Source organism: Vulpes lagopus, chromosome 22 (genome assembly GCF_018345385.1).
Source record: "Vulpes lagopus strain Blue_001 chromosome 22, ASM1834538v1, whole genome shotgun sequence".
Lineage (NCBI taxonomy): Eukaryota > Metazoa > Chordata > Mammalia > Carnivora > Canidae > Vulpes > Vulpes lagopus.
Genome location: NC_054845.1, coordinates 28,476,533 through 28,619,921, shown reverse-complemented (window position 1 = coordinate 28,619,921; position 143,389 = coordinate 28,476,533). Strand labels below are relative to the sequence as shown.

General features: G+C 47.7%; 1 protein-coding gene across 2 annotated transcripts; it reads left to right on the top strand.

Annotated features, from left to right (window-relative positions):
- Window positions 1-43,808: 43,808 nt before the first annotated feature.
- Window positions 43,809-139,737, top strand: PAX3 (paired box 3). 2 transcript variants are annotated; one of them, XM_041737597.1, is made up of 9 exons: window positions 43,809-43,893; window positions 45,110-45,345; window positions 46,705-46,831; window positions 47,940-48,074; window positions 108,163-108,368; window positions 120,016-120,181; window positions 121,008-121,222; window positions 139,005-139,251; window positions 139,647-139,737. In XM_041737597.1, exons 1-9 carry the CDS (start codon window positions 43,809-43,811, stop codon window positions 139,679-139,681), a joined length of 1,452 nt encoding a protein of 483 aa, XP_041593531.1. In that variant the 3' UTR covers window positions 139,682-139,737. The 2 variants fall into 2 exon arrangements, with proteins under 2 accessions (XP_041593531.1, XP_041593530.1); XM_041737596.1 differs by having other exon boundaries at window positions 46,702-46,831.
- The last annotated feature ends 3,652 nt before the right edge of the window (window positions 139,738-143,389 follow it).

The following is a 143,389-nucleotide window of genomic DNA, read 5'->3' as shown; positions in this document are numbered from 1 at the left end:
CTAACAGAACTTACAGCATAAATGATTAACAGTGGCTGCTTGGGGAAAGGCGGCGAGAAGAGAGGAGCACTAACGAGTACTGACGTGGGGATTCGTCTTTTCTCATTCGAAGTTGTTCTGAGCTGCTTACATTTTTTAGCTGTGGGCGGTAGGGCATGGATTTTAAAATGCATTTTAAAAGTCCAAATTAGGGGGATCCCTGGGTGGCGCAGCAGTTTGGCGCCTGCCTGAGACCCAGGATCGAATCCCACGTCGGGCTCCCGGTGCATGGAGCCTGCTTCTCCCTCTGCCTATGTCTCTGCCTCTCTCTCTCTCTCTCTCTCTCTCTCTCTCTCTCTCTCTGACTATCATAAATAAATAAAAAAATAAAAAAATAAAAAAAAAAGTCCAAATTAGGATTATTTTACTCCATTTACAGAAAATAATATAACAGAGACTCTAAAAACTCTCGGCCTTTATTAAGTACCAACTCTCCACAGCTGTAATGCAATAAAACCAAGGTTCAAAATCATCATGCAGATATGTTTTGAGATACTGAAATGCCTTTATGAACGAAAAATAATGTTTCAAACTGTTTTGGTGTTGAGTTTAGTATTACTTTAATTTTTAAAAATTTTGACTGAAACATATGATGGGGCCACTTGGGTGCCTCAGTCGGTTAGGCGTCTGCCTTCAGCTCAGGGCATGATCTCAGGGTCCTGGGATCGAGCCCTGGGCTCCCTGCTCAGGGGGAGTCGGCTTCTCCCCCTGCCCCTCACCCACTCATGCTCTGTCTCGCTCTCTCTCTCAAAAATAAAATCTTAAAAAAATATATGATGAAGACAATGACTGTTTCCTACCCAAGTATTTAATTAAACTTGAAGATCTTTTTCTCTGCACAACTTCTTGCGAATTTACATGGTCCCCAAAGTTTGGCGACACTCAAGAAAACATTTCACCTTGATTCGTAAGAGAGGCTAATAGAAAGAACTGAGGGGGAAATCTTTTTTCTTTTTTCCTTTCTGAAAAATATGGAACACTTTACAAATTTGCATGTCATCCCCCCCGCCCCCCACGCAGGGGACATGCTAATCTTCTGTCTGTCATTCCAGAAATCTGCACTTAAAAAAAAAAAAAATTATGGAAGATCAACAGAATCAACCACTCTGTTGTATCTGAGTAGTGCACAAATACACAGTTCAGATTTTTTTAATGTGCTATCCTTATTTAAAAAAAAAAATTTAAATCCCCGTACGATTAACAATCAACAATCAGCGTTATATTAGTTTCAGGTGTCACACTATCTTTTGTTTTTTAAGGAAAAGAGAAGGAGTCTTAGGTCTATTTTTTTTTTCCCAAGAATTAAAAAGTAGTTTGCAAGTGGAAGGTTTCCTGTTACTTCTAACAGGCCGATTAGAATGTCACCTAATGATACTTACCACCGAGTGGGTTTTCCAGAGGCAGATACGGAAATGAAGTCTGGGGTTCACGATGTCTACTAGGCATCAACAGCAGTGAAAGCATGTGGGAAGAACTGGGTAGAGGGGAAGAGGAGCTGCAGGCCTCACAAAGCCCCCAGACGGGTGGGCAGCTATAGAGGAAGCAACGCCTATTAAAGTTGTGCCTCAGTGGCCTGAAATGCTGGGCCCTCATACCCTACTTGCAGATGCACGCTGCCCACGATGGGCATGATCTCAGCCCCAGCTGCTGTTTGCGACCCGCAGGCCCTGAAGGGGGGCCAGCAGCTGGGAGCCGTGTGGCGATGGACTGCCCCATAGCTGCAGAGTGGATCTTCCTCGAGGGGGGAATGGGAGGCCCATCTCTGGGTCTACCTTCCCAGGGACTTGTGATAGTTAAAGGCAAAAAAGCACGTATCTCATTATGGAGAAACACATTTGGTAAACTGATCGTGGGACTGGCTGTGCCGTGCTCAAAAATTATTTTCACATCCACACCTCCATGTACTTGGGAACATCCTCTTGTCAACCTGCTGACTTTGTCTCCTTTGGCTTTGGATCTTGACTCCACCTCTCTGCTTAACCCCTCTGATTCACCACTTCAGTGTGGGCTGTTGCAAAACTGCTCCCAGTCACCTCACCCAAACAGGAGGTAGAAAGCCGCAGATCACCAGACAGGTTCTGGAGCATCCCCCTCCCCACCGCCCAGGGCCCCAGCTGTCAGGAACAGGCTGTTGGACGTGCACCGCTCCAAGGCCCGGCAAGTCTGAGAACTGAGCAAAGCCAAAGCAAGTGTGCCCTCAGTTGGAAGTGGCTCCAGAGGTCACTGAGCCAACCACCCATTCACCAGTTGTTTCTGCCTGCAACCCTGATCTTCCTGAGGGGGACACACACCCCCTTTCCCAGGTCACATGGGTCAGTGAGGCTGACCAACCCTGAAGGCCACAGAGGTGGGCCTCTGGCTCAGGTCTGGCCAGACGGTCTGGATGCAGCGACTCAACCCCGCCAGGGCAATAAAACTCTCTTCCAAGACTCATTATTGAAAGGGGTGCTTTCTGCCTGTGGGCAACGCTCCGTGGAAGGGCACGTGAAACCTCAACCCAGCCCTGCCTGAAACGGACATTCTGGCCGCAGGAGCTGGCAGGCTCCTTTCTACGGCTCAACTGGTTTGAAATGGGATTTTCCATTTGCACCCAAAAGGGTCTGAGCTACTACAAAACCTATCAGAGTCTCCTTACCAAGTGCGGGTGCAGTTGATTGATGGGAGAACTTACCACATGTGCTTGGACCAAATAAAAAAGCCTCCTTGTACGTCACCCTTCACTTTGCCCCACGGGGCTGTGTCAGGCAGAGGCATTCATCAAACGCTGTACCGACGCTGGTGCTTCTCACACTTGGCAGCACATCAGAAATCAGCTGGGAAACTGAAAATTGGAGATTGCTGGGCTGCACCATGGGGCCACAGAGTCAGAATTTCCGGGTGTATTTTTAAAAAGCTTCATAGACAGTTTTAAGCTCTGATTTAAAAGTCGCTGGTCCCCTAACGCCACATAATTGTTCTATTAAATGTAATAAACTGGCCCCGTTGAAATACAGCCGCGTGCACGCCTCCTGTAGGTTTGTGTCACATTTTCTACAGATCTGGTCCTTACGCTCAACAAGGAAACCTGGAAGCTTCCAAAAGAAACAGCAGCAGCTCTGGTGGAGCAAAATCTGAGTGGACGAACGTGAAGACGTGGATTTACCATGAAACTAATAAAGTTTACGTTTCATAGCTCCTCATGCGAAGCACTTGTAGATGCTTGCACGGCCCTATGTTCTTGTAAAATTTATAGGAGTCCGATGTTTTCACCACAATCGGCGGAGGCCACGGTCTCCTTCCCACTGCGGCTCCTCCTCAACCATAGCTCTCCCTGTGTTAGGTCATGGAGGAGGAGCCATCGGGGCATTTTGGGATCATGACTCAGGAAATAGATGGGGTTACATATAGTTCTGGTTTAGTGGGATATTTATGTGGTTCACAGACTCTTCTGGGTATGGTTTAGTTATTGCCAGCTGCCCCGGGGCAAGAAGGACTGTTGGCAATGGTCCTACCACCCACTCCTCCGACACAGTCCACCTTGATAAGTGAAGGTACAGGGTCTGCCCTGACCCTCATAATACGCCACAACATTAGGGACACTGAAGACAAGCTGGCCCATGAGTGTTATCAATTCACAAAGTACCTAAGATCAGCTTCTGCAACAGCAAATCTCTGAAATGCCTTGAAATCCTACAGTTTGTCTATGGCAGATGCTCAAGAGCAGTTTTCCTAAAATTGATTAAGAATCCTAAAAATGTACCAATAATAATTTGTGAGGCCAAAAGAAATCTTCCCACACAATCAATAATAAAAAACATCATTTCACCCGTAGCAACAAGACAAAACAAAAAAACATCCTTTCGTCCACCATGATGATTCACCACCCATCCATTACTGGACCAGCCCAATCAGAGGAAAGTCTGATTTCTCCTTTTATTCTCTCAGGAGAAAGCAGGACAAAATCACTGTTGCAAGGATAGGCAATCAAGCATACAGAGACAGTAATTTTAGTGAGCAATGTATCAGAGAGCTAAATATGAAATACGTTATTTTCTAAACTTTGAGATCCTTCCAGACTTTGTCAGCTTTAAGTATTGTGCTGCTACAGTGGCCATTTACATGATGATTCTAAGTGAATATTTAATTTTGCATCTAATAATTTGAATTATTTATAAAGGGCCCCCAATCTGTCAAAGCTTCAGGCCCCTAGATATCCCCCCGGTGTGACATGAGCACCCTGCCCCTGCGTGCTGGTAGCGGTTGGGATAAAGCCTCATGGATCTGCCCTTTACAGCTGCCTGAGTCTCCCGAAAACCAAATCTGCTTATTATTAAGTCAGCAAATGTGCCGCTGATGGATTTAATGACTCTGTAGGAATGAGTCAGTAATGACTCTGAAGGAATCTGTGTGGCCAGACAGATAAATTATACATCATTTAAAGCTTTCTGAACGCTTAGTGTTTTGGAAGAAGCCACTCTTTAAAAGAAATTAGGAAGGAGAATGTATCATGGCCAGGGAGAGAAAGAGATAAACAACCAATATGATTAATCATGCTGGATGAAAGGTAATTTAGCTCTTATTCTGCTCTATAGGAAACACTGCAAATCATCGTCACTCGAAGGGGTGATTAAGTAGATCTCATCTAACCGATCTCGTCTGGCCTGGCTCAATATAACTTCAGCACCCATTTGCTCTTCTTCAGCAAGGGCATTGCTGCAAATAGGGTGGCGGGCAGGTTCATACATACAGCACATGCAAGAAACGGCCGAGTTTCGTTACTACAGACACCCCGGGTCTCCCCGCATGCTGACGGTCAGCCCCAGCTTTAGCTCCTCATATGCGTGAAAGCAGAAGTCAGCTCGTGTGTTGCCTGTCCAAAGCACCTTATTTCCTGCACCTCTATGAAGAAACTTAATATTTACAATAAAGCATCTAAAAACTGGTCATTTAAAGTCTCTGCTCTAGGGGATCCCTGGGTGGCTCAGCAGTTTAGCACCTGCTTTCGGTCCAGGGCCGAAAAGCAGTCCGTGGGACTCTAGGATCGCGCCCCACGTCGGGCTCCCTGGATGGAGCCTGCTTCTCCCTCTGCCTATGTCTCTGCCCCCCCCCCTCTCTCATAAATAAATAAAAATAAAATCTTTAAAAAGAAAAATAAAAAAGTCTCTGCTCTGGTCATACCTTAGATGCATGGGACATTAACAAAGTTTACTAAAAAAAAAAAAATGGGGGCACCTGGGTGGCTCAGTGGTTGAGCGCCTGCCTTTAGCTGAGATCATGGTCCTGGGGTCAAGTTCCGCATTGGGCTCACGGCAGGAAGCCTGCTTTTCCCTCTGCCTGTGTCTCTGCGTGTCTCTCATGAATAAATAAACAAAATCTTTAAAAAAAAATAGTAGCCATAACAGTTTGGTAAACACCTGTTTACACAAAACTGAGCTGATTTCTTTATCTGTCTGCAGCAGAACTTCTCAGAGCCTTTAGCAATGAATCTCTAAGTGCAGAGTATGAAAGAACATAGTTGGCATTGCTTCCTAAATTATTTGATCACAAAACCTTTTCTTGAGGAACCAAGATTCCAGGGACCATAACTTTGGGACATGCTGCTTTGGACTAAAATAAAATGACATAATGGACTGTAAATGCTTTATACAATATAAAGGATAAACAAATTACATGATACCATGGCAATCACTTTTATCATTGTTATTTTTTTTAAAGATTTATTTATTCATGAGAGAAAGAGAGAGAGAGGGAGAGAGAGAGAGAGGGACACACACAGAGGGCAAGGCAAGCTCCATGCAGGGAGCCTGACACAGGACTCGATCCCGGGTCTCCAGGATCATGTCTTGGGCCGAAGGTGGCCCTAAACCGCTGAGCCACCCAGGCTACCCTATCATCGTTATTATTAAGATGACAATGCTCCTGGGGCGCCTGGGTGGCGCGGGTGGTTAAGTGCTCTACTCTTGGTTTCGTCTCAGGTCGTGATCTCAGGCTTGTGAGATGGAGCCCTGCACATCAGGTTCTGTGCTCAGTGCAGTCTGCTTGAGATTCTTTCTCCTTCTCCCTCTGCCCCTCCCTACCCCACTCAATTATAAATAAATAAATCTTAAAAAAAAATATTATGATGTTCAAAGGAAGCAACAGATTCTCTCTTCCCTTTCTCCTAAGGACCAGTTAATCTGTAGAGATCTGAGAAAAAGACAAACTAAAACAAATGCATTTACCGGCATAATTTTCTGCTGTGATAGTTTTATTTTACAAAGAGGTTGAGAAAATAACACCTGCTTCTAGCTAGCAAGCTCCTGCCTGCTGCTGCAGTAGCTTTCCCTGCTACATTTATTAAAGAACAGTGACTGTCAGGGCAGTCTCTATCAAAAAGCCCAATGGCACTTTTTAAAAAGATTTTATTTATTTATTCATGAAACTGCAAGTAGAATGGTGGTTACCAGAGGCGAGGGAGACGAAGCCAAGGGAGAGCTGTCTAATGGGTACAGAGTTTCAATTTTATAAAATGAAAAATTCTGTAGATCTATTTCACAACAACCTGAATATTCTTAAAACTCCTGAGCTGGGCACTTAGAAATGGTTAAGAAGGTAAATTCTGTGTGATGTACCTTTTTGCTGCACAAACACAAAAGAAGAGTGAGTGTCCTACAACTACTCACGGGATGACTCGAGGTCATTGACCTAGTTAGATGCAGCCCTAGATGCGTTAGTGCTGCTTCTGTTTACCTTTGCTCTAACCACATGTAGAAGTTCTTTTTAAAAATTTTTCCTGGAGCCAAAATACTTCAGAGATTATAAATGGACTATATAGGTGTGTAGAACAAAAGAGCTAAACGATGAGAGTTTCACAATGGGTCTGAAATTTTTCTTTTAATCTCATTTAAATTCACTTAATTAACATATAGTGCATTATTAGTGTCAGAGGCACAGGTCAGTGATTCATCAGCTGCATAGAACCCCGGGGTGCTCATCCCATCACGTGCCCTCCTTCATACCCGTCCCCCAGTGACCCCATCTCCTCACCCCCCACGGCCTCCAGCAACCCTCAGTTTGTCTCCTACCATTAAGAGTCTCTCATGGTTGGTCTCCTTCTCTGATTTCGTCTTGATTGTTCCCTCCCTTCCCCTATGATCCTCTGTTTTGTTTCTCAAATTCCACGTTTTTATTTGAAATACCCTTTCCTTTGAAATGTTGCGGCTGGAGAATAAACCCATCAAGGAGCCGCTTGGCCATCCAGGGTCTGGGAAGCCTTTCATTACTCAGGACTTTGCAAAGCATGCAAGAGACTAGCATCTCAGAAGCTGGGCCACCTCCTCCACACCCGTGGGCCATGAGCACCCACAGTCTCTCTCCTTCCAGTCGAAGGTACAGGTAGATATTATGTGTATTGACTTACATCATCTTTGGCCTTTATTCTCTCTAGAGGTCAAGACAATCACTGGTGTTAGGCTAGAACCCCAGTGTCTTATATTTTCCCCCATTTGGGCAGCCTTGAGAGTTTTGGGATTCACTGCAGCAACAGAAGCATCAGCACAAACACTAGTCAGAAACGCAATACAACTGCAGCTTCGTTTTCTCATCTGTGGCCTCCAAGCAGCTGCTTATCTTTTCATTAGAAATACTGCACTCAAAAAATTAAAAAAAAAAAAAAAAAAGGGATCCCTGGGTGGCGCAGTGGTTTAGTGCCTGCCTTTGGCCCAGGGCGCGATCCTGGAGACCCGGGATCGAATCCCATGTCGGGCTCCCGGTGCATGGAGCCTGCTTCTCCCTCTGCCTATGTCTCTGCCTCTCTCTCTCTCTCTGTGTGACTATCATAAATAAATTTAAAAAATTAAAAAAAAAAAAAAGAAAGAAATACTGCACTCGATTTTTGCCTCTCAAAGAGAAGATTCGTAGTTCGAGGAGGAGCTTTTCTAACTTAAAAACGTATTTCCCACCTAATTATTTTTATAGCATCTAATCAAACAGCAGACTTAGAAGAGGAGGAAAAATTCTTTTTCTCTATCGACACATATAGACTTGATCAAAAGGGCCAGGCTGCAGAAAAACCCTTTGGAGAAATGTCAGCTGCATGCATGTCCAGTTAATTCTGCCTTTGTCATGCAAAGGATACCAAATTACTGGAGCGTGAAGAAGCTGTTCTAGAACTGAGCCTGCAGCTGGTGGGCACATACAGCATGAGATCTTGAATAGCTCCCAGGGATGAAGGTGGGGCAATTTGAGCCTCCTAGACTTTCCCAGATGAGGAGAGGCCCCACCTCCAAGAGCTGCATCTTTGAAAAGATCTGAGTAACAAGGAGCTTCACAGACCACATACAGTCACTGCACAGGAGGCTCTGGTTTATCCCTTCTGCTCCTAGAATGTTCATTGATAACTTCCTACACATCCTCTTCATCTCCCTTGATCCACTCATTCTGGGTTTTGGAGCCATGACTCAGAGATATCTGCAATGAGAAGGGTAAGGCTCTGAGCTCCGGTGGCGCCTGAGCCTGAGCAGCGTGGGGGGGTGGGGGGTGGGGTGGGCGGGGACCAGACAGGAGACAAGAACCCACAGGGCCTGCACTGGGCAGTGAGCTCTGAAAAGCTTGATTTGATTCCTGGGTTCCTGCTCTCCCACACACACCCTTAGCTCTTCTTTGATTTCTTAAGGGAGGCTGAGGAAAGAGTTAAGAAAAAATAATGAAAGAGCTGAATTCAAGATGATTTTCTCTAGTCCCTTAAAACCAAAGTGCTAGTGAGACCTCCAAAAATGTGAGCAATACTGGGCTATTTTTATGAGAATGCTCCCAATTTCCAGTCTGTTTCTTTCTTTCTTTCTTTTCAAAGATTTTATTTATTTATTCATGAGAGACAGAGAGAGAGAGAGAGAGAAGCAGAGACAGAGGCAGAGGGAGAAGTAGGCTCCCTGCGGGGAGCCTGATGCGGGACTCGATCCTGGGACTCCAGGATCACGCCCTGGGCCAAAGGCAGGCGCTAAACCACTGAGCCACCCAGGCGCCACCCCCCCCCCCCAGTCTGTTTCTAATATTAAGAACTGATAGGAACATTTCCAAGTATCACCAAAGAAAGTAGTATAAACGAACACCTCAATTCTTATCATCCGGCTTTGACAATTTTTATACATTGTGACAATCTTATTTCTTCTATTCTCCCACTTTTATTATTTTAAAGATTTTATTTATTTATTTTTGAGAGAGAGAGAGAAAAAAAAAAAGAGAGACAGAGAGAGACAAGGGAGGAGCAGAAGGAGAGGGACAAGGAGACTCCGTCTTGAGCATGGAGCCTGACCCTGGGCTCTATCCCAGGACCCCGAGCTCATGACCTGACATGAAATCAAGAGCTGGAGCTCAGTCAGGCAAGCCTCCCAGGTGCCCCTCTCCACTTTTAAGTGTATTTATTGATACATTTATTTTCGCTGGGGTATATTAAAGCAAACCCAAGATGTCACACTCTTTCTCCTCCAATCCTTCGGTAGACAGAGAAGATAAGAACTTTTCTCATAATCCCACTGCTGTTATTATTGCAAACAAAATCAACAGTAACCCCCTCATATCACCTAATGGCAAGTCTGGAGGTTCCACCTCACCTGCCTGGGCCCCAGGGAAGGGGCCGGGACACACCTGCCCAACACCTCAGTCTCCTGCGTGTCGTCTCCCCACAGGCCCCTGCCCAGCCGGCCTTACCTAAGCTCCTCACCAGGCCTCCCTCTCTCCCGAGGTGGTATCCCCCTGCCACCTCCGCAGAGCCACCAAGGTACAGCAGCTCGGGCGAGTGTGTGTGTGTGTGCATGTGCACGTGCACACTGAAAAACACACTGGTTTTAGTTTAATACCTTCACATTAGCCCGTATTATCCAGTTCACCTATGTTTTCCTGGAGTTATTTTCAGGGTGCCATGGGAACAGTGGACCACCGTTAAAATAAATAATGGGAAATGAAAGACCTTCTCCAGTGGCAGGTGCAATATTATAAGCTCCTGATTTATAAGCCTCCCCTTCCATTTTTCTTGAATAACAGCCAAAGAACAAACTTAGCTTTGCCAAAAACCTGGTCCCTTCTTTTCCAGCTTACAAATCACCTTTTTTGGGGTAACGGTTCAGTCAGGACTGTGGGCTTCTCTGTTTACTCTGGATGGCATCAGGGGCCAAAGAGGGCAGAGGCAGGGGGTGGGTAGGAGCCTCTGCTCAGGTAGCCATCCCCCCACCCTGGTCCCCAGTGCACCTAATGCTCTGTTGCTGGCACTTCCACTCTTGGGCTCATCCGCCTCTTTCCTCTTCCAAGCACAATCTCCCTCTGGACTGTCTCAGACACACCAGCTCTGCACCCAGACTCAGGAAGCTCTGTGTGTGCTCCCAGAGAGCATTGGAGCAGCAGCACACTTGGAACCAGGTGGCTCAATGAGCTGTATCGAACTCTGCCCACGTGGAACCGCCCTGACCCCACTGCTAAAATATCCTCTGGGCCTTCAGGGTGCAGCTTCTCCTAGGGGCTTGGAATCTCTCTAGAGGATATGCTCTAGACGTGAGAGACAAACATTCATGTCCTGGAATCCCCTAAACTATATCCAGGTTACTGTCACTCCCACTCCAGAGGGGCTCAATAGGAAAAGCTTTTGCAAACGCGTCTGGACATCCCTGTACGGCTCCCCCTTCTTTTCAAAGCTTCTCCCCACATCTCAACTGGAGTCCTGCCAGAAGCAAACCAGGAGCTAAGAGGTGATCCCAAAGGAATGCCAATAAGAGAGTAAGGAAGCAGGAAAGGGAAGACAGTCGCTGGAGGGTGCCCTGTCAAGCCTGCTCCCACTGTGAGCATCGGGAGCTTCATTCTGCTGGGGAAACAATGGCAGCAAGGAGAAAACACACGCCTCAGAATTCACATGCCTGAGGAGGGATGAGGGAGCTGGGGTATGAATACACCAGCTCTCATAAGTCCTTGGTTGAGGGCTACTATGGGGGGCATTAATTTCTTAATACTCCAGGTAGCCAAGAAGCCTTTGGTTGAGAAAGAAAGTTCTCAGGGATGGAAATACAGGCGCTGGTGCTCCTATGACAAAAAAAAAAAAAAAAAATCTGCTTTTACATTATTCTATTTTATGGCCAAGTTTCCTCCTGGGTCTACTGCAGCCCACTGGTGGACTAATGGGCTGGAAAATAGTGCTTCTCTCAGCTCTTTTGCAACAGAGTAGAACCTGGGGGAGATGCAACCTGGGGACCAGTCACTGGTTATGAGCAGCCTTACTGGGGGCTGCAGAGCCTTCAGAGAAACACAGTTTTGATTCTAGTTGCATTTACCCTGTGGTCTTGGATAAGTGATTTGGAGCTTCACGGCCTATATTAGCACCCTTATTGGAAAACGGGAGTAGAAAAACAAAGAAGTGGCAAGATATTGCTGTGAAGGTCTACACATGTAAGGACGGAAAAGCATCTTTTCCAATTTCTTAAATAAAAGAAAAAAAACATTTTAAGACACAAGAGTCTGTGCCGCTCTGACCTATTTTCCAGCTTGTTTAGAACCGATTCTGCTTCACTTTGGTGTGTAGACACTCAGCAGCCGTGGTGACCGTCCGCTGACACAAAAGCCAAGCACAGTACCCACTTGTCCGCCAGCTGCTGGGAGCTCTGGGATGTCAAACACGTCATCGGTTTACATGAGCAACGGCAAATACAGGGACTGTAAACCCCTGAAGCCTCTGGCTATTCTTTTTTGGTGAGCAGCTCTAATAATTGCATTCACAGAACGCTAAAACTCTTAAAAGCAACTAATAGTCCTTGGGGAGCACAGCCAGACATGCATTTTCTTGCATAAATTACAGTTTAAACACAGAAACACATAGCAGTGACAAAATATTAAAACACCAAAACTGCGGGACACCCGGATGGCTCAGCAGTGGAGCATCTGCCTTCAGCTCAGGGCGTGACCCCAGGGTCCCAGGATCGAGTTCCACATCGGGCTCCCCGCAGGGAGCCTGCTTCTCCCTCTGCCTGTGTCTCTGCCTCTCTCTCTCTCTCTCTGTGTCTCTCATGAATAAATAAATTAAAAATCTTTTTTAAAAAGCACCAAAAATCCAATGCAACGAGAAAATACTCAAAGAAATGGATTTATTATGTCAACTACAAAATCTACCTGATTATTCTTCACTCATATCTCGCTGAAACAAAATTAACACAAGCAATAGGAAAAGAAATGATCTAATATACTTACCGTGAAGTTCTTGAAGAGAAAAAAAGTTATTCTTTTTGAAAAAACTCCTCCTGCATGAACACATATATTAACAAAATGAAAGTATTTCCTTGGGTGATAAAATGTGTTTCTAAATAACAACCCAAATTGCCAAAGGATAATTAGTGCTTAATACAATGTGAAGTCATCCAGCCACTACATTTTGGAAATTGCATTTTTCAAGGAAAATGGTCTACAAAAATCCCACTTCTGAGAATTAGTCTTGGGAGAATTAATCCAAAATATAGCAAAAGCTATATGATGATTTTAATTGCCACGTGATCTACAGCAGCAAAATATTCTCCCTAAATATCCATTGATGAAAGAAAGCATAAGAAAATTATGGCAGAGGGGTGCCTGGGTGGTTCAGTGGGTTAAGCATCTGACGATCTCAGCTCAGGTCTTGATCTCAGGGCTGTGAGCTCAAGCCCCATGCTGGGTGCCACACCCAAAAAGAAAATTAAAAAAGGAAAATTATGGTAGGGTTGTTGGATAAAATATTAATTAGCCATTTTAAAATCACATATTCCTGGGGTGCCTGGGTGGTTAGGTATCTGCCTTCGGCTCAGGTCATGACCCCAGGGTCCTGGGACTGAGCCCTGGGTGGGGCACCCTGCTCAGTGGGAACCTGCTTCCCCCTCTCCTGATGCCCCTCCCCCTGTGCACGTTTGCTGTCTCTCATGATCTCTCTCTCAAATAAATAAATAAAATCGTTAAAAAAATAAAATAAAATCATTTGTTCATTTAAAAAATATTTATTTTTTAAAATAAAAATAAAAATATTTATTGAGCATCTACTATATGCTAGGTACAATCCCAGCCATTGTGGATGGGGCCGGGAACAAAATACAAAAACCCTATCCTGCATAGACTCCTGTGAATACGAGGGGGGGTGGACAGTAAACAAAACAGCTAGTGAAATATATGACGTGTGTGTGCAGGACTGGCTTGTCACACAGCCCTACACTCGGAGCTTTAATGCTCTGCCAGCAAGTTTCTTGAAATCCTTTTTTTAAAGATTTTATTTATTTACCTGAGAGAGAGAAAGGGAGCCGAGGAGGGAGGGGTGGGGAGGTGGGAAAGAAAGAATCTGAAGCAGGCTCTGCTCTGAGCGCTGAGCCCGACGTGGGGCTCGATCCCATGACCGTGAGATCATGATCTGAGCGGAAACCAAGAGGCGGGGGCTTCACCGACTGAGCCACCCAGGTGCCCGAGGCTTCTTGAAGTTCTTAATAGTTTTTTAAGAAGCGTTCCACGTCTTCAGATGGCACTGGGCCCTGAGAATTATGCAGTCACAGGATGAAATACGGCAGGTAGGGACAGGAGGTGGGAGGAGGTAGCGACTTTGGATCAGGTGCTCAGCATCAAGCGTCACTGTGAGGCTACTCGGGCGAGGGGACAAAGGACGACCCGATTATAAAAAGTAGCAATGTCATGGGAAAACGCGTATTGCATACTGGTTAACAACTGAGACACGAAAACGGTGGTTTTTGGACTCAGGACCCGAGCCTGGGACACTTGCTCAGGAACGGCTCAATCGCTCCCTCCGCACATCAGCAGCGCCGCCAGCCTCGTGTTCGCGCACAGAATCGGGGCGTCCCAGGGACTCCGGGGCCTTCCTCTAGAGCCACCCACCCCGCTTCCTCGTTTCTAAACTTGCCCTCTGACCTCTTCTTGGCACAGCAGCTATGGTGAGTCCCTTGAAACCCAAAGCAGATCCTGCACTTCTCTGTTCAAAACCCTTCAATAGGGGATCCCTGGGTGGCTCAGCGCTTTTAGCGCCTGCCTTCCTCCCACAGCATAATCCTCAAGTCCTGGGATCGAGTCCCGCATCAGGCTCCCTGCATGGAGTCTGCTTCTCTCTCTCTGTGTCTCTCATGAATAAACAAATAAAATCATATATTAAAAAAAAAACCTTCAATAGCTTCTCATTTCATTCTAACTAAAAACCAAGAATCGCTAATGTGGCGTGCAAGACCCCACATGATCATTTCTACTCTGACACCTTCAGTGGCCTCATCGCCTGTCCCCTCGCCTACCTCACTTGGCTCCTGCCGGGGGCTGCTGTTCCTGGAACACATCAGGTCAGCTCTCACCGCAGGGCCTCTGAACGTGCTCTTGGCTTTGCCTGGGCGCTCTGGGAGTACCACATGGTTCTGTCCCTCACTTTCTTAATGTCTTCGCTCAAACATCGCTTTATTAGATGGGACTTCCTGCCGTAATCACCCCCCCTTGACACCTGATGCTTTTATTCCATAGTCGTTTCCACTTCCTATCATGTTACCTATTAATTTATTTGCTGACTGTGTCTCTCCACCAGACATGTACACACAGGAACGTAAGCTTCCTGAGGGCAAGCATGTTGTCTGTCTCGTTCACCGTGTGATTTACCTTGTCACCCTGAAAAACACAATCTGGTACAAGGGAGACACCGTAGTCGTTCGAATGAATAAATCAAATAGGTGTAAAGCAAAACATGGATATTACTATCACAAGTAAGTAAAACATAAACCTGAGTGAATAAACTCCGTGATGGTAATAGCTATGCTGAAGTACTGGGTTCTAGGTGATTTTAGAACTCTCTTTCCCTGGCACCTGGCTGGCTCCATTGGTGGAGCGTGGGACTCCGATTTTGGGGTTGTAGGTTCAAACCCCACATTGGGTGTAGAGATTGTGTTAAAATAAGCAAACACAGATATTTGAAAAAATAATAAAATTCTCTTTCCTGAATTTTCTTCCAAGTAGTTGAACAACTTCTATACATTTTAAAAAATTACTATTATCTGCACATTGTAAAAAGTATTAAAATACTCTCATGTGGTAAATACTAAACCAAATGCTTCCTTGGAAGGTTTTGCACACCTTGCTTACTAGATTTTACTTGAGGTGATACAAATGCACAGTGAGCAGAGATGTCTCAATCCCAAGAACTGTCAGTGGCCTTGGGATCAACTTGACTTAATCACTATTGATGTTAACTTTGCACGACTGAGAGTTTTTATTCTGAATCGTTTTTTATTTACCAAAAAACAAATGACAATTTCCCTAAAAAGAGAATCCTTTAAGTTTAAAATGTTTTTTTCCTTTAAGTTTTTCTTTTTAAGATTTTAAAAATTTATTTGCTTATTTTCTTTAAAGATCTTATTTATTCATAAGAGAGAGAGAGGAACGCAGGGGGAGAGGCAGAAGCAGGCTCCTCCGGGAGCCTGACTGTTGTCTATAGTCCTTTTTAAACTTGAGCAAAAGTCCAGCAGCTGTCCAGCCCCATTCCAAGGACTACTAGCCATGAGACTTGGAAAATGACTTTAATTCTTTGAGTCTCAGTTAAGTCATCAGTGAGGTGCCAGTGATAGACTCTGTGACACTCAAGAACCCAACCAGCTATAGGGTGCCTGGTAGCTCAGTCAGTTGAGTATCATGATCTCGGGGTTGTGGGATCGAGCCCTGCACTGGGGTCCACGCTCAGTGGGGAGCCTGCTTGAATTCTCTCTCTCCCTCTCCTTCTGCCCCTCCCCCTTCGTGTAGGCACTTGCTCTCTGTCTCTCTTTCTCCCTAAAATAAATAAATATATTTTTTAAAAGAACTCATCCAACTATATGCATCTCTGCTTGTGGGAATTATAAATGGTTCAGGAAAGGTTGAATGCAGAAGGCAGCGGACCCTCTAGGCCTATGAAGGTCAAGAAAGGCCTAGGTGGTTGACTGGGGGAGAAGGGAGCAGAAACAGGGAAATGCAATGAAAGGTCACAGCCATCACTAAAACCAGCTCTGCTTTTTGGACGTTTTATGCCAATAGTCTAGCATAAGCAATCTGGATTTTCTCAACTTTTTTAAGTTGAAGTTTCTTTTTCTTTCTTTTCTTTCTTTTTCTTTTCTCTTTTCTTTCTTTCTTTTTTTTTTTTTTTAAGATTTTATCTGTCCATTCATGAGAGACCCAGAGAGAGGCAAGGACACAGGCAGATTCCAGACGCTCAACCGCTGAGCCCCCCCAGGCACCCCTTATTCATATATTTTAGAGAGAGGGCACGTACAACACCCCTGTGCCCAGGAGCGAGCGGGGGAGGGCAAGAGGGGGAGGGAAAGGCATAAGCAGACTCTGCACCAAGTTTAGAGTCTGAGGAGGGGCTGAAGTCCAATGCTAAATCCACCAAGCTGCCCAGGCACCCCAGAAAAAGCATCTTTTGAGTCGCGGCAATTTGGGCCTGTTTAGGCGGCTTCTTTCTGTAACACGTTTGTGGCACTTGCCATGCACTAGGCAATATTTGTTGTGAAGCTCAACAAATATTAACTCATTGTGACCCTGCAACAACCCTACGAAGTAGATACTACTCTCCCATTTTCCAGGACAGAAAACAGAGGAACAGCATCAGGTTACGTAACTTCTCCGGGACTACACCGCTAGCAAGCATACAGCGGTAAGGCCATACTGCCTCCACACCACAGAAGACTTCTCACCGTAAATGGATCACGTTAGTTCTTGTAGAAGTCGCATCTCTACAGCACAGAGCAACGAGATCTAGCTCCTAAAGCAACCTCTTAATTGACAGGGGTCCCTCTTGAGAGTTCCGGTTCAGCCCAGCCACGGCTCCCAGGCTCAGACTCCCACAGGCACTCCTGCCGTGTGCTGACGGTCGACCTGCCCGCTGTCCACAGAATTAAGCCCAGCCCTGCTAGTACAGCATCCCCGGCTCCCTGGACAGGGTCTACACTGCACGCTCTCTCTGAAGTAGGCCACCTGCCCTCAGCACGTCTGCTTTCCCTGCTGCCTTGAATGTCTTTCTCTCTGCAGCTTCTAAACCATCTACAATTCACGGACCATGCGTCTGTGGAACCTTCGTATTTCCCTAGAGGCAGAAATAACATCTCTCCTTTTTATTCCCACCAGACCTTGTCCCTGGACCACAAGCTTGCCTCATTCTGCCTCTGAGTTCTGCACGCATGTTTAACATCCTCTGTTAAAGTCTTGGTTTCTGGAGGCCAGGTACCTCGTCACATGGCACCGATGCCTGCCAGAACAGGACCGCAGTAAACGTCCAACCGAATCAAACCCGTTTCTATTTTAAAATGTCAACTTTAAAAAATATATATTTTATTTATTTATTCATGAGACAGAGCGAGAGAGAGAGAGAGAGAGAGGCACAGACACAGACAGAGGGAGAAGCAGGCTCCATGCAAGGAGCCCGACGTGGGGCTCTATCCCGGGACCTCCAGGATCACGCCCTGGACTGAAGGCGGCACCAAACCACTGAGCCACCCGGGCTGCCCCAAAATGTCAACTTTTTGATTGACTCATGTACTACTTGCTTCTGAGTGGCATTATCTGCCTATACATCTAGCCTTCCAATATTACCAATGAGATTTCACTTTGTCCTCATATTTTATACAGGACTTTATTTATTATGACTAACAGATCAATAATATGTGGTGAGATTCCTAGGTCAGGGCTCCTCCCCCTTGTCTTTCTGAGATGCTAACTGGATCTCTGTCCCTGAATAATGGAAGACGTGGGTTAGAACCACTTTGTTGCTATTGGCTCGTCACTGTAGGCTGCTTACACATACCTTCTAGGCCCTCTCATGGGGACATTTGTGAGGACTGCTGAGATCAAAAATAGAAACCTCTGAGAGAAACAATAACGAGTGTTAACAGGGGCTGGGGACTCGGTGTGTTATGTGTAGAACACACTCAAGCTTCACAGCAGACTTATGGAACTACTCATCCCTAGTCTAAAGTTTGGGAAACCGAGGCACAGAGAGGCTAACTAGCAAATCTAATGCTACACGGGGGGAGGGAGGAGGACACCTAGCATTTGGACCCAGGATGGTTAATCCTAAAGCTAAAACATTCTCTCTTTAGATTGTTGATGCAGAAAATACACGTAAGTTACCGTCGGTACCTTTCATTTATTCAGGTCTTCAAAAAGAAAGTCATGCAGCCAATAGTGAGTGTCTAACATAATCAAGGCTGGAGCAGAGCTCATGAGCAAAGCCAGTTCAAACTCTGATGTGAATGTCGAGTCCCGTGTTCCTGACCTAAGATCCCTTTAGACACAGTTTTTTTTTTTTACCACAGGGAAAGCCTAATTCTAATTCCTACACGAATGACCGAGCTTCACTACTCAGGGCTGCAGGCGACACTGAGCAGTGGGCCTTACAGCTCATTAGGGCAGAAGCCCGTGGCCTGCGTGCGGCACACAAACTTACACCCTTCAAGCATGTCGTGGCTCCTCGTTGCACTGATAGAAGCCCCGCTGTGATGCCTTTATGAGTCCTAAAAACGGGTGATTGGCCCCAGAATATAAATGGAGATGCTGGGTCCCTTTAAAAAGCCATCCAAACGCAGAGAGTAAATTCCAGCATTGCTAACTAAATCCTGGTACTCATTTATGATCCCATCAATAGAATGTATTGTGGACAAGAGCTGTACCTGGACCTCTCAAAGAGGGTGCTAGGGGAACTCAGGGACCATAAGCCGTAGGAGAAATGCTGGTAGCTTCTAAATGATTCCTTTCGACCCCAAGGCAATGTTTGCTTGTGCTAGTTGAAAGCTGGAAAATGTTTTTGCTTTTGGTTTCCCCATAACCAAATCTGTGACTTTGGTAGAGACCTGTGATCCTCAAACTACTCCCAGGGGTCAGCTTACCCCCATGTCACCACTGGGAAAGAGTGGCTACTGACATCAAGTGGGTAGAGGCCAGGGATGCCACTAAATGTCTGACAACACACAGATCTGCACCACGACAGAGAATTATCCAGCTCAAAATGTCAATAGTGCTGAGGCTAAGAAACTCTCCCATCGCCCCATGGTCCGTTTCTCCATCCTGCCATCTGATGCTGAGAATGCATAACAGAGTGAAAATTCAAAATCTTCCATTGTTTTGCCCAAATGCAGACATGTGGACTTGCAGAACTCTTTTTCCATCCCCTCTTTGGTATGACCTAGGAACCTGGTGGGTGGGAAGGACAAGACATAAACACACACTAGCTCTCCTAGTTCTGTGCTTCTTTTTTCCTCATGCCCTGTTTTTAAATGTTTTCTACATCAGCATTATGCCTCTTGTCATGTCAGAAAAGGATGATCAAGGTTTAAGTAGATAGAAGAGGGGCACCTTGGTGGCTCACGTCATGATCCTATAGTCCAGGCCAGGACATGATCCCAGGGTCCAGGGATTGAGCCCCGGTCCAACTCCCCTCTCAGCGGGGTGTCTGCTTCTCCCTCTGCCTCTCCCCCATGTCCCCCACTCTCTTTCTCTCTCCCAAATACACAAGTAAAATCTTTCATTACTTTTAAAGATTTATTTGAGGGACAACGAGAAAGGGAGAGAGAGCAGAGAGAGAGGGGAAGAGGGAGAAGCAGACTCTCCACTGTGCAGAGCCCGACATGGGGCTCGCTCCCAGAACCATGAGATCATGACCTGAGCCAAAGGCAGATGTTTAACCAACTGAACCACCGAGGTGCTCCACGGTAAAATCTTTTTAAAAAATTAAATATTTTTGGGATCCCTGGGTGGCGCAGCGGTTTAAGCGCCTGCCTTTGGCCCAGGGCGCAATCCTGGAGACCCGGGATCGAGTCCCACGTCGGGCTCCCGGTGCATGGAGCCTGCTTCTCCCTCTGCCTATGTCTCTGCCTCTCTCTCTCACTGTGTGCCTATCATAAATAAATAAAATAAAAAGAAAAAAATTTAAAAAAAAATTTCAAATTAAAAAAAAATTAAATATTTTTAAAAAGGCTTAAGTAGAAGAAGGCAGTTTAAAACTGCACATAAAATGCATGATCCTGGGCTCTTCACAACCATATAGCTCAAGGAGGGAAAGAGGACAGGCAGCCAGTTCCTTCACTGAGAGTTGGCCTGGATAATTTTGTAATATTCCGAGGGCCTTGTCCTGATGGCCCATCACCCTGCCCTCTACTCATCACAACTCTCACCACAAGATGACATGCTTTAAGAAGCAAATCACATTTATAAAATTTGAAGCTAGGAAATGGAAAGATAAAGGAGTCTCTAATGAGGTTTCCTAAGATCCCTCACACTTAAAGACATGTATCGCACTTGCTCTTCACCAACAGTAAAAAGTAAATGTACTTTCAAATGTCATAGAAACTTACAAGTTGTTTACGACAATTCCTGCTCTGGTGGCTTTTTGGTTTCCCTCTGTCCTCTCCCTCCCGCTGCTTCCGTGTTCATTCGTCCTTTCCACAAACATTCTCTGGAGTGTCTCACTGCCTTCTGCAGAGAACCTGGAGAAAAAGTGGAAATGCTCCTATTTCATGGGAACCCAGAGAACCACCTTCTTCCTCTCCCTTGCTGCGGTTCTCTCTTCACGGGGAGGATGTCTAACCTGGAGAAACGGGGAAACAGAACTTTCTGGTTAAGAGTATCTGAACAGGGGGATCCCTGGGTGGCGCAGTGGTTTGGCGCTTGCCTTTGGCCCAGGGCACGATCCTGGAGACCCGGGATCGAATCCCACATCAGGCTCCTGCTGCATGGAGCCTGCTTCTCCCTCTGCCTATGTCTCTGCCTCTCTCTCTGTCTCACTGTGACTACCATAAATAAATAAAAATTAAAAAAAAAATTTAAAAAAAAAGAGTATCTGAACAGCCCCTTTTGGATGGTCCCCCCCACATCCTACCAGGTGCTCCTTTGAGAAGTGCTGCCTCTTGCTAACCTGCCCAGTGGGGGGGGGGGGGTTCCATCAGTTTTAATAAATCACGGAGATCTGTGCCCTGTCACTCACGGAATTTTGGGCTCTCTACATTTGCATATTAAACGTTTAAGTGGGGATCCCTGGGTGGCTCAGCGGTTTAGCCCCTGCCTTTGGCCCAGGGCGCGATCCTGGAGACCGGGGATCGAATCCCACGTCGGGCTCCCGGTGCATGGAGCCTGCTTCTGCCTCTGCCTCTCTCTCTCTCTGTACGACTATCATAAATAAATAATAATAAAAAAAATTAACCGTTTAAGTGGAAGTAGCTGGATGGTGCCAGGGCTTAGCTGAGCTGGACTTTGAAATTCCCCGACCCTGTCTGACAACAACGCTTCCCCCCGCTGCCTCTGGAAACGCCTGCGCAGCAGAGAGAGCTGCCTCCTCCCCTGGGGTCAGCGCCAGAGGATCAGCAGGACCTGGCCGCGAGCATCAGTCTCAGCCAGCGGGACCTCAAGGGGCAAAGGCGGATTCTGACCAGCTGCGAAACTTCCTCCAATGGGTGGGATGAGGATGCCCGCCCTCGGCTCCCAGCCTGCCAGGGCTGCAGGCCCGCCTGGGCTTTGCGAGCGCGAGTGGAACGTGTGAGCCGCTGGGCCAGGGCCGGCGCGCGCCCGGGACGGAGCGATGCGATCTCCGAGGACCGGACCCCGCGCTGCCGCCGCCGCCGCCGCCGCTCCCCGCGCGGGTCCCGCAGTGCATCAGCGGTGAGCTCGGCGGGCGGGGGAGGGGGCGGGGGAGGGGGCTCGGCCCAGGCCCGGGGGGTCAGCACCGGGCGCCGCGGACCGGGGGGCGCAGGCGCAGGGGCAGGGGCAGGGGCGCGCAGGGCCAGGCTGCCCCGCCCCCGATCGCGGGGAGGAGGAGGGGGGAGGGGCGCGCGGCGCCGCATCCCTAAGCGGCCGCACCCCCCCAGCCTCCCTCCACTTCCAAGTCCGAGCGCAACCGAAGGCGACGTCCAGCGGGGCCGGCACAGCGGCTCGGCGCGGCGCGGGAGGCGCGGCGGGGCGGCGCCGGGGGGCGGGGGCAGGCGGTCGCCGCTGCGCCCCCGCCCGGCCCCGCCGGCGCCGCCTCCCCCCCCGGCGACAGCAGCCCGCGGGGGACGCGGAGGCGCCTCCCGCCGCCCGCAGCCCAGGCGGCCGCCGCGGGGCACGAAGGCGCCTCCCCCCGCCCCCGATGAGGGGCGCGCCCCGCCATGGCCGCGCGGCCGAGCGACAGCGGCGGCCCCCGGAGCCCGACGGGCAGGCGCGGGGGCGCGGCCGGCGCGGGGGGGCCCGAGGGCGCGGCGGCGGCCGCGGGGGAGCTCCCGGCGCTCGAGGACTACGAGTGCAAGATCTGCTACAACTACTTCGACGCGGACCGGCGCGCGCCCAAGCTGCTGGCCTGCCTGCACACCTTCTGCCAGGAGTGTCTGCGCCAGCTGCAGCTCCGCGCCGCGCCCGCGCCCCCCGCGCCCCCCGCCGGCCCTGAGCGCCCCCCGCGCCCGCCGGCCCCGCCCGGCCCGCCCGGCGCCATCGCCTGCCCCGTGTGCCGCCACCGCACCCCGCTGCCCGACAGCCGCGTGCAGCGCCTGCCCGTCAACACCAGGCTCGCCGACGCCTTCCCGCGGGCCCTGCGCGCCGCGCACGACCCGCTGCCCCAGGACCGCCTCCCGCCCGCGCCCGCGCCCGCCCCCGCCCCGCCCGCCGAGGACGCCGCCCGCCAGCCCCGCGCCCGCCTGCGCCTGCGCGCCCCGGGCGCCCGCGACAGCTGCCAGGACTGCAAGCGGGTCGCGCTCACCGCCGGCTGCGTGTGCGTCGTCCTCTCCTTCCTGTCCATGGTGGTGCTGCTCTTCACCGGCCTCATCTTCGTCAACCACTACGGCGGGGGCGGCGGCGGGGGCGGGGGCGGGGGCGGGGGCGGCCCTCCCGGAGGCGCGGCGCCCCCCGGAGCGGCCCCGGGGGCCGGGTCGCCGCCGCCCTCGCCCGTGGGGCCCATCTGCCTGTCGGCGGCCAGCATCCTGGCGCTCCTCTCGGTCGTCGTCACCTGGGTCATCTGCTGGCTCAAGTACCGGCCCCAGGGCGCGGCCGCGGGCTCGGCGGGGGGCGGCGGGGGCGGCGCGCGGAGGAGCGACTCGTAGCGGGGCCGCCGGAGGGGGCGGAGGGAGGGGAGGGGCGGGGAGGGGCGGGGGGCGGGCGCGCGCCTTGCCCCGGACCGTGCAGCCTCCGCCGCCGTCCCCGCCGGAGCGCGCGAGCCGCCCCCGGACTCCGAGGACTCGCGGAGAGAAGCGGCAGGAGCGGGACCCGGCGGCCGCCCCGGCGAGTGGAGGGGAGCGGAGCGCGCGTGGGCGGCCGTGAAGGGCCGGAGCTGGCGGACGCGTCGCCGGGAGCCGGGGCCGTCCCGGGGGCCAGCGGGGCGCGCCGGTGCCGACCGCAGCCCCCGCCCCCGCCCGGCAGGTGCGCTGCGCTCGTGCGCGCCCCTCCCCCCGCCCCCCCTGCGCACGTGCGCGCCCCTCCCCCCCGCCCCCCCTGCGCACGTGCGCGCCCCTCCCCCGCCCCCGCCCCCCCGCCCGGCAGGTGCGCTGCGCTCGTGCGCCCCCCTCCCCCCGCCCCCCCCGCCCGGCAGGTGCGCTGCGCTCGTGCGCGCCCCTGCCCCCGCCCCCCCTGCGCACGTGCGCGCCCCTCCCCCGCCCCCGCCCCCCCGCCCGGCAGGTGCGCTGCGCTCGTGCGCGCCCCTCCCCCCGCCCCCCCCTGCGCACGTGCGCGCCCCTCCCCCGCCCCCCCTGCGCACTTGCGCGCCCCTCCCCCCCGCCCCCCCGCCCGGCAGGTGCGCTGCGCTCGTGCGCGCCCCTCCCCCCGCCCCCCCTGCGCACGTGCGCGCCCCTCCCCCCCCTGCGGACGGGCCGCCCAGCCCCTGCGCTCCGCGGGGGACTCGGGGAGCTCCTGCGGGTGCCGGGAACTCGTCGCATCCGTAACTGGACTCGGGGAGCCTCCGGAGCCGGCTCTCGTCTCTCAAAACTGACTTACTGTTGCCCCCACCTGGAAGATATCGAAAGCTCTTCACGCAGCATCTAAGCTGTAGGCTCCTCCGCCTTTTTCCTTTTTTTTAGTTCCTTTTCGTTTTTTTTTTTTTTTAAAGATAATTTATGTTAGGACATAAATCTGGAAATTTAGGGCATTGAAATTTCCGGGAGACTCTGATAAACGTATTTCCCCCATACCTGCCGTCCGAGTCCATTTCAAAATTAGGAGAAGGAAATAAAGGAGTGTTGGTGATTGATTCAAGATCTTTTACTGTGAAACAACTACTGGCTTTCAGTTAACTGATAAAATAGAAAATAGCTCCCAAAGGCGAAAGTGAGGTCTTAACGGACAAGTCTTTCTTCCTTTGCTTACAAATGTACATCACACTTATCAGGAAAATATCATTTTGAATTTAACCGTTTGATAGTGTGGGAAATCACTGAGATGTTCTAATCCGTCACATCAGAGGAAAAAGGATACATATCTACCTGATTTTGTAACTAAAAAGATGAAAGGGTGGACTATTAGATGCCTTTTTAAAGAAAAAAAACCCCCACTGTTCCCGATGTATTTTATATGAAAACATTCTTTATTCCATCTTTTGACATTTGGAATAAGACAGAGTTTTCATGTCTAAAAATCCCGAAGCTATTGAGGGTAAGCTGTTGTTCCTCATGTATTATGCAAGCTGTCTGCATGGTATCCTCACACTGTCCTATTAACTCAACTTGAATGGAGCATTTGTATCTATTATAGAGGGAAGTAACTTACTGGTCATTGATAAGTGGTATGGCTGCAATTTAGGAATTGCCATATGGTGTGTTTTAGGTCTGCATTGTCTTAATAAAAAAACAAGAAGCATTTATAGAAAAACCTATTTTTACAGTCCGAGTTATGTGTATGACACTTTTCTTGAAATACACACCCCCCATCCAAATCCCAATTTCACATTTTGAATGGGGCTGGGAGAAGTAACTCACACATGGGAGGAATGTCATTGCTAGGGTGGGTATTTTATGGAATGATTTCTTAGGGTTTAACAGGACCCTTAAAGACCAAGGGAGATCTGTTGTATTTTGGCGGGAGGAGCAGTATACCCATCCACTAAAATAACTTCCACTATACTCTGTTGTCAGATTTTGTTCTCAGTTTCTGCTGAATGTTTCAGGTTCCTAAGGGTTTTATGTTCCTAATAGTTAAGTGTCCCATTTCAGAGACTAGCTTTGGTTCGTTTATACCTCCAACAGGTAACTTGTGTTACTTCTATATTCATTTTTATCTTTTAGTTTTTATTTACTTCCAGTGCTGAGATTGTTTGTATTCACAACTCTTTAGTTGCACAAGTGTACCTGCACCTGCACGTATGTGTGTGTGCTAGTCACAGACCTTCGCTTTGTGTATGTAACAATGTGTGCACACACATGTTTGTCATTTCACTCCCTCAGAATGGCAGCCTGGAAGTCTGTCTAAAGTTACTTGGGGGACCAGCTTGCTTCTTACAGAGTTTATTTATGTTCTACAGAGAAAGGAATACCAAGGGCCTAAACTGAATTATTCCTCATAAATGAGAGAGATACCTGAATGGCCTCAGTCACAATACAAGCCACCTTTTGCTCCTCCCATAAGTTGCACGTGGAAATTTCCTGTAATGAGAAATTTGAGTTAGAATACTTTGAGACATTAGTATTTTAGTACCTAAACATGGTGAGAGGGTTGTTTTTTGTTTTTATTTCTTGGCTGACTTTGCATTACTGCTAATTTCTGACTTCCTTATCAGGAATTAAGTGACAGGATAGAGTAATGGAAAACATTTGTTCCGTTTCCAGTGGTTTTCTGTTATTTGAGTATCTCCCATTTTGCAGATGTGCTTTAGTCATTCCTGCCTCATGTGGGGAGTCCTGGTACACCAGCACCCTGGATGAAACAGGAGTTTACAAAGTAATTGATGAAATGGCCCATGAGTTGTAGGGAGGCCTCGTGGTGACAGGGGAGTGCTTTTCTCCCTTCTCCTGGAAATTCTCATCTTCTTGCAAGAGCTTGACCCAGTTCTGGACACATCTCCAGCTCATAAGTGCTAACTGCCAGTAAAGTCTCCGTAAAAAGCCAGTCCTAATTTGGTTTGCACACCTGCTCAAGAACTCATAGTTTCCATGGTCTAGGTTCTGCTTAGGTCCTGGAATTGCAGGTTGGAGTTATTATCATGATTCTATAGAGTCTAAATTTCAAGTGAAAGAAAGAAACTCATCTTGCAGGCGATAGATTAAATTGTTCAGCCTCTGAATGCAATACAATGGTGAACGGTGTCCATATCTAGAAAGGGCATTGATGTGGGATCTACAGACTAGTAATGGCACCCAGGAGATGTGAGTCAATGCGGGCTCTCTTCTTTCTTGGAAGGACCTTGGCAATTCGTTTTATTACCTCTTTGAGCTTAGGCTCCTCTGCTAGGGGATGAGAACACCAACTATCAGCTCTGCTTTACTTTATGGGGTTGGCTTAAGGACTTGTACACCCAAGAGGGCATGCAAGTGAAAATGCTTTGGAAACTCAAGTCCCCTGTGGATCTGTGGCCTTGTTTTCATTCAGACTTCCAAGGGTCTAATATCACCTCCTTAGAGAGGTCTGCCCAGACCAATCCATCCCAAAGGACTAGCTACCAAAGTTTTATTTTCTTCTTACTTTCTTCTGTCTGCAGTGGTCTTATTTCATTGCTACATGCTATATCTCAATCTCCAGCAACCAGAAGGCAAAAATAAGAGGAGGAACCTAGTCTGGTCACACACTTTACCCACAAAACCTTAGCCCTTGGCATATGGTAAGTGGCAGATAACTAGTTTGTAGAGTTCCTTGAATGGGAAACCCTGGACTGCAGGGTGAAGCAACTTGGCTCCCTTACTCATACTACCACTTAGTAATTCCCAAGGCCCTGGAGGACCTAGGTAAACAGTTGCTTTTCCTGACTTCAGAAGGATTTTCAGAAAAATATAAAAATATACTGGAAAATAAGTTTGATTTTTGAGAAAAAATCAGGTCATCCCAGGGAAAATCTTAAGTGACAGAAGGCACTGGAGAGACTGAAGGACATTTGGCCTCAATTTCCAATCCTTTTCTGCATTGTGAGATTTCGAGGTATGACTGCTTTTGGCTTTCTTTAAAAATTTTTTTCATTCATTCATTCATTTGAGAGAGAGAGACTGCGTGTACAAGAAAGCACAAGCAGGGGGAGCAGCCAGAGGGAGAGGGGGGAGCAGGCTCCCCGCTGAGCTGGATCCCAGGACCCTGGGACCATGAGCGGAGCTGAAGGCAGACACTTAACCGAGTCACCCAGGCGCCCCGGCTTCCTTTTTTTTGTGAGCACGACTGCACCATCCCCTCCAAAGCTAGTAGCACTTGCATTGGTGGGATAAGTTTACGTTGCAGTGGGATTTCCCACATTTGTTCCTTTTCCATTTTAATTCTTCAATCTTTGCCATTTTAAATAACTTCTCCTTCATCGACTTGCTAAATTTATAATCTTAGTAACTGAGTAAACCCGTCCTTCTGTGATCCAGCTCATCCTCCTTAATCACTTATTTCCCATTAGCTAACATTTGTGTTTTAAATTTCTGCTATGATCCAAAGTTGATTAAATTCATGTCTTAGGCAATGAACTGAATACCTGTCAAGCATGCATTTCGTATTTCCCTTTGAAACACTGTGTTTTTATTGTATACCTTACAGTGTAATTTGGGGAATATCTAATATTTACTACAGTAACTTTTCTGAAATAAATGTTACAAACGAGTGCAACCAAATCTTAATTTGAAGTCTTATGAGTGAACAATGTATGAGAGAGATTTTATCCATCTTTTGGTTGATACCTTTTGACTGTCCATTTAAGAAAAGCTTGGTGTGTATACCGTAAGCATGTGTCTCTCCATCAAACAAACTTGGAGCATCTGTTTTTTTATGCAAAACTAGAATGTGCAAGTTTGTTTCTATAATGAATTTACCACCATTCCTGATTACAAAATACATTCAGGAAAGTAAAAGTGTTCAATATCCAATTTCCAAGAATATTCCTAGGAGCTCAAGAAGAATGTGCACACTTCCTTTAGAAAAAGAAATGTCTTTGCATGTAAAATTGGATTATCTTTGGTTTAGAAATACCTCATCTCCATGGGGTGGAGTGGGGCAATGTTGAAGTGAAAAGAAAGAGGATAGGAAAGATATGCAAAAGATTCGCCAAAGTCCTAATATATATATATATATATATATATATATATATATATATATATATAAATAAAACACGTTTCAAAATAAAGAACAGAGAAAATGTTTAATCATTGCAAGAACAGAACACTATCATTTTCACAGTTACCATTTTAAAAAACCACGGCAATATCTGGGCCGCTCGGCTATCTCTTACCGCGATGACAGTTATCTGCGTCAGATAGGAACAGCACATTTATGTGTCTACTGTGTGTGATTTAAAAATATCTTATGGGGTTGCCTAAGTGGCTCGGCTGTTGAGCATCTTCCTTTGGCTCAGGCTGTGATCCCGGGGTCCTGGGATCGAGCCCCGCATGGGGCTCGTCATAGGCAGCCTACTTCTCTGCTTGTCTCTGTGTCTCTCATGAATAAATAAATTTCTTTAAAAACCTTTTAAATAAATAAAAATATCTTCTAGTCGAACTTACGTGGTAGAGAACAATTGTAGCTGCCGTGTAGTTTAGGGGAAGGATTAACTCCTAGTGAGAAGCAGACAGTTACTCCTTAGGAAGAATGTTTTGGGACCAATCCCTGCAAGGCAAATGATTTGTCCCTAGAGCGCATTTCTTATTAAACTCCTGCACCGCAGACTTATCGCCTGGTGGGAACCTTAGCAGTAGTTGTCAATCCTGACTGCAGGGACTGCAGGTTAGAATTACCTGGAGCTGATAAAAAAGGGGGGGGCAAGCACCCGACCAGCCCCCTCCCCCCAGACACAGATATTTAATTTGCAGGGAGGGGAGGCGCATCCCTGCTTTTAAAAGGCACCCCAGGTGACTATACTTTGCAGCGAGATTGGAAAGCCATTGTACTTCACCGGGTTTTTATTGAAATACGACCTTCTGCGTAATCTCACTTTAATGAACTAAAACCCCACCAGGTTTCTGAGAAACCGGGAGATGGTGGAGCAAAGCTTAGATTTTGCAAGTGGTCCTATTTAGATAACGAGTTTGGACAGCTCTGTAGTCGGGGCTGTGGCCGCAGACCCCGGTGGGTCCCCTCCCTCCCCAACACACACAGGCACACGCACACCCTTGTTGACTTTGTGCTCCCAGGAAAGTTAAGTAAATATTTGCATCCCCGTTTGCAGTGCTGTGATCCTTCCTAAGGAGGGCGGAGGGTGACTGGCTGCCCCTCTGCCCCCTTCCCGGGGACTGTTGGGGGCCCCTCTTCCCTCTTCCCTCTTCCCTTCAAAATAGGTGAGTGCTTGCCAAGTCCCCCGAGTCATCGAAATTCAGGGACAATGTGGGGATTTGGGGAGGGATTGTGCGGGTCGAACTTTGGGAGCCTTGCGGGAGCCAGGGCGTGTCCTGTCCGGGCCGGAGCAGCCCCTGGGCGTGCAAACGAATCCCAGGCTCCTGGACCCGGGTGTAAACGGATTGGCTGCGCCCGGTTGGCCGGGAGGCTCCCTTGGAGCCCGAGGCCAGGAAGCGGCTGGGGCGGCTCCGGGGCGCAGGGGGGCCCTCGCCCCGACGGCTGGAGGCCTGGGCCCGAGGCGCGGGCGGGGGCAGCTGGCACCGCACCCATCAGCCCGGCTCTGCGCAGCCGGCTTCGTGTTTGGAACCGGTCTTGGCCCCAAACGCCCGGGATGTCGTGACCGCTTCGCCCCCAGTGCAGGGCCCGAGGGGTCTGTCATTTAGGATCTGATGGCGAACTTACAGTCCCCGGGGGCCCCAGGACCCTCCCAGCGCCCTGCTCAAAGATCTGAGCTCTGGGGGCACCTGGGCGGCCCAGGGCGTGACCCCGGGGTCCCAGATCCAGTCCCGCATCATCCCCCCCAGCCCCCGCCGCAGGGAGCCTGCTTCTCCCTCTGCCTGGGTCTCTGCCTCTCTCTGGGTCTCTCATGAACACATAAATAAAATATTAATATTTAAAAAAAGCTCTGAGTTCTCAACTATTCTTAAAAATAGCAGAAAAGGGCAGCCCCGGTGGCTCAGCGGTTTAGCGCGCCTTTGGCCCAGGGCCTGATCCTGGAGACCCGGATCGAGCCCCGCGTCGGGCTCCCAGTGCATGGAGCCTGCTTCTCCCTCTGCCTATGTCTCTGCCTCTGTCTCTCTCTGTGTCTCTCGTGAATAAATAAATAAAATATTTTTTTAAAAAATAGAAAAGCCCAAGTACAGAGGTAAAGGAGAAAAGAGATGCGGCGGCCGGTGGCCGGTGGCTGTAGCATCCCTTGGGGGCGGGCGGCCCCTCCTCCCTCCGGGGCTCCCAGCGCAGGGGAGCAGCCGCCTTCAAGGACGTGAAGGGCATCGGGACTAACCGTGCCCCTGTCCTCGGAGGACCGCGAGGGCGCCCCGGCCCCGCCCCTGGGCTCCTCCCGGCAGGTGCGGCAGGCGCTGCTCCCCACCTCTCAGCACCACCTGGACCTGGCCGCAGAGGGCAGGGTTCACCCCTGGGCCAGCGCCCACGAGGCCCCAAGAAGCCCCAGCGACGCACGTGCCAGGTACAGAGCCGGGCCTTGCGGGGCCGCCAAGGCCAAGATGCGGATTCTTCCCACAAGCATTGGGGCGCCCGCCGGGTAACCTGGCTCGGGGTCCCCTCTGCATGGAACAGAGGCTAACATACATCATCATGATAAACATTGTCCCTGGGAATAATAATAATAAAAAAAGTTGTTTAAAATAAGCAAAAATTTTAAAAAATTAAAAAAAATAAGCAAAAATTTAAAAGTGGGATTATATATGGTTTCAGTCCTACGTGGAAGATAATAGTGAAGGAGACAATAAGGCAAGAGAGGGAAACTGAGTGGGGAAAAATTAGAGAGGAAGACAACTGGTGAGAGACCCCTAGCTCTGGGAAACAGAGGGCTGCAGAAGGGGAGAGGGGATTGGGTGACTGGGTGCTGGGCACTGAGGAGGGCACGTGATGGGACGAGCACTGGGTGTTATATGTTGGCAAATTGAATTTAAATATATTTTTTTAAAGTGGGATTATAGGGCAGCCCCGGTGGCTTAGCGGTTTAGCACCACCTTCAGCCCGGGGCATGATCCTGGAGACCAGGAATCCAGTCCCACGTCAGGCTCCCTCTGCCTCTCTCTCCTTCTGTGTCTCCTTCTGTGAATAAATAAATAAATAAATAAATAAATTTTTAAAAAGTGGGATTATATCACTGAGTGTGTTTTAAAGGGGGGCTGCGGTAGAGTAAATTTCCAAAATCTTTTCAATTGAGATAAGACAGATCAGTGTCTCCAAACATTATAGGTAACTTTAGTTGAAATTTATTTACAACCGGAACAAAGCAAATAAACGGAGAGGTGAAGAATTTAGGCAGCTCCCAGATCTCATCCCTTTGGAGTCTAATCAGAGTAGTGAACACCTAGGGCTTTCTTTTTTTTTTTTTTCTAATTTATTTTCTAAGATTTTATTTTTTAAAGTAAACTCTACCCCCCAACGCGGAGTTTGAACTCAAACTCAACAAATCAAGACAAATCGGGAAATCAAGAGTCACATTCTCTACTCACTGAACCAGCCAGGCAACCCAGAAACCCAGGGTTTTCTGACTGAACAGGACTGGTAACAGAATGGGCTCGATTTAAATCTTAGCTCTGACGCTTCCTGTGTGTCTAAGGTAAATTAATTAACCTCTCTGGGCCCCCTTTCCCTCATTTCAGGTAGATATAATCTGACTGTTTGGAGAAGTAAGTAAATTGTAAAACTGTAAAGTGCTTTGCATAATGCCAGCACCTTCAAAGTACCCAATAAATATATGCTAGTGTCATAAAATAACATATCTGACATTACAAAACGGACAAGAGCACCATCATAGCATAGTGACATAATAACCATGAAATAGTAACCGAATTATATGATATTACTATTATATATTTGTGTGATGATAATGTGCCAGGGACATCGAGGACTGTCGTCACTACATAATGGACTTGGGTCTTCCCCTCTATATTTGTAATTCTCCGGAAAATAGCTTATTCGAGGTTGGGAACCCAAGCAGCTGGCTCAAGGTACAGGAAGCCTTCTGAGCGCTCATGCTGCCAACCCCTCGGACGCTGAGCACGTCCTCAGGGAAAGCGTGGTCCGAATCCGAATCCGGGCAGGAGGTGGAGAGACGGCAAAGCAACCCGAGGTAGCAGACGCAGGATGGTGGGGCTCCTTTCCCTGATCTCCTCCCCCCACCCCCACCCCAGCTGATACTTTTAAAAGGTCTGTGTTGAGGGTTGATTTTATTTTTAGATCCATCCTTTCTTCCCTCACCTTGCACTTGGTCAATGCATAAGTTGACAAATCCCAACCTCTACGTCATTTTTTTAAAATATAAATGAATTTGAAAACCTTGGGAGCAAAGCACATAGAATTATTCTTAGGTCATTATTAAAGTAGCGGTATAGGTGACATGTCTGACACATAGGAGGGTTACAACTTTTGTATTTTCCTTCGTAATGTCCTTTTCTTTCTCTCAATCCCCTGTATCCTGCTGTGCCCTCCATGCCCACGTATTCTAGAACAGTGGAATGGGGATTCGAATTACTTCCGCTGCAAATGTGTCCTTCAAATCAGAAAGTCACTCGTTGTCTAGTATGAACCCACCTTGACTGACATCAATTAGGATTCATTTTTTCAGAAATATTTGAGCCATACTATTTCTTCTATATTTGGTCATATTCTCTTTCCCTCCCTCCCTCCCTCTCTCCCTCTCTCCCTTCCTCCTGTCCCCTTTTCAGTTTTGAAGCAATCTTTTCTCTATCCAGCAGTTTTAGTTTTCTTTTCTTTTCCTTCCTTTTCTTTAGTTTTCCGGTCCCAAACCTTCCATTCTGGTAGCACTTCCCTCTTTTTGAGCTCCAAAAGCTTCTTTCATTTCTCCCTCCCAGGGTGACCTGCCACTCTGCTCCTGAGTGCCTTGGGGTCTGGCTCCTGCCTTCCTGGGTCATCCACCCCCCACGAAAGCACACAGTTTACTCTCCTGAAATTGGGGCTTCCTCACCAATCAGAGGGGTGGAGTGTAACCCCTGCCCTTGCCCCAGGGAAATGTGACCTTATTCTGAGGGACCTGAAAGTACTATTTCTATTCCGGGGTGACTCTTATGACCCCGCTGTGACAGGGCAGCCTGGGCTTTCTGAGAACCTTCTTAGCCAGCTTTGGAGACAAGGAACTCAGGTCTGGAGGTGCCCTCTCTCCTGAATGTCCCTGTTTTCTTTCCCATTTATCTCTTCAAGAACCACCAGTCCCAATCCCCTGACCTCCAACAGTGACATCTGCCTAATTGCTAGAGGAGAGAGGGCGGGTCCCTAGGAAGCCTCCACCTGTTCCTGAGATCTTGTCCCCTGTCACTACTTTGTACCCCGAAGGAAATGTCTTCAGAAAGAGGACAGTGGGGGAACATCCAGAGGGACACTGAGCCCCCAAGAAGACCCCAAAACTGCCTCTTTCTGGGCAGAACATAGCTGCAGGTTTGGTTGGCCAGGGCCTGCCCCAGTTGGTCAGGATTTCAGAATGTCCCACGACAGTTGTTACTCACTCCTGTAGTGAATGTATGTGGCTCCTTCGCTCCATCCCTTTGGCCTTCTCCACCAAACGCTCCTTCCCATCCTCCCTTCTCTTCAGTAAGATACGTCAGGGGAGCCCCCCAGACTACTGTGGCTGGAATAGCAACCCCCCCCCACCCCACCAGCGGTCCAGGCCTGCTCCTCCCCCAACTCCTCTCCAGGTCCTTCGGATTCTTCAGAGCTGAGCCTCATCCTTGCCACCCAACTCCTGACCAGCGGCATTTATATTTTTAGTTATTTTCTGGACCGAGCTCTGCCAAGAGGAGGACTTTGGTCCATTTCCATGACTAGTGTAGCCCGAGATCTTGGAACAGCACATAGTAGAAGCTCAGTAAGTATGTGTGGAATGAATGAAAGTCCTTATGTGCCAGCTCTGTGATCTGCTGAGGACACAGAAGAAGACAGGCCCAGCCGACCATTCACTTGGAGATACGGGGTAGAATAAAATAATCGAAACTTTCCCAGGGAGAGGCTTCAAGGGCCCCGCTTTGCAGGCGTCTCAGGCCCCGGAGGTGACTGGTGAGCAAAGGAGCCTCAGCATTTAATGAGACTTTCCCCAGGGGTTAATAGATGATTGAATGGGAGAATGTCGGACACCAGAGTGTGCCCAGCCTGGGCAAGAAGGACACGGTGGGGAAGGCTCAGAGAAAGCCGGAAGGGTGGTACAAGCCGGCCCCTATCTCCCAAACCTCTTGGTTGGGCCGGAACAGCCCAACACAGTGAGATAGACATCAGGTCTCAGGGCTCATGCGACTTTCCACTTCCAGAGGAGCCTTCCTTGGGCCAAGGGCGCCCAGGGATGCCAGGGTGGACAGGCCTGTCCTCTGCGGGTGGGAATTGACTGAAGGCCTGACCTCTGATGCCAGGCTTGACAGCATTTATAATTGGGGGGCAAAACCCAGAAAGGCAACTAGGAACCGACCCAGTGACCCGCGGGGTCTGAGCTGTCAGAGCACAGAGGGCCTCAGAGATCACTGTCCTGTTAGATTTGTGTCCCACTTCTTCTTCTTTTTTTTTTTTAATCCAGCAGAATCTCCTTAAGGGTCTCCTTTGGGAGAATCTCAGCCTGGATGGTCCAGATTCAAACCCCAGCCGCACTGGGAGGGGTGGCTGCCTAAGACACCCCTTCCTAGGGCCCTGTCCGGAGTGAGCACAGGGTCCCTGCCCTCCGAGGCCAGTGGGGCTGTGGGGAAGGAACCTGAATTTGTGGAGCCCATCTCCAGCCAGCTCTCCCACTCGAGGTCTGGAGGCTCCAGCTTCCCTGGGGCTCTCTGCCAGAACTGGAGTTTTGATACTGCCCTCCCACTCCACCTGTGCAAGGCAAGAGTCTTCTGGCACACTGGGTACCCAGGACTGGTGGGTCACCTGCATCGCTTCTAAGATCCTCCCCATTCCACCCTCGGGGCACCCTCCATCCTCGTCCTGGTGTCACTGGATTGGGATTTCTGTCCCCCACCTCTATCACCTCAACCCAGGGGTAAACTGAGTGTCCCAGGACCGCTGCTCAGTGAGGACTTGGGCTCCTCCGAGCGTTGGAGGGAGGAAGGTGGAGAAGTGCGTGGGCCTGGCCAAGAAGTGGGGAGACCGAGCCCCGGGGTGTGTGGGCCCCAGTGCGTGTTCGGGAGTGAGCGCCACTGCGGCAGGGATCGGACTGGGGGACCCTGGGGGGTGGGGGCTCCGTGAACCGCGGGCCCCACGCAGCGGGCCCTGGGTCTGGGGAGGGGCCACCTTGCGCAGCGGGCTCTGGGTCTGGGGAGGGGACACCTTGCGCAGCGGGCTCTGGGTCTGGGGAGGGGACACCCCACGCAGCGGGCTCTGGGTCTGGGGAGGGGCCACCTTGCGCAGCGGGCTCTGGGTCTGGGGAGGGACACCCCACGCAGCGGGCTCTGAGTCTGGGGAGGGACACCCCACGCAGCGGGCTCTGGGTTCGGGGAGGGACACCCGACGCGGGCTCTGGGTCTGGGGAGGGACACCCCACGCAGCGGGCTCTGGGTCTGGGGAGGGGCCACCTTGCGCAGCGGGCTCTGGGTCTGGGGAGGGGCCACCTTGCGCAGCGGGCTCTGGGTCTGGGGAGGGGCCACCCCGCGCAGCGGGCTCTGGGTCTGGGGAGGGACACCCCACGCAGCGGGCTCTGGGTTCGGGGAGGGACACCCGACGCGGGCTCTGGGTCTGGGGAGGGACACCCCACGCAGCGGGCTCTGGGTCTGGGGAGGGGCCACCTTGCGCAGCGGGCTCTGGGTCTGGGGAGGGGCCACCTTGCGCAGCGGGCTCTGGGTCTGGGGAGGGACACCCCACGCAGCGGGCTCTGGGTCTGGGGAGGGCCCACCCCGCGCAGCGGGCTCTGGGTTCGGGGCGGGACACCCCACGCAGCGGGCTCTGGGTCTGGGGAGGGGCCACCCCGCGCAGCGGGCTCTGGGTCTGGGGAGGGACCACCCCACGCAGCGGGCTCTGAGTCTGGGGAGGGACACCCCACGCAGCGGGCTCTGGGTTCGGGGAGGGACACCCGACGCGGGCTCTGGGTCTGGGGAGGGGCCACCGCGCGAGGGTCCCGAGCTGCGGCAGCAAGAAAGGTGGACGCGAGGGAGGAGACGCAGCTTCCCGGCTCGGTCTCCCAGCGCTCTGGGGAGGGATTAGGCCCCCCCTGCACTTTCGCTTTGGGCGTGATTGATGCCCACGGCGCTCCGAGGGCTGCGTAATTAATAAAGATTACGCCCGTTTGTCCAAACGTCCCTCTTAATTAATGGAGAGAAGGGCGCGAAGGGTGATTTATTTGCATTTGCAAAGTGCTTTCGGCCGCGCGGGCGCGACGGCGGGGGGCTGCGGGGACCCAGGACTGATTGGCACCGCCGGTGGGGCTGCCTGGCTCCGGCTCCAGGAATCCCCGGTTGCGTTCCCCTCGCCTCGCTCCCTGGGGCCACACGCGCACCCCGACCTCGGCGGGAAAGCACCGCAGCTCCGGGTGGGCTCGCGGTGCCTCGGAGGGCGCGGCTGGCTGCGGGGGGACTCCGCGCCCCGCACGCGCCCCGCCGCTGCGCCTCTGGAGGGCCGCCCCCGCCTCCCCCATCCCCTCCTCCATCCCCTCCCCCATCCCCTCCCCCATCCCCTCCTCCATCCCCTCCTCCATCCCCTCCCCCACGCCCCCCGCCCTCCGGGAGGTCGGATCGCCGGGCCCCGCCTCCGTGGGGGCCGCCAGGAGGGCGCGTGGGATGGACCGAGGGGCTACAGCTCCGAGGAACCCCCGGGAACCTGGGTGAGCGCCGGTGCGACCCGTGTCCCAGCGCCCGGGCCGATGTGCGTGACCTGCACGTCCCCATGCAAAGGTCTCGGGTCTGTTCCGCAGCAGGGAGCGGTGAGTTTTGCGAAAATACCACCCTCCCTCCCTCCCTCCGGTCCTGCTGTCCACCTGCTCCGTCGGCCCGGGAAGGGGGAGAAGGCAAGGGCCGCCTTTCCCGGGAGCGGCGCCGCGGATGCTCCCCACCCAGCGGGGCCGGGGGGAGGCCGGGGGGGCGCGTGGAGGACCCGAGAGCCAGGAAGAGGCTTCAAAGGTTTCGGTAACGACTCTCCGGCCTTTATTTATGCCCCTATTAATACAATATCCATCATGGAGATATCGATCTTTATCCCTTAAACTGATACGCTAGGAATCAATTAGCCATGCAGATTACATTTCCCACATATCCAAATGTTAATCTTTCAGTCTCTGGGCCAGTGATATATATATTTGCAGCCAGATAGTATTAGGTTTCGTTTAGAAATGGGAAGAAGGAAAAGGCTCTCCGAAGCGCATTCCTCTTGGGGCTACTTGTCTTAACTCTTGGCTGGGGCTGGGCTGTTGGGGGTCTAGGGGTGGGGGGATACCTCTCCCGCAGTTTTCCAGAGGAAAGAAGCAAGATTGAGAGAGTGACCAGCGCACCGGGCCACCACCGAGGGGATGAGGGACAGCGCTCTGTGACAGGGCTCCGGGCAGCCGGTCAGTGCCAGGTCTGCACTTCCCTCGGCGGCTCCCTCCGGATAAACCACCCTGTCCGCCAGGCTCCTTTCCATTGCTTTTGGCATCCTGGATGGTCAGTTTTCAGCTTTTCAGAGTTTCCCCCTCCAGGTTGCTCCCATCTCCAAGGTTCTAAATCAAAATTATTCTTTCACTCCTCAACCCAAAGCCCAAGACTACTTTAAAGATCCATCTCCAGAAAGAAAGAAAGAAAGAAAGAAAGAAAGAAAGAAAGAAAGAAAGAAAGAAAAAAAATACCCGCTAATTTAAAACACAAAATAGCTGCTTTCCTGGGGGGAAGGGAGATGGAGAGAACATTTAGGTCTGGGAAGGAATGTCATGGAATGTGTAGAAATTGGAAGGGTTGAGGCATCCGGTTTGGCTTGTGGTGATTTCTCTTCTCTTCTCTTCTCTTCTCTTCTCTTCTCTTCTCTTCTCTTCTCTTCTCTTCTCTTCTCTTCCCTTCCCTTCCCTTCTCTTCCCTTCTCTTCCTGTCTTTTCCCTTCTCTTCCCGTCTTTTCCCTCCCCTTCTCCTCCTCCTCCTCCTCCTCCCTTCCTCCTCCCCTTCTCCTCCTCCTCCTCCCTTCCTCCTCCCCTCCTCCTCCCCTCCTCCTCCTCCTCCTCCTCCCCTCCTCCTCCCCTCCTCCTCCTCCTCCTTCTCCCCTCCTCCTCCTCCGTCCTCTTCCTCCTCCTTCCCCCTCAGAAAGGCTGGTGAGGTCCAGAAAGGATGCATCCCAGGGCAGGTGTCCCCTCCTCTCTCCTGTGCACGATGAGCTCCCAGGGGCCGCCGCTCCCTGCCACGTCCCACGTCCCTCCTGTCCCAGTGGACGCCTGGGCTCTTCCACCTCCCCCCACCTGCTGCACAGAGTCGGCTATGCAGTCTCTTGTTTTTAATCCCTGCGGATTTCTGGTCCTGGGTTTACCACAGTTCTGCCGCCTGGCCTCCCTGGGCTCTCACAATCACGTGAGTCCAGGCGTAACCAGAGACCTGCGTCTGGATGTTCTCCTCCAAGGTCCCTTTTCTTGCTCCTTGCATCCCTCCCTCTGAAATCCACCTCAGAGAAAAATTTCCTGCGGGAGTTGAGGATATTCAGGCTGGGAAGCAGCAGCGGCTCAGGGCTCTGGCTTGGGCAGAGACCTGGCTGGATCCCAATCATAGGCCTGTTGGCTTCCCCCCACCTTGTCTACTCCTCTCCCCACCCCTACCTCCTTGTCCCCCATCCCATCCCCCACCCCACCTCCCGGAGCGGAACCCAGTTAGGGTTTCCTCCCGATGCAGCCCCCAGACACCCTGGGGCAGGAGTTCCTGGTGTGGTCATTTGCCTTGCTTTTTGCTTCAAACCTCAAAGAAATCCAACCCCTCCCGTCTCCCCCAGCACGACTATCAACGCTCTCTAGCGCTCCTGCTGCCCCAACCTCAGATCCCCCCCTTCCCCGAGGCTACAGTGCCCCCAATAGGACAATGCCCCGCCAGGACCCCTCAGGCCTCACCCCCAGGGGAACACAGGACGTCCCCGCTAAAGGCACACACCCTGCCAGTTGTTGCATCTCTCTTCTAGACTTCAAATCCCTCCACCCCCTGTGGATTCTCACTGAGTTGGGCAGAGCATTTTTGAAGATTAGAGAGGACTTATTCTAATTTTTTTTACAAGATGCTTTTTCCCCCTGGAGAATTAGGCTCTGGCATCTTGTCTTCCTTATTTGCATAAAATAATTTTTGTAGAGCCAAATGTCTGTAGGAGCCCATTTGCCGTGAGATTCATTCTCTCCCTCCCTCGCTGCCTTTTACAAATATTTTTTTCTTTTACACCTCTCTTCTTCCCCTCTCTTCTTTTTCCTTTCCTCGTTTTCCTGCTTCCCACAAACCATATGATCTTTCTTGAGAACCCGCTCGCACGTTCTCGGCCCCCCCCCCCATCTGCAGGGCCATCATGGGGGCACCGCAGGGGCAAAATCTCTGTGGCTGGCCCACACCCCATTTCAGTGCGGCGCCCAGATCCCCGTCCAGTCCCTAAATCCGACCTCGTCCCGACTGATTTTCCAGTGGGGAGAATAGCGGCGCCAAAGCTTTTGACAAACCACTGCGGGGGGCCTCACGGAGGTCCCGGGCCTGGCGCAGCGCTGGCCCGGCTCTAGGCGACGCTCACCGATCCCCTATCAGTGCATCGGGCCACCAAGCGCCTCAACCACTCGGTCCTTTCATTTCCTTCGAGTGAATGCGGGGCGGCCTTCCGGCGGAATCGAGGGCTTCGGGTGTTTGCTCAAACCACAGACCGCGTCCTGAGAGATGCCTGGGACCCCGCGGGCCGGCAGGCGCGCCTCCGAGGGGCTACTACGCCAGGCCCTCCAGTTGGGGCCAAAAAAGGCCTGGATGGACCCGCGCGAGTCGGGGACATTCTTTTACATAGATCATAATTTTCTCTTAAGGTCTGCAGTCTGGCTAGAAATGCGGTCACCTGTTAGAGGCCACGGGAAGTCCGAGGACCCTGAGAGGCTCATCAAGCCTGAGTCGGCGAGTCAGGGAGATGCGCGCTAAGGGGCGTCCTGCGGCCACTGGACGGTCCATCCAGCCCAAGCCCGGAGCCGGGAACCCTCAGGTGGACGGGACAGGCAGCTATTTCACCTGCAGGTCCTCGGAACTCTTGCCGAGGAGGCAACGGCAAGTTATCCCCCCTTCCTCCCCGCCCCCAATTATCTTATTATTGCCCTCAAGGCTTCAGTCGTTCTGCACTTGCACTGACAGCGTCAACCGGACACAACGTTCCTTTCTCTTCTTCCTCAAAACCGTGCTAGAGACTCCCCTGCTGCTCTCAGGGTGATCTGTCAGCCTGGGAAATGGTGCTGCTTCCCAGACCTGCGTCCAGGGCTGCGGGCGCTGCGCTTACCTTGCAAGCCCCACCGTGGGGCCACTCCTCGTTAATTAGCGCCTGTGTCGCGCCCAGACTCGGCAGGGAGACTCTGGCTCACCGGCTGGGACCCGGGAAGGGGCCTGGGTGGAGACTCCCTTCCTGCTTGGGGCCTGGGGCGGGGGTAGCTTCTGCTTCCGGAGACACCTCAGAAAGAAGGGGAGGCAGGGGCTCCGGAGATGGGGACGGAGGGGCTGAAGTGTAGGGCCGGGGTTCATTCTTTGCAAAAGTAATCCTGACAACCGGGAACCACCCCGCCCCCCGTGCGACCTGTTGCTTTCGACTTTGTCCAGCCTGGGGCTCTGGGCCTGGTTCAGCTGCGAGTGGGCCCGGAGGCCCCAGAACCTCAGCCAACGTCTCTGTCCTGGCCTTTCCCGGTCGGACTTCAGGAATACCAAGTGCAGGAACTTGGACTCCCGAGGTCTTTGGATCCTAAGTACCCCGGCAGCCCTCCTGGCCCAGTTGCCCTGAGACCGAGGGTGCCCTGTCACCCTGCCCCGGGTCTCTGAGGTCCTCTGACCGCCGCCTGGCTGGAGAGGGGCAGAGCTGATCTCTGGCTACAGAAGAACCTCAGAGCCCTCTGGCCCGGTGGAGGCTGAGAAGGACAGATCCTGGAGCCGCAGGCCCCCAACACACACACACACACACACACACACACACACACACACACACGCTCAGGGTCTCTATTTGTACATTTTTAGAGCAAGCAGTGGTCGGTCTGTGGATGGCCCCATGGGTAATCCAGATCCAGTTCAAGCCGCAGCCCTTCCATCCCAGGATCTCCCCAGCCCTGTGGAGCACGGGGGCTGGACGCGCCACGCGGGGAACGGGGAGCGAGTCTGCAGCAAGCGGTCGCGAATCCCCGGGCTCTCCGGGGAGAGTGAACACCGCCGGCAGGGTTTGGAGACCGAGCCCTGGGCTCAGAAACAAATGAGACTCAGTCCTGGATATTCCTGGGCTCCCTCCGCGGGCGAGCTGAGGCTGCATTTGCCCTCTTAAAATACACCCTGGGTACCTCTCCTCCCAACTACCTCTAACCCTAGAAAATTCCCTGTCTGCTCCACTCAACCTTCTGAAGACGGAAAACTTGAAAAAATCCTGGCTCCCGAGAGGCAATCCCGGAGAGGGGGCTTAGGAAACCCAGACACAGGCTTTGGTGACCACCAAGTTTGCAGAAAGAAAATGAGAAAGTTTTCCCCTTGACAAATTGAATCATTTTATGTAAAATCGGGTTAAGTAGGGCTTTGTTCTAAGGAGCGTCTCTCCTTTGTACTATGAATGCACGTGGGCCCTCCCCCCTTGGGTGGGTGAGGACACCTCCAGACTTTTTCCGTGTTTCCAGAGCCCCGGCCGGCTGCTCTGGAGGTCAGGCCAACCTTTTAACGTTGAAGCCCAGCTGAAAGCTGCCTGCTTTTCCCACTTGCGAGTGGATTTTTAAAGGGCCAACTCCCAGAGGGTCGAGCAGCTATACGCTCCCCTCCACCCGCCCCCCCATCTTCCCTTCTGTGTTTGCCTTAATTAGGGGGTGGGGAAGTGGGGTTGGGGGCCGAGTTCACGTAGAAACTGTCAAAAGGAGTTGGGGGATGGGAAACTGAGAGGGGGGGTGGTGGTGGAGAACTCTGGCCCAGGAAAAAAATCAAAAATTGTAAAAGGAAAAGGGGGAACTTGAAGCCCAGAAGTCATTGTTTCCTTTATTTCAAAGGGAAAAAACCTGCCCGATTCTCATCCTTTTGATTGATTAAGGCCCTGAATACCTCGCAGCCCCGGAGTGACAGTCCCTGAATAGACTCGAGCGCATAAAGCGCAGTGCAGAGCGCGGGGCTGGCACTCGGGGGTGTAAAGGAGGCGAGTTCGCTGGCACTTACCAAGTTATAAATAAAAGGCTATGCACAATGGTACCTTCTCTAAGGACAGACAGTCTTTACAACACTCCTGGCGTCATATCCTGCTGGGGACACTTCAGCTCCTAGCCAAGACTTCGCTCCTTTTATTTTTCCAGCAGTTTAGTCTGAATACCATAATAAATTCCTGAGAACAAACGCTGCAGCCGGGCAAAACTTTAACATATAGACACATGCCGCATTGGGGACCTATACCTCGAGGTTTAGAGTTGGGGCTTCCCAGAGTGGATTTTTCCGTCAAGAAGAGACAGTTTTCTTCTCCCTCCCCTCCCCACGCTTCAACTAGTGCGTCCTGAGGCCTCCCCAAGGCTGCCTAAGCTTCACACCACTCGGGCTTTCCAGGCTGAGCGGACAAAAGACCTTATCAGCACACCCTGGTCTCCTCCGGGGAGGAACCCCACCCGGAGGACCCCTCCAATGAACCTAGGCCCAAGGGGCACGGACCAGGGGCAGGAAGGTACCCACGTGGGGGGGTCCCCATGCCTTCCTACTGAATGGCACCCCCTCCAGTGGCAGCCAAGCAAGCAAAAGCAGAGAGAGAGAAGTCACAGGTGAAACATAGAGACCTCGATAAGGACGTGGGGTGAGAAGGATAGAGTCAAGGCCACAGAGATACGCAGAGACAGGCAGAGACAAAGAAAGAGAAAGTCCAGAGTGGCCCCCGTGGGGCGAGGGCAGAAGCTGCCGACCCCCTCGGGCCGCCTCTGCCGCTCTCCACGGGCCTGACTTCTCCTCCGGGCAAGGGGCGCAGCGCGGGTCCCTCTCCGGGCCGGCCGAGGCCCTGGCATCGCCGGGGATGGGAAGAGAAAGTGGCCGCTGTCGCCCAATCAGCGCGTGTCTCCGCCACCCGGGACGGTCTCCCCGTCGGCCAATCGCAGCTCAGGGCTCCTGACCAAGCTTTGGGTGAAAGGACTAATAAATGCTCCCGAGCCCGGATCCCCGCACTCGCGCTCGGGGTCACCACGGGAGGAGACTCGGGCCGGCCGCGCGCGCCCCGCCCCGGCTCCCCGCGCCCCAGCCCGCGCCCAGCCCCAGCCCGGCCCCAGCCCCGGCCCCAGCCCCGGGGCCGCCCGCGCCCACGCGCCCCGACCCGGACCCTGCGCCCGGGCTGGCGGTCCTGGCCTCGGGGGCCCTGCCCGCGCGCCCCCCGCGCCCCCCGCGCGCCTCCGGGCTAGGGGCGGCCGTCCCCGCCCGCGTCCCCGCCGCCGTCCCCGGCCTCCCTGGGGCGCGGAGTCCCCGGGGGTCCCCAGCGCCGCGCTTGCCCCTCGCCTTCGCCTTCGCCCTCGCCCTCGCCTGGACACGATTCCCGAGCGGAGCCGCCCCAGGATGACCACGCTGGCCGGAGCCGTGCCCAGGATGATGCGGCCGGGCCCGGGGCAGAACTACCCGCGCAGCGGCTTCCCCCTGGAAGGTAAGGGAGGGCCTGCGCGCGCCCAGCCGGGGAGCCGGACCCCCACCCCACCCCCGGGGGCTCCCCGGGCTTCCCCGCAGGCCCTGGGAGGGGGCCCAGCCCGGTCGGGCGAGACCCCACTCGACTCCCCCTTGCAAGCAGCGCAGCTCTTTCTGCAAACCCTGGCGGAGCTGGGCGGCCGGGCCTGCTGCAGGCCTCCGCTTTCCTTTGCAGTTTTGGAAATGCCGCGCTGGGGAGGGGGTCAAGCGGCTTCTGGGCCCCCCCAAAGCAACTTCTCCGCATTCCCTCCGCCTCCCAAGGCGTCTCAAAATCGTCCAGCTGCTTCCATATTTGCTAAGCTTTTGTTAGCTCCGCAAGGAGATTCTTGCGGGTGCAAAGTGTAGTGGCAGGCGGGCGGGCGGGCGGGCGTGCGGGGCACCGTGCTTGGAATCTTTAGTATTAATTGATTCATTAATTAGAGTTCCATTCATCTCGAGTGGCATCTGGAAGTTTCCGTAACACTTTTGGGTTAACTGCCTTTCCTTCACCCAGAAGGGGCTCCCAAGGCGGGAAGACTTACAAGTCCGAGCCCTTCTGGATAGTTTGTGAGGTTGGAGCGACCGAGCGGGATGCTGATCCGGCGGGGCCGGCCTTCAGGCAGGGTCTAGAGTAGAATGTCATACCCTGAAGGTGACTAGAGGGGAAGGGTCTGTGCACAGACCTGGCTGTCGTCTCTGTCCCAAGGTGTAACAGGTGACAGGCGCTGCCACCGGAGACTCTTTTCCGGACCCTCTTTGACCTTTGGCTGCTGCATTCTTAGCCAGAAACCCCAAGGACTGTCAGCTCACCCCAGCTCCTCAGAGAGGGAGCAGATCCAGTTGAACAGGGTTTGGTGTGAGCGGAGTTCCAGAAGGCCAGCGTCTGGGTAGACTTTTCTCTCAGCTCAAGATTCTGGCCTCAGGGTCTCCCCCCTTCCAACACTGCCACTCTCCGTGGGCCCAGAAGGAAGGCAGTTTCTCTGGGGCAAGTTAAGTGCTCCCGAATTGCTTAATAACTTGAACAGATGTGGTTGGAACAGGGTCTGGGGCGGGCAGCCGGAGGCCGCACAGTTGCAGCGCTGGGGCTGCAGCGGCCGATTGTCCAGAAGAGTGTGAAGTTGGGGGGGCTCATCTTTCCGGGGCTCTCTGTTCTCTCGCGATGACTTTCCTCTGCCTCTCCTTTCGCCTTCTGCTCCCAGTGTCCACTCCCCTCGGCCAGGGCCGAGTCAATCAGCTCGGAGGGGTGTTTATCAACGGCAGGCCGCTACCCAACCACATCCGCCACAAGATAGTGGAGATGGCCCACCACGGAATCCGGCCCTGTGTCATCTCCCGCCAGTTGCGGGTGTCCCACGGCTGCGTCTCTAAGATCCTGTGCAGGTACCAGGAGACGGGCTCCATCCGCCCTGGTGCCATCGGCGGCAGCAAGCCCAAGGTGAGCGCGCGGGTCTGGCCCTATAGGCCTCGGGCCCTCTGGTCTCCCGCTCAGGGAAGATGGGGCAGGGGGCAGGGACTGTCCTGGGGGGTTTCCCCGAGGAGTTATTTTTCAGGACTGGAAAGGGGTGTGTGGGGTGTGTGTGTATGGTGGGGGTGGGAGGACTCGGTTGCCACCTGGGCTAAACGCTAAGGGAAGACTCCAGCCTTCTTGCAAAGGAAATACAGCATTTTAAAAACTGTTCTAGAACCCTAGAATACTCATGAAATCATTTTAATAGGCAAACACCTAAGCATGCAGCTGCATGTGCCCACCTGTTGCTGGTTTCTTCCGCAAGAGTTTTCCCAGCTCCCACACACTGCACCCACCCTCGCCAAACCTACTCTAAGGAGCCACTTTTGGTTTTCTAATGGTTTCTCTCCCACCTTCTGTCCCCAACCCCCTTCAGTCCGAATTGTCTTCAGGGAGTTAAAAGCTAGGGTGATTTGTTTTCTTTGTGATGAGCAGCTGAGCTGGCATTTAAAAAGCAGTTTGGTACTATCTTCAAATTATTTTGGTTCCTTTTTAAAAAATGAAAGAGTCACACTGGCTAAGGCTCAGTGGGAGGGGATTACCTAGGGTCTGCCTTTTCTTCTGGATGTGGGGAAAATCCAATATAATTTTCTAGTTGCCACAGGGCAAAATCAGAAAGAGGGTTCTGGTAAACTGAAGACTTCCAAACACCCTGCTCCACCCCCCACCTTCAGCTCCTTTTGCACCTTCTCCAAGAGTCTCTGGAAATTACTTTCATTGAAAGAAAGAAAGAAAGAAAAAAAAAAGAACCAGTCTCTCAAATTATCCATATTTGTTATACTCTGATTAATTTTTTTAAACCTATACCATCAGCTTTTGCATTTCATTCTGTTCTTCAATTTAGCTCCAACCTTGTGCTTTTTGGGGGAGAGATACAAGTTACAGATCTAACCTGATTTTTTTTTTTCTCTTCTCTTTCAAACATTCCCCCTTTTTAGTTTCATTTTCCAGTTGTTTCTGTGTAAGGAGTTGACTTTTCTTATTTTCAGGGATCAGAAAGCACCTCCCCCACCCCCACCCCCACAAGATGTTATAAGTCTTGTTAATGTATCTTGATCGTCCAAGCTTGCCTAGGGGGGAAGAGGGTCTCCAGAGGTGGGGCCATCTCTCTTCTACCCCTTCCTGAAACTGAACTGCCTCACAGAGCTGGGGTCCTTTTGCTAACAAGGGGGACTTCCCCAGGGGGTGCAGGAAGGTGCATCTCACAGGGCTTGGAGGCCTTAGGGCCTCCACATTTGGCCCTGAGTACTGGGTACCAACGCCTGCCTGCCTGTTCTCTTAAAGCAGGTGACAACGCCTGACGTGGAGAAGAAAATTGAGGAATACAAAAGAGAGAACCCGGGCATGTTCAGCTGGGAAATTCGAGACAAATTACTTAAGGACGCTGTCTGTGATCGAAACACTGTGCCCTCAGGTACCAGGCCCATTAACGTGTTGGAGGCGCGGCGGCCAGTCGCTGTTCCCCCTGGGGCGCACGCAGGGGGGCCATCCGAGCCGTAATCACCCCAAAGATCCATCTGGGCGATCTGGAGGCAGCCGCTCGCAGGGCCCTGAAACACTCCCGAGCCAGCCCCGGTCTCGGTGTTTCAGGAGAGGGGCTGAGCTGCTGGGCCCGGGGTTGAGAGACCGCCAAGGGCTCCCCGAAGAGGGTTTCTGTCGAGGAGGCAAAGGCAGGAAACGCGAGGCGGAGGCCAAGCGTTTATTAATATTGATGCTCCCTTTTAAAGAGAAACAAATGTTTGGGTAACCCCAACCGAAGGGAGATGGGGCTGCGCCAGCCCAGGCTTCGCCGGGCGGCCGGGGAGGGGAGGCCTCGCTGCGGCCGCTTCTTCCGAGAGTCGCAGGGACCCTCCGGCGCCCCGGCAGCGGGGGAGGCAGAGGAGCAGCGGGCGCAGGGGCGAGGCGGGGGCGCGCGGGAGAGTTTGTTTTTAATTAAAAGGAAACTCCCTTTCCCCCCTGCGAGAACGAGATATTTCAGAGTATGGATTTGTTTACCAGACTGGGATCTGGAAAAAATAAATGGGGGAGAGTGCATTTTCTTTTGATTTTTTTTTTTTAACAATAGGAAACGATTCTGCAGTTGAAATTTAAACCCTGTATAGAGCCCGGAAAAAAAAAAAAAAAGGTTGAATTGCAAGGGATGGGTCCGCTGCGGTTCTTCCTCCCTTGGCGCGAACCGCGGAGGCCCAATCCCCAGGCGGTGGTAGGGGCTCCGGGTGGGCTGGCGGGCAATTCTCTTCGCCTGGAGACTTGGCGCCCGGGCTGTAGGGCGGAAAGGGGAGATGCTTCCCGCCGGGATGCGAGGGACGGAGACGGCGGCTCCCGGCTCTACCTCGGAGGTGCGGGCTTCCCGGGCTCTGTCCCCGGGGAGCTGGCAGGGGCAGGGGGCTGGAGCTGGGTGAGGCGGTGGAAGACCCAGGAGCCCCAGGCTGCAGGCGCGAGGTGCGGGGCGGGCCCGGGCCCCCCTGGGCGCTCGGGGCGGGAGGCTCAGGCTGCGCGCTCCCCCCTCCTCCCACCTCCAGTGAGCTCCATCAGCCGCATCCTGAGGAGTAAATTCGGGAAAGGCGAAGAGGAGGAGGCCGACCTGGAGAGGAAGGAGGCGGAGGAGAGCGAGAAGAAGGCCAAGCACAGCATCGACGGCATCCTGAGCGAGCGAGGTAAGCGGCGGCCGGGGCGGGCGAGCCAGGGCCCTGCGCCCTCACGTCGGGGCGCCCGGGTCAGGGGCCTGCTCGCCCGCTTCCACCGCACCCGGGGGAGGCCGCAGGCGCCCCGGGACCGAACACAAAAGAGCTCCTTTTTTTCTCTTCCTGCGTGCTAAGTCTTTCTTCTGCACCGCTCTCCCCGCCGGGGTCTAGGACCCAGAACTGTGGTTTGGTGCGGGGCTACCCTCTTGCCCTCGGTGGCGGCGGCTAGGGCGGGCTTGGGGGGCAGGGGACGGCGGGTGAGCCTCTGGAGGCCGCAGGACCTTTGTGCTCTCAGGAAAGGTCCAGATCCCCAGGGGGTTTCCCATCCTTGGAGGAGAGGAGAGGAGACTTGGACTCGCAAGTCTTTGGGGGCGTGCCAGCCGCCTTATGAGTACATACGTAATACATCATAGATACACATATGTAAGTTGGTCCTTACATTGGTTTTCAAATGATTAGGGCTCGATGTCTGTGTGTGTCAGGGAGTATAACCGGCCCAAGATGTGGATTCTTGCGCCCCTGGTGTTGGCACACTGCCTCCACCAAAGGTGCAGGCCACCTGCTCCGGCCGCCTGCGACCTGTCATCGCCAAAGAGAAAGGCTCTGGTCAGGAGCCATCAGTACAGCCTACTTCCCGGATACCTGCAGCAGAGGGTCCTGGGAATCTAAAGGTGTCCTCCCCTCCCCCCCCCAAAAGGAAAGTGAACCAAGTAGAAGCTGAACAGGAGAGGGGTCCTTGCAGCAGTTCCCTGCTCAGCACTCTCTGCCCGGGGATGGCTGCGCCTCCACAAAGTGGCAGAGGGCCGGAGGCGCCTGGCGTCCCGGCTGCCGCTGGAGTTGCCGCTTCTGGGCCGGGCAGGACTCTGGTGGGTTGAGTTGAGCCTTGACTTGCCCTGGAAGGGTAGGCGGCAGTCCAGGGGGGCTCGGACACTCCCTGCGGCCAGCTGGGTCCCAGCCCTCAGCACGTGGCCTCTGGAGTAGGACCGCGGGGTGGGTGGGGGAGAGCTGGTCCCTTTCCTTGCTCTCAGGGCCCAACCCCGGCGCAGGGCAGCGGCTTTACAAACCAGGGCAAAATCTGGGCAGAACCTTGAAGAGACACTTCGATTTAGATGTGAGAAACCCCAACAGCTGATTTCAGGGATAGACAGAAGCCTGGATGCTCTGGCTCACGCGGGCAATCAGGAAAAGACACCCCAAACCGCGACAGGTTGGGCAGGAGGGACAGACGCCGTTGCTTTCCTTACAGGCAGGGGACTCACGGGATTCTTAGCGTAAGCCCCTCCTTTGGGGGGGGGGTGCTTTTCTGCTCCAGTCTCTGAGAGGACACCCCAGCTCTATTCCAGGCCTCCAGGCAGCACAGAGGTACTGGGGAGGGAGGAAGGAGGGAAACCAGCCAATCCCAAACCCAACGGGCCGTGTGGGCCGAGGGGCAAGAAGCCCAGAGCTCCGGGAGAGGCTCAGGAAGGAGGCTTTGCTACTTGTTGCTGGAGGCGCCGGCGGCAGACCCGCCGCTCCCTCGCAGCAGCACAGGCAGCCGAGGCCCAGGAGACAAAACGCCCCAAATGAGCTGGTCAAACATTTGTACAACTTTTCCAGCTTTTACAAAGAAGGCCTTCTCTACACAATCTACACTTGGAGATGAACTTGGGAGACAAAGCCTGGAGAGTCCATTGAAACTCACACTTTAGCTCGGCCCAGACAAAGCTCCAGCTCGCAGCAGCTTGATGTGAACAAAGGAAGGCAACCTTTTTATAATTCAAGGAGAAAAGAAGAGAAAACAGCCCCACAAAGGGCCGAGAATAGACATTATGGGCTTGCAATGAGGGATGAATTATTCAATGAGCTCCAATAGCTGCTGCGCCAGGAAGTTTTATGGACTCTCCAGCGTGGAAAAAGTGGCTATTTCACCTACAAAATGTTTCTAGTCTTTTGGGCCGTCGAGCTGGGCCGGCTGCCATTCAAGGGCAATTGCTACCATTTTTAAAATCAGAGTATTCTCCCCAGCGGGGGCTGTACCGTTGAAAACACACACACTCCGCAGAGGCCGAAGAAGCCTAATTTAATTTGGGGTTGTCAGAGAAGATGCGGGGTCCCTCCCTCTCTTCAGCGGCCCTAGCTCCCTTTCCAGAGAAGCCCGGGAGGGCAAGAAGGGAGAGAGTGAAGTGTAGCAATGGGAAGTCCAGAAACTTCCAAGCATTGCCTCTGTTGTTTGGGCACCAAAAGTCACCGGCTGCCCCGCTTGTAACATAGAACATGAATGTTGATAAAATTGATAAAGCGACCTGAGCCGGGAGGAGAGGAGGCTGGCTGAGAAAGGACTTGGGGTGCCCCGAGCAAGGGTGACCGCGCTCTCTGGAGGTTGCAGCGAGGGGGATGGAGAGGGGGGCGGCTTTCTAGGTGTGGGACACAGGACACAGGCGCCCTGGAGGTCAGAACTGCCCTGGTCTGTCTGTGCAGTGCTCGGCCTTCTCCTGGGCGACCCCTTTCCCGCGCCCGACCCGAGAGCTGCTGGGTGCAGGCTCCCTGCGCGCGCGCCCCGCGCCCCGTGCGCCCTGGACACCGCGCACCCCTCCCGGGGCGTGCTCCCTGCGCCTTGGCCCCCGCGCGGAAGGAGAAGGCTGGGGGGCCCGGGACGGCAGCCCTGCACCCCCCGCCTCCCCCCTGCGTGCTCCCGGCCCTCCGGGGCCAGCACCGAGGTCGGGACGCGCGCAGTCGGAGGAGCCCAGCCCCGGTCTCAGCATCGGGGGCTGTGGGCGCAGCCTGCGCGGCGGCCACTCAATGGGCGCCTCTGTTCCTCCCCCGGCGCGGCCGAGCGGGCCCGCGGGCGCCGCCACAATGGGTCTGCCCCCACCCCTGCGCCCTGCGCCAAAGCGCCGCGCCGCCCCCTCCCCTGCGCTCCGGCCGGCTCGAAGCTTAGCTCGCCGGGCTGCAGCCGACTCAATTGCCTCCTTTATGTCCTTCTCACTTTCATCTAGACGCAGCCCGCCTCCCCCCCCTTCTCCTTTTTTTTTTTTTTCCTCTCTTGCCTGAGGCTCACATTAGTGAAATTTCTGCAACCTCCCCCCATTTTTTTCTTATTTTAAAGAAAGCCCTTAACACAAAAGCAGTGACTAATCAATAGAAACTGCTCCTTCATCTCTTCCTCCTCCTCCTCCTCCTCCTCCTCCTCCTCCTCCTCCTCCTCCCCCTCCCTCCTCCTCCTCCAGCAGGGTGACGCTTTTCCTGTTTGTGAGTTTTGGGAAACATTTTTGCTTTGTGCCGTAATGGAATTAGAGGACAGATGAGGACTGTAAACGGGACACGCGACGGCAAGGCTCTCGCTTAAATATTTAGATGCAACGTTACAATCACTGACTTGTTGCCGCGGCTTTGAAGTGGCAGCTCGGGAGCGCAGGGGAGGGGGGGGGAGGCCAGATTGCCCAGTTGCTGTTTTGATTGGGGCTGGAGATACACTTTCACAGGACTTGGCTCCCCCCCCCCTTTAGAAATCTCCAGTGAGCGTGGGAGGTTTGCAACCATTTCGGAGATGAGGCTGCGAGGCCCCCAGCGCAGGTCGACTGGGGCGCACCCTCCCTTCCTATCTCTCCCTTCCCGCTTGACGTTTACGAAAAGCGGGTCTTCTTCTTTTTTTTTTGTTTTTTTTTTTTTTTTTGAGAAAGTAAAAGTGACAAAAGTTTTGCTCCAGTCCCGTTGTTTGTGCACTTGTGAGCTTTTCCGCAATGAGTGGGACGCCCTCGGCTTTTCAGGGGCACAGGAGGGAAAGCAGTTGGGAGCGCAGAAAAGTTTGAGAGGCCCTCGGACTATTTCATTTCCAGCGGAATCACGAAAAGGGCACTTTGTCATTAGCGGGGCTGCTGCGGGCGAGGGGAGCGGAAGGCCGCTTCACCCCCGACTTTGCGGGGGAGGATGTGGGGGCGCAGGGGTGGGGGGCGCAGGGGTGGGGGGCGCAGGGGTGGGGGGCGCGGGGAGGCCGGGCAGGCCCGGAATCGCGGGGTACAAGCTCTTAGGTTTGTGGCCTCGGAACCCTTATTAACGCGGACAGCCCACTCTCCCAGTCCCTTTGCCAGGATCCCAAATCTGACCCCGATGTCGCCTCTAGTCTCTTGAGTGAATTTTATATTTTCTGAAGCGCTTACGATGCCCAGCAGGGAACTGGCACCCATTTAAAAGTGTCCTGGAAGTATCAGGAGTCGCATTAAATGAAAACCCCACGCTGCGTTCTTTTCAGGGATGTAAAAGTAGCGATTTTCTTGTTGGGATGATTAAAAAAGAAAGAAAGAAAGAAGAAAGAAAGAAAGAAAAGAAAAGAAAAGAAAAGGAAAGAAGGAAAGAAAGAAAGAAAAAAAGAGAAAGAAAGAAAGAGAAAAGGAAAGAAAAGAAGGAAGGAAGGAAGGAAAGAAAGAAAGAAAGAAAAGAAGGAAAGAAAGAAAGAAAGAAAAAGAAAGAAAGAGAAAAAGAAAGAAAAGAAGGAAGGAAGGAAAGAAGGAAGGAAAGAAAGAAAGAAAGAAAAAGAAAGAAAAAGAAAGAGAAAGAGAGAGAAAAGAAAAAAACAGCAGAATTCAGGTCTTGTAGATTTTCCTTTTTTGCTTGTTGGTCTTGTTTGGTTGGCTGCTGTATGCTTACTCTCTAGCCTTATTGAAAACATGCAGATTTTCTAATTAATGCTTGAAATCGTATGTTTATTTTGGGGCTTGATTTGATTGTTGATAGCACCGGAACGGGGGATGTCGGGGCTTCAAGTGCGTAATAATTACTGAAGGGTCATTTAAGAGTCCCCAGGGCTTCGCAATAAAACCCACCGGGGCGGTGAGGCGGAACCAGCAAGTGCTCCGCGGTTCAGGAGTGGGATTTGCCGAGATCAATCAGGTGAGGAGGAGCGTTGCCACCGAACCCAGTCGCACTATCCATGCATAAATATATTTGGAAGACAAAAAAAAAAAAAAAAATCCTTTCTAACCGAGAGGTTAAAAGTTGAAGTCGTACCTAGCAAGGAAATAGCCAACGAAAATTAAAAGTCGCAGCAGCAGCAGCAGCAGCAGCAGCCACAACGAGTGAGCCTGGGGACCGGGGACAGGGAAGGGTCCGTTCTGGGGTTCTAGACAGGTAACTTATTTATGCGGGTAAATAAAGATTAAAGAACCATTAAGAACGTACATATATAACTAACACGACACTAACAGACAATTAAGCAGTCAGTTTAATGCCTTATCTCACCGGCTGCTCTGGGGTTGTTTTACAACTAGGAATTAAAATCTGAAAAGGAAGTTTTCAGCAGCTCTGGCCAAATATTGATTAAGTAGCTGTTTGTTGATAGCATTGTTACGCATTAAAAGGCCGGGATCGCGGCCCCTCACTGGCCATCTTCTATTGTGAGGGATTCTGAACCACAGAGATCAAAGCGGGATCATTTCAATTTATCTGTCTTGGAAAATCCCCCTTTTCCTCTGAAACCTCTAAGGAGGATTGACCAAATTCTCTTTAAGAAATTGGAACCCAAACCAGTTACATGTCGTAGGTTTGTAGAGAAGAGATTCGTGGGGTGTTTTTAATTATCCTATGGTGATTTCTTGTTTGGAGCTTAGGCTAAGATGGTGAATTTATCATCAAATAGATTCTCATTTTTGAAGGGTGGCTGGAGGCATGGAAGCTACTATCCGCCTGTCCCTAAATTTCTAAGTGTGGAACTTTCACCAAAGTTGTCTTCTAAGCTGCAGTGATGTAAAGGAAAGATGTCAGATTTTTTTTTTTTATGTAAAGCTGGGTGGGGAATAATTAAATACACGGGAAACTGGGAGTTATACTGACTGCATTTCTCTGCATGTGTTTGTATATTTGTGTGTTTATAGATGGTTACATGAGTCTCGTGTATATTTTTACCCCCGCCCCCCCGCCCAAAACGTAGGAGTAGATTCGTATTTGTGTGTATAGTTTGTACATCGTTAGAGTTTATTTATAAGTTCGTCACTATGAATTATGCTGGCAGTAAACTATATCCAGTTGCACAAAATAAAAGCTCATTTGTCCAGTGGAATACACTTTCTAGAGTCACCAGAATTTGAGGTAACAGCACAGCCTCCCAATTATTATTCAGTACTGCTGTGGAGGGCTAGGAAAAAATCTTTCCCTGAATGATTTTATGACTTTTCAGCTCATGATTTTTAGATGAACTATTAGACTTTTTTTTTTCTAGAGCAAGAATTCAATATATTTGGATAGATTTTTCTTTTATTGTGAGAGCTAAAATTCCTGCAAGGGCTTTTTTGGAAATACCATCTCTGTGCTTAATTTGCAAATGCCAACAAATCACTGTGAGGTTGTGAAATTTATGCCAGATCCAGGCTTTGGATATTCAAATGTGCATCCTAGATCTGTGTTTCTGAATCCCCTTCTCTGTGCCTATTGCGGAGCTAAATAATTGTGCATGGGGCTATTTATCTTTATTTCATTTTGTTTTTATTCTTTCTGGTTCATTCTTGAACAAGATAGGTCTTGATGTATAGAACCTCTAGTGGATATTTTCTAATGCATTTTATTATAATCTCCCAATTAATTAATATTTTACCTATGCTCAAATGTTCTTTGATAGAGTTCCAATCATTAGAGTGTAGAGAACTGCCTGAAATGGATTAAGCTGGAAGTGTGAGTCAGCTCGGATCTGTTATGGTTACCCTGTCCTGGGTCCAGATGCAGCATTAGAGAGTTCTTTGTTGCATATTCCACATGTACATGTATATTTTGTATATGTACGGAGTTAAAGTAACTTTTCTCCTTGGGTATCAGGCTCCGTGTCCATGTACTACTGGGGAGGGCAGCAGGATTGAGCTCCAAATTGGACCTGATGTCAGTACCAAGGCAGAATTACTGATTCAGGGACTGGCTTATGTCAATGCCATCTCAATAAAGTTGGGGAAAATAAACACGATTTTGATATTATAGTAAAAACAAACAAACAAACAAACAAACAACAAAAAGAACTGGCTGCCTTTATCTGAGAAACTGTGATCCCAGAAAATGAAAGGGAATTTCAGAAGTTGCCCTTCTCTTGGAAGATCACACCAAGGTAGGAACAGAGGACCATCTTCTGCTCTGTTGGGAAAGATTTTCTTGCCCCATTGCTGCTGGTCTCTGGTAGAGAATGTCACATTCAGCTGTCAGCTCTGTCTTGCAGTGTTGGGCCAAACACGGAGCCCCAGCAGCGTTGAACTTTTTTGCTGGAATCAGGACATCTGTCTCCTAAGAAAGCTTTCTCTCAAATGGTCTGTGTTAGGATTATGCTCTCAAATAACGAGAATAAATGCAATTTCCAGTTTGTAACTGTAAGGAACATGCACCATTATCAAAATGCCCATTAACATTACAGAACATCTATTCAAGGGAGATGAGTTAGAAACTTCAGCACTGTCAAAAGGAGATATGAAAACCATGGAACATAGTTGCTGAGAATGCTCGAGGAAAGGTTTTATGAATTCTTACCTTCAATGTCTGTTTTCTTTCCTTCTTGATAAGAACTAAGAAAAAAACTAGCAAACAACTTCTGCTATGGAAGTGGCCACTTCTCTTTAAAGAAGAGAGCATATGTTAATAAAGGGTGAGGTAAAATTTAGAATTTGATTTGATGCACATTTCTCTTAGGAAGGAAAATCCTGACAAAGAGTTTTACCTTGCACGTTGCATGCAGCAAAGTTTGTAGCATTTGGATGTTTGCTGCAGGATTTTAAGCAAACAACAATAACAAAGAACGGCTTCTCTTTGGGGTGAAGCGACTTGATCAAAGTAGTCTGAGTTTTTGTGCCCTCCTTACTGCCGTGATTGGGAAGTCAATCTTCCTCAGTAAAACAAATTAGGACTCATGACAGGCAATAACCGAATAGCTGGATATTTGTCTCCTTCAACCCATTAAGGAATTTCACAACTGTATGTATTTCCTTTGGGCAGATTTAATGCAGCTACAACAGTATAGTAACAAAATCTCAGTTCTAGGAGCCAATCAATTGATTCCATTTAAAAATAGAATCCATTTGAATCCATTCAAAATGCTCTGTGACAAGGATGGGAGACTCTTCTTGGCTGGCCAACGTGGAACTGAGGGAGAGGAAATACCACTGATTTTTAGCATTAAAAATGTCCGGGGTCATATCTATCATGAGTTCAAACAGTATCATTTTATGGAGGCTTAAGTGTACATTTTTAGAGTTTTTAGCATCGGCCGGTAGGCATATTTCCGGAAATAACCACTGAATTAAATGTCCCTACTTTTATGTCATTAGATGGAAATGATAAATAAGTTAGGGTAGAATAGTTACAAAAAGAAAGTTAAGTGCTGTGCGATTTATGTTGCAACATGGGATTGGTTTAATTTTTTAATTGTTGCGGATTTTCCTAGTGAATTCTTATATGGTGACATACAAATTTGCATTTTTAATAGCCTACATTTGTAGGCTGGTGATTTTACAGGTACATAGACATACAAATGCCAGTATAGGCATAACTTACCCAGTCAAACAACCACCTGGGCATGGTATGGAGATACTGATATCTTCCTTATTTCCCTTATAGGGCCTATCTTTATAAAAAGGCATTTTATTTTTAAATAATGGTAGACTTATGGAGTCTATTTTCAAACATACTTTAAACATATTTTAAACATATTTTAAAATTCTCCCCATATTCAAATATATTATATTATCAAATATATTTGATATATATCAGATATATCAAATATATTAAGAAAATCTTGACCAGTAGGGGTGAGTGTGTGTGTGTGTGTGTGTGTGTGTGTGTGTCTCAATTACCATGGTTGAGCTTAACCTGAACTAAAGAAAATTAATTGGTCCAATTCATTTTATTATAAGAAAAGCAACAGGTCCCTTCTTTCTGAATCCCTACTTGGCCGTTTTCCTGATGAGGTTCACTAGAGCATTTGAGTGTTTCTTGTCTGTTCTGACTTAAACACACCCCCACATCCCTTTCCCTGCCTTTGCTTGCACTGCAAGAGCCCAGGACCCAAGGCAAAAAGTGGCCTGTTCTTGCAGCTTTAGAGCAATTGAGACCATGCACATTTCGGGTGTGACCCCTCAAAGTTCAGTTCTGACGTCTATAAGATGGGGCAGGCACATCATACCAACATCCAGGGGGATATAAGAAGAGAAGGAGGAGATGCAAGTTATGTGCAAATCGCATGTATCATAGGAAAACTCAAAATCTTGGGGGAGAAAAATTCTCCGAACATGCAGAAAGTGACCAGCCTGCTGGCAGATGGGCTCTGCCCAAAGGCAGATAAAAAGCTTAATTCAGGGCTTAGGAGCAACAATGAAGCAATACACACACACACACACACACACACACACACACACTCACTCCACTTTCACTGAGTCAAAAAAGTTGAGTTGGTAAGCAACTATTTAGCATAATAGATTTTGTTGACATACTAGATAGGAAAAATAACAAAATTCGAAAGCCATTCACTGGGTTGTCAAAAGATATCTCTAAATTGTTTTTTTTTTCTCCAAGTTCTGCAGATTTTCTCGCTTAGATTAATTTGGCTTTTTCAGAGTCCTCCAAACTGAACGTTTCTTTCTTTGTTTCTGTTTTGTTTTTGTTTTTGTTTTTTTTTTTGGGGTACACGTTCTTTTCGCTCCATCGGAGACTGACAACTAGTTGCTTTTTGAAAATGAGTCTCATGCATGCATGCATCCCCACTCCTGGAATTCTGTGGCGGTGCCTGGTTTTACAGAATCGCTTTTGCACAATTTCTCCTTCTGTCCCCTCTTCTAACTCCATTGTTCTTAAATATCTTCTTAGCTCTGCACCGCACGTGAGATTGTATACATTCCTCTTTGTGCCTGATTCTCCTTCCCTCCTCTCAAACATGAGTTCAGAAATATTAAAGAAATGTTCCCAAGGAGCGTGCGTTAAGCTGGAGGATACATTTCAAGGACCTTTCTATTTGATTCCCCCCCATCCATTTCCCAGAGCTCGGGACTTGTGTGTTATGTGGGTGCAACGCGAGAGCTGAAAACAAAGTAGCCTGGCTTGTGAGGCTTGTGAGGCTTTGGGCGGAGGGGGGTGCCGAGAGCCCCTGCCCCGCGTGTCCCCGCTGGAGCAGCTCGCTGGTGCAGCCACTGCAGAGAAGCAAGGTTGTTTTCTTATCCCTGCATGCACTGGTCTGACCTGTCTCCGAAATAGGTCAGGCTGGGGCACAGCAAGTTTATGCAGCTGTTGGGGCTTAGGCGTCCCGGCAGGCAGCCTGGGTGCCTTGGTTGGCGGCCCCCAGTGAACTGCTAAAAATTTGCTGGCGAGCCACCAGGCCTTCCTTCTGAATCGTGTGCTTCCCCCCTTCACCCCCCACCCCCACCCCACTAAGGCTTTTAGATGCAGGGGGACTCCTGGATTATGGGGGCCAACCCTCAGCCTCAAAAGGGAAACAGTCTTTGATTCCGGGCATTGCACTCCTGTTGATGCAAACAGTCACATGAAACATGTGCTTTGTCAGATTTCATTTTTAAATCACCCTATTTATTTTGACGGGGTAACAGATTCACTTACATCATTCTAAGGATACAGAGGGAAATAGAGTAACAGGTTTTCTTCCCATCCGTGTCCTTCAGTGTCGTGGTCGCCTTCCTAGAGGGTCTGGGCATAAATAAGCAATTCCATCTCCTTCCGTCTTTAAAAAAGATTCTCTCCTCCCTTTGTGCACATGGTAGCCCACTACAGAGGCCATCCTGGGCCTTGCTTCCCCTTCCTCACACCCCCTCTCCCGCCCCCCTGAGCCGAGATCGCAGCAAGTCCGTGTCAGGGCCTGTTTGCACAGCTGTATAGTATTCCATCGCACTGGCGAAAGATGATTTATTTAGCATCGGAGAGTTTCCAGGCGAACGACACCATTTGGCATGTGTGTGAGCTTATTCGTAAAATAACTCGTCCACGCTAGGGACAAAGGGGAGGCGTTTGTAATTTTTATAGCTTCGGTGGCATTTTAGGACTGCACTGAGCACAGGTCGGGGAATGCCTGGTAGGCAGGGAGCAGGGGCCTGTTAGCTGTGGCCGCGTGCACGGGAAAAATGAGACACTTTTCTCTACCCCTGGACGTTTCTTGGAGCAAAGTTCTGCTTAGGGATTTGTTCTTCCAACAGTGACTACCCTCTGGAAATTAACCTGTTGTTGTTCCAAATGGAATATTCTCTAAATCCAAGGAAAGCTTTTTTTTTTTTTCCTTTAATTTTTTGATTCTTCTTTTTTTCCCCCCTTGTCTCCTGTTCATTTCACTCTCTGCCCCCCATCATGTATGAACATATTTATGATCAGCATTCTTGGCTATTTTTTGTTCTGTGCTGGAAAAATTATGGATGATTTTATAACAATTTAGAGGTGACTTACTCTGATTGTTGAGTTTGCAAAAGAGAATTGGTCAGGGTCACCAAATCAGGGCTGAACTAGTAAGAGAGCAGGTCATGAATAATAAAACAGGGTCTTATATTTCTAATTTTTGAGAAGTGCTGGCCCCGTGTTCTTGGGGTTTCTTGAATTTGGTAAAGGCTGATTTTTAATTTTACGAACTTTTAAGGGGCATGTATCCATTCCTTTCTATGCACAAAGGACTTTTTATGTTTTTGCACATACCTTGCCTCCCTCAAATCATTTCAGCCTATTTTCCCTTAAATCTGATGCCCAGGAATTCAGTTCTTGATGCTGCTGAGTACCTGGCTTACCTAAGCTGGAAGTCCGAGTCTGTGAAATGAGCCAGAAAGAACTATGTTTCAGGCGTATGAGAAAAACAACCCTCCCCAAACCCTCCTGGGAAAGCTGAAGATGTGAACGCCAGTACATATGATGAAGTAACTGTTTCAGGTCATTCCTTTTTTAGGAATGGGCCTTTCAGAAACAGGAGCCTGAGCTAGGAGCTAAGGATTCATTTTTGAAAAGCAGTGTCTTGGTTTGGTTTTAAAAAAGATCAGAAAAACAAAACCAATCTTTTCTCTTGACCGTTCCTCGTCAGCCGGGCTCCAGCACGGTGGAGCTAGGCCGGGGCAGGAAGGTACCCTCTCCTCACTCTAGAACTTTTGTCTGCACTTGGAGAGAAGGCAGCTAGATGGACACTCTGGGCCCCCTCCCCGCTGCCCCTCAGGGAACTGCTCGGGGAACTCGGAGGGAGTCAGTTTGAACATGTAAACAGGCCCGGTGTTGAGAGCATCTGCAAAGAGCCGAGAAGAATCAAAAGCAGCCCCCCCACCGCCCCCCCAGCTCTGTGCTTACTTTGGATTGAATCAGGCCCAGAGTTTGTGCGTCTGATTAGTACCTGCAAACGCGTGCGGCCCTCCACACAGGAGGGAGGGCCTCAAGGGGCTTCATCTGGCAGAGATGTTGATGGGTTGGTCAGGATGTGGGTGACACAGGCCGAGTCACCGCACTGGAGAGGCCCACGCATCCCCACGTTGTTCTCACGCGCCCGGGTCACGGGTGAACATTCTCCGGGGCGTCGGCGGGGGTGGCTGGCTCGGGTGGGCTAGCAGGGATCAGGAGTGAGAGCCGCTCCCTCTGCTGATCTGGAGACTTGCCACCTTCTCCAAATGGAAAGGGACCCAGGGATCCCCTGGGGGAAGTGCTTGCACTTTCGGGCTCATAATTTCCTGACCGAATGGGGTCTCAGTGTCCGCAATCCTGGCTTCTGGGTGGAAAGCCCTGGAGCTTCTGAGGCCCCTCAGAGCATTGAGGGCAGGGGCTAGGAGTCTGTCTCCGGACGTCCCGCTGATGAATGGGGGTGTCCTCATAGCCCTGGGGGGGACAGCAGCACAAGAGAGGGGTACGGTTTGGGGGCTCTGTCCAGGTGGCAAGCGGCCTGGCTGCTGTGGGGGGGGGGGGGGGGGCTGGGGGGGCAGGGGAGGCCCCGTCTACCAGTTCCTCCTGGGAGCAGCGCCTGCCTGCCTGTGGTCACTGGGCCTGCCAGGCTCTGAATACTTGCTGAATTGTTGTCTGCAAAGGAGCTGGCGAGGGGAAGGGCGGGATCTCAGCACCGGTGGCGGGTGGCAACTGTGGGGCCAGGCTCTCCCGGGCCCGGGCTCCAGCGTGGAGGCCCGGCTGCAAAGGCCAGTGGCCTCTGTGGGATTCAGGTTCTGGAAGCTTCTCAGCGACCTGCTGGGGCCTTGCCTTTTCAAGGTCTTCTTGCCTGGGGAAGGTGTCAGCGGGTGTCTTGGGGCATTCCTGGGTGGGAAGCCAGTGGGCTGGGTAGGCCCCCTCACCTGGTTTTCCTCAGAGGCTCAAGAAGTGGTCAGCGGAGGGGGATGCTGGTCCAAGCAGGTACTCATTGCCTGGCGCACTCTGTCTGGGTCATGTGGTCTGTCCTTTTCTTAGGGAAAGTTTTTAAAAATTTATTCACAAGAGACAGAGAGAGAGAGAGAGAGAGAGAGAGAGAGAGAGAGAGAGAGGCAGAGACACAAGCAGAGGGAGAAGCAGGCTCCATGCAGGGAGACTGATGTGGGACTCGATCCCGGGACCCCGGGGTCACGTCCTGAGCCGGAGGCAGATGCTCAACCACTGAGCCACCCAGGTGTCCCCCCAGGCTTTGATTTTCCTACTGGAGTATGAGCGTATTCCTTGGGCAGATAAGGAGAGGAACGATTTCCTTATTACAAAATACAAATGACGTAGAAAACCAAATTTGGTCTGAATTTTGTTTGCTGTCTGACTTTATCATTTTATTGAATTACTATAATTGAATGTTACTAGTTTAAACTAACAATTCTTCCCATGAAATGAATCCTTTTTATTATGATTATTATTTTTTTTTATTGAAAACACAAATTAAATTCATTAGAAAAGACAATGACTATCTTTCACATTGAAATTCCTGGTACTTGGAAAATCCTTTTGGAAAAGCTTTAGGAAAAATAAAACTGTCACTCAAACCAGAGTTTGTAGGAACTGATGTTACCAGAACAAGTTTGGGCTTTTTACAGGGATGCTTGAAAACCTCCCTGCCCCGCACCTGCACACCCCGCCCCCGCCCCACTCTGCCTTTCAAATCCTTTGAAAGTGTTTCCCCCCCATTTTCTTTTACAAAGGCCTCTCTGGGCTGACCTTGGGTAAAAGAGGGAGGTCTGTCTCAGATGTTGTTCCTTCTCCTTCCCCGTGTCCCCCACCACTGTCCTGCCGTCATCTAGCCTGTCTTCCTCTCGTGCACCCCTACTCCACACACACGTGTGACAAATGCTTCCACCAACCTCTTCCTTGTTTGCTTGGAGACTCGACTGGTTACCTCTCCCTGGGGTGTTTGCAGTTTCCAGAAGGACCCTGGGAGCTGATAACCTAACACGGAGGAATGAATCCCTGATGGTGGAATTCCACATGCCCCCGTAGGAAGGAAACCTTTTGGGGGCAGGGAGGAAAGGAATGGGTTTCTGCTGCCCCTCAAACACACCCCTGTGGAGCCTAGCTTCATGGTGAATGGCAAGACTGGTTCTGAAGTGAGGGAGCTCCTTGCCGGTGAGTCTGACCTGCCAGGCCATGGTATCCACTGGTGAGCTGTCCAGGAGGAGGCAGGTCCAGGTGGGGCCGAGAGCATTCTCCATCACAAGTGGATTTTCCATACTTCATGGGTGCCGGGGAAGGGCCTTGACTTGCGTCCTTTGGGCTTCCTGGCAAGGAGCAGGGCCAGAAGAACATGAAAGGTCTGGTCTGGCCTAGAGCCGTAGACAGGGAGGGTATTGTGGGGCCCGTCTTACGTCAGAGCTCAAAACTCTTTCTAAGGAGCAGACATCTGATCTGAGCTCTCACACTTTTTGTTTATTTATTTTAAGATTTATTTATTCCTTTCAGAGGGAAGTAGTGGGGGTGGGACAGGGGAGGGAGAGAGAGAAAATCTTCAAGCAGACTCCCTGCCAAGCACAGAGCCTGACGCAGGGCTCCATCCTACTGCCCATGAGATCATGACCTGAGCCAAAACCAAGAGTCAGATGCTCAATTGACTGAGCCATCCAGGCGCCCCAAGCTCTCACACTTTTAGCTGCACCTGGACTGATGTCAGAGGTCAGCAGAAATGAGTCGTGTCCCCCACCCCCCCATCAAAGGGACTAGCTCCCAAGGGGCAGCCAGGATGGATCTGCTGGCTGGGAAAGCTTTTGGAAAGTGCACAGAAGCGCTTCCAGGAGGCTTCTAGAAGGCCAGAGACTCCTAGACTTTCAGTGCTGGGGTCTCGGAGAGCCCCTTGCTTCGGAGGTTGTAGGCCGTGAACGCCCCAGGGAACAGCTGGGATTTATTCCACCTGTGATATATGGGGTTCAGAAAGAGCCTGTCATGTTTGTGAACTATGAAATGATCTTGAATTCCTGCTGAGCCCCCAAAATTGGCACTTAGACTTGATCGATGTTTTATAAGTATGAGGTAACGACAGCAGAGGCAAGCATGTAGGAACAGTTTACATTTCCCCCAGGTCCCCTCAAGTGGAGGATGAAAGAGGAGCCTTGTCGAGGTGAGCGTACTGCAGAGGGGATGAAGCTGGAGCTCCAGGGATCCTCACCTGTGTGGGCCCCACCCATCTTCATGCTATTAGGTTTCTGCAAATGTCACAAAATCAAGATTTGCTGGTGTTTGCTTCTAAGAGGGGCTCCCTAGAGTATAAAGGCTTCAAGTCCCACAAAACTGCATCTATCCTCGTCTTTGTTCGGTTTCAGGTAGGAAAGATAGAAGCGAGGAGAGACAGTCCCTGTGTGTGGACAAGGCCTGGCACAGATGTGTATGAGAGCAAAATAATAATAGTAATAATAATAATAATAATAATAATAATATTATTATTAATTTCTCCTCTACTGTGTCTTGGACTTTAGGGTTGTCAGGAGGCTTCCTTATTTCTCATGCCTTATCCTGTTTACTTATGGAGCCAAAGTCTGGGTGTAGCAACCCAGAGCTGCTGAGAATTGACCTGTGTGGCCCTTACACTACACAACATCCCTGGTCCTTGCAGGGAGCCCCTTAGAGGGATCCTGCACAGATTCCTTATAAGAAGATGAGGAACATCTGTCCACTCGTGGGATACAGGCAGGTGGGCAAGAGCCCTAATTTTGGGGGTGGGGGCTTGGATTCCTCAGCTGTAAAAGTTAGATGAGGCAAATTTTAGATGTCTCTCGTAGGTCTCCAAAACCATGCCCATGACCCGGTTGCTTTTCCTCACTCCCCCTTCCTGCGGGAAGCAGAAGCCCTGGTGAGGTGAAGGCTCTGGTGTCTCCCGGCTCTGGCGGGACGTACGGCCAGGTCCCGTTCTCGGCAGACCTCGGGAGCCCCAGGCAGCGGGGGAATCAGGGCAGGGATGGAGGGGCCTGTGGCCTCTCGATGTCTTAGCAGGTGAGGAAGTCCTACCTGTCTCGTCTTTGGAAGGTGCTGGAACAGTGAGGAGGACTAGAAGCTTGCTGTGCTGCGGAACAGGTGGCCAGGCCACCTCTTCCCATCCACGCAGGGCAGTGCGCGGTTTCTTTACACCTCCTGTCAAAACTGTGGCTTCCAGAAGAGTCTGGAGACCCCTGGGGGTGTGGTTTTGAGAGTTTCCCTCTAGGTTAGATTTGCTGAAGCAGGACAGTAACATTCCCTCTTTCAAGTCATCTGTGTCTGGATATTTTTCCGTGTGACCAGAGAGGGCCACATGAGATTTCTGGTAGCTGACCAAGTCCACGCCAGAAACCGGGCTTGAGGAGAGAGAATCGGATGATGGTGCATTCACTTCATCTGTTTCTGCTGTGGGGTTGTAAATGTAAATTAACTCCCTCATTAGTAGTTGTCAAAAACTGAATCAGATAAATAAGAATTTTTTTTTTGCCTTGGGTCAAAAGACATGCATAGACACAGGGAAAAAATTGGATTTGAATCAATTAATTTTTTCCATGAAAAGCTGAGTTTCGAGGGAAAACTCAAAGATTAAACGGTAGATAATTTCAAACCTAAAAACATTTAGGTTTTGCTTAGTCCTTGCTTTTGCAAGGACTTTGCAATTAAGCATTTCAGAAACTTGAATGTAAGAAATATTTTTGTTATGCTGAAAACAATTCAAGGCAAGATGTCACAGCCTATCAAGTAGGGATTTCAATAATCTTTTCCTCTTCACTTTTTCACTCTTCTATTTTGGCGGAAGAAAATCATTTCTAAAGTCAACATTTACGTATTGACTTTTTAGGTTTATATTCTGAAAATAGACGATGGACCTTAACAGCAAAGACCCAATCACAAAATCAGCAATGTCAAATGCATTGTGAAAACTTATTTTTTTGAAGAATTTCTAGAGCACATGAAATATCCAAACTAATCTTTGCATGCATAATTTTTCTCATGTGTCTGATAATCTATGGCTCAAGGTTTGTTGTAGCCTTCTTTATCTTAAACAAATAGATTTGTGGAAACACATGTGAGCGAATATTGCTACAAAATATCTACTAATCTTTTGAAATAGAAGCTGAACGTTATAAAACCAGAACATCGGGAAGAGGAACTATATATGCCCCTTTCTACATTCAGAATAATAAGTACTACTGTTTACCATATGAAAGGGGTTGTTTCTATTTTTCTTAGTGATTATCCTGTACTCAGATCAAATGTACTGCGATTTTGAACCCTGAATCGCAAATTAAAATTTTTATTTGATAAGAGAGAAAGTCACTACTTGACCTGTAGATTAAAGAAGAAATCTGATCTTTGCTACTTTTAGCCAACATTAGAATTTTTGCCGAGTAACTCCATACAAATCAAAACAATTCGAGTTGTCGACTCTCCTTTCTGTATCCATGAGCGAACCTCCGACTTACACTGCTGCCCGAACTTGTGCTCCGACAGGTCTGAAGGAGTAGGGTTGGTGAGAGCTCACGTTTGTTTAATGTAGTTCGGATACTAAGATAACCATATAACTTTGAGGAGGGCAGACATCTGTAATGCTTTGCCAAGTTTGGGGTGGCGAGCAGTACTTGATCTGAGTATTTGATTTCTTCGACTTGCTTTTCTTCATGTTTGCTTAAGGAAGTGCTAGTGGAGATTCGAAGAAGAGTTGCCATTCTATTTAACTATATAAAAACATTAAAGTATCGTGGGGAATGCGGAAATACATATGCTTCAGGTTAAAATATTGAGACATCTCGGGTATTTTAACAACATTTCCACTGTAAAGTAGCGAGGGCAGCCTTATTTTTTAGACTTCTTTTACACAGGAGGTTACATTTGCTGATTGATTAAAGTAATTTGGACACGTTGGAAGAGCACTTCCACTTTGTAGGAGTGAGACATGTACCGTTTGCCACTTTGCTATTTAAGGCGGTGGTTTTTTTTAATTTTATAAGTAGAATGCTATTAGAATTTTTTTTTTTTTTTGCAATTGTCCAGAGGGATCTTTAAAGTCAGTGTGAATACAGATTTATGTGCATGAAAGAAATGAGATCACACGCTAATGCCCAACTGTGGAATGACATTTTATAAAACGTAAGGTAGAGATACATTGCACTGAAGTTGTTTATATTAATGATGCTCTAAGACTTTGCTGTACAGTTCATTTTGGATATTTGAGATAAAAAGGATGCCTTTAGGATCTGGAGAAAGTGAAAGTGTTGCTGTGTGCAAGGAGGGGGGCCAGCAGAGCAGAACACGTTCTAGAGAGCGCTGAACATTCTTCAAACGCTAAGGATTCCGTGTATTTCACTTTTCAAGCCTGTTGTGAAGTTGATTTCTCACATGAGGAGTAAAAAAAAAAAAGTCATTTCCCTAGAAAGCAGATAAACGCCAAACTCCAAATTCACTCACAAGGCAGATCACAATTTTGGCTTCCTTGTTTTTATTTGAATGACGGGAATCTTCTAACAGAGGGAATGAGTCGACAAACAAATTTCAGAAATTGTAGCACCTACTTTGTCATTTTGTGGTTGAATTTTAATTCTCTTATAGTCCTGAGGGCTACCAAATTACCTAAAAAAAAAAAATAAATAAAAAAAAACCAATGAGTTTCTCAACAGAAAGAAAAAAAAAAAAAGAAAGAAAAGAAAAGAAAAAAAGGAAGAAAAATAAATTACCCAGGGATGCTGTAACTTCCAAAACAATTATTCCTGCTAAGCTTTGTACGGCTCTAAATACAATTGAATATTAATTCTATCAGACCTAGTTGACTTAAAAGCTAGGATGGATCAGGAGCTGATTTTTGGCATTCTTTCATTTTTCCACTCTTTTGTTCACTTGACACACAGCTTTTATACACTGGCTTTGCGGGACCCACTGGCGTGATCTCTGAACAATCTGTTCGAGGAGGAAAGGGCTCCTCCAACCAGCAGCCGGAGTTTTAATTAAATACTGTCCATCCTGTCTATCTCAAACAGCTGCAGAAATAGCTGTTGGCGTAAAGGTATCAATGAACTTATGTTCTCTGGTGTTAATAGGGCAGAGAACCTCCTTGGTGCTTAAAAAGCAAAGCAAAACAGAACGCACACACGCACATCCCCCACCCCCCGATCATGTCATTATTATTTTTAAGTTACGAAGAATCCCATTGAAGCAACGGTCCCATTCTGTAGAGCTAGACTCAGTATCCTATTGTAAGGGACACGCAGGTTGAAGAAATTATTTTGTTTATTAATCCAGGTTACATGTCCTGCCAGCCTGGCTGGAAGAGAAAGGAAAGAGAGGTGTAACTTTCAGCACACACTGATTTGTTCTTATTACATAACAAAAGTCTATTTCTTTATCATGTTATCATTCAGTTAATAAAAATTAGCTACAATAACAGCATCAACTTAAAAACCCCTCAAAGTCCAGGGGATTTTCTTTCACAATGAACATGAATACTGTTCAGAAATACAAACAGTCAAAGGATAACTTTAGGTCTGAAAGAGAAACCTGGCAAGGGTAATTGAATAAGCCTGGGTCCCTTGACTGTGTCATGGTGAGGGCAGTCAACATGTCATAATTAGGTTTATTGAGGGCCATTCCAACAATCTGCTTCTATTCTTCCTGCCTTATTGTCCACAGCTAGGCAAATAGCCAAGGGACAAAAGGAATCAAGTGCTGACAAAACATGAAAGAGGAAAAAGATTTAGCTGCTTTTATCAAAGAAACTGAGAAGGACTTTGTGTAAATAAAATAAGTGACTGGCCATCCTGCATTTAGGCAATGCCGTTTTCATTAGAATTAATTCTTGACATATTGGAAGAGTTCCAAGGGAAGGATTTCTACTTCTGACAAGTTTAATTTGTAAATTAAAAACAGTTGGTTAAACATGAGCCTCCATCAACAAAACTTAACCAAAGCCATACACGGCAAAGGCCTAAGCAGGTGAAAAAGGCAATGACTTTGAAAATAGTCTTCCCCAAAATTATGCAAATTCTTATTACTTCATAACAAATGTTTCCCATTGAAGGCTACAGCAGGATGTCTGCTCCGAGAGGTTTGTTTAGATCACATTTTCTTCCCCTTTAAGCCTCTTTAGTTGACATAACACTTACTCCGCACTGGTTCTTGGGAGAAGCAGCAGCAAGAGCGGAAGAGGTACAGTTAATGTGTGTGTGTGTGTGTGTGTATGTGTGTGTGTGTTTAAGAAGTCCAGGAAAACGACTTTTCTAAGTCTACATTTCAGGACAGGCGGCTCCGCTTTTTCTTCGCCGGAGGTGAGAGCTTCTTGCATGTGGGCTTCTGATTCCTAACGGGGAGAAGGAGCGGAGCCTGCGCCCAGCAGTCATCAGAGCCGCGGTCCAGGTGGCGTGGTGGGAGGGTTGCATGCCACGCCGGGACTCGGTGATGGGGACAAAGTGACACCCTTTGGGCCGGGGGTCCAGCTGGCCTCTGGACAAGACATTCATTTAGGTCGAGGCAAGCCCTTTACTAAGACAGCTGCGAGTGACGTGGGGATGCCGTCCCTGTTGCCTTTTCGTAGTTGGTGGGATAATGGGCTTCAGAGAGGGGTCCTGCCCAGGGGCCTGCATTTCAGGAGCACTGATTCAGGCTGTACACGGCCAAGTGGCTGGAGGAGAGAACGCCGCCCCGAGTGATTTGTTCCTTGGGAACATGAATTGTGCTTGGGTATCAGATGCCCCTCGGTGAACATGAATTGTGCTTGGGTATCAGATGCCCCTCGGTGTTCTTGAGAGTTACGTAGGAAATAAGAAACCTGTCCCTCGGGCGGCTTCAGGCAGCAGGCTGGGGGTTGAGAACTTCATGTTGCTTTGCTTCACCTGACACCAAGGCGTTATGGGCGATTCACATTGCTTTATTCCTAGGCACTTGAAATTAGGGTGAAAACATTTATTTCCTCATCTCAAAAAAAAAAAAAAAGTCACACCATAACATCAGATAGCAGTTTTAAGTGGAAAGCCCTGGACAAATGCAAAGGATAATCATTACCATTGGTATCACTACTATCGCCTTGTGCGATGGAGCTAATCAACGGCTGCATGTGTATTAGTGGCAGCACCCTGGGAAGTGTTGAAATCCTGGTCCAAACATTTCTCCTGTGGCCCATGAAGCTGAATTTGCAGTGTCTTGAGGTTTTTCCACTTGTGGGTTTTGGAAGAACCCAGAGCACACTGGACCGCCCAGATCTACTTCGGCACCAGATGCAACTGTGATTTTTCTGAAAGGCTTTGGCGGTGAAAAGACTGACTTGTCCCAGTTCACTCGCTCAGCTGGCTGTGTGATGGAGGGGAACTCCCCAGCCCCTCTGAGCTGGATCCTTCCCAAGTGGCAGTGATCCTATCGGCTTCACTACCTCGAAGGCTTGTTGTGATAGGTCAGCGGCCCTGAACACGTTCGAAGTTCTGATCGAACATAAAGTGTTGTTTACTTGTGACCGGCTTGTTGCTTTTGTACTTACGGACACAAGATTTGGTAGCCGATTCGAGCTGCCTAGATGCTTCCTCAGAGTACAGGTTAATAGGAATTAAGTGGATCTTCCTGTGGCCAGGCCAAAATACACAGAATTCCTTTTGTCCCCCAGGGCCTGCAGGGACGTCGTTGCTGAGATCACATTGCTTTGGTGCCTATCTGGTGGATGAGCGGGTCTGGGAGAGAGTGCTGCTCGGGGGTTTGGATTTGGGCTAAATAAGGCTTTTGATTCCCACATTGTTCCGATGCCTGTTGGCTCATGTCACAAGATTAGAAAGCCCAGCAGGCCAGGAAGGAGTTGCTCTGGAAGGAGTTGGAGATTTATGCAGATTGGCTGACTCTCTGACATTTATTTGCTGCCCTTTTCTCCCTCTGTTCTGGCAACTCTGAACCAGATGGACAAGCTCATGGAAAATAAGGCCGGGGAGGAGGCGATGCTTCTGCTTTCTTCCAAGATGAGGGAGCACTCCCTTTCTTCCTTTCGTCTGACCTGGAGGGGGCAATGGTACACGCGCCCAGTCCAAAATCGGTACCTGACCTTTGGAGACCATTTGAAACATTCCAACAGGGATCTTCCCTGTTCCATCACCAAGAGTAACAGAAACCCCACTTATCAGCCATCGGCTGGGGAGAGGGGAGTCCAGGTGTCGTGTCTACAGAGGCCAACCATCCACCTGGTAGCGGGGCACCAAGGATGTCCTTCCAGCCTGCTCTAGGTTGCTAGTTCACTGGGACTGCAAGTCTTCCCTTAATCAGCAGCCCCTCCTAAAAGAGGGTGGTGGCTTACTGTTTCGCTCTGTCATCATTTATGATGTGAGCTGTATTTTACCTTATGCTGACCTCCGGTGCCCATGGCGCATCTCCTGTAGTTGCAGCTACAGGATTATGTATCACAAGGGGACCGAGGACAGCAGCCACCAAACGGTGATGGCCCTGGGGAGAATTTGGCCTCCACCTCTGGGAGATTGATAGCTACATAGATGTGTTTTCCTATGTTAGACCCTAACTACATTCTCTGTACTGGAAGAGTTAGGGAAGGATCAATAATTTAAGCACAAATGGTCACATCCAAAGTAATGATGTCATGAGCTCTGGGACTACACACACACACACACACACACACACACACACACACACACATATATATTTGAAAGTTATGGGTTTTCCTACACGTTAAAGTCATAACATTTTCCCTCCGTGTTACCTGTGGCGTAAAATTTCAAGCTGGAAATACTTGATCTCAGGCACGTTGCTGAGCCCCGCCCTTGGAGTCTCAGTGTTGAAATATGGGATTAAAAATGGTGAATGGATTTGCTAATTACATGCAGTTTTTTTCTTTTCCTTTCTCTCTCTCTTTTTTTAAGGAAGTAGGGGAGGGGGATGTGCGGCTGACGAATTTAGCCTTATTATTTATTTTATGTTGTCACTGTTTGTAGACTTTTTTTTTGTTGTTTATCTTGTTTGTTTGAACTAATCACTACTTAAGGAAAAGACCTCTCCGGACAGCCTCCCCATCCCCGTCCCCAAGCCTTTAGCTGGGGGTGACCATTCAGGCATAAAAACGTGCTTATCTGCAAATGAATGGCAGCTCTTCGCTTCATTAAAGCCCCTTTCTCTTTTGGCACTCGCATTGTGACCCTTTGATATTAATTCAAAGGGCAATTAAAGAATGCGGCCCATCTTTGAAGTAAGGCATTCAGAGCAAGGGTAGGGATGAACCTGGACCTCTGATGGACTGTGTGTATTCAACAGGCCTTTTCAAGGCAGTTTGAAGTGAGTCAAAGAAAATGGGCAGGAGAAGGTCAAAGAGAAAAAAAGGGCTAAAGAAACAGTCTGTATTTGTTCGGAGTATTAGCCAAGCAAACTGCAAATAGCAACAAAATGAAACAGTTAATAGAGCAGCCAGACAGAGCCATGTCAATCACTTAACTTGGACAGCGTTAGGCGGACGGAGGCTCCCTCTGCTGTGTTACCTAATTATCTTGGGAAAGGCAGTAACTGGAAGTAATGGTATTATATTTCTTTCTGCTTACTGCCCAGAAAAGGTGATAAATACTCACTGCTCCGTAATTATGCAACATATATACATAAAGGAGGAGGAGGGGGGGTGGGAGGGGGCTGGAAGGGGGCGGGGGCTGCATTGAAGTCGAGTTCCTAGTAAAACATCCAAATATGGCACAAATATGGCATTTTCAAACATTAGCATGCTGGAGAATCACTTAACTCGTTTCATCTGGAGCCGGCTGAAGTATGCAGGATTTCTTCTTGAACAACGCTTAAAGACAAACATGTTTACCCATCTAGGAAAGTTCTTTTTTTTAGGGGGGGAAAAAAAAGTAGCCAGCAAAAGCTGTGCTTACAGCGTATGAAGGATTTGGCTAATTTAGCTCCGCCCCGGCCTTGTGGAGAAGAGGGGATTCCGGGTGAGATTGGGTCCTAGCTCTGCCCCATTGTGCCTGCCTGTTGACACACCCTTGGGGCGGGAGGCGGCTGGAAAGCCATCCTGGGGTGCAGATGTCCCCTCCAAGGGCCAGGGGTCCATGGGAGGCTGGATCCTTTCTATTAGTGTGCGGAGGAGGGGGGAAGTTTGCATTCCGCTGTTATTGGTCATTGGGGAAAAAATAAACAACGTTCACTAACCAAGCGTTTCTTTGAAAGTGTGAGCAAACCAATTTTAAGAAAAGATTTCCAGGTTCTCATCGAGGGTGGGGGGTGGGGGAGTAGGTGAGAGAGAGGAAAACCCCCCCGAGCACCCAAATCCATGTCTGCACATAAGTCGAACTGTGTCTCTGGGTTACCAAAGGCGGGGGTCGGCTCCTAAAGAGGCCCCGAGGAGGCCCCTGTTCAGATTATTCGTAACATGGGCCGTTGCAGATTGTTGTTTGATGTCGCTGTCTCGTGCATAATGGATTTTGTTTAGAGGAACAGTAATAGATCTGAGGGTCTGTTACACAGCTTTCTGACATACCGTTCCAGAATGCAGCTATTAATATAACAGTTTCTGCCTTTGTAAAAAGTCCATTATTGAAACAAGTACCCAATCACCCTGCCTTTGAACACACTGATTGTACATTGGTGCTCGAAAGCTTTCCTTAAAAAAAAAAAAATTAAGTAAATCCTGATTTGGGGGTGTTTTGGATACAAAACTAGAAAAATTAATTATATGGTTAATTTTTTAATCTGTGCGTAACTTCAGCTCTTTAGTAGAGTCAACCTATCCATTCTCCCTCCTGCCCTGTTCGATGCTACAGGGGAACAATGTTTGAGGGGCAAAGGGGCGTTTCTACCACAGAAACAGCCAACAGAGCTGTAGGTGCTCAAATCCCAGAAATCCACTACACGAATTTGCAAATTCCCTGAGGGCTCTTGGGAGGAAAGTACCACAGAATTGCCTCCTCCTCCTCCTCTCCAAAATAATAAAAGCCCAAGCAAACGATCCTTGTAAAATAAGGGCAATAAAGATCGAATACGTAAGCTAAGACATTTTCATCAGTAGTAACCATGGAAACTTTTCCGCTCCTAGAAGGAAGGCATTTCTTATTTCGAAGTGATTTCTTCAAAGGACTCACTTTGATGTCCTACTTCGGGGTGACTAAAAATCACAGCATCTGGAAATTGTAGGAGATGTCCGGGATCCTAGAATATTCCCAAATCCTGATGTACTTTCAGATCAAAGTCGGCTCTGGAGGGAAGACTGAGAACCTTTGCCGTCCCCGTGCTCTCTCCCACTTCTGGGTGATTCACGGAGCTCCGCCAACTTTTCCTACTCCTGTTCCCACACACACCCCCGGTTTTTGTGTCGAGAAGCGAAGGCTTGGGAAGGGTGAAGATGGAGAGCAAGTTGCGCCCCCGTTCTCCTCCCGCTGTCGCCTCGCCCGCCCGCCTGAGCCCGCAGAGCCACCTCTGGGTGCGCCGGGCTCCGACAGGCAGGGGCGCTCGAGTACTCGCCCCGCCTGGTGCCCGGTGGCGGGTGGCGAGGGCGGGACCTGCTCCAGCAGAGCCACAGGGTCCCGCTGGGCCCGCGTGCTCTCCTAGGCCGCGACGCTGCCAGCCCCCGTCCTCAATCCGGAGCTGCTTCCTAGAGATCACGGGGATCCCGCGCTGTGTGATCCTGGGCATCCTCTGGTTTCAGGGGTTCTCCCGAACGAGAGCTGATGCTGAGTCCACAGTCAGCCCTTAGGGCCCAGGCAGGGAGCAGCACAGCAGCCCTAAGAATGTACTTCCCAGGGGCGCCCGGTGGCTCCGTCGGTTGAGCACCTGCCTTCCGCTCAGGTCATGATCTCAGGGTCCTGGGGTCGAGCCCCACCTCGCCGCCCTGCTCTGCAGGCGTCTGCTTCTCCCTCTGCCTCCCCCGGCACGTGTCTCCTTCGATGGCTCTCACTCTCAAATAAATAAACTCTTTTGAAAAACGAAGAATGCGATTCCTACTTTGTGGCTAAGGATGCAGAAGTTTGGAGGCTGAGGGGTGCGGCTGATAAAGGCAGAGCCGGGCTCGGGGTCCGGGTTTGACTCCAGGACCTGTGGCTCCAGCTGCCACCTGTGCCACTGGCTTGTGGCCTGTGGGAAGGCCCCGCCTTCAGCAGGTTCAGAGGCCTGGGGCGGTTGCCAGGAGGGTGCCAAGCGCATCGGGGCTGGGAGCACTGGGAAAGGGGACAAGGGGACCTGGGGAGGGGACCAAGTATTTGCCTTACAGAAGGTGATTCAAAATTAATTGTAGGAGAGAATACACAGGGACGCTTCATGCCCTTCATTAGGCTTCAGGTTCTATCTTTGTTAATCTTATTTGTGGGGTGTGGCTCAGAGGTGAGATTCCCAGGAAGCAAAGGAGCTCAAGGTTTAGGGCTCTTACGGCCTGGAACCCTCGAGAGTGCTGGGGGTTTGCTGGGCGTTGTGAGGAGTCTGTTCTCTGGTTTGTCTCTCTCCTTTTTTCCCCCTCCTCTGTTCATCTATTTTGTTTCTTAAGTTCCACATATGAGGGAACTTGTCTTTTCTCAGACTTACTTCGCTTAGCACAATACGCTCTAGCTCCATCCCCATCATCGCAAGTGGCAAGATTTCACTCTGTTTTATGGCTCAGTGATATTCTTTCTCTATATGTACATACACCGCATATGTGTTTATGCGTCTTCTTTATCCATTCATCGATCAATGGACATTTGGGCTCTCTCCATAATTTGGTTATTGTTGATAATGCTGCTATAAACATTGGGGGGCAGGTATCCCTTAAAATCAGTATTTTTGGTATCCTTTGGGTAAATTTTACCTAGTAGTACAATTGCTGGATCATAGGGCAGCTCTATGTTCAACTTCTGGCGGACCCTCCATCCTGTTCTCCAGAGTGGCTGCGCCAGCCTGCACTCCCACCCACCGTGTAAGAGCTTCCTCTTTCTCCACATCCTCGCTGACACCTGTTGTTTCCTGTGTTTGTAAATCTATTTTAAAAAGAGAGTCCTCAAAACCTAGGTCAACTACTGGATACTTCCAGCACTATTGGGATGGTCCAGCACTATTGGGATGGTCCTGGCACCGGGGGAGCGGGGTTCTGGCAGCAGGAGGGGGGTGGCTTACTTTTCTGATTGGTTGGGTAGGAGTTTGAGTCATTCTCAGGCATTAACTGAGACTTCTAGCTGTTACGTCAGATTTTATGCAAATGCGCACGAGCTAAAGAAGCCAGAAGCCATCATCCTTTTCTGGAATTGTTTGGAGTCTGTTTTGCCAAAGGTCCTAACTCCTGGTATTCTGCGAGAGGGGAAAAAACCCTCACTCCACATGTTAGGTTTCCACCTGAGGCTTAAACATAGAACAACTGGGAAAACAGAACCCAGAGAATCAAAGTTCACTGTAAAGCGAGGGCAGCAACCTGTGTGAATGAGGAGAGGCCAGAACTTGTCCACATGCCCGTTCAGATCGTTTTATGGGGAACATACAACAATCCGCACGAACCTACCAGGCTTAGTGAATGTCTGCCCTGCGGGGGTTACTGGGGAGAATAACGGTGAACAAGAGAGGCCCCCTTCTCTTCAGGGGCCGAGCCCCTGGAGGGTGGCCGGGGGAGGTGGTCACAGGGGCGGATCACCCCAAACCCCTGTTTTGCCACTTGTCAAGGCCAGTGCGCTGTGGGAACGTGGGAGGTGACCGTTGGCCATCCGCAGGCCCTGGGAGGCTTCATGGAGGAGACCTCGGAGCTGAATTTTAGAAGATGGCTGGGAGTTGACCTGAGCAAAAAAGCACAAAAGAGAAAAGCCATTACAGGCCAAGGGAACAGCATTGGCAAATGCTCAGAGCAGCCAAACACATAGTGGAGGTGGGAATGGGCAAGCGGCTGAAAGGGGCCCCGTCCCCAAAATTCCTCAGTCTTAAAAGGCAAAATAAGCTCCTCTCTTTCTGTGTCAATTCAGTTAAAAAAAAAAAAACAACAAAAAACCCACATTTTCCAAAGGCTCGGTCAGTCTCTCCCCCACCTGGTTTTATTGAGATAGAATTGACAAGTAACGTTGTGTTAAAGCATAGATTGTGATGATTTGATACACTTATATATTGCAAAATGATTACAGCCATTGCTTAGCTAACACCCGGTCACATGACATAATTAATAGTTTTTTTTTTTTTTTTTTTTTTGTGGGGAGAACATTGACAATCTGCTTTCTTGGCAACTTAGCCAAGCATCTAATATAGTATCGTTAGCTGTAATCACCATGCTGTGCATTAGATCCCAGAACTTAGCCATCTTCTAATCGGAAGTTCGTGCTCTTTGACCAATTTCTCTCCTTTCCTGTCCCCCTTCAGCCCCTAGTAACCATCATTCTGTTGTCTGGTTCTATGAGTTTGGCTTTTTTAGATTCCACATAGAAGTGAGACCGTACAGTGTTTGTCTTTCTCTGTCTTACTTCACTCAGCGTAAGGCCTTGAAGGTTCATCTGTGTTGTTCCAATAGGTAGGTCGGTTTTAACATTGGTTATTTTAAAAAAGGTTTTATTTATTTATTTATTCTTGAGAGACACAGAGAGAGGCAGAGACGCAGGCAGAGGGAGAAGAAGCGGGGTCCCTGCGGGGAGCCCAATCTGGGACTCGATCCCAGGACCCCGGGACCATGCCGTGAGCCAAAGGCAGATGCTCAACCGCTGAGCCCTCCAGGAGTCCCATAACATTGGTTCTTAAGTGTTGTTAGAAAAGAAAATGAATTGTATACAGTTGGGGTTTTTTTTTTTTTTTTAATGGACAAGATAATTCTCTATTAGAAGTGACCATTTTGCAGGAGCATTTTCAGGAAGAATGGAGCCTCATGCACAGAAACAGGAAGTCTTCTAGAACGTAACAACCTTACTCTGACCCTTCTTTTATACGTTGTTCAAGGAGGTAGTCAGAGCATGGAGTAACAAACTCGTTAATATTTTATGCTCTCCTTCCTTTTGTGATTAAAATTTATTTTTTGAAATTGTCATATAGTGAAATAGACTCTTTTGGATTTCTTCTATTTGAATCAAATAACATTGAATAATTCAGTGGCATTTAGTACCTTCATTATGCGGTACAACCACCAGCACTATTTTAAAACATTTTTGTCACTCCAAAAGGAAGCCCTGTACCCTTTAAGCAAAAGTAAAAGGAATAGGTCTCTATCCTCTAGCAACCACCGATCTGTGTTCTGTCTCTGCGGCCTTAGCTGTTCTGATTATTTAATGCAAATGGAATCATATGATATATGACCTCCCGTGTTTGACTCTTTTCACTTAGTGTAATGTTTTAGAGGTTCATCAATACGGTAGCTATACCCGTACTTCATTCCTCTTTATGGCTGAATAATATTCCATTGTATGCACATCCTGCCATTTGTTCGCCCATTCATTCATTGGTGGGCATTTGGAATGTTTCCACCTTTTGGTTATTACGGGTAATGCTGCTAGGAACATGTGTGTACGTGTATTTGTTCTTTTTTGGAATTTTAACACACATTTAAATTCATGTAACTGCCATCATACTCAGGGAGGGAATAGTGTTAACCTCCCCCCCCAAGCTCCCCCTGGTAACCCTTTCAAATCACACCCTCCTCTTACCTTTAGCTTTGGAAACCACAGATCTGTTTTCCATCAATGTTGTCTTGTTTTTTAAAAAAATATCCTATAAATCGAGGGATGCCTGGGTGGCTCAGCGGTTGAGTGTCTGCCTTTGGCTTAAGTCGTGATCCCGGGGTCCTGGGATCGAGTCCCCTGCAGAGAGCCCGCTTCTCCCTCTTTCTGTGTCTCTGCCTCTCTCTCTCTGGGTCTCTCATGAATAAATATAAAATCTTAAAAAAAAAAGAGCCTCCTATAAATGGAACCATATAGTATGTAACTTTTTGAGATTAGCTTTTTTCACTCAGTAGAATTACTTAGAGATTCATCTAAGTCATTACGTGTATCAACATTTCATTCCTTTTTAATCCTGAATAATATTCTACTGAGTGGATGGGTTTGTTTATCCAATCATAGACCCTGAGGAACATTTGGGTTCCTTCCAGGTTTGGTTCATTACTAACAGAACTGCTACAAACGTCTGTGTAAAAGTGTTGTGTGAACCCACGTTTAATTTTCTGGAGTAAATGCCTAGGTGTGGAATCGAATGGCCTGGGCAGCGTGTGAGTCACTTTTTAAGAAACTGCCAGATTGTTTGGCACAGTGGCTGCGCCATTCTGCGAGCTACCTGCAGTACGTGGGCACTCTAGGTGCTCTGCGTCCATGCCGGGCCTCGGTATTTTTTAAGATTTTAGCTATTCTAATGGATGTGCAGTGAAACTTAATCATGGTTTTTTGGTTTGTTTGTTTGTTTGTTTTTTGAGCGTGAGTGTGAGTTGGGGGTGGGGGGCGTGGGGCCGAGGGAGAGGGAGAGAGAATCTTCAGCAGGCTCCACGCTCAGTGCAGAGTCCAGTGTGGGGCTCAGTCCCATGACCCTGAGATCATGACCTGAGCCAAAACTGAGGGTCGGACGCTTAACCGACTGAGCCACCCAGGTGCCCCAATCGTGGTTTTAATGAACATTTTCCTAACGGCTAATGATCCTGAACGTCTTTCATGTGCCTATTTGCCATCCATATATCCTCCCTGGTGAGTGTTCAACTCTTTAGCTCATTTTAAAATTGCTGTTTCATCTCTTAAATTGTTAAGTTCTGAGAGTTCTTTTTTATATTCCGGATACAGAATAAAAAGGATGAGGTCCTTTGTCAAATATGTGATTTGCTAATATTTTCTGTCTCTAGCTTGTTTTTAAAATTCTAACAGTGTCTTTTGCAGCACAAATTTTTGCTTTCAGCGTAGTTCAGTTTGTCAATTTTTAATTTTATGGTTGTGCTTTTTAGTAACACATCTAAGAACTTTTTGCCTAGCCTCGGGTCATGAAGATTTTCTCATATAAAATACAGATTTTACATTTAGGCCTATGATCCTTTTTCAGTAAATTCTTGCATGTGGTTTTATATTTAGGGCAAGGTTTGTTTATTTATTTTTTGCATCTGCATGTCCAATTGTTCCAACACCATTTGTTGAAACGGCTGGCCTTTCTTCACTGAATTGCATTTGTTCCTTTGTCAAAATCAACTGGCCATATTTGTGTGGGTCTGTTTCTGTACTTTATTTTGTTCCATTGATTTATGTGCCTGTCCCTTTACGAATGCCACAATGTCTTCATCATGATAGTTTTGTAGTAATTCTTAAGATCCAGTAATGTGATTCCTCTAACCTGTTTTTCTTTTTCAAAATTATTCTTCACTATTCTGTTGCTTTTCCATATACATTTCCTGCTGGGAACAATTTGCTTATTGAAAGCTATTTTGTCACGGTGTCGAAGAGTTTTGGAAATCAGAGAATGATAATAAAATGAATCTACTTCTATTGCATGTAAAATTAATAAAATTATCTCCCAAATTAGGGATATTCTATCACCAATTCTTCTCTATATAAGTACCCAGTTTTAGTGTTTGGCTATGTAAGTCAGAGAAGTCGAGGAAAGGCTGTCTACACCAGAGATGAACTTTGAATCACCACACGTTTCACCTGTTTCCTGCATTTGTCATGCAGCACTTAAAAATCAGCCTCAGAGAACAAGGAAGGCATTTGATGTACGTTCGTGAAGAACAGGTCAATCTGCCCTTGGCTTTTTTTTTTCATCATTTATTAAATTTATATGGTTTTAAGTCTGGGTCCTTTCAAAAACATTTGCAAATGTGCAATACTATAGGGTTTCCAGGTCAGTGTTCTGGCCCATGAATTAAAAGCTAAAAAATATCAGGAACTCAGAGAGGGAAGTAGAAGGTAGGAAGTTTTGCTTTTTTTTCTTGCTTTGAGTGAAGAAAGAAAACCATCCTCTGCTTTGCTTCAGAAGGGGACGAGGAGAAAGAGGTTATAATCTTCTTGATATCTTTTCTTCCCAGTCTAGAATTTCATTGCAAAGTTCCAACGAACTTTGAATGCCCTGGCATCATGTTTTATAGAAACTGACACATATGCCAGGAATTTAGCATGTTGTTTCCCTACGCATTTTCTAACATTTAGAATAGAATCAACATTTCACACTTACCAATGATCCAACACGTGAATCTCAAATATGACTGAAGATTCAACATGTGAATCTCAAATTGGCAGAGATGGCCTGTAAAACTCCTGGTTTTTCGAGGGAGGTTGTTAAAACCAGTCATCCTGGACATCTTGGCAGCTTGTTATGTGCATCCTGGGCCTGCCAGAGGAGTTCAGTTTGTCGGTCTAATTTTGGAAACTTTGGGTTAGATAAATCTGCTTAATTCAGGTGACTCCTGAAAAACTATATGTGGAGATAAGTAGCCAAGGTTAAAGCTTATCAGTTAAGTAATTTTAGGAGTTTTGCATTGAGACTGGACCTGTTTGTGGCTACTTGATGGAGTTCATTATACAAAGTGTAGGTGGCTCTATGTGCTTCTTCAATGGTTCTAAGAAAAGTATGACTCTTAAATTTTATGTTACTAGAAATACTTTTTTTGTTCCTGAACTAAGACCTTATGGTGTTGAAATATAGCCACGTGTAAATGAAAAGTAATTATTTGATTTCCTAGTTCAATAAAAACATAGAAATCCAGCTCCGTAAAATGATCGCAATCCAGCAATGATAATTACAGTGTTTTATTTTTCTCTAGTTCTCCTACATGTAGTTTTTTATTAGCCACTTTAGTGTTGTGGTGGGCTGCAGAAGGGCATTGCTTTCCCCACCTCAGAGATGAAGAGAGCAAGGCTCAGAGAACTTTGGTGACTGATGCAAGGCCACTGAGCCAGTAGTAAGTAGCAGAATCAGGGTGAGAACCCCATTCCTGAGGCCAGCATGAGATGGCACTTTACTTTTAGATAAATTCCTACTGAGTATCTGTGGGAATGATGACTCCAAAGTACTAAACTTCTGATGCTAAGTCAAATGTTATTTGATTCCTTCGCCCCATTAAAACAAAAAAGAAAAGACAAAAGTGCTGAATTCTGTAGTGTCAGCTCTGACTTTGAAATATCTATAATTTTTTAAAAAAGATTTTATGTATTTATTCACGAGAGACACAGAGAGAGGGGCATAGACACAGGCAGAGGGAGAATCAGGCTCCCTGCAAGGACCCCGATGTGGGACTCGATCCCAGGACCCTGGGGTCACGCCCTGAGCTGAAGGCAGACACTCAGCCACTGAGGCACCCAGGTGACCCTGAAATATTTTTTAAAAATGTGGTCACTTGCATTTTTTTCCCTCTGAACACAATCAGTATTATTTTCCAGTGTATTTTCACTGTTTGGAGTAGTAGTCATAAACCCCTTTTATTTTGATGTTTTTAGTAGATGTTGCTTGTGTCACGCCATGCCTAGTCTTCATATTTGAGATATCATGTATTACCTGCAAAGTGCTCATTTGCTTTGTGTGATCTTTTGGTCTTACCTTCTGATCTAGATATAAAACAGGTAGAAGCAATGTGATTCCTGTCTTTAATGTAACAGGATTCCAAAAATTTGAGTTTCCATCCCAGAATGCAGCCGGACGCAGGGAGTGGGTGTATTCAACAATGATATTTTGTTGGATAAGTTGTGTTGGTTGCTCCCAAGTGTTTACGTGTGTGTTCGTGTGTGCAAATGCGTGTGCACGTGTGTGTTCAGCTCGAAGCAGTGGGAGCAAGTTTTTCCTTTCCCACAAACCATGCTTGGAAAGTACATCTCAGCTGCTGTGGAAAAGGTAAAATATAGAATAAATTTAGTTCAGGAAAGTTCAGAATGTGAGATTGATTTTTTAAAGGAAGCTATAAACGGTACAAATCTGCGGGAAAAAGTTGCCTGATTCCAGTTTTCTCGTCGAGGTCATTTTAGCGGCTCACTTCACAGGATGCCTCAGGGGTTGAGATTTTTATAGTGTGTGTTAAATCAGCGCCGTGCAGTCAATCCCAGACTCGACCCAAGAGAATGAGACTCGGGGAAAAAAAATCTCAGCGTTACCAGAACGAGAATTTTTTTTTAAGAATTGAATTTCAGATCCACACTTTAGAAAGATAGTAGTCAGCAAACCGATCCAACTTCGAACGAAACCAATTCTGCAGCTGCCCCAGATAGTCTCTCATTGCAAACAATATGCAAGGTTTAGGAATCAAGTCTAAAGGTTAAAGGTTCTTGCCGGCAAGCCAACGAGGGAGGAAAGAGGTATATTGAAGCATGTCGGTTTCCAGATTCTGGGGTCAAGCTGTCCTTCTTGAAAGGAACAAGGAATCTTCAGAAAAATGTGATTATCAAACAAGGGGTCAAAGTTGACCTCTAGGTCAGTGAAAAGGAGGGTGCGGGGGAGGGCCATCCTTCGGGCTCTGAATATAAGCTTTGTATTTAAATAAATTTGTGGCAAGGTATTCAGTTTGTCTTTTAAATCACCCTGTACGGTTTAGGAGAGATTATTTAATGATGGAATAAAAACTGGCCTCACTTATAACTACCGGGGAGTAAGAATAATAATAATAACATTAAAATAAAGCTTGACATGCATTGTGTAGTTCAGTCGTCAAGGCAACGTAAATATGCCCACTTCGCGGATGAGATACTTGAGGCTTAGATGCAAGGGCCCCTCTTCTGAGGTTGCAGATAGTAAGAGGCAGAGAGACACACTGTTCCTTCCACTACTATAGCTCCCCCCCCCCACAAAAAAAATTGGATGGTGAGGATGTGAATTAGTCTTAATCTGATTTAACAGAAAATATATATAAATGTGCTCAAGAGCACTCCAGAAAATCAAGCCAGCTTTGGAATGGAAAGGTGTCTCTGGAATACTCTTCCTTGAGGCTGTCCCCTTTCCCCCCCTTTCACCCAGAAGGGTCTGAAGTCTGAGGTGACAGGCTCCTCTGTACCCTCCGGGGTTCTCACAGTCCAGGACGGGGGTGCCCGACCACAGTGCCGGAGGCAAGGGTCTGTTTCCTGCGGGGCCAGGAGCCTCCCAGCCCCCAGGACCCGGCTCTGTGGGGCGCTCACATGCGAACTGTCCCCCCCACCCCATCCCCCAAGTCTCCACGACTCCCCATTGTTTCTTGGGAAAATCCGGCAGGGGGACTTCTGGATCAGTGGCCTCGGCTGTGTTCCTCTGGCCCCTCCAACAGCTGAATGGAGGCAGGTAGCTCATTTGATGACCTTTTCTACCCCCAAATGAAGGACGATTTTGCATCCATGTCTGGAAAACAGGCGGTGAGTCAGGGGAGATCTCTGAGAACAGGGGTCTCCATAATTAGGGTGATAAAGCCTCAAATAATGCTTTAAAAATTCACAAGCTGTGCGGGTTTTTCATTTTCTTGGTAGCTGTTGGTGCAGAAAAATAATTGTTCTAGGCTTGTAGTAATGCTTTAAAACATGAAAGTGTATTATTAATTGGCCCTTTATGTTTGGCTGCATGAGTTAAAAGCAAAGGAAAATAAAACCCGTTCTTGAATTACCATGATGGGCAAACTCCAAGAGTTGGACAAAGAGGGTGAAGCATGAGAAATTCTGAGGGTCCGAGCACGCTGAGCCGTTTACTGAACAAATATTTATTGTGGCCCTGTTGGGAGAAGGCCCTCGGAGACGTTTAAATGAAGTGTAGACCGTTTAAACTGTGTATCTATGTGGAAGCTCCCCCCCGCCCCCCCATTTCGTGCTGCTTTCCTCACCATAGCCTGCGGCCTGTTGGGCCTGGGAGTGCTCATTCTGTGAATACTTTCCAGATTTTACCAGTGCATTATACAGTGTGTTGTAACTATTACTAGTTATATTTACTGTCTCCAACTTGCCTTATTAAACTCAACTCTCTGGCCACTGCAGCTCCAGGTGGGTGAGGCGGGGAGTGGCGCTGAGGGGCCCGCGGGTGCTCCCAGGGGGAGGCCGGCCCGACGGCGGGCGTGGGAGCCCGCGCAGGGAGCGCTCAGGGATGCAGGGCTGCTCTCGGCGGGGTCAGGTTACTGGCCCTGAAACAAGTCGCCTAGTCGGGCATCCCACTGGAGGTCCCGCATTCGTGTCCCCTCTCCGATTTTGAGGACCCCAACTTCCACAGACCCGCCCCCCTCAACATCACAGTCACATACACTATTTTTATTTTGTGTCTGTGAGAAGTTGAGACCTCAGGCTACGGGGGAAGCTAATTCCTCGAAGTGGAGAAATCAAAGAGCAGTTTCCGAGTCTCCCCCCAGGGCCTGAGCCTGGAGGAGGTTAGGGGGTCTTTGTGCCCAGGGGATTGTCTCGGTGGGAGTGGGCAGGGGCGTGGGGGTCAGGAAGTGCCTTCCTGGGGGGCCCAGGGATCAAGGAGGGACCGCAGGGGCTCTGGGCCGGGCCTTAGCCCGGGGCCAGGAGGTCAGCGGGATCAAGGAATCTTCCAGGGGATGTGAGCACAGTCCTTGGGCCCGTTGGAGGGCAGAGTGGCTTTTCTGTGAGCAGCCAACGTCCTTCGGGGAAACTCTGGAAAGGCCTTGGAGGCTGGGCCCGGGCCCTCGTGCCCCCTGGACAGGAGGGGCCTGGCAGGGCACACTCTGCAGGTGGCCCGGAGGGAGGCCCGGGCCCTGACACCGGTCCCCAAGCCTGGGGGGACAGGCGCATTCCCAAGGTGGGCCTCACGGCGGCCCCACGACGGCCGCTTTCTCTCGTGCGTGAGCTCGGGTGGGCGCCGGGGCCCTCCGGGGACGAGTCGCGCCACCACGACAGCCCGCAAGGTGACACTCGTCACCCCGACGGATGCGTGAGTTCCCTGGGGTCGGAGCAGGTTAAGCGACCGCGCAGGGGGGACAGAGCCACGATTTCCTGTCCGCGGTGACTGCCTCTGGCCCGTGTTCACCGACGCGCTCCATCTGCGCTCGGGAGGGCCGCGAGGCGGCGGTGGAAGCGCCCGGCCAAGCCCGGCGAAGGCCCGACAGGCGCTGCTGCCGCTCCTGCCCGCTCCTGGGCTCCTGGGCTCCTCGCTGGGAGGAATCCTGCTGGGTCCGATTCGGGGCAGCTTGCACTTTGCAGCTTAAAATCACCACGTTCCGCGAGCAGCTCAGGCGAGTCCGAGCAAGATGCTGGTGGAGGATTTGCACGTGGTCACCGACCGCGGCCTCGGCAGCGGGAGCCCCGGACCCCCCTTGACCCACCTGCTGGCGACCTGGATCTGCTGTCGCGGGACAGACCTTTCCGACCAGGTGCCTTGAGAGCAGGACCTTGCTCCTTCTCAGTATTAAAATCGGATCCCGTGACCCCTGAAGACTACGCGTGCCCTCTTTCTCCTGCGACATTTGTCAACGCGTCTGGCTCTTGAACCAAAGTCTCTCTTTCTATTAATGTTGCAACAGGCTCAGCTGAGTTGAGAACAGAACGTCTACCGTGATCACGTGGGGTTCTGTGACAAATGCTTGTTGATACCAAGATAGTTGACTGGCTTTTACGACAGGGTGATAGGAAAATGCTACAAAATAGTCTCGAAGAGATCTTCGCGTGTTCTCAGCCAGCCACTGTACTCCCTTGCACCTTAGCAATCACGGCAGTGATGCCTCCATCAGTTCAGGGGCAGACCCAGAGGAGGTTCTCAGAGATGCCTTTGCTTTTTTTTTTTTTTTAAAGATTTTACTTATTTATTCATGAGAGACACACACAGAGGCAGAGACACAGTCCCACAGGGAGCCTGATGTGGGACTCGATCCCAGGACCCCGGGGTCATGATCTGAGTGGAAGGCAGACGTTCAGCTGCTGAGCCACCTGGGTGCCCCTCAGAGATGCCTTTGCGATAAAATAATACTCAGAGACTCTGGGAAACCCAGATTGCCAAAAGTCTTTCTGGGCTTCTAAGAGACACTGAATTTCAGACCTGTAGGGTAACCTTGTCTACCTGAAGCGTTGATGGTGGGACGCCAGGGTGGCCCAGTGGTTGAGCGTCTGCCTTCGGCTCAGGGCGTGATCCCGGGGTCCCGGGATGGAGTCCCACATTTCTCCCTCTGTGTCTCTGCCGCTCTGTGTGTCTCATGAATAAATAAAATCTTTACAAAAAATTAAAAAATGAAGCGTTGATGGTGCTTACAGCGGGAGGAAGCATGTCAGCACAGACAAGCATATTTCAGAGCCACAAAAGCAAAGTAAACGTAAGGTGAGCGCCTGTGACAGCCCCTCCCCCATTCCCCGACAAATAACACATCCGCCGAACACAAAATGGGATTCGAAGTCCAGCTGTTATCTAGTTGACCATCTAACATGTCGGGCTGAAAACCTGAAGTGAAACTCTCCGTCTAAACCAAACAGAACAAGACATTGGCAATTGGCATTTCCCGGAGACTGGGTGTCACCATTTGAAAATTCGGTATTTGCTAGGTTGCGAGCTCTGTTCTGTTCGCCTCTTTGCGTGTATGGCTTTGCACAGAATGGGCCAGACAGCGGGCACCAAGTAGCCTTTGCTCTGTAACTGAAGGTAGAAGGAGGGGAACATTTTGTGATGAGGCTTTTTTTTTTTTTTTTTTTTTTTTTTGTGATGAGGCTTTTAAACACGTTGGCTTCTTTTTTCCCTCCCTAGAAAAGAAAGCACGTGTCTAAACATATGCGTGCTGTAGGTTATGTCCTGTGATCTGGCCTCTGGCTACAGCTTTGATAGCTTGTTTTATTGCTGTTGCTGATGGTGCATCATCTCGATTGGCTCGTGTAGACGGACAGGATCTTCGTCAGCGTGAAGCTTCGGATCTTCGAGTCACAGCCCAAAATGTCTTCAGGGTTTGAGAAGGTCAGCGTGCTGCTGCCAGCCGAGACACACCTTGGATACTTCACCACTGCGGCTTGCCTTTGTTTCACCTTCCTGTACTACTCTGCATTTTGCAGAGTCTATTCGTACCCCTGTAAATTTGTTCCTCGCACTCACCAGTGGCTTGTTACTGTTCCTTACACGTGGGGAGTATGAGAGCAATGCAGTCTAGGCAACCTGCCCAACAGGCCATCGGGGTTGACACTGGGATCTTGGGCCTAGAACACCGCTTCTTTCTTTTGCGCTGCCCCAAGCTTCTCTGTTTACCTGATGGGTAAATTTGCTGCCCTGGCGGTGGCTATTTAGATAAAAAGGATGGGAGTAGTGTACGGGGCATCAGGGCAGAGGGAGTGAGTCCACAAGTATGGTCCCAGCATTTCTGCGGGTGTAGTCGGTGAGTGCTTCATGGCCCAGGGCGAGCGCACAGCATGGAGTTGCAAGATAACGCAGGAGTCTGAAGTCAAACAAGGGTCAGCATTATACTAAAGCAACCGTGGCAGCAAGACTTCAGATCACCTGGAAAACTGGTGTCCAATCAAGAGCGTTTCCTTGTTCTCTCCTTGTGAACCGAGCAATGGCGTAATGGCGTGGTTCCTGGGTGTAAGTAGCCCATGAAATACACCTGGCACCTACCGTGTAAAGTCGAGTAATGGCACAGAGACCTGGGCTGTCGTGGGAAAAAGTCTCCTACAGGTGTGGCTTCATCCACGCCTGGACACGGGGGAGTGACAGCAGGAGGAGCTAGGACAAGGTGCCCCTCCATCCACACTGCAGGAGGACTGGGGCGTGTCATGTTATGGAAGAGTGAGAGTTTGAGCTCTGTATTTTGCTTGCCTTTGGATGGTGGTAGTGATGACAGGCTTTAGTGGTGACAGGGAGTGTGGGGATGAAGTTTGGCACAGAATTTATGAACGTGAATATCTACACGTATTATGCCACCTCCACTCCATACCAAGCTATGTTGCTGTTTCTGTAAAAAAAAAAAAAAAAGAGAGAGAGAGAGAGAGAGAGAGATAATAGTGTTAATTTGAAGACTAGATGAATGAGAGCAAGTAGAGATGCTTGACATGGTACCTTGTGTACGATGAGTACCCGTACAGTGTCAGTGGTTGGATAGACCAGCTGATTTTTTTTTTCTGTAAAGGACTATATAGTGAATACTTTTGGTTTTGCAGACCCTTGGTCTCTGCCAGCTTGCATTTGTAGCACGTGATCATAAAAAAATACATACATGAATGGGTGTGTCTATATTCTAAGAAGCTCTGATTATGAATACCAAGACTTAATTAAGTGTTCCTGTGCTGATGTTATTCTTTTGATTTTTCCTGCAACCATTTAAAAATGTCGAAACCATCCTTAGGTTATAGGACATGCAAATACAGGCAGTGGTTTGTGTTTGGCTGATTCCTGGTGTAGACCTTCACGTCTTCCATTGGAAGAAATGATTTTATTCCGTAGCACCATATCTGGGTTTGTGGTGATGCCCATCATTCGAGCTCTTTCTTTTGACAGCTTCTGGTTATGCAGCAGAGCATGTGACAGGGTGTCGGCAGTCTTCCTTGCTCACCCCAAATTGGCTATCCAAATGGAACCTTCTAGAAGACAACGGAAGTGATGGGGTAGGTGGTCTATCAGTGCAAATATGCGTTTCCACGTTTGTGGGGTTTTAGCAAGGTCGGGCTCCGAGTTTCATGTTGAGTGAATCTTCCTCATGTGATGTGTTAGAAGTGTTCTGAATGAGCAGAAATTAGTATTTGATCAATTTACAAGTGGGAAGAAATGTAAAGAATTCTAGTCCCAAGTAAGTCATTTGGGGTAAAGTTATGTGAAATCCTGTATCATATTCAGAATTTAAGAAATCTCATATGAGAATAAAGCTGCATCTTCAGATGCAAGTAAAGAAGAAATGCAAGGTAATATTTGGCTAAGTGAAGCTCTAATATCCTGGTGCCTGGAATAGCCAAACAATAGAAGGAAAAGCATTATTTTTTCCTTGTAATTTTGTGATTGTCCTATTTCTTCCACTTCAATTTCTAGAGCACTGGACTAAGTCTGGTGCAAGTCTCATTTTTCACCATATTTCTTTCCAAGTCTCCGCGGTGCAAAATATTTCCTAGGCAAGATGTTACAAAGTTGACTTACATGCACAACATTTTTGTGGGATTTATGATTCTTACTCTGATTTTTTTTTTCAAGTTTAGGGGGGTACTAGTGGTGTCATCTTTTAGGTATAAAAAGATTTTGCACGCTGGCTAAAAAATGTTGAATTGACTCACAAGGTTATTTGCAGATTCTTGTAAAAAATACCCCAGCTTTTTTGAGGATACTTCTCAATACTGGAACTATTTCCATTATTAATAAAAGTCATACATATCTATTGCAGAAAAGTATTTAAAACAGAATTTTCCAAATCATTTCAATGCATTCCTTTTGAGGCCCCATAAGTATCAGCAACATACACATAAAGGTGCCACACTCATGGAGGTGATTTCATGAGGGTATCACCACACTCATGAGATCGCTACCTGGCATGTGCTTCAGGTTCCAAGATACTTCCTCCTTGAGGTTAGAAAACAAAGCAAAACAGCTTTCCATATTCACCATTAGATTCTCTGAACTATCTATGATGTGCACGTCTCCACGGTTATGGTTTATCGGATAAGCTTTCTTGATAGGCTGAGGAAGTGCCTACTTCAAGGGTTGATTTCAGCAGAATTGAGGAAGAAATGCCATGCCCCTGTGAAGGACTCTAGGTATTTTAGTTTATTTTTAAAAAGGTTTTATTTATTTGAGAGAGAGAGAACATGCATGAGTGAGGGGGAGGCGCAGAGGAGAGAGAGAAGCAGGCTCCCCGCTAAGCAGGGAACCCAACACAGAGCTCAATGCCACGACCCTGAGCTGAAGGCAGGTGCCTAACTCACTGAGCCACCCAGGTGCCTCTGAGGACTCCAGGTAGTTTATAATCATGAGTATTGGTTGACTCATCTGTCTCTACTGCTTGTGGTAGAATGGGTTGTCATTGCTGTTGTTGAGGGATGATCGACACCTTTGGTGGGAGGAAGGCTGGATTGGAAAGAGAATGTCTCTACGTTATACACTGCATTTAGGGCCTCTCTGGTTCGACCAGAGGTTCATGAGCAGAAGTGGGTTTACAGTGAAGCAAACTTCAGAGCCTTCATTGATAAGCACTCCTTTCAAATTCCTGCAAAGGCCCCAACAATATCATGTGATTTTGTAAAACATGCAAAATTAAGCTAGTTTTGTGTTCTTCTTCTTTTTTTTCTAGAGGATTCCACCCCCCCCCCAAACTATAGAGCCTGTAGACTCCATGAAACATGTGTCTATTTTCAGGCTGGGGACTTACTCAAACTTCTTCGGAAGGGGAGAAGAACATCTTTGTTGAGAGATATGTAAGATTCTGGAAGGCGAGAGTTAATCTTCTCTAAGGCCTAAGGTTAAAGAAGAAATAGTGAAAAGGAAAGCTTTTCTCTGGGAAAGGAACATGTAGACACTGTGTCTTCCTGTATTCAAAGAAAACAGAGACGTTTGGGGAAAGAGGGGCAAGTGTTTTAATTGATCAGAGAAGAACCTCTTACACATGTGTGTTTTTATTTTCTAGGGAAAGTGAAAGGCTTAATATAATGCAGTTTTAATTTACTATTGGCTTGTAAGTTTTGTATAATTGGTGCTGCACTATCTACTATAATAATAGTGGCAATGTGGCGGTGATGATGATGATAAAAACATATATGTTTTGTGAATATTACATTTTACTGAATACTTTCACATATTGTTCTCTCATTGGTAACTGCTGAAGCCAAGAAAGGGTCTCTTTACCTATGGCCTGTGGATGCCTCCCAGACCAGCTGGAATCCGAGGAAAGATTGAAGTAGAATGGTCTTCATGCCTCTTTCAGTTATTCTTTCCTTATTTTGTGATAAAGCCACGGCACCATCAGTCTGTTTCTCTTCATTTGTAAGCTTCCCAGCATCACAGCAGTCAAAGTAACCATTGACTTTTGACACATGAAGCCACTGCTCATAGAACGGCCTCTAATTTTTTGCTTGCAGAACTACTCAACTGGCAAGCAAAGAACCAAGATTTCTCAGAACCTGCTCTTTGGCAGGGTTTGCATTTGTTAGATTTGTCTGTATGCACTTACTAGTTGCTTTCCTGACCTGTGACTGTTTGACCCTTTGAAAAAGTCTGCTGGGACCCACAGCTAAATTCATACAAATCCAAGGAAGAGGTCAGTCTTAGGACTATGTGGCTGCAAAAGAGTTGACCTTAAAGTTTGGTCAGTAGTTGAGTTGAGAATGACAAGTGCTGAATATATGGAAAATACGAAGTGCTCTCAAAGTACAGAGAAAGGAAGGGTATTGATGAGTGGGAGGTTCAGGAGAAGTTTTGTGGATCTGGGTTTTGAGACCTATGTGGACATCATGTCAAGATGGGCAGAAAGGCACTCCAGGTGGAGCAATGAGTGAGGGCAAGAAAGTCAAGATATGATCAATCCTTCCTTGGCCTATTTTGGCAAGCCCCTGGGGTTCTGGAACACGGGTTTGTTCTGGTCCAAATAAAACTTTAAATTCCCTCTCAGTGAACCCTTAGCAGATTTTTGTGTACATGTTCAACTTCACATTAATTAATAACTTTCTATGTTTTAAAGCCAATTTACTCAGAAATACATAAATCGTTATTTCTTAGAACAATAGTTATCAGTGAACAATATTTGAATATACATGTTACTGGAGTGAAGAAACTTGTGAATGACTCTAATAGATGGTGATTATCTTCTTGGTGCTTAGTTGACTAACACCTAGTTGGCTTGCTGAGACTTTGGGCGAGTCCTTTTAAACACTTTGTGTATTTTATTTTAACTCACAGAGTTGTAATAAAGCTATGAGGTAAAGAATGTTAAAATTTAGGCACAGGGACGCCTGGGTGGCTCAGCGTTTGAGCGTCTGCCTTTGGCTCAGGGTGTGACCCTGGGGTCCTGGGATCGAGTCTTGCATTGGGCTCCCTGCATGGAGCCTGTTCTCCCTCTGCCTCTGTCTCTGCCTCTCTCTGTGTCTTTCATGAATACATACATAAAATCCTTAAAAAAATTTTAGGTACGAAAACAGCATCATGTTGGCTATGTGTATATGGAATGCTTGAGAGGTTAATGCTTATTTTCTCCCCCAGGCCCTATTTGAGTCAAAAGTGCCTCATTTCATTTTATTCATCTTAATTTTCTTAATTAAAAATGCTTTATGTATTTTTATGTATTTTTATTTATGTATACTGTATGTACTTATTTAAAGTAAGCTCTACATCCAACATGGAGCTTGAAGTCAAGACCCCCAAGATCAAGAGTCATGTGCTCTACCGACTGGGCCAGCCAGGTGCTCCTCATTCATCTTTTAGATTCAGTGATTTCAGTAGGGGGACTCTAGCTACTATAGCTGATTGAAAAATATGTCAGTTCAACTAGAGATCCACAGAAAATTATGAATTGCCAGTGTGATAGAGAGGAAAGAGCCAGACTTTAGCATTCACAGGTTTTGAGTTTTGAGATTTTGAGATTTAACTCTGCTGCTAACAAGCCAGGTGTTCATAGAGGTGTCATGCTATCTGTTTGAAACTCAGTTTTGTTTTGCTTTTAGTCTGTAAGGTTAAAGATCTGATGATGATTTAAAGTGATTTCTAGCTTTTCACGTTCTATGCCAAACCTCAAGTTTAACATAAAACATGATCACCAGGGAAATCCCTGGGTGGCTTAGCGGTTGAGCGCCTGCCTTCGGCCCAGGGCATGATCCTGGAGTCCCGTGATCGAGTCCCATGTCAGGCTCCCTGCATGGAGCCTGCTTCTCTCTCTGCCTGTGTCTCTCATGAATAAATAAATAAAATCTAACACAACAACAACATGATCACCAGAAAGCAGTGGAAACGAAAATTTTAAACAGTGACGTATTCCTAATTTTTGCCCCCGTAGTTTACATTATTATGTATCCGGGGTATCGTCTTGCTGTGCTTCAGCTGATTTTCTTCTGTTGGTTTTCTTCTCTAGCCGCTGTCTCTCTCTGCGCACAGTCTTATGCTCAGATATTCACGCACTGGTCCTGCTCTGGCTTCTCTCAGGGATAAGGAAGCATTGTAGCGGCCCTGGTTACTTAGCTACAGCCTGGTTAGAAATGGGGGTGAGGATTGACAGGAGTGGTCGGTAAAGACAACCACCTCTGACGCTTCAGGCTTTGGTAAGATCTGAATACAACTGGCTCATTTACAGTGAGATGTAAGGAACAGCCTCTGTGCTCGTTTGAATGAATTACATGCCTGCATCATGGGAACGCAATGTGAATACATGCCATTCACCGTGGTCCTCGTGTATGGAGACGGGCAAACACTCATATTTGCACATTCAAATGTATCTACAGGTGTACATGAGCAAACTGGCAGGAACAGTGCTACATCATTTCAGAACTCAAGTTAAATTTTCACATGTCAGTCATACTATCAACCAAATCTATTGTGGTTACTAAAACAACAAAGATAAACTCACTGGAATTATTTGCTGGAGGGAAAAGTTTTATTTACTTTTCTGTTTTTTTTAAATTTTTAAGTTTTTTATTTACCTTTTTAAGGTGTAGTGGATCAAGAAAGAGTTTTTTTTTTTTTTAAGATTGTATTTATTTATTCATGAGACACACACGGAGAGAGTCAGAGACACAGGCAGAGGGAGAAGCAGGCTCCCTGTAGGGAGCCTGATGCGGGACTTGATCCCAGGACCCTGGGGTCACACCCTGAGCTGAAGGCAGATGCTTAACCACTGAGCCACCTGGCGTCCTCAAGAAAAAGTTTTTAAAAACGTACATTTTGTTAATAATATACACAGAACAAAAGGATGAAAAGAAACTAAGTATTTCACTTTTGCTCCATCTATCCATCCATCCATCCATCCATCCATGCATCCAACCAACCATTTATTTAACCTAACTCCCTAATTTAAAATCAATAGTGATTGTTTTGGATTCTGGGATTATTGTTGTTTTTTTATTTTTATTTTTAGGAACCACCCAAATTTCATTTTATAACATAATACACATTTATAATGTGAAAAGAAAAATGTACCAAAAATAGGAACTTTATCTTGTCCGACAAACTCTTCTTAGGGATAAACTTATGGTTGGGTAGCAGAAGAGCACGACTGGAGTTTGAATTGAATTAAATATTGGCGTTGCCCTGACGTACTGATGGGGTGATTCCCAGTTAAAAATCACTGGCTGGCGTGGGTGGAAAACATGAGTAGGACTATCTTTGGTCTGCATCCAAGAGGGTCTGTAATTTATTCAAAGCTGCCAAGGATCAGGACATGTTTTCAGAGCCTCGCTCTCCCACTCCCGTCCTTCCGAGCAGGCCTTCCCAACTCAAAAGGACTTGTCATCAGTCTTTTGGGAAAGGAGTGCCCGGGGTCAGCCCACTGACTCTGAAGTCACTTAGCGCATTCTGACTCGTCTTTGCTAGGATGGCAACGTTGACCCTCTTCTCTTCTTTCTTCTCTCCATTACTCTCTTCTTCCTAGCACATCCTTATTCATTCCCCTTCAGTTCTGAAACCTTGTTCCTGAAAAGGCAAGGCAGTTGCCCAGGAATTCATGAAGCAGCCGGCTACTGAAGAAATGCTTGGCATTTTTCTTTTTTTTTTTTTCCTGAGGTTGGGTGCCTGACCTGTTCGCATCAGCTGTGGACACGAATCAAAATGATCAGAGAGTGAATTGCTCAAAGCTGTATTTCATTTTGCTATTTAGACACATATCAAGAGGCATGAGGGAAGAAGGGGATTTGCCCCCAAGCAGACAACGTTCAAGGTTCCTTCCCATAGAAACCAAAATGAATGTTGGCATAAAGGAGAGCCCAAGTGTACTTCATTTCTTTCAGGCTAGTTGCCTGGTTTTTGTTCAGCCAGCCTTCTCGTGTAGGCCCGAGGTACGTGGGAGCACAGAATGTATTCACTTTCATAGCTGCCTTCATCGTTGATCCCACAGCGCAGGCACGTGTCCTGGGCCATGACTAGCGTACCCTGGCCAACGCTTTGGATTTTTAAGATAATTAGATATGGAGCAAGAGCTGAATATCCTTTTAAGTGAATACATACACATTGGCTGATTATGGGCAGGATCTTTGAAAGAGGGAGCAGATGAGACATCGGACGATGCTCTCATCTCACAAATTTGGGAATTCTTAGAAAGTTCTGGTGATTGCTTTTCTCTCAGTCTTAAAACACAGAGAGCATTTTCCTCCTGCTACTCCTTTATGCCCGGTGAGCTTGGATGATACAAAAGCGAAGGAGGCAGAGGGGGCTGCGTTTGCCGAGGACATCTCGTTTATTGGGAACCCTTTTGCACTTTACAATCTATCACCTTTCCTTTTTATTTTTTTAAAACATTTATTTATTCATGAGAGACACAGGGAGAGGCAGAGACACAGGCAGAGGGAGAAGCAGGCTCCCTGCGGGGAGCCCGATGCGGGACTCGACCCCGGGACCCCGGGATCCCGACCTGAGCCAAAGGCAGGCGCTAAATCGCTGAGCTCCCAGGTTCCCCTATCACCTTTCCTATAAATCAGCCTTGGAAGCAGGTGTTTTGAACCACATTTCATTAAGGAAAAAAGCTGGCTCAGAGGTTAGACAGCTTTCCCCAAATCCGAGAGGAAGTGGCCAGCCAAGTGGGCACCTGGAGTAGATCGACTTGTCTCCAGAGCAGGAGGCCTTCCACCAAGACTTACAGTTCGTTTGCCAAAACCTCTGGAATCGATCACCTCTTCTGAGTTCAGTGGTGACAAGAAGAGAAAACAAAATTTCCAAAAGCAGCTGTCCCCATCTAAGGGGGGTGGTAAGTCATTCGTATGGTCTCCCCAGTCATCCCGACCGCTTGGCCAACCCCCCACACCTGAGCCTCATACCTGTGCGGGACGAGGGGGAGCGATCACCGTCTCTTCCTCATCCTTCTCCTCCCAGCCTCTGGCGAAGCCTTTCCTGCCTGGTGGCCTTTCGGTGCATGATTTCTGATGGTGACCTAGATGTCGCCACTAATTCCTGTGCCAGCGAGAAGGGAGCCGAGGCTTCTCTGTGGCCTCCAGGAAAAGTTTCCTCTTTCACTTGTGTCCACTTATTACCTTCCTACCTCCCAACAAGCGATAATGGATCCAGATAAGATTTGGGTTTTCAAAACAAGCTTCCTGCGCTGCCCCCTTTCTTCCTTGTGGAACCCTATAGGAAACAAAAAGCAAAGAAACAATCTGGAAATGCCGTATGGGGGGCATCAGCTAGAGCATCTATGTATTAATTTGGCCTCTATAGTAAAGATCGCAGGCTCACAGAATCTGTGGCTCTGTTATTTGGTAAATAATGTATCTAGGTTTTTCAGCCTTGAGAGGCCATTTAATCTTCCTGTTGCTGCAGGGCATGGCTGGATTATCTGCTGTATAGACTCCTGCGTGGCCTCCGTGGAGAGAGCACTGCAGTGGGAGCTTGGTGATTTGAGTTTTACTTTCTGAGGTTCAGCTCCATACATTATTTTTTTCAAGATTTTATTTATTTATGAGAGACTCAGGGAGAGAGGCAGAGACACAGGCAGAGGGGGAAGGAGGCTTCCTGCGGGGAGCCCGATGCGGGATTCGATCCCGGGACCCTGGGGTCACGCCCTGAGCTGAAGGCAGCCACTCAACCCCGGAGCCCCCCGGGTGCCCCCTCCATACAGTATTCACATTTGCAACCTTGGTGTCGAAGAGAAGAGACCGTATCAGCCACATCCGAGGCAGCCCAGAGCTGTTTTTTGAAGGATGTGTGATTTGGGGCAACCCTCCTCGCTCCCTGGGCTTCAGCTATAAAACACAGGGGCTGGCCTGGGGGATCTGATGAGCCTGCAGTTCTGTAAAAGCTTTGCCCTGGCATCTCCAGTCGCTTAGTCATTTATCTCTTGGTGGAGGTTTGTGGCACGAAAAAAAGTATGGTATTTAACTTTCTTCTTAAATCTGCCTTTCGAAACAAAACAAAAAACAAAAACAAAAACAAAAAAAATCTGCCTTTCTTCTGTTTTTCCAAACATCTCCTGTCATGCTAATCTTGGCAAAAAGTAGCTGTGGATAACATTTTAGTTGTTTAGGTTTTGTGTGTCTTTGGTAGTCTCGTCTTAATAAGGGTGGCAAAAGCATTCTTTTGTTTCCTGTCCCATGAAAGGCTCTTTGTGTCACTTGTTACCTCTTTTCTACATCCTGCTTGGGTTCATTCGTTGACTTGAACATGACTGGTGCCCATAATCGCAAAAATATCCAATTGTGGGAAATAAAGATGAAGGCAGGGTGGTTCTTTGTCTTTGTCGACCGTGTCACAAGTCTAATTGTGTCTTATTTAAAGCCCTGTATATATAGCTAGGGCTTACATTTCACTGCCAGAAACTTTGTTAGTAACTGTGCATAACATAATTTTCACATCCACCAACCACCGCCGAGAAGACGGCTCACCTTTTATGGTCATGTTTTCACAACTGATTTACGGGGTTGACTGTGACATCTGAGTCCTGGCACGGTAGGCCAGGAAGGGAAAAAAATGTGATGATATTGGCTTCAGTTTTCCTTCCAACCCACATCAGTTTTGTTCCTCCAATGGTGATGTTAATTAGATCTCATATTCGATATATATGATCTTATATTTGGATAACCTCTCCGAGTTCTCATGGATCACGTAGGTTGCATTACTCTAGACCTCCTTTTTTTCTCATCCATAAGATGGGGATGACAATCCGCCTCCAAATAGGTTTTTTTTTTGGGAGAGATGAAAGAAAATATACCTAAAGGAGGAAGGAAGCAGGGGCTGGCCCTCATAGGCTGTCAGTGAGTCAGAATCGCAGCCTTTTTTATACCACGATAGCTACTCTTGAGTTAATTTTGCCCAGAATGTCAAAGGAATCATCACAAAACGGGCTTTGAGAGATCCCTGTTTTGCCTCTCGTTAACCAGTTTACACAGAAATGATTTCAGAGGTAAGTCGCTCTCCATGGCACTGGCTGAACCACGCTTGGACCCAAAAAAATGTGGTTTCAATTCAAGTAACGAAAACATAAGCTCAGTCCTCTCATAAAGCCAATCTTTTGCAGCATGATTTTTCTTTCCCTCTTAGAGAGATCCTTTTCCAAAGGAGGAAGGTGAATATGTTTGAGAAAGTAAAGGGGCTAGACGCCGTTACTCCTTAAGCTGCTTATTATTATTATTTTTTTTGTTCTAATATCGTGGGTGACATCAATGGCTCTCACCCCAGAATGGGAGCATTTGCCGTCCTGGGTCAATAAGGTGCAAACGGCAGGAAGGTCCGTGATTGCCCCATGGCACATGGTCTTGTGGTCCGTTTCACAGGTTGGTTTGTGTGTTGTTTTTGTCTTGTTTTGTTTTTCCCTCCATTTGTGTCATCTTAGAAATGCACATTTCACCATCAGAGACTCAAAACGCCCACCGTTCTCTCAGATTGTGCGCAGTGTCCCCCCCAACCCCGTCCTCTTGAATATCTACGAGTTGCCACATTTTTAGCAAGTAATAACTGCGTCAAGCTGTGCTGACAAAATGTCCCCACATAACTGTTAATAAGCATTGTCATTTTAAGCATGAAACAGTTTAGCTAATGATTTATCTCTTACAATGCCGCGCTCGGGGCAGCTGTATGATTTGTCTCTTTAGCAAGTCAAGTAATTTCTTTAACAAAATGTTAAGCACAGATGGGCCATAAGCTGTCAGTTAACTATTATTGTGCTTGCATCTGCTTGCTTTCAATGCACTGTTTTATGCATTCAGCCAGTTACTTAGCGGCAGCTCTGTGAAAAGCTGAACCTACTCTGATTGGCAAATAAAATGTTCATTTGTCTCTTCTTCCTATTGTTTTGTTTTGGTAACACATGTCAGCAGCTCAATTACCCAGTTCATTAACAGCTCCCAAAGGACATGATGGCCAGCCCGTGATAAGAGGGCAATTGTGGCACATATGGTCAGTAATAGCCTCTCTCTTGGCGATTGTAAATAAAAGTCACTTGGCTCCTTTCCTCTCTCGGCGGCTGCTGTTTACCTGTTCCCCCTTCGGCCTGCAAGTCACCTTCCCTTGCCCTGTGCCGCCCGGTCCCAGCGAGACCAGAGCCGGCTCCCTGCTTCGAGGGCCACCGAGACTCGCCTGCCCAGAGAGCGCTGGGTCTTAATTTTAATTATGACCGACTTTGAAGCTCTCGAGGGGGGGAAATTCTTATCACGGGAGACTATTCTTCGAAAGCTGTTCCCTGATTAATTAGTTAACTCATCAGCTCTCCTAATTGAATAGCAACACATTTTCTTGGGGCTTTCCTCTCGTCTTCTCTTTGAAACGCCCTGGTGGCAGTTACCATGGAGTTTTCAAGGCAATCATCAAAAAAAGAAAAAAAAATTGCAAATAAAAATCCTTCGCAGGGGCGGTGGGGTGGGAAGGGCGACTTCATCTCTTCTCGGTGACAGATCCCTTTCGTAAAGGCGGCCCTTGTGCACACGCGGCCCGGCGGAGAGGGTTCATCTGGGCAGCGTCAGGGCCTCTGAGCCCGAGCGGTCCTGCTCGCGGGAAGCCTGCGGTTTCAAGCCGTCGGGCTGCTGCCGGGTCGGGGCAGGGCAGGGGCGCAGGCTCCCGTGTGCTTCAACGTCCTGTTAGGAAGAAGGCCCAGGAGCTCGGCTGTGATGCCCGCACGCAGAGCAAGGCTCTCTCTCTAGCCTCGTTGTTACAAAGGGGACCTTCTGGGTGACGAAGGGTGAGGTGGCGACAGCTGTTGGGACGGGACTGCATCCAGAGCGAGGTTTCTAGGTCCAAGCCTGCACCTGACATTCAAAGTTCTCGGGACGCCGGCCCTGGGGTCACCTGGCTCGCAAGCTGCCTGGCCAGGTGTGCCTGCTCGGGGCCCTTATCTTAGGTGAACACCCAGCGGTCCGTGGTGTGCGCTCGCCCAGCCGGGGCTGGAGGCCGGGCGGGGAGGGGGTGGTGGTGGGGGTGGGGGGGTGGGGGTGCAGGCGGGCCTGTGGCTGCCGCCCCGCGCCCGGCGGGTTCAGAACCAATCTGTACTCTCCTCCCAGGGCAGCAGGCACTCGGGGAGTTGTTGAGTGTCAGGGTTTATTTGTGCTATTTTGATTAGCACCAACCTGGCAGGAGCTTATTTTCCTTCTAATGACCCCGTGCTGGGAGAAGGCGGCTTCCGAGGGAAGGGCTTGGGTCAGAGGGGAGGGGGATGCCGTACAGTGCTGCAGCCCCAAGCGGGCTGCGGGGCAGGAGCAGGAGTGCCCGATGGCGGAGGCTCGGAGTTAGACTTAGAGTTCTGAAAAGAACCTTTCTGCCAGAAAGCCCATGATATTCTTACCATAGATTGTCCTACATTTTATTTTATTTATTTTATTTTATTTTATTATTTATTTTATTTTCATCCTATCCCATCCTATCCCTTCCCATCTCATCCTATCCTATTATTCTATTCTATTCTATTCTATTCTATTCTATTCTATTCTATTATCTTTTTTGGACTTTGTTAAAGATTCGAGGCTGGCACTTTTGGAGAAGTTGTAGAGGCCACAGAAACAAAACAAGCCCCCCTCGCCCCCCCCCCCCAGATGGGCCACTGATGAGGTTATAAACCATCTCCCCTGGTTTAGCAACTAACAAAATATCAGCTCCTCAGCTCCTAGCTCCCGACTTAGGAGTTCTGCAGAGTTCGCTTTGATGCTGGATGGTGTGTTAGGTCAAGCAGGCTTTCTAGATCTACCTTGGGATTCTCTCCTAAATCTTCCGTTTATTGCTTTCCGAGGTGTATCTCTTTCCTTTCCTGTATCTCTTTTCTTTCCTTGACGTGTGTACAGTTTAAACACACTTAAAAAAAATAATGTCACCGATTACTTCTCAGCTTGTGAATTAATGTGGAAGAGAAGCTTCCAGGTGCTGAAGTCTCTCAACTGGCTTGGATTAACCCCTACTGTGCATCCATTTCAACCTCCCCCTCTCTCCTCCCTCCTCTGGAAAAAAAAAAACCAACCTCCCCTTTCTCATCCACTCCCGGCTTTCTTTGTGTCTGCTGCTCCCTGCCAGGCAGGTGTCAGAGCCCTGAATGAGGGTAAATGCCCCGTTGATGGATTCCACAGATGGAGCGTGGAAATCGGGAGAATAGGCCTCAGCCACAGGCCATTTCTTGGGATCCAACAAAAGGCTCCAAATAAGTCAACAAAAATCCCAAAGATCACAAAGGGAAAATGTCATTTGTCATTTACTCTGGGTCTGTGAGGGAATATCGGTCTTGCTTCCCTCCTCCTGGCTTTCACCCGAGTAAACACGAGAGAGGTCATTCACATCTCTCTCAGTGTAAAAGGGCCACTCACTTCACAGCAGAAAACAGTGAGCTGTCCCATCGTCCCGTTCACGTTGCATGGTGAGAGTCGCCAGCACGGGAGACAGTCTGCGGTCAGCCAAGCAGGTGCACCCGACTTCGAGCTGACCCGCTGGAAGACCCTGTGGCATATCCCTGCCAGACATGGGAGGAAATGAGCTCAGGGAGCTCTCAGGCACGATTCCTAGGTTCATTTTAATTTATTATTATTATTATTATTTTTAATCAGCGAGACACAGCTTTAAGTACAAAAGTCTAGCTTGCAAAGATGACAGATGGAAAGACCTCATCCGATTTGGTCTGGGGCCATCTTCGAGGAAATGACCGATGACTAAGGACGTCAGCCTCAGAGCCCGCAGAGAGAGATCCCCAACCCCCCCAAACCTCCTCTGTGTCTGTAAATTGCATTGTGTTCTATCTGGGACAAACATAGAGTTTAAATGGTTGTCATGTTTTGATTCTTTAATTATTCAAATGAAAGGTCTTGCTGAGAAGAAAGACAGTGTGCCAAATTCATGCTTGTGAATTATTTTGTTTCTCCATTTTTTGCCTGTCTCCCATCTCTGAATTATATTGGTCTGGAAACCCATAATTATAGAATTCCACGTGACTAAATCCCTATAAAATTGAGGGAAGATCTCATGTATAATAGCGTTAACTAGGATGAAATATTTCTTCGGGCTACAGAAGAGGTCACAAGGGGTTAACGGACAAAGACATACTCTCTAATTCTGTAATTCCTTCTTTAATTAAACTTCATGGTTGGTCCGCTGGTGGTAATACTTCTGCGTTCCCCTCCCAGTTTGATTTGTTTCCGAAGGAGAATTTGTAATCCTGCGGGGTATGATTGTGGCCTATGCTTGATCTTTTTTTTCTTTTCTTCTTCTTCTTCTTTTTTTTTAAATCGATGCTGATCACTCTCCCAAGGTTAATCTTGGGAGTTAAGTGAAATCATTGGGATAACTAAAAACTTTGGCTCCTAAGACCTACAATTAGCTGGAGATAGAAAAGGAAGAAAGGAACTTTCTTACAAAGCTCCGAGCTGAAACACTGAGGCACCTGAGGAGAGACAATATTGTCCTGTGATCACTCTAGGGTGTCTGCTGAATAACTTGTGACTATCCCAACAGATTTCAAGTTTTTTATTCCTGCACTTTTGTCCAAAAATGGTTTGAGGTTACTTTCCAGCACGTGAGATCCTTTCACTACCATGTTTTTAATAGCAGAGAGAGAGAGAGAGAGAGAGAGAGAGAGAGAAGGATTTAGTAAAGATAGAAAATGAGTGATCAGTTCAACCACTTGTGATCAATAATATGTTCTAGATGGACCTGGGAATTGTAGGACCAGGAGTCGGTGGTGATTCTTAAAGGGGACTTCAGATGGTCAGACTGACTATTTTGTTTTCTGAATTAAATTCATTATTTTGGTAAATTGATTCATTTCTTAGAGCTTTATCCTTATTTTAACAGCTACACTTTAGATATGCAAAGAATTCAATAAATGTTCGTTGATTGAATTAAGTTCAATTAGAAAATTATTTGACTCGGTGTATAATATTAATCAAACTGTTGTGCTTTCATAAATTTCATTCGATTCTAGGACGTTTTTGAAAATCTGGGACAGAGGAGAGTGATAGGTAGCAAGCAGCTAAATAATTTGCATTGGAATCCCTGTTTGGATTTGTTTCTGGTACTCGTCTTTAAAAGGACTCTGTGTGCGTGTGTGTGTGTGTGTGTGTGTGTGTGTGTGTGTGTGAGAGAGAGAGAGACAGACAGACAGAGGGAGAAAGAGAGAGAGGACCTTAGCACCTATTTAGAACATACCAGGCTAGAAGAGAAAAAGTATGTCCTCTGATGCCCCATAGACCTGGGTCAAATCCTAGGGTCCCTGGTCATGTGATCTGAATAATGTCTTTGAGTCTCAGTTTCCTTTTTCTGTACAATGGTGTATTTATTTCACAGGGTCTTTGTGTAGTTACATTAGGAAGAGAGAGAAATCCTTGTCTTCTTGCTAAGGTTTGCTACAGGTTCATTGGAGTCATTGAATCACATGAATGGATAAGTCAGAGAATGGATGGTGAAGGGGTTTTGAAAATAGAGTTAAAAAATCTGACAAGAATATGGATTGGGATAAAAATCTGAGAATTACACAATTTAAAGCAATTCAATCTCCACTTAAAAAGCCACGTATTATATGTTAACATGGATTTCTTTTTTAGAAAATGTTTTAAATTTAAATTCAGTTAATGAACATGTAGTGTCTGTATGTTAACATGGATTTCCTAGGAGCATGACTCCGAATTTTCAAATTGGGGAACAGTGTCTCTATTTAATGAATAATAGAGCAAACTTTGTGAAGGCATGTGTAGAATATGACTGAGCAACTTAAATGTAATTGAAAATGTCCCCTCAATATTAGGGTCAGTCAGCAGAAATAATCCAAAGAGATCATTTTACCGAAGAGAGTGTGTTTAATCTCGTTGCTGTATCCTTGCAATCTGTTACCTCATTTAGATAACTGCCTTGCAATCTTTCGGTGGGGCTGTCTGGAAAAAAAAAAAAAAAAGGCTTTTTTTTTTTTTTTTTTTTTACTTTGGTGTAATATTTAGCCAGATTAGGTACTTTGTATCTAGTATCTAAATTTGAATAAAGATATTTCAACAAAATGATTTCTTTTGTGCTATTAAAATGGGTTTTAAGTATCAGATTTGTCTTTGATAAAAACTGAAGGTTCAAGTTCATGACATTATTGTCAGTCATGTTCAGTATACATTTTATATCTATTGAGTGATATAAGAAAAACCCAGTAGTATTTCCATCTTTAGAAATAGCTAGTATTTCATAGCTGGTAGATTAATCTTGGGTTGCTGACTTAACATATTTTAAAGCCCACATCCTTTTGGGGTGTACAGATGGAGGAAAGTTAGAATTAACTTGTACAACTGTGGCTTCATATTGCCAAAAAGGATTAGTTGGTTCAGATAGCATTCCAGCAGAAAAATCAGGCAAGTCACTGCCTCAGTGTCTTTTGAAATGATGCCTTGCGGAGGTTTTCCTAGTTAGATACGACCATTGGATTGCTTTTGAATAAACAGTCTAGAAATACAAGTAGTGACTTATTAGCCTGTTAAAGAAAATTTTATTTTCAGCCTCTATGTGAAGGCTGTCCTACAGAACTCCCAGATGTTCTAAGTCTTTTTAATCATTAGCTATTGGTGGTTCTTCACCCTTTTTTACACATCACAATCCTCAGAAAAAATGGACAGTTATTTCCCGGAAATATTCAGGTAGGCAAATACTTGCAAAATCTTCTAGATCATTTTTGAGGATCGAAACTCCCAGATCTCATTTCGAGTAGATGTTGGGAGACTCAGAAGAGCAGAATTCCCATTTAAAGGTGCAAAATAATGGCAGAGAAATCAGTGTTGGCTCAAAACTGCAATTTTACCAGTAGTTTCCATTCTGTCAACGTGTGTTTATCGAACACTTACTATGTTCCAAGGCAACCAGCAGGGAACAAGGCAGAGAAAGGCCTTGAGCTCACAAAGCTTATATTCTGGGGGATGTTGACTGTTAGGGTGAAACATGGTGGTCTCGACCCTCGGAATTAACTCTCACTGGTATTTGTAAGTTGATGGAGCCCCCTTTTTCTTCAGAAACTAGAGATGGTTTTGATTAATTGACCTGACAGTGCATGGCACATCATATTTACTTGGGAGGATTTAATAACCTTAGAGACTCCCAGAGGAAACATGAAAATTTCCACATACTATTATCCTAATGGGATCATAGTAAGAGAGAGTGGAAGCAAAGATTTAAGGTTTTCACAGGCAGGGGAATCTTTTGGTCAGTCTTTAAATGCTGTTGGGTTTTTCACTTGAATTCACAGAAGACGGAAAGGTCAGGGCAAGTGAAGAAAGGTAACCATTGCGTGGTGATTTATTGTCTTAGGGGAAAGAATAATCTGTTTCTTGGGAAATCTATATTATTTATAATTCAAAAATATGTATGTGGAAACACTGTTTGGATAAGTTGCAGCCGGAAATATTGTATGTATTTGGGAATTTCAAGAGAGAAAGTAATAATCTGGATTATTCTATTGAGGGAATTCTCAAAGGGTCATTTAGGACCCACAATGTTGGAATCCACCACCCGCACAAACAGAAACTGTGGAGGGGGTGGTCAGCAGTCTGGATTTTAATAAGCTTTTTGGGTGATTCCGATGCTCCAAAAGTTCAAGATCCATTGCTCGGCAATGATGCACCAATTATCGCTTTGTAAAGTTTGACTCACATTTAGCAAACGTATACACATGTAAGTTGTATTGGGAGCTTTTGAATTTTATGGTACAATCAATGGCACATTTCTTAGCATGTAAGTTCTCCTTTAAACTATTCCCATATTTAAAGCAGGTCTATTTTATTTTTTTAAGAATCCTAAAATGAGATTTATATCAAATGAGACCATTTTATCTCAAATGACACAACATGATTGAACCAGTAAGCATAATGGCTAAGAGAGTAGATGCACTATGTATTATAGTTCCCTTCTGCTTTTATGTACCAGCACCTGCTTTTTTTTTTTTTTTAAGATTTTATTTATTTATTCATGAGAGACACACAGAGAGAGAGGCAGAGACACAGGCAGAGGGAGGAGCAGGCTCCCTGCAGGGAGCCCGATACAGGACTCGATCCTGGGACCCTGGGGTCACGATCTGAGCCGAAGGCAGACGCTCAACCCCTGAGCCACCCAGGCGTCCCTACAAGTACCTGTTTTCCTCAGCCATATAGATTATGAATTCACTCTCTTAATTTTACGATTTGAATGTGAATAAATTATAAAAGTATTAGACATTTTTAAAAATCCCTAAAATGATATGTCATTTTATTTGGTTATTTGGATGCATGCCCCTTTGGGTAGCTTATATCCTGACGTAGAATGACATTTTGGATTTCTGTAGGGCAGAGTTGAATTTGAGCTTAAGGTAAAAGAGAATGAGTGGTGTAGGAAGTACTGCATGTTGACCTTGCTCCTGGCACCACCTGGATCTCCCCAGGTCCTATACGGCCTGAGCGTGCAAAGGAGTTACCTCGACAGTGACACTACCAATCTACAAGTTTCTGGATTTCCTTCCTTGTTTGCTAACAGCAATCTCAGCCCCATTCTCAGAGGATCCCCCAGTTATTTGGGGGGAGTTTTCAGAGCGTGTTTGGATGTGTTCAGGAGCAAGGCCGCTCGGGCTGCTGAGTTCTGCTGAGTAGGTGGCCTGGGAGCCCCATGATGGCCATCTGTGAGCGCCTGGATGTCCAAGGCCTCGGGGAGAGGGCTGCTATCTTCCCAGAGCCCTGTGTCCGCTGGACTCCAACCTCAGACCCCTGCAGAGGCGGACAGGTGCTCTGTTACGGCCAGAACGCACCGATGTCAAACCATATCATCCTGGCAAATTCCTAATTTCCCAGTTCTCCTTCCCTTTCGTAGATACCTGCACGCTCAGTGTGGAAGATCTCTCCCCTGATGCCTGCGAACACAGGCAACTTCAGACTTTGCTGGGGAAGGGCCCGCCGCAGGGCTGGTTGCAGGGACGCGTGACCTATGCAGTCACCCACCCGCGGCCCCACGCCCAGAGGGCCCTCTGGTTTTTATGCTCTGTTGTGGCCATCCCAAAATTTGTAATAATTTTTGAACACAGGGACGAACATTTTTATTTTGCACTGTGTTCCTCAAGTTGGGCAGAGTCCTGGGCAGCTGCTCACCATTCAGCAGAGAGACCCAGGGCCTCTGAACTTCGGCGTAGGGACAGTTTGCTAGATGATGCCTGCTTTTCCTTGAGCCTATTCTTGAGGTTTTCATTAATAATATCTAAACTCTCCTTAAATATTTCTCAGTATCTAGTGATAAGAGACTAAATTTAAATATGATTTCTTTCATGGGAGTAGAGTCTATAAATTTGTAGGAATCCTGTAACCATTTGCTATTATTGACTTTTTGAAAAAAAAGATTCTGTTTATTTACTTGACACAGAGAGAGAGACAGAGAGAGCGCACAGGTAGGCAGAGCGGCAGGCAGAGGGCCAGGGAGAAGCAGGCTCCCCGCTGAGCAGGGAGCTCACCTTGGGGCTCGAACCCAGGACCTGAGATCACGACCTGAGCCGAAGGCAGGTGCTTAACTGACTGAGTACCCCCCCAGGCGCCCCCCCCCCCATTATGGACTTTTTAGATTCTAAGTCAGTTTTGGAATTTTTTTTAGATTACTTTTGTTAACAGCTTTCGTCATGTAAAAGGTAGTGAAGGTTTATTTGGAACCACATTAATTTGATTCCTTCTCAAACGCAAATGGGGCACCGTTCAGGGCGAAGCTCCGGGACCACAGGCTGGACCAATGCCCGTCCCTGTTTGCGGAGATTTCAGAGCGGCCCGGAGTGACAGATGCCCAGGACAGTGGTATCTGCCTGGGGGCTCGGAGACAAAGTAGGGCAAGAGGTTGCTTATCACTTGATAAGTAACCCTGCAGGAGGGGCTGGGCGTCCCGGGAGGCCCCGGGGGCTCCAGGACGGGGCTCAGCGCGGCCAGACTGTGTCGACGCCCGCTCACCGCTTTCCCTCCTGTGCATTTAGCCTCCGCGCCCCAGTCGGACGAAGGCTCGGACATCGACTCGGAACCAGACTTGCCCCTCAAGAGAAAGCAGCGCCGGAGCCGAACCACCTTCACCGCGGAGCAGCTTGAAGAGCTGGAGCGAGCTTTCGAGAGAACCCACTACCCCGACATCTACACGAGGGAGGAGCTGGCGCAGAGGGCCAAGCTCACCGAGGCCCGAGTGCAGGTACCGACCCCAGGCACTGGCCCCGCCCGGCCCGCCGAGCTCCGGGGGCCACGTTAGGGACGGCTCCAAGGGTCACCTTAGAGATGGCTCCGGGGACCACGTTAGGGACGGCTCCAGGGACCACATTAAGGACGGCTCCAAGGGTCACCTTAGGGATGGCTCCAAGGGTCACCTTAGGGACAGCTCCAGGGGCCACATTAGGGACGGCTCCAAGGGTCACCTTAGGGACGGCTCCAAGGGTCACCTTAGGGATGGCTCCAAGGGTCACCTTAGGGACGGCTCCAGGGGCCACGTTAGGGACAGCTCCAAGGGTCACCTTAGGGATGGCTCTGGGGGCCACGTTAGGGACGGCTCCAAGGGTCACCTTAGGGATGGCTCCGGGGACCACGTTAGGGACGGCTCCAAGGGTCACCTTAGAGATGGCTCCAGGGACCACGTTAGGGACGGCTCCAGGGACCACATTAAGGACGGCTCCAAGGGTCACCTTAGGGATGGCTCCAAGGGTCACCTTAGGGACAGCTCCAGGGGCCACATTAGGGACAGCTCCAAGGGTCACCTTAGGGACGGCTCCAAGGGTCACCTTAGGGATGGCTCCAAGGGTCACCTTAGGGACGGCTCCAGGGGCCACGTTAGGGACAGCTCCAAGGGTCACCTTAGGGATGGCTCTGGGGGCCACGTTAAGGACGGCTCCAAGGGTCACCTTAGGGACGGCTCCGGGGGCCACGTTAGGGACGGCTCCAAGGGTCACCTTAGGGACAGCTCCGGGGCCACGTTAGGGACGGCTCTGGGGACCACATTAGGGACGGCTCCGGGTCCACTTTAGGGAAGGCTCCTCACGGGCAGCTGCAGCCCGACCGCGAAGCTCCCCCTCCCCTCTCCCGTGCCTTCTCTTTGCCTTGCCTCGCTGGCAGGACCGTGACCTCTTTGTAATTTTTATTTGTACTTGCCTCATCCCCCTGCACTGAATCCCTTTTGTGTTAGGTGTGTCGAGTGTAAACAGCGGGGTTTTTACTTGGCTAACTGTTCACACCTTTATTTTACTGTTTTCTCACTTAATAGGCTGGTAAGTCCGCTTAAATTTATCCATGTGATAAATGGGGTTGACTCCTTTTCTGTCACGTTGTTTGATACAAGTGTTTTATATGGAGAGATTTCAAAGTGACCTTTTTGTTTTCTTTGCATTCTGAGGGTTTTTTTTTTTTTTGGTTATTTATGAAAATGTGCATTCTTATGTTGGCCTTTGGTTATCATTATTAGGAGGATATGGTTATATCAGATATATCACCCAGAAGTGTGCCGGGTGTACACCCAGAAGTAATTTTTAAAAAAGGATTTCAGGAATCCTTATTATATACCGGGCACTATCTGGACGTTAGGGGCAGTATTTAGACAAGAGCAAACAAATTTTGAGTGATCCCTTTGTGCCAGGCACTGTTCTAAGTGTTTCTATGAATTAACCCATTTCTTCATCATTAAAACTGTACGTTGGTATTATTATTATTATCATCACCAGTTTGTCAGACTATTGAAGTAACTACCCAAAGTCATGAAGCTAGTAAATGCTGGATTCCGTATAATAATTGGATTCCATATACTTCCTCTTAATGGTCTTTCAAATTATGAGGATGGGCAAAGGTGTATCAAGTACAATTCCTGCTATGGGTGTCACAGTCTAGAAGCATTTCAAAAGGCTATATTATTTTAAGAATTGTTCACATTATCTTCTGAACTTTCAGAATTACTCTGAACTCTCTGGAAAGGCTACTTTGGTATGTTTCTATTGATTGGTAGAATAAGATTTTCATCACTAATAGAGATAATAAAATACTGTCTTTGAAGGATTAAAAATACCTTAGGGTGTCCTGAAACTTGTTAAGCAAAGTTACCTTATCTGCAAATGTGTTCTTCCCAACTACTTGACTTTCAAAGTCAAAGTGAGGCTGGAGACTCAGCAATAACTAGTCAGTTGATATGGTCCCTAGATTGACCAGCACTTTCTCCTATGCAGCTGATTACCTCTCCTATTCTAGGCTTCTACAGAAATGGCCTCTTCCATGCTACAGAGCCCAGTGAGAGCCGTTGTCTTATTGACCTTGACTTGCCATGTATCATCGTCCTGCTAAGATAGTGAAGGAATGCTAAGATGGAGTAGGACAAGTCTCCCAAGGAGCTTCAGTCTAATATGGTTAATAAAGTAAATACAAATACAAATAATAATAATAATAATAATAATCAGATATGATAAGTACTGTAAGAGAAACAAAGTGCAGTGGGAGTTGAGAAGGGGAAAGAATGAGATCTTGGCTGGATAACAGGAGAGGCTCACAAATAAGGCAGATTTAAGATGAATTCTGGAAGCTAAATAGAAGCTCTCTGGACAGCGAGGGTGGGAGGAGTACGTTAGCAAGAGGAAATGATGTGAGCAAAAGCGCGGGACACACCGTCCAACCATACATACCTGATGATCTTTCATTTTTGCTCATGTCAGAGGAACAGTGAATCGTTGGATTTGGGTGGCGGGTAGGAAGAGGTAGGGTGGTGGGAGGAATATGGTTGGATCTCTAGGCTGAGGACATCCTGTGGAGGGCTTGGGTTTCAGGTGAGGTCTCTCAGAGTCGACGGGATGGGCGGTGGAGGCTGTGGGCATAAATGGGCTGGTGGACACGGGAATGGAAAGGACAGGACAGTGGCAGAAGGTATTCAGAAGGTGGAGTGTAGGTAACGGATTACGTAAGCAAGAGATGGGTGGAAGGGTGAATGAAGAGAAGAGTCGCAGATACGGGGAGGCCTATAGTGCAGATGTTTTACAGCTGGAGCTATTGACTCTGTTTACCTGTTACATCGGGATGTGGCGCTCCTCTCCAGAAATGACCACCGCTAACCACAGATTCTCATAATATGTAAATATTATATATAGAAAATATGTCGTGTATGTATTGTGATTTATATATAGCAGGGTTACAGACATTGCATTTATCAAATCTAATAGCTTTTATTACAGTTCTGTGTTTACCTAGTTTAAATCTGAAGTCAGATCTGTTCCCGTCTCCACTCTTTCAGCAAACCTGTATAGACTGCCTGCTGCATCCCGGGATTTGGTCCCTCTATTCCCTGGCTGGCCAAGCCTGCATCCCGAGTCTGTCCTTTAGACAGAGAGAAGATCAGCTCTGCACCCAGAGTCAAAAAATAAACACCAACTTTTAAAGAAATCAAACAAAGAGAGTGATGGAAAACTGAAAGTGTTTGGTGTTGTCGTAGGTCATTTCTGCCTTTGACAAAAACAAGGACAGGGACAGAATAAATCTCAGACCCGTGCAGCTTGTGTGGTGCCCAGCATTCACATCTGGCCCAATGAATGTCAAAGGAGAATAAGAAAGGCCCATTAACTCGCAGAGGACATGGGATCAAACCAATAAAGAGTGGTTCATATTTTTCTATACAGTGACCTCCTCTCCAAAGCAGGGCCCTCATTAACCTAACAGCTGTCCTAATGTGGCTTTAACCCGGTGACTCTTTACATTCCTTATGGCTTCATTAGTTCCCTTGAGACACATCATGTCTTGCACCACAGCTATGATCTACGGCCTAACAAATTCCCTACAACACCCGGCATATGGATCTTTTACTTAACACAGCAGGAAAAAGAAGGGAGTAGTTAATCACTGATTAAAATGCCAGAACAAAATCCTTTAGTTTTTAGAAGGATCTGGGAAAGCAGTAGCAAAGTCAACTCAGTTTGAGTGATAGCCAGAAAGTGTGAGTTAGTTTAATTTGGGGCACCTGGGAAAACCAAACACCAAATGAAAAAAACCCCTCAAACAAGTCTATATTCTATTTTCTTTTTTTCCTGAGTAAAATATCTCTAAAGTCTTCTGGATCGAGATGACACTAAAGCTATAATAACTTAGGCCTTTGTCAGTATTTCATAAAAATCTGTTTAGACAGTAGCTCCGTTGTGTTTATCACAGCCAAACCTGAGTACACAACCTAAGAATTATTGTACACCAAAGCCGAATTTGCCTAGTTCACCTCCTGTGTATTATCATGCAAATAATGGCAAGCATTAAAGTTTTGTGGGAAAGAATGCAAATATTTATGACTGTGCAAAAGTTTTAGTAAATATTCCACCTAAGAACTCCACAAAGCAGGGAAGTATCACTCTTTTACCACCAAGATAATGGAAGACAGCAGAGAAAGCTGTTTGAGGAAACAGCGTATACGGAGGAATCAGAAAATGTGGGTTTTGGTCTCATCTTGCCAAGCGTGTTTTGCTAAGGAAGTCACTTAATTCTGCTGTAATCCTGCTGGCTTCAGATTTTTTTTTTCTCTTTTAAAATTTAAAATATGGAATAGGTTAGATCAGATGATCTCAGTCTGGGTCCACAGATGACAAGGATAATCATGGATGGACTTCTGGAAGTCTAGGAGACTTGAGATCTGTTCACACAATGTTGTGCCTCTGCCTCTGTGTGTGTGTGTGTGTGTGTGTGTGTGTGTACACGAGCATTAGCTGGGCAGCGGCGGGGAGGGGGCTGGCTTTGTCATATTCTCAAATGCCACTGCCGCCTCTCTTATACCCCAACTAAAAATAACTAGCTCCATGATTTTTCATCAGTAATTGGAGATTCTCACCAAAGCTCAATAGGGATTGATTGATTGGTTGATTGATTTTAATTCCAGTACAGTTAACATGCGATGAACTAACATGCAATCTTAGTTCTAGGTGTACAATAGAGTGATTCAAAAATTCTATATATCAGTCAGTGCTCATCACAATAAGTGTACTCTTAATCCCCATCACCTATTTCACCCATCCCTGCACCCACCTCCCCTCTGGTAACTATCAGTTCTCTATAGTTAAGAGTCTGGTTTTTGGTTTGTCTCTTTTTTTTCCTTGTTTTATTTCTCAAATTCCACCAATGAGTGAAATCATATGGCATTTGTCTTTCTCTGGCTGACTTATTTCACTGAGCATTACATTCTCTAGATCTCTCCATGTTCTTGCAGATGGCAAGATTTCATTTTCCTTTTATGGCTCAGTAATATTCCATTGTGTATATATGTCACATCTTTATCCATCTATGGATGGACACTTGGGCTGCTTCTATAATTTTGCTGTGGTAAATAATGCTGCAGTAAACATGAGGGTGCATATACCTTTTGGAATTCGTGTTTTCATACTCTTTGGATAAATATCCAGTAGTGGAATCACTGGATCATAATGTAGCTCCATTTTTGATTTTTTGAGGAATCTCTGTGCTGTTTTCCACAGTGGCTGCCCCAGTTTGCATTCCCACAAACAGTGCATGAGGGTTCCTTTTTCTCTACATCCTCACCAACACTTGTTTCTTGTGTTTTTGATCCAGTGGAGATTTAACACTATCCAACAGATCTATATGGTTCAGAAGTTAAGATAGGCGTGGAATATTTGGCCTGAATTCCATAATAATATGGAAATATTATTTCATAAATATGATCATCCTGAAATTCTCTGTGGGAGTTTGCTCTTGGGATGAATGAAGATGCGGCTGAGTGTGCTTTTCTGCGGGACCATGATCCTCTGACATTCTTGGGAGCAGGGCACTTCTCCTCATCACCCTTCTTACCCATTCTCTCCCCAATCTGCTCTTCATACAGTGGTCAGAGCTGGAGAGCAGCAATGATGGGAGGGCTGGGAGAGTGTGATATGGCAAGAGAAGAGGAAGAGAGTGAATGAGAAGGTCCAGGGATGAGCAGTTGGTCCTCAATTTACCTACTTGGGAAGCACTGTATTTGGCATTTTCACATTAGACACCATTGAATCTAGTGCTAATGCTTTAATCTAATGCTTTAATCAAGCATTTTATTTTTTAAAAGATTTATTTAGTTATTTGAGAGAGAGAGAGAGAGAGCAAGAGAGAGAGAGAGCAAGAGAGCATGAGCAGGAGGAGGGGCAGAGGGAGAAAGGAGCAGACTCCTTGGTGAGCAGGGAGCCCAACACGGGGCTCAATCCCATGACCCTGAGATCATGACTGGAATTGAAATCAAGAGCCGGATGCTCAATGGACTGAGCCACTCAGGGCATTTTAAATCTTGCTGTGAATTCTCTTTCTGAGCATTAAGTATTATGTTCTCTCCCCATTTTTCAAATTGCATTTGAAACAACCCATCTGGAATAATGTAGGTTAGATTGCCTTTGGGGACCACACCAAAAATGTGAACTAGTAATTTCTTGATGGGCAAAATTAGGCTTACACCATGGGACAATTAGCACTAATCCATGAAACTTGGAAGCAAATTTGACCTAAGTCTCCATTCAAGCCAAACTGGCTTTCAATTATTTGAGGTGTTGTTTGGGCACTCTCCTGTCTGCTCATGGGCACAAAGGCTTTGGCTGTAGACCACAGAGCTAGGAAAACAAAACAAGGCTTTAATTCTTGGGTGTCTAAGACAGAGTTGGCAACATTCATACTTAATACCTGCCATTTATTGAACACTTAATACCAATTAGGTACTCTTCCAAGGGCTTTGATTGTATTGTCTCATTTAATTGTCACAACAATCTTGTGAAGTAGTTTTCCCCCTCCCATTTAGTAGATGAGAAAGCAGAGGCCCACAGACAATACACAAACTGTTCAAGTTCCCAGAGTTAGCAAGGTGGGGGTCCTGGGAGTCAACTTTTGCTTAGTCTGCATTTCATCTGTGTGAATAAAAAGTATTATTACATCATTTAAACCATGAAGTTTTCGGGGCGCCAGGGTGACTTGCTCAGTTAAGGGTCCAACTCCTGGTTTTGGCTCAGGTCATGATCTCAGGGTCGTGAGATCAAGCCCCATGTTGGGCTCTGTGCTCAGTGTGGAGCCTACCTGAGATTCTCTCTCCCTCTGCCCCTTCCCTGCATTCATGCGCATGCACCCTCTCTCGCTCTCTCAAATAAATAAATAAATATTTAAGAAAAAATAAAGTACAAAGTTTTCCCCAACTAACACTGTTGAGAGTCTGAACAAATTGGTTACTTGTTTGACCCACGAAGAGAAAATTTTATGAAAATCCTCTTCTTTTTTTTTTTTGGTGGTTATCTTTTCTCCCTGGTTATTATGATGGGATGAGGATCTCTCAATTTAAATTTTGCTTAGAACACTCACTGGATATTATATTATTTCAGAAATGAGTGTGAAGATCGTTTGCAAAAAGCATGACTATGGTTTTCTGGAAGGGCTCTGCAGAGAGACAGGTAGGGGAAGATCCAGGGGCCAATGAAGATGAACCAGGTTGCAGTTCATCAAATGAAGTAGAAACTTGCCTTGTGGGAGTGTTTTGATGTTGTGGGATGTTATGCAGGCAATTGTTAGCATTTAACTGTAGCTAATAGTAGTAATGGGCCGGCGTACGCCTCCTGCCCCACTTCCGTACCAGGTAGGTGTGATGCCGAAGGCCGGGTAACGTGTGGGGAGAGTGAGATTATGTCGAATTATAGGTCATAGGGTTACATTTAAGAGGTGATATCCAACTCTGTAAGATGTGTCCTTTCTGCCCTTCTGGCTAAGAAATGGGCAGAACATGCCTGGTCGCCTCTGGAGCGCCAAAAATCAGTTTGTTTCTGTTGCCATTGTTACGCTTTGCAAAACAAAGAGGGGTTTCTGGTGATTGTAACTGAGTCACAAATGCCTTCCACCCATTTTAGATGAACTAATTCGGTGTTAGACAGTCACGCAGCCCACTTAGCAGATTATTCATTGGCGTTGGAATTAGTGAGACAATATTGAAAGAGTCCTCTGAGACCTCTGAGCACTAAAGGGAATGCCTTTCGGTAGAGGATGGGGCCATAGAGGATCCCAGGATCACTGTGCTTGGTCAGTGTTGGGTATTTAAAATGAAAGCTATTTCAAGGGCAACTTCTTCCTATTAAAAAATAGTAGAGATGTCTTCTATGAGTTTCAAAGTAGAAAGAAGGCAAGGACCACTTTCCCATTTACAACCTTAGTATATGTATGTATGTGTGTATCCATCTATCTTTTTTTTTTTCAAGATTTTTAAAAATTTATTCATGAAAGACACAGAGAGAGAGGCAGAGACACAGACAGAGGGAGAAGCAGGCTCCCTTTGGGGAGCCCGATGCAGGACTCGATCCAGGAACCCCGGGATCACGCCCTGAGCCGAAGACGCTCAACCGCTGAGCCCCCCAGCGCCCTATCTATTTACGTTTAATGCTTCTTTTGGCAGACACAGCTGGTGTGAGGAGATGCAGAAGGCTGACAATGGCAAGATGATAAAACAAAGTCTGGTTAAATGTCCAGAGATGGGAAGGATAGTCCTCAGTCCTCAGTAATCTCTGGTTCTCTCAGGAATAAATAGCCCTCTGGATTTATTCAGCCTAAATTTAAACATCATTTAAATTCCTCCCCCTGGGAAACTTTTGAACCTCCTGTAGAAGATTTTTTAGTAAAGATTTGCTTCTTTACTACTTTTATTGTAGGCATAATAGAGATTGTATTGTAAATGTAAGATCTTTTAAATATAACTCCTGGTGGGTTTACTCAGTGTCTTCTGTATTTGTATCATTTTGGAAAAATGAAAAGAAAACCTCTAAACCTTACATCCTGAGTCTTTTGAATAATCTGAAGATCTTTAGAAAGTTATGGTGTTTCTTGGTATTTGTTGTCTGAGCAGAGACATTTTTGAGGTAAAAAAAATTGGGTGATGGAGGAGTTAGACTGATCTTGGATCAAAAGTAGGTTGAGATCGACGGAGCCATCAGGCTTGGCCACCCACTGGGTAAATCAAACTCGGTTTACTTATCTAAAGGTTACAGAAGGAAGTTGGCACAGAGAGATTGGCAGCGTGTCCTTTCACCGACGGAACTGGGAGCTCTGAGATCTTCCTAAAGGATCTCACCAGTGGAATGGAGGGACCGTAAGTCTGAATGACTGAAATCGCATCGAAACTTTGGAAATTCAGTGCTCTTCCCAGCCTAGAGCTGGTGGTGCACCGCACATAGGGTGGTTGAGATAGGTGTCCGAGGCCACTTCCCCTGAGCCAGGTGTGATTTATTTATTTATTTATTTATTTAATGATAGTCATACAGAGAGAAAGAGAGAGAGGCAGAGACACAGGCAGAGGGAGAAGCAGGCTCCATGCACCGGGAGCCCGATGTGGGACTCGATCCCGGGTCTCCAGGATCGCGCCCTGGGCCAAAGGCAGGCGCCAAACTGCTGCGCCACCCAGGGATCCCCAGGTGTGATTTATTAATCTCAAGGTTTTAATTTTTTTAGTTTTTATTTTTAAAAAGATTGTTTTCATTTATTTGACAAAGAGAGAGAGAGAGAGAGAGAGAGAAAGAGAGAGAATGGAGGGAAGGGCAGAAGGAGAGGGAGAAGCAAACTCCCCCCTGAGTAGAGAGCCCGATGCAGGGCTCAATCCCAGGACCCCAGGATCATGACCTAAGCCAGAGGCAGATGCTCAACCACTGGGCCACGCAGGAGCCCCTTTCTCAAGGTTTTCTTTTCTTTCTTTCTTTTTTTTTTTTTTAAGATTTTATTTATTCATTCATGAGAGATGCACAGAGAGAGAGGCACAGACACAGGCAGAGGGAGAAGCAGGCCCCATGCAGGGAGCCCGACGCGGGACTCGATCCCGGGTCTCCAGGATCACGCCCTGGGCTGAAGGCGGTGCTAAACCGCTGAGCCACCCGGGCTGCCCTCTCAAGGTTTTCAATATACAATACGGCCACGGTGTGTGGTATGTAGTACAGCACACTCAGGCATGGAAACGGCCCAGATTTCTTACCCTCAGCCTAAACAGCTTGTCCCAAGGCCTTCTGCGAATCATGGTGACAGACGCTCAGATGTGCAGTGAGCCAACACACTGATGCAGACCCGAAGCCGAGGGCTGGCTAGTTCATGGCTCTATTATCCCAGGTGGCAATTTATTAAGTTAAGTAAAACTCTAATTCAATTATGTATCAACATGGGAAAATATTGACTTACCTTCGCTTCCTGTTGGATACTTAAGGAGTATTAACTGTGAGTACTTTGAGGAGGTTCAAGCAGCTTTCCTGACCAGTATCTTACCACAAGCCTGGAGAAGAGCAGATGCCTTTCCAGACAGACGCTTGGGCAGCAGCAAGAGTTTAAGCAGATGCCTTGGTGATGTCTTTGTTACACTGGGCTTTCTTGCTCCAAAAGGGAGGAATTCCTGCTCCAATTCCTGCTCCACTTTTCTTTCTTTTTTTGCCTCCTGCCACTTTTCAAAGTGTCCACAACGTAAGAAAAATCAGAGTGAGGTTGTGTGATTGTTAGTCTATCCCGTGAGGAAGCGCAGTCCTACCTTTCCTTAGACACGCTGGTCTCCTGCATTATCACCTCCATCTAGAGTGACCTTTTGTTGAAATTGAATCCATACTCCAAAATGAGTTCAAACCCTGCCTCCATCCACTCCAAACTTTCCCTGCTTCTCTGCGTTTCCAAATATGGAGCCTCTACCTCTCGTGAGCAGTGATTTGGGTTTCCGTGAGGGCTCTGTGGATTCCCGAGGGAGGGGAGGTCTGAAAGCTGCTGGAGCGGGGGATTCCCGTCTTCTCCCACCGTTTCATTCATCCCTTTCTCCCTCTGACTGCAGGCACAGTGCTTTATCCGAATGAAGTTTTCCATGAACTTTCGGTATAGAAATTAGAATATTCTTTAATTGGTAGAGATGCGCTGTGATTTTGGGAGACACCTCATAAATGCACTCTGTCAAATGATCCAAAGTTCCACATTTAAGCTGCAGATGCAAAAGCTGGGCAAGATGATGGGGCCCATTAAAAACCTCATATCGCCATTCCTTAAAGTTTCAGACGCCCAGTTATGGGTCTTACTCCTGTTATCACCATTTCTCCCCAGCTACTTGCCAAAATATATGGGTTTTGAACTCTTTGAAAGATCTTCATTACATTATACCAATTTTTTTTTCCAAATTGTATCTAGTTATCATAGCGCTTGGCACAGAGTATTAGAGGTGCTTAAAGCTGTTGTTGAAAGAAATCATAAACTGATTATTTAAGGGATCTTCTTAGATAAAATGCTTTCATTTCTCGAAACACTTACCTTATGCCAAAGAGGTCTGATCTTATTTCCATTAAGATTAGAACCATGTCTCAACTTGGAAAGGGATGCTAAAATGGTTCCACTTAGCCTCTTGGTCAATTTATATGATGATACAGGAGCTCTGCCTGTAGTGATCATAGCAATGCAAAGACAGCCTGATAAGAATAACAAATGCAAAGTTAGTGTGATAGGCAAGACCAAATTTGGACATAGGTCACGTACAGGTCAGAGAGGCTCGTACCCCCTCCCTACGGTGGTGTTATAGATGGAGGTGGGCAGGTGTTGGTGACGGTGACAGTGGGACGTTCCTGTGGTCTCCAGCCCTGCTCAGCCATCCCTGCCCATGGCCATTGCGGCGTTTGTGGGAGCTCTGCAGGGCCCTGGAAGGTCCAGGAAGCCCCTTTCCTGACCCCTGACATTTAACTCTCCTTTCTCCCCTGACAATACAACACAGGAGGGGAGGGCTCTTGCATCCATTTGCCCTGTCAGTAAGGGGCCTTTAATCTGTTTTAGCATGAAAAATTCATTAAGAATGTACTATTATTTCATCAGTGAAATCCTCAAATTTTAAATTAAATCCATAGGTTTGGTTTAGCAACCGCCGTGCGAGATGGAGGAAGCAAGCTGGCGCCAATCAACTGATGGCTTTCAACCATCTCATTCCGGGGGGATTCCCTCCCACAGCCATGCCGACCCTGCCAACATACCAGCTGTCGGAGACATCTTACCAGCCCACAGCTATTCCGCAAGGTACGGAGGGAGTCGAGGGGTCCGCATATAACTCCCATTGCCTTCTCTGCTGCTTATTTTACAGGGGCAGGGAAATCATCCTCCATGCCGACCTTGCAGCTGCTTGGGTGTTAATGACATGACATCAGGGTATCCTGAATGTACCTGTCACATCTCGGAAGCATGCTTGGTTCTACGGCGTATTTGGATCTCTCGGATCCAAGCGTTCTCATGTCGTACTGTTTCAGTATTCTGACGCAAAACAACTTTCCTCCATCAGTGTGCCACTTGCTTTTCCTTTGTTAAAATTTCTCCTTCTGCATTTGTACTCTGGTCCGCAGTGGAGTGCAGCTCCACGATGGTCACTGACTGCGGTAGTAATAGAGCCGAGGTAAGCTTTGATAGGGTCACCATTTGATGGCACACAGAGGCGGATGGATGGGATCAGTGATAAGGCCGAGTTATTTTGATTAGGAAAGATAGCACTGCGGGCATCCCACACTGACGCGTAGGTGCTTTGAGAGCATATTTGATATGAATTGCGAGACTTGCCATGGTTAATCCTTACGCTCGTTATTGATAACCTGCGCTGCCCACAGAGGTTCGTCATCACTGTTACTGTGACTTCTGCATTCGTCGGCTGGGGGGGGGGGGCATGCCACGGAGGTGTGTAGGTGAGTCACATACTTGTGCTCGTGTGCGGACACGTGGCTGCGTGCGTGCGCGTTAGGGAGCGCAGTTGGAAACGAGGGCTTGGCCTGAGCGCCGGGGCTGCCGGTGGCGCGGGAGGTGCGCTCCTCCTGCTGGCCTGCCCGGGCCCCAGAGCTGACCGTCTTCTTCATTGCAGCCGTGTCGGATCCCAGCAGCACCGTTCACAGACCTCAGCCGCTTCCTCCGAGCACCGTCCACCAAAGCACCATTCCTTCCAACCCAGACAGCAGCTCTGCCTACTGCCTCCCCAGCACCAGGCACGGATTTTCCAGCTATACAGACAGCTTTGTGCCTCCATCTGGGCCCTCCAACCCCATGAACCCCGCCATTGGCAATGGCCTTTCACCTCAGGTCAGTCCCGTGTTTCCAGACAGACGATTTGCTGTATACCAGAACCAAACAGTCAATTCCCCGAGGCGGTCATATAATGAATTGCCAAATTTAAACCATAATGTATTCTTTATACAAGCCACATGATTTCAGTTTTCTGGTTTCCTTTCTCTCCACCCTTCCTACAGGCTGTATCAAAAGTTGTAGCTTGGACTTAAAATCCAAGTGATTTTTAATGTAATCAGGGAGGCTCTGTGTTTATCCGTAGTTGTCAAGGCATTAGTCAGCTCCACCCCTCGTTCTGGGCTTTGGGTCAGAAGCTCACACGCATTGTGTTGTTGTCGTTTGTTTGTTTTCTCTTTAAAAAAAAAAAAAAAAAGGTACTTGATCGGCTGATAGGGTTGTGAACAAAAGCACCTAGTCCGAAAACACTAAAGCTTTTATAACACAATTGGAGAGGAAGCAAGCAAGTTGGGTGGAGAGAGACCAGCTGATGACTCCAGAACTCTGGGATAAATGAGCTATAAATGCGCAAATTAGGAGAATTACTGCTACTTTGGGAATATATAGATATTTGAATGTTGTAATTGTTTTTCTAATTTGCATTGGACTATGAGCCTTTCTTGAGAGATCGTATTAATAAATTGCCTTGATAATTGCGTGTCAGAGGGTTGGATAAATTTCCTCCATGTGGCATCTGTCTGAGGTTGACATTATTAGCAGTTGTTTAAATACAGATCACTTGATTTTATTAGAGAGCTCTTGGCCCAGGTGGCGAGGAGAGTTGCCCACTAAATTTGGAGAAGTGTCACAAAGGGGTTGCAATCTATAATTGCGATCGAGAATCTCTTCGGGGCCGAGAGTGAGAGTTTTAACAGCTTTATCTTTTCTTAACCCCCTTTTTCCTCTTGGTGGTTAGAAAAACAGAGAGAAGCTCAGAATGACAGAAATGAAAAGTGAAAAGACAATTATACTCAATTACACACTAATCACCGACTATCACCGCCGCCTAAGCACCAAGAGGGCATTCTAATAGGCAGAAAATGAGATTTTAATGGCACAAAGGGTGGCCAAAATAACGACTCCTATATCTTTGCCTTCTTCGTTTTCTTCAACTTGTGGTTTGCGTCTTGGGAGTGCAGTTCCCGGGCTCTGCACAACGGTGATAACTCCGAGCAGCTGAAAAGTTCAAAGCCGTCGGAGTTGAAAAGAATGAATAGCAAAGGCAATGAAATAAACATTTCTGCCTAAAGGCAAAAGTTCATAAATCCTTTTTTGTAACAGTCAATGTAATTAAGTTTCATAGATTCCTATAGCACATCCTGGGATAAGAAATAAGAGGTGGCTTTAAACCTCGGCCGAAAAATAACAACATGAAAACAATGAATGTGCCTTCCTACAGGACTTTAATAAATGTAATTTCCAAGTGCTGGCATTTGTGAGTGTGATTTTGCATGAAAATCATGGACTTTTATTAGTAGACTCCTCTTTAAAATGCCCAGATTTATAGCACATCGGCTTCTTCCACAGTTTAGAAGGAACATCAGAAGTGGTTATCTCTGCGGTTTTTAACATCAGTAGTTTGGGGGCTGTAGCAGAGCTTTTCTGAACACGATTTGGTTGAAAGTTTTCATAAAAAGTCAACTAACCCTGTCTGCTTCTGCAAGGTGGACCCAGGAGTCCCTTGGCATTTCTTTCGTGTTCAATCAGAACAGAAATAATGACACGGATCTGTTTTCCAGAAGTGGGTCTCCTAGTTTCTTGTAAGTGTATGAGCTTGTGTGTTATAATAAGTGTATTATACTGTAGTCTATTGGTATCATGTAGCTGGAGTCACTAGCACTTCGTCTTGAGACTGTTAACCTTTGATTTTATGATTCCAGCGTTGGCAGTAGGATGGAAATCATTCCAAGAGCAAGCAGTGGAAAATTCACAGGCAACTCCTCCTATATTTCTTTATTATGCTCTTACATACCACGTTAGGTCCTTGCTTCTTTGTACACATCCCGGGTGTTTTGCATTTCTACCATACGTTTCCTCCTGAAGCCACCACTAGGGATCCGTGTTGTCTTCGTGCTTGGGGCACCCCCAAAAAGCTAGAAAAGGGACAGATAATATAAGGACGTTCCTCCTTATTTCTTCAAAGCAGAGTCAGGGAATGAGAGTGAGTGGACGAGAATCACGCCAAATATATAGAAAAAACAACAGAGTAGGAGATTGGGAAATGAGGACTCAGATTTCTGTAGCCTTGGGATCCTTTGCTTTGCAGGATTGCCTCTACTTAAGCAAAGTGTGTGTGTGTGTGGGGGGTGGGATCAACCCTACTTTTGGTTGTCTGGCTTTCTTAGGAATATCTTTTTTTTTTTTGACTCTTTTTTTTATATTTTTTTTTGTTTATTTATGATAGTCATACAGAGAGAGAGAGAGAGAGAGAGAGAGAGAGAGAGACAGAGACACAGGCAGAGGGAGAAGCAGGCTCCATGCACCGGGAGCCTGATGTGGGATTCGATCCCGGGTCTCCAGGATCGCGCCCTGGGCCAAAGGCAGGCGCCAAACTGCTGCGCCACCCAGGGATCCCCTTTCTTAGGAATATCTTAAAGAAAATTTGAAGGCAAGAGCCCACTTCGAACAGTCTGGTTTACCTGGTAACTAAAGAAGAGAGTAAAGAAAGGCCCTTCAGCCTTCCTGCTGATTATGTAGAAGGGCTTATTACTAGGTTGGCTCACACGGTATTCACGATGGATCTAATCTTACCATTTCTCTCCTTCCTTTCCTCCTCCACTTCCTCTGCTTCTCCCTGGACATCAAATAGGTGGACAAGTCAACCGAGGCTCAGAGAGCTCGAGGCCTGCTGTGGAGACCACCAGGTGCCAGAGAGAGAATGGGGGCTGGAGCCTGGGATGCTGGGCTCAGTCTGCGCTGGCCCCCGTGGTAGCACAGGGTTGGGCAGAGAGGGAATGGGTTTCATGAAAAATAAAGGCAGAGGGCTTTCATCATATCTTAAAATCATTTCGTGGAGATGAGTTTCTTGAACTTTTGGGTTCAGGTTAATTGACTCTTTTCGCTAACATGCCCTCTGCGTGCTTTTTGGCTTTACACACTTTTCCTACCAATCTTTTAACTTCCCCCAGATAATCAAAAATGGAAAAATTTTTTTTAAGTGTCTTCAGAGTAGAAAAAAGAAATTCCCCCGGGCAACCACTGTTAATATTTTTACATATTGCCTTCTGGCTCTCTGGGGTCTTACACCTTTAAAAAAAATATATATATATATATATAATTACGATGATAGTGTATATAGTTTTGCACGTCGCTTTCTTTCTGTCGTTACAATTGAATCTAAAGGGTTTTGAGTCGTTTTGGTCAGATCTTTGTAGATCTTTTCAGTGGAGGCTGTCCGACATGTTCATAATAATTTGTGCCTTGCATTTGACTTTTTCCCTAGTGGTGTTGGCCATTCAGACTTGGATCTCATGAGTTTGAATGTGTGTGGACTGTGGCGGAATGGCCTTTCTAGTTTCTTGTCGAGGAATTACTAGACACCAGGATGACAACTGTTTCCCTGTGCGTGCATGTCTTTTAGTTGGTTCTCTTCTGGAAGTCTCCAACCTCTCCCTCCAATCTGCTCCCTCGAGCAACGATGCCTCTAAAACTTGGAATCAGAGCCATCAGCCAAGTGGTATGTCTTCAACACCTTCCAAGCTTTTCTCAGGGAGGGCCTCAGCTTCGTGAGGGACAGGTGTGAGGCCGTGACTCAGGACGGTCACACCCGTCCAGCTGGTCAGATTCGAGTAGCAATAGGCCACCATGTATTTTGACAAAAGATCAGAATACTGACAAACACTTTTATGTACGTATGTAGGTATGTATGTATTTATTGACAAACACTTTTAGAAACTTTGGCCATATCCTTCCTCAAGTTGCGGAAAGGGACTGCGCACTCCTTCATCGCTGGCGAGCGTATCTTGTTCTGAGAGAATCTGTCCCTATCTGAAGAATGTGGCCATTTTTCTCAGGGAAAACCTGAGACCACTGCAGCACCATCGTCTAAATAAGCCAAATCTCCCTCTTTTCCACTTGTTACTAATTCTCGTGTAAACACAAATTACACAATTCACTTGCTGAAGAAGTGCAAGGGCCTAGCAAGTTTTCCATAGGCCCCGGCACTGACATTTGGCCTTATTTTCCTGCAGGCCTGGTGCAGAGGCTTTACCAATGGAAGGTTTGGCCTCACATCCCCCCAACGACGGGATGTGTCGGGGGAACCTGAGGCGGGAGCCTCAGCGATGGGTGACCGAGGGGCTGGGCCGTGACCCCCCTACTTGTCACTGTCTCTGAATTGCATTTCATGTGACCCACACAGCCCTTGAGGAGATGGGGCTTCTCTCACTGGACGACAAACAGCCTCTGAGAGCGAGGGCTCTCCCCTGCAGTAGCGACCTTCGGGGGAGAGGTTGTGTTGTCTTGTGCGGGGACAATACGGAGAGAACACGGGGAGGCCATGCCTTTCCCCTGCAGGCCGAGGCGGCGTGTTCCCAGCACCTTGCTGGACATGCAGGAGAGAAGGAATGCTGGTCTGGGATACAGAGTGCCAGGGAAACCCCACCATATGCTCAAGACATGAGACTAATTAACATCTGGCCCGTGTTCCTCCAATTAACTTTCCCTCCGCAAGAAACACTACCCTTACTGCGCCCCCACCTCCACAACATTCAGAGCCAAACCCCAAAAACAAGGCCAATTAATTTAACAAACTTTTATCATTCCGTGCCCCACCCCCGTCCCTTGGCTCTAATCGCCATAGTTTTTGGTGACAGCGTCTAATGATTTCTTGAGTGAAATACAGTATCATTGGGGTTACGTGGTTTCTAGAAAGTTTTTCTTTTTTTTTTTCTTCTTTCTCTCTCTCTCTTTTTTCCGTTATGTTGTATACAAAAATGGGCCAACTTGGCTGCATTTAGGGTTCATCAACCATTGCAAATGATTCTTCAAATGTTTTGGGTTTGGTAAAACCTAAAACACATTTTGCCAAGCACTTTTCCTCCTTAATTTTTCAAACTGTGTATTTTAGGGAAAATTTGATCCATATGGTTTTGATTCATTTACTCTTATATCATTGACATTTTTTTTTCCTATGGAGCCATTTGATATCCAAGAAGCTTTCTGAGCCTTTCCTCCGTTCATTTTAAGCATTTTCTTCCTTAAAAAGAGGAAGTCCTCTTTGCAACCTCAGAGGCCATAAATTTTGAGCACTCTCTCAATTCAGCAATACTTAAAAATACATTTGGTATAAATCTGGATTATTATGAACACATTTTATGTTTAGAGCAGATGGGCAGAGATTTTTGTTTCTGGTTTATGAGGGAAACCAATGACAAAATAAGAAAATAGGCTTAGATTACCAAAAAAAAAAGTTTTGTTTTGAGGAACGTTTAACTGTTATTAATAAATCCGTATGGTAAGAACTATGCTCGGAGGCCTCATTTCAAATTTTCATCCAGGTCTTGGATAAGATGTAATTGAATAACCGGTACACCTGTCCTATTTCATGGATAATCTACTGAGGAAAGAAAAAAATTCCCATAAAGTCCTGCGTACCAGGCTTAAAAATGCTTGGATGTTTGCTTGCCGCTCAACACTGCCGAAATGGAGCATACATAGGTCTGCACACCTCATCGAGCCTGTGGACCACGCGTCCGTCCAGTGTGGTCGCACAATCACAGCTCTGTGGGGATGGGACAGACCCAAGAAAGAGCAGATAGACCGTCATACGGACGAGGCTGTGGTTAGTGGCAGAAGACAACTGGGATCAACTTTTGTTCTTATTCACATCTTACAAAAGCAAACCTTTAAGTCAACCACCCATCCCGTTGCCTTTAAAGAATAATATTAAAATTGAGATTATTAGTGTGTAATGTATGTAAATTGCATATTTGGTGGCAGCCACGCTTGTTAGGGAGCTTCTTCATTTCATGCATATATGTATTAGACCATCGTGGTTCCATTTCAAATCAGATTTCAATTGCTTAGCCCAGTGTCTTTTGACAAACATTTGTTAATCCCGAAACTTATTAGGGAGAAGCATTTAAGTGTTAATATGTGTACACAGAACTCAAGAATCCTTTTGATTTTGCTTGTCATTTCTTGCACCACAGTGTTCACAATTATCTCAGATTCCTTAGCTGCAGGGCAAGATGATGGTTCTTTGTCCAGAGAAGGAATAGGGGCTTTACTGCAGATCAGCTTGTTACGTGGATGAGGTATCGTCATTAGGAACAGTTGTGATGGATGCTTTTCTGCTGCATGCGTGGAAGGAGAAATCTTTTGCACCGTGGCCTGGTAGCTCCTTGACCTTTTCTTAGACCATTGATCCACGGGAAGGTGGTAAGGTTGACCCTGCTGGCGGGGCCGGCTTCCATTCCGGCTGTTTCCTTGGCCATCTTGGGGGACACGTGCAGAATCTGCTCAAGACCAGGCCGTTGGTTTGGCCCATCTCACCCACAGGTTGCAGAATCGATGCCCTTAGCCCTGTGCAGAGCCAGACTAGCAGGTGGCCTGCCACCAACCCGCTTCCCAACAGAGGCACTTCCTTCCCTTTACACTCTCCAGAAACTCACCTGTGGAGGAAAAGGGAGTGATTTTGATTAAGGAGATTGGTTGGGTGTCAAACAAAGCTGGGCCGGAGAGACATTCCATGCAAAAGAGGCTGCCCCCACCCCGCCCCCAGCCTCCTCCTGTTTCATCTCTGGGGCAGCCTGGGAGCTCGAGGCAGGGATGCAGAGGCGCGCGGGGTTGCGAAGGCTCCAGGCTGCTTATGCCCGTCAATGAGCCCACCTGGGCTCCACCAGGATCACCGGTGACCACACGTGTTTCCAGCAGGCTCTGTTCCGCGGGGGCACGTCGCTGTAATCCGTTTGTGGGAACACGGCAGGCCGGAGCCCAGGCGCTTGCTCCCCTCACAGAAGAGTCCTCGAGCCCTGCTTTATGTCACCTCTGGCAGGGCCTCTTGACTTTGTTACGGATTGCGGATTGCGAGAGAGTTTTGCAAGAAACAACTACTTGGCCCAAATTCCTTTTTTTTTTTTTTTTAAAGAAGGGAGGGAGCAGCAGCATCAGTGACCGAGCCTTACATCATCTCCCTGAAATGAGCCACAAGCAAACCTTTCTTGCCGAATTAAGTGTGTGTGTGTCTGCTGAACTGATTCAAAGAGAAACACCGTCAGCTACTTTCCCCCGTACGTTGGACACATCGGATGCAGCAACCCTCTGGTTTGGGGGCCCATTTGAATTCCTTTAGCCATCGGGGAGGGACAATGGAGTGCGATAGCTAGGCCTACAACTAAGCTACTAGAATAAAAAGTTTGTCTTTGTAGCCAGTAAGGCATAGGCAAGCTGTGCTGGATTCTAGTGTGAGGCCAGGGGTCTGAATCAACCCTTTATATGTGGTTGGAATGCAATGTAAAGCTTTTAATTTATTACTGCATTTGCAAAATGGCAATATCTACAGAAATCTGAATACTTGCATATTTATTCAATTAGGGGCTGAATGTATGCTTTGTACTGCAGACACAGAGGACTGGACTTACTCATTAGTTGTGTACTATTTTTTGTTTTCTTTTTTTTCTAAAGAAATCTGTTTCTGCGGAACAGTCTGGGTCTCATCAGAGGTGTGTATTTTTGAATGTACGGTATAATACTTAAAAATTACTCTTGACATTTTAGCTAGAGTTGAGTGAACCAGAGTACCGGAGGTTAGTGATTGCATCATTCCTGCCGGTCAACGAAAAGAGATGGGCAGTTGTGAGACCATGAATTTTGGAGACTCACAGGGTGGATTTCCACCCGGAAGGGAATCTTTCCTACCTGTGACAGGACGGCAGCCCGTCCCCGGCGCTGAACCCCTGAAGGCGCCGGGCGTTAATTTAAAAAAAAAATAACTTACCTTCTCATCTCACCAAACCTGAGGTCTCATTTTGGGCAGCTTGCATTAGAAGGATCTAATTAAACTTTTGATTGATGAACCATCTGCAACGCTGAGCCTCTATCTGTGTGACTCCACCGGAAAATTTGTAGGTCAGTGGCAACCCTGCAGGTAGAATTTTTTCTTTCAGCCTCCGTTGATGTACCTTGGTGTCTTTGTACCTTGTGAAAACAGACAACACAACCTGGCTGTATTATATGACAATGCGCCACGGCCCCCTTCACCGGGCAGCTTCTAGAGGCGTGGGACTGGGTCCCGATCATTCTGGAACACCCAGAATGATCAAGCAGGGCCTCATCATAAAGCCTCGGACCCCATAGTGGGCTGCTTGAAACGGCGGTTTGGGGAGAATGGATTCTGAATCAACAGTTTGCTAAATGTTACAAATTATAGCCTTCTTTCTTTCTTTCTTTCTTTCTTTCTTTCTTTCTTTCTTTCTGCTTTTTTTTTTTAAAAGATTTTATTTATTTATTTGAGAGAGAGAAACAGAGCACAAGCAGGGAGGAGGAGGCAGAGGGAGAAGCAGGCTTCCCCCTGAGCAGGGAGCCTGGCATGGGCTCGATCCCAGGACCCAGGATCATGACCTGAGCCCAAGGCAGGTGCTTAACCAACAGGGCCCCCCCCTCCAGGCTCCCCCCCACCCCGCCGCCTTTCAAAGTCCCAGGGCACATTAGCCTACTAAGGCTCTGACAAGTCTCGCAGTGTGGAAACATGTTTGTCTCACTCAGCGTTTTCTGGTTTAACTGTGGAGCCCTTTGGCTGCATATTAAACTATCAGGTTTCGAGGAACATTTCCTAGGAAGTGCTGAGTGAGACAAAACATGGGTGGAGACCCGCTCACGATTAGTCCACGTCTAAGACGTCTGCCTTGATTTTTGTTGTTGTTTTTTTTTTACACGTGATTCTTCTTTGTATGTGATGTCCGATGTTATCTTCCCCTTCCACCCATCGTACCCCCATCTGTATGATAACTTAGCAGGCAAAAGAGTAATTTTAAGGAAGAGGCTGTAAACTGCTTAAAGATGTTCAGATAGACGCAGAGAGAGGAAGGAGCTCCTGTATAGTGACTCGACTGCCGTGGGGATGGAACACCCTGATGTAAAGAAGGGGCCTCCAGGTCAAAAGCACAGATTCCTAAGCTCAGGCGTCACTCGCCAGCTGGGTGACTTCGGGCAGGTTGCCTAGACTATCTGAGCCTCTGTTTCATCTTCTTGTCAGACTGGGAAGGTCTGAAAAAAGAATCGTCCTACAGAGTGAGGCTGAGAAACACGGTACTTTGGAAATTCAAACGCTTTTTGGTCAAGCACTCATGAGATTGCAGCAGGCCTCTCACTACTGTTTACTCCAAAATAGCCGGGAACCTCTGGGAGACAACACAGAACAAAACCAAACCTTTGTGTTTGTCCTGCCAAAGATGGCAAATGTGGAAACTGAAAGGAAAGGCAGTTCCGTGGTGGACTGGAGTGTTCTCAGGTATTCTACTCAGACATTTTAAAGAACTAAGGACTTGAACGTGTGTCCGTTCAGGAGCCAGTACTTGTAATGTGTTTGAGACATGATAGTCCCTAGAAATACAATGTGCGGAACTTGGTTGTGTTTGAGAAATTCAGGTTGCAATAACATAAGAACTCAGGATGGCAGGAATAAGAGCCAACGGTCCTTTATACCATGGATGGGGCCAGGAGTGGGGGAAAAGACCGGGTTATCCTAATGGTTTCCTTTTATTATTCTTATTTTGATTTACTGAAATGTAATATTGACCTGAACACATTTTTAAAGATCTATAGCCAGCTCCTGTGGTCCTGGATTCCTCAAAGATAAGCAAATCTGATAGATGCTATGCTATTTCCTTCAGGAAAGAATAAAGGTAGTTAAAACAACAGATGCAATGGAAAAGTCTTAGAAAGTAAGGGACGATCTAACCCAAGTAATTTTGAGTTATCAAGCAGGGAATGTTCTTTTAATTGCTAAATTATAAGGACTCCTTAAGAATAATATAAATCGCTAAATTTATAAGGACTTTGTCCTTATAAATCCTAGAGGATTTTTAAGTCCTAGAGGAGCAGAGTTCGTTTCTGCAGCTAAAGAACTATGTAAGTGGTTTCACCGTGGGCCCTAGATGGTTCCAGCATACACATCCAGTTGACTATGCAAGAGGAGACTTAGCCACTGGCCAATTTATGATCAAGGACATAAGTAAATTTTCAGATAGAAAAGCAGCACAACATTTCTATTGGTTCAGCGCTCGTGGAACTGGGGTAATGGAGGGAATTGAAGTACATAGGCTTTTAGCTTAGTGGGGTAGTAGCTGCTGTTCTTGGGAGACTGTACTCTCAGATGTTGTCCGATATCTAGAATTACTACAAGGTTCCGTGCATCTTGTACAGATGCTTACTCCGCCTCACCACAAAGCCTGTGGAATGGGCCAGAATGTATTTCCTAAGAGGTATATTCATTCTTAGGCTTCTGCAAGGCTGTCCTCTGCTTTCCCACGGTTAATAGAGATAACCCTCTTGACATCTACTCATTAAATTAGTATCACTTGGTCTTTTCAGCTGACTCTTTCCTCTATCCTGAGAACACACTTTCTTTCACAGGAAAAGAAGGGTAGGGAAGCTTCTCTTCTGTGATCTTAGGCATTTAGTAGATGGAGTCCTCTGACATTGACTTTGGGCAGCCATAGAACTATTTGCCTACAGCACACAGGGTTTGGAGGAAAGAAGAGATTTCCTTGTTGAGATGGGCCACACCGTTTTCCTCCCTTAATAGGCTGTAATGTCTGTCTTCTGTGTTAGGGTATTGAGTGCAAGGGAAAATTTCGGGGGAAAGAGAATACAGTGCTGCCCAACATCCTTTGTTTCAGAGGGGCAGAGTTTAGATCCCTTTTTCTAGAAGCCAACATGGACTTCCAGTTTATTATATTTGTGTGTATGTGTGTGTGTGTGTGTGTGTGTGTGTGCACACGTGTGCGTGTATCTTAGAGCTGGGCAGTTAAGATGCAGCAAGATTTGCATTTATGAGTGGTCATGAGTGTGAATCAGCCCCGCAGTTCCTTGAATGCAGGTTTACTTTATGGGCGATTAGAGATGAAGTTTTAATCTGTCTCCCTCAAGTACTGTGGGCTGGCCAAGTGTAGAGCTTTTCCCTTCCTAGATGTGGAATCCTAGGTCCCAAAGGGTCAATTAGTATTTAGCAAACATGTCCTGAGGTAGTCATGAAATTAAACCAAGATAGATGTTGGATTTTCCACAGTCATGTGTTCAGGCAGGTTTTTGAAGTGGTGACGGGTTTGATGGCTTACCTTTCGGAGGACGGCGGTGGTGGTGGTGGTGGTGGTAAGAGTTAACAGCAGGTAACGCCATTCCTCCCAGAGAGAGTTTGAGACTCTCTGTGTTAAGTGATGAATGAGGGTATCTGACCCACATCTGTTTTACATTAGAATGGAACATTGCCCTGACATCGTTAGGAGCATTTGTCAAGATTCCCTGGACAGAGCTTCTGTAAATTACATGCTGCAAATGTGTCAGGGTCAGATAAGAGGATATCATTAACTCCCTCAAGTTAACTCAGGGCTGTGTCGGTCCACCTTAATAGGCTAACAGCCAACAATTTTCCTTGAGCCGTTTTGTTATATTTTTCATTCATAGAAGAAAAAAAGTCCATGCTATCCACTCCCCCCCCACCTCCAATATTGCACATGTTCTTTTCTCATAAATCATATTAATTGTAGACATGGTCACAAAGCATATTAAATGCAGGCATGCGTAAATGAATTAAAACATATGAGAATTTTATGACGACCCATGGTGGGTCTAACATGGTCAAATACCAACAGTATTAACTGGCATACTTTTTCATTTAGGTGGCATAGGCTTCTTCTGAATGGGCCTTATTTTATTGATAATAGATGGACACGATCGTCATTGGCTGGAAGTAAACAATATATATATGCGCGTGTGTGTATGTGGGTGTACACGTCATTGTTGCAAGCCGTTCCTATGTCGAGTTTTGCCTGGGTTTATATTTTAGTCAGCAGTGCCTGGAGAATATTGCTATCAATTTAACAGCTTAGCTCTATTGAGAAGTAGGTGCTCTAAAGCACTGAGGACATAAAAGTTATTCTGGGATGGGTCATGGGGCTGCAGAGGAGAGCACATCTGTCACTCAGAGTTTTTCTGAGACAAGACTTAACTATGCTCTTTGCAAATAGAACTTAGAATTACAAGCAGCATATGAGCCACACTTGTCTGGCGCTCATACTCTCTTTAATCATGCATATTAAACATAGCTCCTTGCAAAATGGAAGCTAAGAAGCCAAAGATTGAAATAAAAATGAAGGATGTGTTTAGCTGGATATTTTACAAGCACTGGTTTTTCTATCTGGTTGGGTAAAGAAAGGGCGGGCATGCCCTCCCCATAACTGTGGGTGTGGGTGAGAAGGTCACCATTCTTACCTTAAAGAAACTTCTGCCCTCAGGCAACTTCCCTCTTACAGCTTTTAAGCAGACAGGGCCAAAAATCTAATTATTTAGATTCTAATCAACTGCAGGATAATTCCTAAGGCATTTGAATCTGAAGGCAACATTCTGGTTCTCAGTTGTTCACATTTAGGCATTTCAAGGCTCAAGGATACAGTCAGTGAAATTTAACCATCAGAGGACTCCTGTAGCATCTGTGCTAGCAAAACACATTTAGACATGTGAGCATTTTGGCTTGGTTTTGAAAATAAATTGTATCCAAATTAAAAATATAGATAGCCAGTAAACACAGTTTTGGAGGGGAAGGTAGAAACTTAAAAAGCAAACCTCTTTATATCATATGTAGCTGTATTTCACAGCTATATTTTCTAAAACATACAGAAATGCATATCATTAAATGTTAAATCACAAGGATATCTGATTACTTAAGAATAAAAAATAAAGTAAGGACACGAACCAGGATTCCTACTAAGGAAAAAAGACGCGCCTGGATGTACAGCATAATTTGCTAAATCATTTGAGATTTCTGATTAGCTCTGAGCCCTTGCAACTGACAGCAAAACCATAACACTTAGGCTAAGACAAATATTTTCCAGATACATCGTTTTGAACGTAAGTCTTCATTTGGCCTACAGATTTTTATCTTTTATATTTAATCATACGATAGGAAAATTAATTCAAGAGAAATATGGCATGAAGCAATGGTAAAAAGGCTCATTTTTCCTGAACCATATAATCTTCCAATCAAGATATAAACAACCTATTTGGAATTCTGAAACTTGAAATGACCTTCAAGAAATCTTTTGAAAACGTCTCTAATAATTCAAATGACGGAGAGATCAGAGTAAGTGTTGGCACACGATTCTAAGGCTTTGGATTTTTTAAAAAGGTTATCCATAAAACCGTTTAGAAATGTTGTCTCAGAAGTGTTTTTGGAGGTAACGATTTACAAATATACTTAATAGTTGTTGTTTTTTTCCCCAGACGTGTTACCTAGGAGTTGTACTCAATGCGAAATTCTCTTCCTACATCCCTTCCCAGTGGGCAGAACAGGGAATGTTATTATAGGAAAATTCTTTCTGGTCATTGCATCTCCTGGACTTATCTGGCATTTAGTAAGAGTGTGGTCAGTGTTCTGTAGACAGAAATGAATAGCCCTGAGTTTATTTATTTTTCTTTGAAAAATAATAAATATATGTCCCTTAACCCCAAATTAAAAAAAAAAAAATCAGGCAAATATGCCAGTCCTGTTAGTAGAAACAACTTACTAATGGTCTATGAGTGGGAGGAAAGACACCCCACTTTGTAGCAAATGAAGATTTTTATCTTAGATTTTTGAATGACATATGGCTTGTAGGAAAAGCATATATATATATATATAAAAGAAGTGGTGACGATATTCTTAGACAATATGACTGGAAGACATTCCATAACCATATTTGTGGGAGTTTTAAGAAGTTCATTTACCAGCTTGTTTGTACAGCAAAAAAGAAATTTCCATAGCTTCCCTCCAACCACATGAAATACAAAATAGCTTTTAAAGAAATGTACATAAAAGTGTAATGGGACCCTTCCATAGAGGTTTGAGGTTTTAAATGATGTTAGGGGAAAGTAATGCATTTTGTATTGATATGTTCACTATTTTTATTTTCCAACAGATTTCCTTTTCAATTTTCAATTAGAAGTTCTTAAAAAGATGTGTCTATTTCTCATGTTTTATCCACATGAAATATAGAAATAAACCATATTAGTTTCTAATTATTTGTTAATTTCCATTTTGGGCCACAGGTAGGAGAGTATTAGTGCCTCTTTCCCATCCTTATACAATTCTCAAGGAAGAAATCGCGATGACAAATTGTGACCATCGCAGGGGAAATAAGAACTTGTGGTAGAATGTCTGTCTCTTGGACTCTATCAGGGAAGTCAAGGGGAGCCAGGATTATTGATCGTTGGTCCTTTTAATTTTTCACATTAGCCATGGCAAATGCGGGGCTGCTGAGCTAAGGGCTCTTGCTCCAGCAGAAACTGTCCCTGACTTTCCAGTATGTGCCATGGGTGATACTGAAAGGAAGACCCTGCATGGATTCCTTCTGTTCCATTGGGTCATGCTCCCAACGTCTTAAGGACACCATGTCCTGGAACCTTAAGGGACTATCTTTCTGTTGCCCTGGGATGTAGCTCTGTGTCTTCTCCATCCTCCGGGAGATGTACTTCTAGGTCTTAGATGTAAAGATGTAAAGTATTTTCTAAATCAATAACTGCAGAAAGTTGCTCCATGAACATCATAAGCTGAATTTTGCTTACGGGAAGGACTCATTTCTTCTCTTTTACAATCTTCATGGCTTCCTCCCGTGGACAGAATTATTACTGCTTTCAAAGTTATGCAAACGAGAAATATATGGCAGAGGCTTAAAAAAAGTTTATCACACAAATGTACATATAGCTCATGGGAGAGTGTGCATGTTTTGAATAACATTTTGCTCTGACTCTTCAACTATGATTGTGTTTAGAGTTTTCCATTTCTCCCTTAAACTGATATAATTTTAACTAAGTTTCAAGTAAGTATTTTCATGGAGGATGCTATTAATTTAAATATGATTCCATTTTATCCCTGTCCATTGGCCATTTTTTCTTCTTCTCTGGATTAATATAATCACAAAATTGCTTTTTCTCCCCGAGTGTTTGTTTTTACTTAGCACAGTTTATTTACAGTAAAATATTTGCACCCTGTGTCATTATCATGGACGTGGTCCCACTTGTTATATTTTTATCTTCCCCATCCATTCTTGCTCATCAGACCAAAGAGGTACCCTTGAGTTGAAAGGGAGCATGACATGCTTGACACTGAACAACCTCTATTTTAGATCCTTTTCTTCTAGTAGACATGCCTGAATAATTTGGGCTGCAATAAAATGCTTAATAATAAATTAGTATATCAATAGCATTTTTGTGAATCTTTCAAGTATATGTACCATAAATCACCTGTACAAACTCAGAGGCAAAACCCAAAACCCAAAAAACAAAAACAAAGCCATGTAGGTGGACATTCAGGAAATAACTTAAATGCGTTCTGGGTTATGTTCAGGTTTTTTAAATGAGAAAATGAAGTAATTACTATAAACAGTGTTGGGTAGAGCCCATGAGGGCCCCATGTTCTGGTGACTGTCCTGGAATTCTGAATCTACTGGCTCTTTATTTTGTGACTCTCACTTTCCCCAAATCCCCAGTGAAATAAAACTACCCTCTGTCACATAGGATTATTTTTTAGAATGCAAATCGTTCTTAAAGCTTTTTAAAACGCTATTTCACCATATAACTCAAGAAAATTTAGGTCCCCTGGACCATCTTTAAAAATGTGGGTCTTGCCATGTTGCTTTCCACATGCTGGCCCCCACTTCCCACACGCTCACACCCACAACTCAGATGAGAAGGCAGACAAGGAGACATACAGGGAAAGGTGAGGGAAATTGGTGGTTGGTTAAAATAGAGGTAAAAAGGGTCTTCCATAGAAGGTGGTGGGCAGACCTGCCCCCTTTTGTCTCTTGGGGCTGTTGAAAATAGATCAGTTTAAAGCTGAATTTCAAGCAGATTTTGTTTAGCTATGAGGATCACCCAGACACCTCCCAAAGGGGATTGTGGCATCGTTGGTTTTGGAATCTAATTGAAGCCGTCTTCTCTGGGATGCAAGACTAGTCCCTCTGTCCCACCTTGCTGGCACCCCTAACATCCCGGGTTCTGTGGCCTGGATGACCTTGGTGGACACCACGAGGCCAAAGTCAGGGCTCGGGGCTCCCCGCTAACCTCCCCTCTTGTTCTTGCAACTTCAACCCCTGTGTGCTTCAGGCTTCCTCAGCTATGGCAGAGATATCACGGCCTCATGTGCGGCGAGGGGCTCCTGCACCCACACACTCGGGAAGCAGGTCACCCTTTTTTGGAGGCTCTTCACCCAGTACCTGATTTCTTCCGCAGTTATTTCGTGACCCCTGCCGCTAGATGGGACGGGGTGGAGAAGAGTCACTCCCACCCTCTGGTGGGCTTTCCAGCTGCCAGATTAATTAGCCACTTACTTCCATGCCAGGAGCTGCAAGGGTCAGCGAGCTTGAGTGTGCAAAACACATCCCTGTGCGATCTGGACCTTGTTCTGTGATCACAAGGTGGTGGCGGGGTTTTGTTTTTGTTTTTCCTTTTAACAGTTCTCGTTCTCCAGGGCTATTTACAAAACTGAACAGAGTTTTTACAGCGTGCTTGCATTTGGAGCTTTTCTTCCATTTTAACACCTTCTTGTATATTAAATGTTTAGATACGAAATGAAAAGACAAGTCATGGAGGCAGTTACTTACCTGGTGGAGAGTTAATTACCAGGTCCATCCATCCATCATCCTTCCTTCCTTCTTTCCTTCCCTCCCTCCCTAATATGTGTCAAGTACCATGTTAGGTGCTAGGAATATAAAGGTGAGTAGGTTATTGCCCTCAAAACTCTCATAATTCAAAATAGGTGACCAAAGTCATGACTGCACAGTGGGAGGGATGAGTTAAGCCCTCTGGGGGCATCAGGGAGAGAGTAATTATCTCTGATGACCTAAGGATGGCCAAGACAAGGAGAGGAACTTTCTTAAGAGGGAATACTACGTGGGCAGCCTGCGTGGCTCAGCGGTTTAGCGCCGCCTTCAGCCCAGGGCGTGATCCTGGAGTCCCAGGATCGGGTCCCGCATTGGGTCCTGCATCGGGTCCCTGCATGGAGCCTGCTTCTCCCTCGGCCTGTGTCTCTGCCTGTCTCTCTCTGTGTCTCTCATAAATAAATAAAATCTCTTTAAAAAAAACAAAAGAGGGGATACTACAAGAACAGACGCAGGTGTCTTAAAACATACACAAAATTTTATTTGAATCCACTGAATTTTAAAATATATATATAAGCTACTGTCTGTTTAAAGTCACATGTGAAACTTCCAGATGTACATATGATTATTCTGTGTTTGATATGAACAGATATAATTCCTCCCTCCTACCTTCTGTTCCCCCTTCCTCCCCCATCTTTGATATTTTATTTATTTATTTATTTATTTATTTATTTATTTATTTATTTATTTATTTATGGGGAAATTCTAGTCCGATTTTATCCCTGGAGGCGCGGCGAGGCTCGCTCTCCGCGTGTCCCCCCTGCGCCTCGAACCCGCCGTTCCCCTGGGCACCCCCGGCCCGGCACCCGGCACCCGGCACCCAGCATCCCCCCCCCCCGGGGCACCCGGCCCCCTCCCGACGGCTGGGCTGTAAGAGCCGGTTGGCAGAGAGCTAGCCCGCAGGCGTGGCGCCTGGCGCCCCGCGAGCTCACCCCTGTCCCCTCCAGGTAATGGGACTGCTGGCCAACCACGGCGGCGTGCCGCACCAGCCCCAGACCGACTACGCTCTGTCGCCTCTCACCGGGGGCCTGGAACCTGCCACCACGGTGTCGGCCAGCTGCAGCCAGAGACTAGACCACATGAAGAGCTTGGACAGCCTGCCGACGTCTCAGTCCTACTGTCCACCCACCTACAGCAGCTCGGGCTACAGCATGGACCCGGTGCCGGGCTACCAGTACGGGCAGTACGGACAAAGTGAGCCTCGGTCCCTCGGGGGCGGGTCAGCCTCGTGGCGAAGCCAGGGCCCCCTTGCATAATTATTTTCTTGACCGATGTCAACAACATCTTGCGGTTATTAATTGCTGAGATGTGAAACCCGATTGCCACTAGGTAAAACACGAGGGTTGGCCAAAATGAAACAACCCCTGGCATTAGAAACACATGTTCTTAATGAGGTCAGCTCAAGGATCATCTGGGGTATAATCCCAAGGACACAGACTTGTGTCAAACTTGTCTCAGGAATAAAAATATTAGTCTCGATCCTTTGATACCACGGTATTAAATATGACATTGTCAGCCTGTAGCTGATTTTGCCCCGTGCTGTGAGTTGTCCTAGCGTGACCTAAAAAGCTACGTGTGTTTCCTTGCAGGTGCCTTTCATTATCTCAAGCCAGATATCGCCTAAGTGAACTGTCCACTTGGAAGCTCAAACTGGCCCTGTTTCCGGTCTCCACAGCCTCCACGTGAAGAATCTTCTCAGAAAAAAAAGCAAATCACCTTTTTTTGGGGTGGGGTGGGGTGGGGGGCAGTCTCTCCAAGGAGACGGAGAAGAGTGATCGATTTTTTTTTTCCTCCAGTAGTTGGTTTCAAATTCTTTTGAACATGTCGGACAGAAGCAGCGGAAGGAAGGCAGGCCTGGAACAGTCAAGAGATAAATGCAACCTTTTAAGGCAATGATTGAACGTGGCTACACATCAATCCCCCGACTCTTTAGTGCCGATGATCAAGGAGCTAAAACATTCCATTTGTGTGTGTGCAGGCGCGTGCGCGCGTGTCTGAGTGTGTGAGGCTCATCCGGACTGGCTCAGGCAAGCAGAATGTTCTAAAACCTAGGCGGAGAGCGCTCTGGATATAACCCGGGTGATGCTCGATGCTGACACTTAGTTGAAAAACTGCTCACGTACCGAAGCAGGAATGGAGGAGTCCTTGACTTTTACACACTGGAAATTGATATAAAAAGAAATGGCACCGATTTTTTTTTTTTTTTTTTTTTTAGGAAGTTAGGCTAGATGTCAAGGGCCTCCCAAATAAATTATTTGTGATCTCGTCCTCATTGGTAACCCGGTTGTCAATAAAGGTCCCGGGCGGACGGCCTTGCTACCAGGATGTGGGATGGCAGGAAGAGAAGCTTGTCTCCTTCCCCGGGGGGGGGGGGGCAGGTATGGGACATTTTCCCCCCGTTCATCTTCGTTTTGAAGCCAACCTGGCCGGGTGGGGGAGGGCGCGGTGGAGAAGAAGCGACGTGCATTCCCACAGCTGCTTATCGGTGTGCAATACTGTGTACCTCACGGACGCTTTGGCCACGGCCAGGGCCGTAGAAACAGAATCAGAACTCTATTTTTGCAGGTGCTTTATTTTCGCAGCCCATGATTCACTGCGGTAGGATGCGTGACGTTCGCCATTTAATGGACAACCAACACCCGGCTTGCTCCTTTGGACTAGAGACCGTGTTCCAGAATAATGCTTTTAAGATGACGACGTTTACATTCTTCTCTTTTTCTATGAAAGGCAGGGCAAGAGCAGAAATGTCCACGTGGCTCTCATGTACTGTTTAAATTATACAAGGGTCCCCGATATTAAAAGATTATAGGAACTGAGGTTTACATACGTTTGTGTGGTGACATTGTAGAATGTCAATAAATTTGTTTTTCGAGGTGTTAAGAGGAACGAGAAGGTGGAAGGCAGTGTTATTTATTTCTTTCAATTCTTGGAACCATGAACGAGGTAGGCACAAATACATTCCCTTTAGAGTTAGGAGCGATGACGTAGTGGGTTAGTGAGACTAGACGTAGTTTCAGGTTAGTTCATACATTGGTCGTAGAGGGTGATGGCTCGAGAGAAGCGCTATCTTTGTGTTGCAGCCTCAACCAACAACAATGTGTTGTAAAAATGTCTTTCATGTAAAAAGTGCAGTAAATATTTACTATTTATAATGAATAAACAGTTATGAGAATTTGCCCAGCACTGCTTTCTTGGGGGAAGTGGCGGCGAATACAGCGCCAACAAAAACTTGCATCTGGAAAGTGACCAGAACACGTGCTTTGGGGCCAACGGGGCCCTTTGGGATCAGATGGTAACGTCTACAGGTCGGGCCACACATCCCACTCTCGTGTTCTCTGGAAGAAGCTTGGCGAAGCCCACTTTTTAAGTGATGGAAGCTTTAGCATTTGTAGACGTGGTATTAGAGAGGCCCTTACGTCCACGTTTCCCTGTCTCTGGTCCTCGGAGCTAGCAGATCCCTTCACTCTCGCGGCGGGAGCGTGTCCTCCAGACAGGGACCTTCTCCGTCTTCATCCCCAGTGGTCATCGCCACCGGGATTGTTATCGAAAGCTTTCATGTCACGTCATTCATTTTATCTTAGAAGCTTTTTTCACCCTTCATGGCAAACCTCGCAGCCCATTTCGTTCATTCTTTCCTCCTCCTTCTGCTCCCCGTCCTTTCCCGCGCCCCTCCCCTGCTCCCTCTCTCCCTTCCACACTTTTCAAACCGCTGGACCGAGAGTCTGAACGTGCGAGCGTGGTGCTTGGTCCTGGCGTTGGGCGATGCTGACAGCCTCGTGGCGCGCCGGGGGAGGAAATGCACAGTCGCAAGGAAGCGTGAAGACTGTTTGTATCGAGCAAATTATCACGACACCCTCTGAGGCTCTTACTTGCGTTAGCCCATTTACTCTTCCCAACATCTTCCGTGAGGCAGGCGTCATTGACATTCCTCTGTCACAGAGGAGGAAACTGAGGCATAAGATGCTTATGTGACATGAGCCGGCGGCAGGGCTGGGATTTGAGTCCAGGCAGACCGATTCCAGAGCCTACGCACCCATACGCCCCCTTCTGCCTCCTTAAGTCCAGACCAGTGACGGAGAACCCACCTTATGGTCAAAGATCCAGAAAGATCTAAAGGAGCTCCGTCCAATTCAGTCAGCGGCTAGCCACGCGTGGCTCTTCAAATTTATAATAATTAGAAGTAAACAAAGCTAAACCCTTGACCCCGCAGGTGCACCAGCTGCATCTCAAGTGGGCCACAGCCCCGTGTGGGCTGAAGCCGCATATGGGGCCGCGTGGATCAGGGCCCGGCCGTCACTGCAGAACCTTCTGCTCCTCAGTGCTGATCTAAGGCATGTCTGCCTAAAGCCCCAGACTTGGGACAGCCTGGGGGGCTCAGCGGTTTGGTGCCACCTTCAGCCCGGGGTGTGATCCTGGGGTCCCGGGATCGAGTCCTGCGTCGGTTCCCTGCATGGGCCCTGCTGCTCCCTCGGCCTGTGTCTCTGCCTCTCTCTCTCTCTCTCTGTCTCTAATGAATAAACAAACAAACAAACAAAAACCCAAACAACCCTGGACTTGAAGGGCAGCCGGTGAAATTTCCGAATTCTTTAAATGTGTTAGATGTTCTTAGCTCACGCGCTCGTCCTTCCAGTCAAATATGTGGCTCTTTTCCTGACAATTGTCTATTCCAAAAATATTTTAAGAAGACGAAAGGAAGGTGATCTTTACCAAACATTTTTGTTGTCTTGCCCTCCCCCAGTCCCGTGAGGTGGGCGACCTTAGCCCCAAGTGACAGATGAGTGCACCGAGGTCCCGAGCTAGTCCTTAGTCCGGCCGACGTCATACGTCATCAGAAACAGTAGAAGCAGCCTTTGACCTCTGCCCCACCGGGCGGGCCGTCTTGGTGTTCCAGATCCTGGCGGCAACACGCTCTCCGTCATAGCGACGCATCCTCACGTCAAAGGCAGGTTGAAAGCAGGTATTACGAAAAGTAATTCGCGCCCAGGACAAGAGAGCAATGCTTCCAGGAGGGGAGACTACGCGACAGGAACCCACCTTCCGTGTCATCTTCTCCTCTCTCAGTCCTAGAATTTGGCACACATGGCTCATCTCTCTCCCTTTTTAAAGAATTTTTTTTAAAAAGTTTATTTGAGAGAGAGAGAGAGCGAGAGAGAGAGAGAGCGAGAGAATGAGCAGGGCAGGGGCACAGGCAGAGGGAGAAGCAGGCTCCCCGCCGAGCAGGGAACCCGACACAGGCTTCGATCCCAGGACCCTGAGACCATGACCTGAGCCGAAGGCAGATGCTTCACCAACTGAGTCCCCCAGGTGCTCTGCTCATATCTCTTTGATATAC

What these genes read in the sequence shown, in the direction of transcription:
- PAX3 (XM_041737596.1), top strand. Translation starts at nt 43,809, where the DNA reads ATGACCACGCTGGCCGGAGCCGTGCCCAGGATGATGCGGCCGGGCCCG. An exon ending in TCGGCGGCAGCAAGCCCAAG is followed by an intron (nt 45,346 to 46,701) that starts GTGAGCGCGCGG and finishes GTTCTCTTAAAG; the next exon opens with CAGGTGACAACGCCTGACGT. An exon ending in TCGAAACACTGTGCCCTCAG is followed by an intron (nt 46,832 to 47,939) that starts GTACCAGGCCCA and finishes TCCCACCTCCAG; the next exon opens with TGAGCTCCATCAGCCGCATC.